The sequence below is a fragment of the Ammospiza caudacuta genome, chromosome 5, assembly GCF_027887145.1.
Source record: "Ammospiza caudacuta isolate bAmmCau1 chromosome 5, bAmmCau1.pri, whole genome shotgun sequence".
Classification (NCBI taxonomy): domain Eukaryota; kingdom Metazoa; phylum Chordata; class Aves; order Passeriformes; family Passerellidae; genus Ammospiza; species Ammospiza caudacuta.
The window spans coordinates 29225578-29365549 of NC_080597.1; the positions used below are offsets into that span (position 1 = coordinate 29225578).

General features: G+C 43.9%; 4 protein-coding genes across 5 annotated transcripts; 2 read left to right on the forward strand and 2 right to left on the reverse strand.

Moving 5' to 3' along the window:
- Positions 1-1365: 1365 nt before the first annotated feature.
- On the forward strand, positions 1366-62839 carry EP300 (E1A binding protein p300). Its single transcript, XM_058804572.1, has 31 exons — positions 1366-3194; positions 17086-17741; positions 26429-26605; positions 28747-29008; positions 29773-29886; positions 30795-31031; positions 33426-33519; positions 33847-33981; positions 34383-34500; positions 34999-35173; positions 35567-35644; positions 36478-36587; positions 37118-37273; positions 38338-38781; positions 39269-39457; positions 40350-40506; positions 41048-41166; positions 42387-42626; positions 43177-43265; positions 45749-45829; positions 47921-47977; positions 49412-49489; positions 50487-50554; positions 51210-51360; positions 51926-52072; positions 52493-52606; positions 54224-54389; positions 55031-55195; positions 57223-57384; positions 57843-58124; positions 59446-62839. Exons 1-31 carry the CDS (start codon positions 3101-3103, stop codon positions 61666-61668), a joined length of 7338 nt encoding a protein of 2445 aa, XP_058660555.1. The 5' UTR covers positions 1366-3100; the 3' UTR covers positions 61669-62839.
- A 7133-nt stretch (positions 62840-69972) lies between these two features.
- On the forward strand, positions 69973-87874 carry L3MBTL2 (L3MBTL histone methyl-lysine binding protein 2). Its single transcript, XM_058805492.1, has 17 exons — positions 69973-70004; positions 71373-71640; positions 71851-71984; positions 72685-72808; positions 73752-73831; positions 75098-75215; positions 75543-75677; positions 76350-76438; positions 77975-78206; positions 78916-78995; positions 79572-79676; positions 81436-81583; positions 82405-82487; positions 84150-84384; positions 85078-85143; positions 86068-86190; positions 87004-87874. The coding sequence occupies exons 1-17, from the start codon at positions 69984-69986 to the stop codon at positions 87111-87113; spliced, it is 2151 nt and encodes a 716-aa protein (XP_058661475.1). The 5' UTR covers positions 69973-69983; the 3' UTR covers positions 87114-87874.
- A 2940-nt stretch (positions 87875-90814) lies between these two features.
- Positions 90815-94279, reverse strand: CHADL (chondroadherin like). Its single transcript, XM_058805990.1, has 4 exons — positions 93983-94279; positions 92230-93891; positions 91378-91544; positions 90815-91040 (listed from the first exon to the last, which is right to left on the reverse strand). The coding sequence occupies exons 1-4, from the start codon at positions 94277-94279 to the stop codon at positions 90815-90817; spliced, it is 2352 nt and encodes a 783-aa protein (XP_058661973.1).
- A 19140-nt stretch (positions 94280-113419) lies between these two features.
- Positions 113420-138709, reverse strand: RANGAP1 (Ran GTPase activating protein 1). 2 transcript variants are annotated; one of them, XM_058805416.1, is made up of 17 exons: positions 138656-138709; positions 138005-138045; positions 135907-136036; positions 134565-134692; positions 133586-133645; positions 132754-132933; positions 131783-131917; positions 130418-130576; positions 130131-130244; positions 128547-128646; positions 127745-127829; positions 127212-127356; positions 126631-126744; positions 126206-126308; positions 124351-124439; positions 122422-122543; positions 113420-117168 (listed from the first exon to the last, which is right to left on the reverse strand). In XM_058805416.1, exons 3-17 carry the CDS (start codon positions 136016-136018, stop codon positions 117099-117101), a joined length of 1716 nt encoding a protein of 571 aa, XP_058661399.1. In that variant the 5' UTR covers positions 136019-136036; positions 138005-138045; positions 138656-138709; the 3' UTR covers positions 113420-117098. The 2 variants fall into 2 exon arrangements, with proteins under 2 accessions (XP_058661399.1, XP_058661400.1); XM_058805417.1 differs by lacking the exon at positions 138656-138709 and adding an exon at positions 138246-138321.
- Positions 138710-139972: the final 1263 nt, after the last annotated feature.

Sequence of the window (139972 nt, forward strand, 5' to 3'; positions counted from 1 at the left end):
TTCCCTTCCACTCCTATCTCGTAATGGTGTGTGGCCCGACGGAGTCCAAACGCACCGAAGGGAAATGCCGGGATGGGGCATTTCCTCACGGATGAGCCCTCAGAGATTTGAGGAAAATTCGTGGCGGGCCCGCCCGTAACCTCTGGGACGGCTCGGGGGCTGAGAGGGCTGGCGAAGGACCGCGCCAGTGTCACCTGCGCCTGCGACAGCCCCTCTGAGGGGCGGGAGCGCTGTCAGGACTCTGCGATTCCTCGCACCGTGCCCTGCGCCATCCCCGGCACACGCGGGGCTCTGGCAGAGAGCGCGGGGCTTATGGGCTTATTTACCCTTCGGCGTAAAATTGTGGTGTTTGGGGCTTTTTGTTTTGTAACGCCGACGGGAGCCTGAGGCAGCTCTGGGCACCCCCGGGATGGGCAGTAGAGAGCGCCCCCAGATGAGGAGGAATTTATTCACAGAAAGGGCAATTCGGCATTGGGAGCTGCCCGGGGAGGTGGTGGAGTCTCCCTCCCTGGGGGTGTTTAACGAAAGACTGGACGTGGCACTCAGTGCCACGGGCTGGCTGACATGGTGGCGTTCGGTCACAGGTTGGACTCGATGATCTCAGAGGTCTTTTCTAATCTAATTTATTCTGCAACGGTGTGATTCTCACATCCACTCGCCCACCTTGGGGACCTCGGGATGCGGGCCCCGTTCCCCGGCCCCTTTGCTCGCTGGCCTGGGGCTGCCGGCCCGGGCTGCCATGTCTGTGGCGCAGCACGGCCCGGGACCGGCGGCAGGAGCGCCCCGCCCGCCGGCGCCGCGGGGAACCGGCCGGGAGCCGGCGCCCGGGAGGGAAGGAAGGAGGGAGGGCGGCGGCGAGAGAACCGCGCTCTTCCCGCCAGCGCCTCAGCCCACCGGACCGGGCAGCAAACACGGGGTAGTGCAGCAGACCGGGGCGGCCACAGAGTCCGACCAGGCTCCCCTGGGCCTACGCCGCGCACTTTTGGGCCGACAGATAAGGGCGTGTGGGGCGGGGCAGGAAGAAGGAGCCTTTTTTTTTTTTTCTTTTTTTTTAAGGGAAAACCCTTCGCCTTTAAGGGGCGGGGCCACTGGAGTTTGCGGAAGAGGCCGGAGAAATGCGAGCGTTGATTGGATAAGCGCGGTCTCGTGACGGCGGCCGGGGCGGTGCCACTTCCCCCACCCCGCCGGCGCCCCGCGTTCCATTGTGTGCGCTAGCGCCGCCGGGCCCCGCCCCGCCGTGTCCCCGCCCGCAGGAGTGACCACGCCCCCGGCGGCGGCCCCGCCCCCCGTGTTCTCTTGGCTCATTTCCGGCCGCCGCCGCCACCGCCGCTTCCCTCCGAGGGCTCGGGAGAGCGAAGGAACAACAGCCGCCATTTTGTTTGTGTGTGAGCGACGGAGGGAGGAGAAGGGAGCGAGAGGCCGAGCCGGACGGGGCGAGCCAGGGGGAGGGCAGCGCACAGAGACCCAGGGGCTCGGACAGGGGACGGGGAGAGAAGCGAGGAACCCAGACGCCCCCCCCCCCCCCCAACCCCAGCCTGCCCGTCCCCTCGCTATTCCCTCTCTTTCTGTTTCCTTTTCTCTCTTTTCCTTTTCCCGGAATTCTCTCTCGCCGCGCTGTCCTCCGCCCCCGCTTTGCCCACTCCGCACACACGCCCCCGGAGCGCCAGGCAGGGGCAGTAGGGAGCCTGCGCTCGGCCCCCGCGCTGCCGCCGTCCCGCCCCGGCCCCCCCCCGCGCCGGGCAGCGCCGGGGACCCCCTCCCCCGCCCGGCCATTCCGGGGCGAATCCCCCGGCCTTCCCCGCCGTGATTTTTCTCCTGTTTTACTATTTTAATTTTACCTCTCGATCCTCTTCTCGGAGGGGTCGCTGCGCGGCCTCCCCTCCCACCCCGACTTCCAACCTCTTCGCTCCCTTCCCCACCCTCGCAGAGGCGAAGGGGGAGTCCCCCGCGCCCGAACAGCGGCCGAGGGTCTCCTCCCTCGCTCATCGCGCCCCGCATCGCCCGTGGGTCCGGGGGAGCTAAGACAGGCAGCCCCCTCCCTGCCACCATCCTCGGCCGCCCGGGAAGGGGGAAGGTAGGCAGAGAGGGCGGGAGGGGCCGGCTTCTTCCTCCTCCTCCTCCTGCCGCTGCTGTGGGATCGGCCTCTCTGCCTGCGCCGAAAGGGGGGGGCAGCCTGCTACTGCGAACGAGAGAAAGAGGAAGGGGAAAGAAGAGAAAAAGGGGGGGGCAGAAAGGGTGTTGAAACCCGCCCCCCACCTTCCCATCCCGCGATCGGTGCTGCCTCCATCAGGACAACAACCCCTCCTCCTTCCCTGCACAACAAGATGTGAAGCGGAGACTCCTGGGACTTATCCTCACCCTCCTCATCCTTACAGCTCCCCTTTCTGCAGCCATTAGCGACGGGCGAGGAAGAAGCGAGTGGAGCTGGGGACCCCGCGCACGCCGTGCCACTCCCCCCGCCGCCTCCCCCCCAGCCCTGTCGCTGGCGGTGGGTATTTTTTCGCAGGGTGGTGTTGGAGGGGGAAGGAGCCGCTGCTAGAGGACGGTGATCTTTTTTTCTTTTTTCCTCCTCCTCTCCCCTCCTTCGCCCGCCTCCTTGTGGCGATGAGGAGGAGGAGGACGGCGCCGAGGAGGAAGAGGCTGATGGCGGCGGTGAGGAGGCAGCAGGAGGAGGAGACCCCCCGAAGGATGAAGATGATTATGGTGGCGGCGGCAAGGAAGCACCAGCACAACAGCCGGGATTAATTTTACTAAAAAAAATTTAAATATTCACCAGCCTCCATTTTTTAATTTTTTTTTTTTTTTTTGGCGGGGGCTTTACCTGCTCTTCCCATCTTCGTTCAGCCCTTTCGCCTGGGGGAAGAGGCCTCACCCCCGCCCGCCCCAGCTCCCACCTCTCCCAATTTCTCCGCTGCCGCCCTCCCAGAGCCCGAGGAGCAGAAAAAGGGGAACTTGGCCCCCCTTCTCCGCCAGATCTTCCTCCTCGCTCTCGGCCTTATTGTTGTTCTTCACCTGACTCGGGGCCCCAGAAGAACGTGAAGGTTTTGGGGTTCACCCCCCACCTTCTCTCTGCTCTGAGTGATTGTCTAAAAAATTAAAAATGGCCGAGAATGTGGTGGAGCCGGGCCCGCCTTCAGCCAAGCGGCCTAAACTCTCCTCACCGGCGCTCTCCGTGTCCGCCAGCGACGGCACAGGTCAGTCTCCGGGCCCCAGAGGCTCCCCGCTTCTCGGTGCCGCAATTACTGCCCTTTTCTCCCCTCTTCTACCTAAATCTCCTCCTCCCATTTGCTGCTGTTAGCTCGAGCCTGCTCTTCTCCTTCCCGTCTATTTCGCCTGCTCTCGCTCCATTTGAAGCTATTTGCGTTAATGGCTCAGGGAGGGTGTTCTGACGGTTTTACCCTTCTGGTTTTTTGGAAGTGATTGAAGGCGAAGCTGTTCAGTTTATTGTGCTTTTGATCAGCTGCAGATAGGACTTAACAGTTCGTCATTCTCGTGTCTTTCACAATAGTAGCGATTACGAGCTCCTCGCTAAGCATAATGCCAGTTGCAGAAATACGAAGTAGTGCTAAAGACGATGCTTTTGTACACTTTATTGTTGAATTACGTGTACAAGTTTCTTGATTTTGTATTTTATTTTGCATATACGGGGTTCTTTTGCAGCTTGTTTAGAAATGAGGGATTTATTTCTCTGCTATTTTTCTTTTTTCCTTCTTATGTGCAGTCTGCTTATATGATTTACTTCTTACAATCCTCCGTTCTCCTTCCTGCAGAAGTGTATCAAAATACTGCTTTTCTGATTCAAATAAACCATCGGCTTCAGGAAAAACAGCTAAAACCAAAATCCAGATGCCATGCTTGTGGCATAAGGTTTATTGAGACTCTTATATTCTTAGAGATGAAATTTTATTTCACCTTATTTGCATTAAGAATCAATATGGAGTGTAGTTAATCTTGCATCTCCTGTTTCTTTGCTGCAAGACCAAAATGTCTGAAATTCCCCTGTAGATTTAAGAGCTGTGATGAGAAAAGGGGCTTCTCTGCAGTCCTGCAAAGGTCTTTGGTGATGCTGGGAAGGCAAGCTAGAGCACGGAAATTTTAGGTGTCCCAATCCATAGCAGATATGAACTGGTTGTACTGGGAGGGGGGAGGAAGTAACAAAGGGCTGTTCAGCCTTTTAACGCTTCTTGCAAAGCAGGTGAGTATTTGGTGTCATTTTGCTATGAGAATACTCTGTTACCTGTCCCACTGGAGTTTCTTTGAACTCACATTAGATCCCATTAAAATATGGGATATGGAGGAGGCCTCCTCCTGCCAGTCTGGTGAGTGGTGGCATTTCTGAAGGCACCAGTGCTCTTGTTCAATGCAGTTAACAACTGGCAAGAAAAGGGAAGAGTTGTTTTCTTGTTGTTGGTTTTTGGGGTCTTTGTTTTGGTTTGGTTTTCTTTTCTGAAAAGCTCTTTGACAATTAACACCAGGTTTTAATAACAGGTCTTTGAGCAGTGGATGTGATTCTGCTTGGGATCATCTCCAAAATTTTGATTTTGCGTTTTCTGTTCTGGGTGAATGACGTATTAGTTTTGAAAAGTTTGTGTGTGACTTTTAGTGCATATTAAATACAGCCAATATTGTGTTGTTAGTGGAGGACATGACTCTTCCTAATATCAACAGGCCTCTAGTGAGACTAGAAGAGGGTTGGAGAAGCTGCTCTTTGGCTAGAACTAGTTGTTGCCTGGTTTTGTGCTAGATTTGGAAAACAGTGGTCAATTCAATAGTAACCGTTTTAAATTTGCCTTGATAGTGGTTATTTTGCTCTGTTTAGAGAGGTGGAATGAGAATATTTTGTGAGAAAAGTTCTGATACTTTCATATTTTTAAAGTTAAAGGCACATTTTATTCAAATGAATGCACATCTAAGTTCAGGCATTTGTGATCAAATAAAGGTTGGATAATCTGTGAATGTATTTCAGTTTAACAGGTGCAGACTCTCACAGAATACTTAGTCTTTAGATGTTAACTTACTGGGCAGCTTTTTATAGTGAATAAATGAACATTTTAGAGTTTTGGTGAAACACTGGGGACTGGACAGTTTCAGTACTTTTCAGTCAGTTTCAATTTTTCCCAAAGTGATTGGGACTGTCATTACCTGATAGCTGTGCTGAAGTTTAGTGGTGCAAACACTTCATATGTGCTACATAAGACCTATTAAAGAGTTCTTAATCTTGTGACTTTTTTTTAATTGCCAAGTAATGATGGGACAGTTTTTCTTTCTGTGGTTTTTAACATGACATATAATATCTATTTATGTGAGTAAAATCATTGGTTTTAATAACCCTCAAAATACATTCATTGGTTTATTTTTTCACAAAAAAATGAACCAATAAATGTATTTCGAGGGTTATATATTTTCATTTGCTGCTTGAGACTGCAGTTTTTGTCATACTGCTGTTGTGGGAAACTGCTTTGAAGTTTACAAATGTTTAACCTACCTGCTGGTTAAATTTGCTTTGAAATAGTGCAAGCAGCTGTCATGAAGTAAATTCCACTTATAGAATCTTGTATTGTCCCCACTCCTCGGTTAATTATAGGAAATAAGTAACATGGTACTTATGTACTTACTCAAGCACTCTTTTAAAAACTGTTAGATTCTCAGAACTATCAGAGAAGGAGAAAGGCAGGACGCTTGCACTGTTGATGAAACTTTCTGCAGCAGCTGTGCATAGTGCTGTTTTTGCTGTTAACTTTTTGATTAGTGTTTTAATCTGAAACATTTTAGGTTGTTGGATATGTGAAAATGATGACTGACTCATGTTACATTATTCCCAAACTTGCAGATGTTAAATATATTTATATTGAAGACCAAGAAGAGTCTCTAACTCATGTTCTCACTGTAGATCTGGATGATACTCATAATCTGGGCCTGGAATGTACTAAACTCTAATGTTGGTGGCTTTCTTCTAAAAAGATTGTCCTAATATGCTTGATTTATTGACAGCAGCCAAATACAGCTGCATTTCCCACTTTTGTTGTGGTGTTGCATCTTCTTCTGTCTTAAAAGTTATAGATGGTTCATGTGTTCCCTGCTCAGAATTTGCTTTGCCGTGGAACATACTGTGGTAGTGTGCTTTTAAATTGCTTTATTACTGCCAGTTCAACCTTAAGGATGCAAACTGAAATGTTTGTAGCACATCTTGTAATAGTAGTTTAGAAAGTCTTGGTACTTTCAGCATCCTCTAATGTATTAGAATTTTTGAACGGTCTCAACATTAAAATTTTTTTTGATGTTGTGTAGCTCTAGAATAATTTCAGAGACAGTGTGGGATTCCCTTGAACTACACAGGTTTTTCTACAAATTTTTTCCCCCTTTCTCTATTTAAGTGTTAAATTTGTTGCAAGAAGAATGGTAATGATCTATGTATCTTGTCCGGGCCTTCGGTTTTCTGAGGGCCATTCCAACTCTACAGTGGGGTCCCCTTTTGGTGACAGCAGTGACTTTGTTACACTGCAGTACCAGCACGGCTACACTGACAGAAGATGACACTGACTACATTGCCAGTGTAGCACCTTTGCTCATCTTTCTTAATGGTAGCAACATTTTTGATACGTTGCACCTACTCTAGCAAGACTTTCTTAAACATTACCTTAGCAAACCGGTGCATATTAGTCCCCCTACTGTGACAGAATAGCCAGAGTTAATCCTGAGGAATTCCCTCTTGGACTAAAATGAGTGAAAGTTGCTAATAAAAAAAGATTTTTAACTGGATGCTTTAAACCACTCGTTTGGTATTGGGGTGTGTGTGTGTGTTTGAGAGGTGTCCTTTTATTTGTGGATCCCTCAACTTTACCTGCAGCAAAGCAGGTGTGCTGAAATTGAAATTGCTATGTACAGATTCCTATGTGGTATATTCAGGGCAGGAGAGTTTTATTGTATTTTACACCCCCCACATGCACTCCTCCTGCTGCTGAGAAAGAAGCTGTTTTCTGTGAACTGGGAAAGTGTTTTGGGCTCTGGGTTCAGAACAACCGTGTTTCTTCACAGAATAAAAATGGAGTACACCCCATGCTGCTGTGTGTTTGTATAGCATCATGTCTTTGGGCTGCTAGATCTGAAAATAAGAGTTGAAGTGCTTAGTGTTTCAGGCTTGCTGGGACACTGGAAGCCAGTTTTCTACAATTAGTTGGCATGTGTGTTCTATCAACGTACAGAGAATGTATTTGGTGGCGTGTGCCTTAACATCCTTCAGTTTCCTATATCCAAAAGTGAAGTTTTTCTGTGCAGTAGCACATCTTCCATCTCTCTTGGAGTATCCATCTTTTGTAAAGTCTGGATGTTCCTTTTTGTCAGAAAATGTTTCTGACCTTTCAAATTTTGCTCTGCCTCGCATCAGAGGTCTAAGACCTGTAATGAAACTTCTCTTCTGGACTGCTGCAGTTCTGACTGATACTCATCTTTCATTCCTTCCGAATGGATCAGGATGTTTCTTTTCTCAAAATGAGTTGTTTTACTCTTGCCCCACTACTCTTTTCAATTTTCTATTTTCCAAGAGCTGTGTGGTTTTTGCGCGCATTTGTACATACTACATTTAAAATTAACAACTTTTCATCAGTCTGTTTTCTAGCTAACATTAAAGACCAAATGATTAGCTGCATTTTAGCTTATAGCCATCAGTTAAACGTTTTCATCCCTTCTTGTTAAAAGCCATTTTTCTTGCTGGTTTTGCCTTAAAACATCATTTGATGGATGGATTATACTGTAAGTCAAGTATTGCAGTGGTAGATGCTTGTCTGGCAAAAATGAATGTCTTTGCTGTGTTGCTAAACAGGCTCTCAAAGTAACTGTATTAGGAACAAATATAAATTAAGAAAATTTACGTCTGTGAGACTTCTTTAAAAAGTCAACCAATCATTTGTATAGTGCTTAGTGATTTTTTTAAAAAAAAACCCCATGTGTACTTTTGAACCTTGTAGGTTTCCAAACCGCTGTATCTATTCTTTGTGTCTTTCACCACGTAGACTCTGTCTCTGAGATTCGGTAGCTTTCTAACACTGCTCTAACACAGAAAAAGTACCTAGTTTTTAAAAAATAAATGCTCACTCCAACACGAGGGCCATACGTACCACGGTGTAAAACTGAGTGTTGAGCACTTACAGGTAAAAAGCCTTTGAGACTTGAAAACCAGTTTACAATTGCAATTTAAAACTAGATTCACAAGTTTAATATTGCAGGGCAAAAACCTTTGTTTGGCAAAAGACTTACGAATTTAAATCCTATATTAAAAAAAAAAATACTAGTTTTTCCATCTTGTTCCTCACAGTCCTAGAGCAGGGTTTGCCTTGAGTTCAGATTATTGGTCACTTGTGCATTTGTAAAAAAAAACAAATTTTATCTGAGAAGGGTCTATCAGACTCTAGGTTTTAGTATGTTTTTGGGGGGAGTGAGTCTGATAAGATGCTAATGCTAAATGCTGAACTGTTGCTGTAGGAGTTCTGGCTTTTTTTTTTTATTTTTATAACTTGGAGCAAACCACTTTAACTTTCAATTTTGAGTGATTTAGTGTATCTTTCCTGCATCTTCTCTGTAGGCTATTTGATCATCTCCAGTGTGTCACCTTACTGTCTTGTTTAGCAGGAGCAGCCTTTCAGTGCTTGTTCCAACTGTGTAAAGATACTACTTCACCCTTTCTCATCACTTGATTTTGTGCTCCTTCTGAGAGGGTTTGCCCAAAAATCACTTTGATTTATTATTTGACAAATGGAGTCGTTTTGCTGTGTAGATTTCACTGACAACTAAACAATGCACACCTGTCTCCAAGGATTTTGTTTTTCTGTCTTTACTTAAACTGTAGCAGCAGGCTGAAGTAAAATACATCTGTCTCTGCATATGGTGGTGTGTGTGCCTGATAAAAAAACTTCTGTGGCTGCCTTCAATTTGTAGAACTTCAAGTAGAACTTCAACTAGGGCAGAGATCCTCCCCCTGAACAGTATCTGACTACCTATCAGGCTCTTCCTGAATAGCAACAAGTTTTCTTTAAATGGACTAGCATTTAAATGTATTTAAAATTCTCTTAAAAACTTGATGTGCAATATTTTCCTTCAAGCACTTATTTCTTCCAAATATTTTTCAAAAAAATTAGCAGAAGGAGTGTTGAATTCTGATGGACTCACAGTAACTTGTTGCTCAATTGATGCTGTTCCTGTAAACACACCTGACATCAAGCATGTCAAATTGGAGACCAGTCTAAGATTTTTAATAAAAAGTGCAAGTTAGATACAGAACCTTGAAAAACAGGTTATTTTCTATTAGTGGTCATTATGAGAGAGGGCAGATAAAGATTTAGCTGTTTCCCATTTGATGGTGTGAAGCACCTCAGTACTGCATCTTTTGCTGTATTCCCATAAGAGATCTAAGGATAGGAGTTTTGAACGGTCTCTGCTTGCAGAATCAGGATTTGCTATTTCCTTTTTTGTAGGACTTCCAAATACCACTGAATAGACTATTTCTCTTGTTTTAAGAGAGATTGTAACATACTCCTGCTGTTTTAATGGATAAAAAGACACAGATTTTCAGGTTTTTTTTCCTTCTTGGAATCCTAATAAAAAGTAAAAGTCCAGCAAAATGCTGACATATGGCTTGCTCAGTACAAATTTTGCTGAAGCTAAACTGCCTTTTATATATTACTGGGTGTAATTCTAGGAAATCTAGGGTATTACTGGTTTAAGATAATGAAGTCTCATCTGCTGACTTATGTTATTTTGTTTAGTTATATTTTTTTTTTTGGTACATAAATTCAGCATTGCTTTTTGCTTTTACTCTGGAGTAATGTTGAATGAATTCAGAAAAGTGACTTGACTTTTTGGTAATTGTATGTGCAGATTGCATCATTTCCAAGTTGTTGTTAACTTGACAATGATATGAACTTTACTCTTTGCTTGAAACTGATTTGTAATTGCTTCTGACATGAATCAGTGTGTTCCACGCACGTAAGGGTGTTCCCATCCTATCTGCATGTACCCAGTTTTTGTCCACCAGCTTCTGTAACTTTCTAGACCTGTGTGCATACACAGGGAATAGTAATACTATTTTAGAGACTTTTGACTCAAGTTAAAGGTAGTCCAATGAATTTTATCAAATAGCAACATGTTCACAAGGAAATTATTAATGGCATGACTTCAGCATTTTGGAGTTAAAGTGTCAAAACTTCACCTTAGGTGGGTTATCAGTGATGGCAACACTAGTGCCTTTGTATAACAGCATGAGTAAACAGGTATATAAATAAAAATGTCTCTAAAACTCCTCCTTAAGTAATATTAAATCTTTAAAAGTAGCCTATTCCTGAGTTTTGACCCCAGTCTTTTCCATATGATTACACCACTTGTTTCCTTAGAACAGTTACAATTCTATATTCCAGACTCATAACCATTGCATTTTCACTATGGTTTTCTGTGGTTAACTCCTACTATCATCTGTATCTCTAAATACCGGGTTTTTTTTAAGAACTTTGAAAATGAAACTGAAAAGTTTGTTATAAATATAATTTTCTTCTGAAGCTGCAAAAGCCATGCATCCACCAGAGCTTACTAAAATAGGCATTTCAGTTGATATTAGTTTGGGAAAAGTATGACTTAGACTTGTGGGTTATTGAGACTTCACAAAACTGAGACTGTTTTCCTTAAGCAAAAGTTGATGTGTTTGATACCAGTGTTTGAATAGGGATTAGGATAACTTAAAAAATGAAGAGAGTGAGATCCTAATTTTCTGGACTTCGGCAGATGTTGAATGATATGCTCTTTCTGCTTTAGAATGATTTTTTTTGTTGTTGTTCACACTTGTAAAATACTTACACTTATGCCTGGTTGTTAAAACTAATACTGGAATCATGTGCATTCTGCATGGTGAGTTGGACTTTATCAATAAATATTTAATTGTTTTAAAAAATACTTGTGCCAGAAATTGTGTGCTACCATAGTGTACAAACATGTTTTGAACTTTTGTGTTTGTTGTCTTCCAGTTGTTTTGAATAAGGTTTTTTAATATGCTTTCTGTTTGTATTGTTTACAGTCTTACCTCAAATTACAATGTTTCGTGACGTAGTGAAGAAATTCAGGTCTTTCCTGGATTGGCAGGGAAGGAAGGTGGCAGTGCTTTCCCACTTTCTTACAGGGCACAGAATTAATGTTGAATCTGATGCTGAAGGCTGTTACTCAAATGGCGAAATAGAGAACAGAAATGTGCAGTGGCTGCTGAGCAAGCGATCATCCTCCATGAGGGTTACACAGGGAGGGCTGTCTGAGGATTCTGCAAGAAGTAGCTGCAATGATAACTCTACACCTTGGTATCTTAGGCTGATTTGGGTGTTTTGCCCCTTCATTTTAAATTAATTTAGTAGATGAATTTAAATTAATTCTGCATTTTAAGTTAGAACATTTTGGCAGAGCTTGTGTTACCATTGGGCAGTTGTGGCTTTGTAGAGTATCTACATGAAAAGTCCCCTCTTTTAATTGATTTAATGGTCTGATCTCCAAAATGTGGTGTAGCAAAGTTCCTACTAGGTTGGTGTGTGCCCTTTCCTTAGGCATGGGTGGGTTTTTGATTGTTTTTTTTTGTTGGGTTTTTTTCTTCTTCCATGGTAAAACTGCTTGGACTCATCTAGCTTAATTTTCTGTCATTGTAGTGGCCTTAGGAATTGATGACTTTATCAGCACTTTGTTTCAAGTCTGTGCTTCACCTTTGCTTCTGCATTTTCATGGATATTTGAGGATTATCCTATGAGATTGTCTCCTTTTCTTGTCCTGCCTTTTCCTGCCTTTTTTAGTTTTATGTTTTGAGTTCTGGCTTTTTTTTTTTTTTTTTTTTTTTTTTTTTTTTGAGGGCATTTCAGAAAGTGTGTTTTAGGACCTGTAATGCTGGTGTTTGGCTGCAAGCCTGAACAGCTGATTTCTCTGGAATTCTGGTGGGATCTTCTGGGCACTTTCTCTGTTTCATGTAGGCCCTGTTCAGTTATGGGTAGCTTTTGTATCCCCATGCAGGGAAGATAATGACCTCAGCACCTTATTGTTATTCTTTGTCTGAAAGCACAGCAAAGGTGTTGTGTTTTCCATGTGGTCCAACATCATCTGTGGTTTCTGTCAACCCTGTCACGTACATGCTTGGTATTCAGTGTCCTGTATTAAGCTTTGTCTGCTTGTTTTGTTCTGAACCCAATGACTGTGATATAAGTGGATCCACTAAGAGGTTGCTGGGCTTCAGAAACATTTGTGTGAAAAGGTGTGTGTTCAGCAGCTTTCAGAGTTGGTGTCTCTCTGTTTGGAATATGATATTGAGGAAACAGGGACAGTTTCCCTGTTGAGTTTCTTACCTCTTTGCTGGTCTGACAGAAGAGGTAGGCTCAGGAGTCAGTAGCTGGTTCTTGAGGCATTGCTGATCACACATGATGCTTTTCCTTCAGCTTGTACCAATTCTTCTCAAGACTGAATGCTCGAATGTCTTGAGTCTGAGGGTTCATTCCTGTGAGAATGAAGTGTTGCCATTTCATAGCACATGGAGGGATGTTCCTAGAAAGCCAGTATGGTTCACTGCAGCCTATTTGCTAGGATCAGATAGTTTCCATATAGACAGGAATTCGTGTTTTATTCTGAAAGGTGAGTAAATGTCTGTCTTAATCCAGAAATGAGAAAAGAATGGGATCCTGACTGTAGGCTAGAAAGTGTCTAAAGAAACTTGTGTGTCCCACCTGAACACGTGCCGATTTCCTTGCTAAGTAGTGAGTATTGATATATTTTCCCTGCTTTATAAACACTGTCATAAATTGCTGCTTTGCCTCCTTTGAGAGCTGTTGCATTGCTGGTGCTACCAGGTGCTCTTGCAGTAAAACTAATTTGAAATAAATACTTCGTGGCTAATTTGAAAATTGATCACTTGATAAGACATTGAAGTCTTATTGACTTAAGGATTTTGATTGCACACTCTGCATATGTATTAGTTTAAAGTCCATTTTGGTGCCAGGTGGCTTTTCAGCCCAGGCTGGCAGTTTCCTTGCATGTTGCAGATTAGACATTGTCAAAGGCAGACTTTTGGCAGTAGAACCCAAAATCAAGAGTTCAGTCCATAGTATGCAGTGCAGGTTAGTACACTAATTTTTGAAGTTGCCTTCTCACAGTTTAGGGCACAGTTCATACTACTTAATGCAGTCTAACTGAACTGCCACTGATAGACATGGACCTGTTCCTACTGTCTTTTTTGGTTTTTTCACTACAGATCTAATGTAGCCAGGATAAGTTGCTGGGACATTTTGTTTGTTTTTGGTTGTTTTGTTTTTTTTTTTTTTCTGAGGACTTAGTGTTCAGTAGTGGTACAGTTCCTGAAAGGAAATTATTATATGCCTTTGCATATTGAGATAAACACAGATTAAGACTTTCAGATCTACTACTTAGATGTTATTTTGAGGTTTTCTTTTCTTTGCCTCTTGGGTGACAGCGGCAATCTATTCTATATGTTCTTGTTACCTGTAGAAAGAAATACACTAATAACACCATAAACAGCATAAATGGGGACTCACTCTGTGCTGCTCTACTGAGATCAGGATTCGGATCCTCCACTGCCACTTCTACCAGTGTATTACTGGATGGTTTTGGGCTTTAGACCAGGTACTGTCAGTTCTGTTACATCCCAATTTTTCTGTGTTAGGATCTCTAGAGATGATGAATCAGGTGGACAAACCTTTGCAGGACTAATCTTCCTCCTCTGCCTTCCCAAAAGCTTGATTTTGTTAGTGAGAAATCTTTGTGCGTATCCTTAATGAAACAGATTGCAAGAGTCGCAGTGAGCTCAGTGTACTGGAAAGTCAATCAGCTCTCTGCATACTTCTCACCATTGTCTTAAGCTATGCCTTTGCCTCTTGTGTGAGTATGTATGATCTTGGTATCACATGATTTGTGAGCTGCCTGGCCCAGCCTTGACAGCTTTTGGCTTGGTCATAGGTAGAACTTTCTACAGTGGCCTCTAGGGCACCAGTCCTATGGAGAAGACTGAAATGGATTGCAACTGTTATATATCCACAAGGTCCTATTTGTCTTTATGGTCATTTGAAGTTTTGTTTCAGTCCAGTATCACAAAATGTAATTTTCATAGCTGACCAGACAATTGAAAGGTTTTTTTCCTATATTTACTGACTAAAGAAGACTTTGAAGGTTTATTGTTGGGAAAGACTTCTAAAAAGAGCAAACTCACACCAGAATACTGTATTCTTGGTAGCTACTACTTGCAATTCTTGTTGTCAGTATTCTTTTACAATGAATTGTCTCTAGTATATACTCTAGGATTAAAAATCCTAGCAAGTTAGTTTTATGTGAAAGTTTCACGTTGAATGTCTTAGATGTTTTGATGTAAAGAACTAATCCAATTAGGACTAGTTCACAACCATTCAGGTTGGGGGTGGGTTTTGTTAATGTAGCTGGTGCTGTGTTGTGTTTTAAGGTATTAATTAAAAGAATTAATGCCACTTACAGTTTTTATGACATTTTTCTTCCTCTTCACTGATGTCTCAGAATGACCAGGCAAAGGAGCTCAGATGGCTTGTACCTGGATGCTCCAGTTAGCAATGGGTAGTAAACTTTAAAACTGGAGTTGTCTCCTCATTTATGAGGAGGGGGAATTTAAGGAAGTGAGGTCTTCAGAGAAGCAGATTAGTATTTTCTTGTGAGTCAAGATGACCAAATCTTTGTCTGTCAAAACAAGAATTGCACTGCCCCTTTGTGGTGTTATGTCTGAAATAATCTATATGCATCTTCCTGAGAAAATACTGTGTGATAGTTTGAAAAACAAATAAGTTTTTCATATTCACTTTACAGTTGGCTTTTTGAAGGGCTTTATATGCAATGGTCTGAACACAAGAAAGATGAAGCAAGGATTTTTTTGTGTGAGACTTGCCCTGTACTGGGAGTAGTGTTTGTTCAAGAGCAGAAATTCTTTGCCCAGCTAGAAGCAGTCAAAGACATGGTCTTTGGGCTGTGTGGCTGCTGGTGGGAGGTGTCTGGGCTGCCATGATGGTTTTGTTGTCGGTACAGCCTTTGTGCTGGGTCATGTTTTTTCCTGTCACTTAATTTTGTTTTCAGTTTTGTTTCCTCATCTTTGAGGACAGCAGACTAAGTTGTGAGTTCCTGATTGTATCTTTTACTCCTTCCTCACCCATGGGCTCTTTGTCAGGTTATTAGCATTCAGGATGTAATGTTTCAACAGTTGCTTGTTGTCTTAACAGGCTTCTTAAGGTGCCAATGGAAGCTGATTTAAGCTGCCATCGATTTCTTGTATTGCCTTTTCCATTTCCTTGATCTCTAATTTTAGGGTCTCTTCCACTAACTCTTCCCATGTTCATTGTAATGTAATTGTTAAGTTAAACACTGAGCATTGTAAGTTGGTTTTGGTTTCAGTTTTTTGTTTCGGGTTTTTTGTGGGGATAGGGGTGTGTGTGGTGTGTTTTTAGATGAATCTACTGACACACAACATTAAATTCATAATTTTAGATGAAAGACAACTTGGACAAAGACTTATTCTTCTGATTGTTCCTTCGCTTTTGAATCTTCAGAAATCCCAGTCATGCCAATGAATGATCAGTCCTTAGTGTGTCTTGCAAAGCATAAGTTCTAGCACAAGATATATGATAATGAAGAATGTGCTACCTCATTGTAATAGTTTAGAAGTTCTTTAATGGAAATTTTCTCTCTGGTGGTTTGTAGTAATGTATAGTGTGTAAAAGGAGTGTTAAAATCCCTGTTGTGGTGTACCTGCATTCTTGCCAATCTCATACCATATTTTGAGAATCCTGAAGTCACAATCTTATCTGTGATAACACTTGTGAAGTTGTAGAAACTCTGTTAGTCGAGGTGCTTGGCAGTTTGGTTATAGTATCATGTGAAACATTTTAAACAGATCCATGATGCTGATTAACTTTGCTGACTTATATGCTGTTCAACTGTAGTCTTTTCCCACTAATATTTGGACTATTTGTATCTTGAGCTCCACCTTTTTTGGTCACTGCAGCCAAGGCTGCATTTGAGCTTTGCATTCCTCACCAGACACTCGTTGTTGGTGAGAACAGCACACCAGCTCCTCTCACTTGGAGAGGGAAGTTGCCATTAATGCATGTCAGAAACTATAAACTTTCCAGGTTATTTTTGGTTTAACTACCGTAGATAATATAGACCAAGGTACATACACTGCTGCAGACGTAAGAACTTTTTCTCTTGAGCAAGTCAGTGTTGGGTACTATGTAATATTCTTGTATCTATATATTCCAAGTAGCAATCTTTGGCCACTTAGTTACCTTGGGGATTGCTTTGCATGGGCTTTTGAGAAGGGAATTTGTTTTTTCATCCTACTGTTCTTCACAGCTTTGTGGCAAGGACTCTCCAGGGTTACTTTGTTTTCTGACAGTATTTGTTGTGGGAAGGTACTGGCTGTCCAGTGGAGTTCAATGAAATTTGGCAATTCAATGCTGGTAATGACTGCATATGGAAGAATAAAAAACCCAAAGAACTACCCAAAAAAGAAACCAAAACAACCAGCCAAATGAATTGCCAGAAAACCTAACTCAACATAAAACCCTATAGCCAAACCTCTATTTATTATTTAATAAGTAGTAAACATTTTAAAAGTTATATTGTTGTATTAATTATTGCTATCCCAGAAGTGACAAGTTTAGAAAAAAATTTAAAGACATTGTTTTCCCAAGAATCTGTTACTTCTTTTTAGTAATTGCTCTTTAATTCCATTGGCTAACTCTGGGAGATTCCAGTATGTATTTTTCACTCCTCCCTTGTCAAAATTCTCAAGTTGAGTGATCATGGGCTGAGATATCCAGTGACCTTTCAGCACAAATTGTAGGAAGCTGAAGTGGAGTGGTTTTCTCTAGTTTAGACCTTGTAAAGTTGAGAATCGCTTTTATCCTGATGCATTAAATAGCTTTCAGTAACAACTGCTAAGGGAATTATGCTCAAATACAAAAAATCAAGTTTTGCTGGAAATTAAAAAGTAGAAATTTCAAGATGCTCTTAGTTGCTCTGACCTCATACACAATCTGTTTTGTTTTTCAGATTTTGGATCACTCTTTGATCTGGAACATGACTTGCCAGATGAACTGATCAGCTCCACAGAACTTGGACTCACCAATGGTGGTGACATTAACCAGCTGCAGACCAGCCTTGGCCTGGCACAAGATGCTGCCTCTAAACACAAGCAGCTGTCTGAACTTCTACGGGCTGGTAGCTCCCCAAATCTCAATATGGGGGTTGGTGGCCCTGGCCAAGGCATGGCCAGTCAAACCCAACAGAACAGTCCTGGAATGGGAATGTTGAATAGCATGGTGAAGAGCCCCATGGCACAGGCTGGGTTGACTTCTCCCAATATGGCGATGGGTGCAAGTGGGCCAAACCAGGGTCCTTCTGCTCAATCCACAGCAGCAATGATGCCAACAGTGAACAGCCCAGTTAACCAGCCTGGCATGGGAATGAACACAGGGATGAATGCTGGCATGAATCCTGGCATGTTGGCAGCAGGCAACGGACAGGGGATGATGCAGGGGCAAGTCATGAATGGTTCCATTGGAGCAGGCAGAGGAAGACCCAATATGCCCTACCCAAACCCAGGAATGGGCACTGGCAACTTGTTGGCTGAGACACTGCAGCAAGGCACTCCACAGATGGGAGGGCAGGCTGGACTAAGAGGGCCACAGCCTGGAGCCATGAACAAGGTAAGACAAGCTAAACTTCATTACTTTTCTTCATTGTTGACTTTGTTTTGGAAAATTAATCGTCTGCACTCTGGATTCTATAGGATTTTTACTTTAAGAATCCTGTATGATGGATTAAATAGTTTATATGCTGCTAAAGTGGAATTTGTGATGGTCATAGGAAGCAAAAATTGAATCTTGCACAACAAGCAAGACTATGATTAGATTAAAAAGCCTATTTTGGAAATCTTGTGACAGTACAGATTATCCATTTCACTGAAAAGTAGCTTGATTGTATTTTATTCTGTTTTATGCTTTCTTTGCAACTGTATTTTTCCATCTAATGTGATGCTGGTATTGCAAGTGTGATGGGAATCCATCAGGACCTTTTAGGTGCTGTGGTGCTTTTTTCTGCATGTCAGTTAATGCAAATATTTGTTGTCTGAGATCAGCTGAGTGTTTGTGCTGTGGCAGATGCTGAGAGCTGCTCACAGGTTTGAGCTGACTGCTCTCTCACTGTGTGTGCTGGGTATTCGAGTTAATGGTAGAGAATGAGCGCTTGTGTAGATGTCTGAAGACAATGTTGGGTTATTCAGACTGTTAATCTGACTCAGTTCTAGTTTCAGAATTTGCAGTGGCTTTGTCTACTGGAGACTAAACCAGAAAGTTAAAAAAAAAATATTTTTAATACTGAGTGGGAAATAAATGTGCTTTTGTAATCCAGGAGGCTGGAAGAAAGTTGTCGTAAGTCACCAAAAAGATGAGAGGAGGCCTACTGGTTTAACTAAGGATAAAAGGATGTCTTTAATTTTTGTCATGCATAATTAGCCAGCTTAGAGTAGGAGCCACTTGAGTATTCACCATTTTTTTAAATGTTTTGATCATAAGCCTAGAAAATACTTTGGTATTTTAGTTTGCTTTAAGTGAGTATTTTGTGTTTCTTGACTACTGAGAGGAGAAGTTTTTTTAAGGTGCTTTGCAATACCTAAATCTACCTCTGAATGCCTAAAGTCAGTCCACTTGGAGGACTTGGAATGATAAGTAACAGTTGATTAATATATTTGAAACCTACATAAAAATTATGCTGTGTATTAGTGGTTTCGTCATGCTTTAATATATTAAGTGAAACTACTTTTGTGTCTTGTGAACATTAATTATGAAATTATTTGGTCTTAGTTGCTTGCTTAAGCTCAGTGTGCTAACTTTTGAGGGGGGATGTGGGTGTATATATATGGCTTTTTTTAAAGTAATGAGTTGATTATATGGTCGGGTCATTTCAGATATTTTTGCCTGATAGGAAAATTGATACAAAGCTTGATTACTACAGTAGACAATTTATATGCAGCTTACAGTGGTAAGAAATATATAGCTGCTTGAAGTATTCTTGCATTGGAATTATATAATACCTAATTCATTATTCCTTGGCTGTAAAAAAAATAAAAATAAATGATCTTCAGAAAACTGTCTTCAGAGGTCAAAAATTGATGTATTGAGTGTTTGGGTGGAATGCAACTTCATCCTTGCTTATCAGAGCTAAAGTAGAGTTATGCACTATAATAAACTCCTTTATCTAAAAGTAAAGAAAGGACATAAAATGAAGCTTTTGAGTGATTTAGTCTAAAATTAAATTGTCTCCTTTCCTACTTAAATTCCAAAAGTTTACATGTAAATTAAGAACCCTTTGTGCTTTTGAGAATATTCAGACCAAACACACAATAACTTCTGGGTTTTATTTCATAGTCCCAGACTCATTAAAAATACTTAGGGTTTTCTAATTGCTGATAAAACAATCTTGAGGCTTTTTGTGTTAAGTTTAGTGGGTGTAGTCCTCATAAAGGAGTTGAAGCTGTCGGATGAGAGAGAACAGTCTGAAATGGAGGCTGAAATTCCAGAATGTCTTCAGTTGGTTTGGTTGTTGGCAGAGAGCCTGTGTTTCACTTCATGCAGTAGGCTTAGCTGAGTCTGACAGCAGTAATGTCTGACCGTTTTATCTCCCCACCCATCTGCTTTTGGGTTTTCCCACCTACAAATCTTCAATAAGTAGATGAAAACAGAAGACCTTAAGCAGTTGTTTTTAAAAGCCAGTTTTTCTAATTGGTAAATTTAGTAGCATGTTGCTGTTAAAGTGGGAGTTGGTGTAATAACTTCTGTAGGTTTCCTTCATTGCTGCAAAAAATGCACATTATCCAGAAGCTTTCCTTCAGTAGGAAGAAAAAAAAATAAGAAAAGATGCTTTGGTTATGATTGTTCAACTTCATCATGTTAGCTTGCCAAAGGCAGCCCCTTTAGGTGATGGGAGGGTTGCTTCAGAGAGTTCTTCCTCAGTGAAATGGAAGTCTTTTGTGCAATGGTTTGTAGGGAATAACTTAGGGTTCCTGTGACGTTGAGTAATTGGGAGGAAGAATGTTATACTCTTCTAACAGCAAAGGTGAACTCCATGGGGCTAGTCAATTTGGAGAGTGAAATTGGTTATGTTTCTGCTTTGTTCTGTTAGCCTGTGGAGTTACCGAAGTTTTCTTCCTCTCTTCCCAAAAACATTGACTAGCAATAGAGTGAGGCACTTGCTTTGCTCTTTATCTGTGTACTTCTGACCTTCTCTAGTCATGCCATGTTACTTTTAGGACTTGAAATCCCAAATGTCTGTGTAAATTATTTCTGTTCATAAACTTGTTCTGTCACAATCTGACGCTTCCATCCTGTAGTTTTCTGTCCTGATGGTAGCAGTCACCAACTTAAGAAGAAGCAGTTCTGCCTGGATGCTGTCTCTGTGCCAGTTACATGACAGGCTGTGTGGGGAAACTAATCCTGACTGAAATTGAAACTCAGGTGGTCATTTAAAAAAGAATTAATTGGAATTGTTGTTCAGGTCCAGGTTATACTCATCGTTTGGAAAGTTAGTATCCCTATAATAGGGAGGGAATTTTTTTAAAAGAGTTGATCTTGCCTTTCAGAGGAGGGTGTGAATCCTACTTTGGTGACAGTACAGACGTAAAAATGCCTGTGGAACTCTGCCCTGAAAGGAAGTGTTAGAAGTTTGGAGGGAAAGGAATTGTAACAGGTTTTGTGTTCTTGAATAGTTTTTTGTTTTCTATGTGCTTGGTTTTGTGCAAGTTAAGAGGATAACAGACATGCCTTTTATTCTTGAAATAGTGTTTTGGAAATTGTTTGTAATGCTTGGGGTCCTGTCATGATTGAAGTATTTTTCATGTGTTGTATTTCACTAGATAGTTTTACAGCTTTGATTTAAATGTAAACAGGTAACTTAGTGCAAAACTTGAATTGCTAAAAGCTGATTCATGTTTCTGGTTTTGAATTATTCTTCATTTGGAATTTTATCTGGTTAAAACCATTGTTTTGTTCTTCCATGGGGTTCTGTTGGGAGTGCCTAGTCAGGGTCTTACCTGTCCAGCCTCGTATGAAGGAAAGAGGTGTCCAGCCTTGTATGAGGGAAGGAGGGTATTTTGTGTGTAAGTTGCTCTATGCATTTCTGCCATAGCAGTGCTCTACCACAGAGTGAGAGACCTGACCTTCAGGTCACTTATATTTCCTGTCTGATTCAAGAAATGTTCACTTACTCCACTGATGCAGTGGATGTGTAGGCAGTTCAGATTAGTAAGGGCATTACTACTACCTCTGCTATGTGAGCATTTCACTTGAAACATTTAGTTCCAGTAGTAATTCTTTGTCACTTGGCTTACTCTTTCAGTAAGTGCAAAGCTCTCTGCTATTATTTGCTTTATCAGTTTAACTTCTGTGAAGAAGATTCAATGGCAATATTTTACAAAGACAAACATAATTTGTCAGAATCTCCTGAACTACTTCTAAGTAGAACAATAAGAAGTTTCATAACAATAAATTTCTGTTCAAAGTTGAAGAGATTGAAGAAGTCGTTGTCAAATTGTGAAATTGGATTAAGAAAATAAAAGCATCATATATTTCTTAGTGCTAGCATATTCAGTCTCTAATTTTAGGTAGGTGGTCAGTGTTCTTGGTTGCCTTTCTGGTTTTCAGTAGCTATTTGAGTCACCAGGTAATTGTATCCATACTGTTCAGTCTGTGACTGAGCATACCATATGATCAAGTACATTAATCCATTCAAAAGGTAGTGTGAGTTCCAGTCCTTGCCTTTCTCTTCTTTGGTAGGCTAAGGTGGAAAAAAAAAATATTTGCTCTCTTTATACCAGAGTAAGAGAGGAACGTTTGTTTATGAGGGAAAAATGAAGCAGTGAGTCTAAGTGTCTAGAGTGACATTGGGAGTTTCTTGCAGAAATACAGCAACATAATGCTGGTGTCTTGAAATAGGCATCTGAAAATACTACTCAGTTAATTGCAAAGAAAAATAATCAATAACAGTCCTTGGAAAGAATGCAGCTGACACCACTGGCAAAATGTAGTTTGGGTATGCTTGATTTCAGTAGTGTTCTACCAGTCAGTAGAATGGCACTAGGAAGTGTTGTACAGTAAATTCTTGTTTTTAAAGACCCAGCTGGAATTTACTTAAACTATATCTCCTGTTTGGGGAAAGTTAATTAACTTTCACTTTTGAAGTTGTGGATATGGAAAGATACTAGATATCATCAGTGTAGCCTTAAAGTAGACCATGCACTGCAGTTTCCCTGGTAGAGATATACATAGTTGATACGGTGAATTCTAGATTCTTTGAAAGAATGTCATTAAAACTTAGTTCTGTTTGTTTACTTCCCCATGCTTATAGTTATCTTTGCAAATCTAAAAGCTGGTCACAGTTCAATACTAATGCAGACATCTATCTGTCTTTCAAATATTAGAATGTTAATGATGCAGTTGTTCTTGCAGAGAAACAGTAGAATATTTGCAATGTCTGTGTCCATACTTATATAGCTACTTATTTAGCAGGTATTCCTTTTCAATTTGCGTTCTGTGCTATTAACAGTAAAACTAGAAGCAGAGTTAGTCACTTGACCTTCTTCTGAGCTGAAGATGCGTGTTTCATGGCATTAGAATAAAACCTCGGGGAATTTCCTCTGCTTTTGTAGTTACTCCTCTTAGATGAGGGGAGTACCTGAACAGCCCTGTCTGATGCTACTCGTAAACTAGAATGTTTCCTGAACTCACATCATCCATGGTGAGAAATACACACCTTTCACCATTCTGGTATTGACAGCCCCTGCTTCCCCTGGATGTGGAAAAGTCAAGTTGTTTTCTATTGTGGATGTAAAAGGTAGAATCATTTGAGATTACTTTTGCTTTCTATTGTCATCATTTTATGATCTTCCTTGTTTTCTTCTTCTTTACTGTGAATTGGAACTTCTCTCTGTTCTTCCTTGTGTGCAAGTTCTTGCATATGTGATGAAAGTGGAATCTGTGAGGTGAGGAAAGACAGAAAAATCTTGGATGAATATGAAGAGAAGTAGGAAAGGTGAAAGCAAGTGGTGGCCAGAAAGCATAAGTAGAGGTTGTACTTGCTGACTTGTAGCTATGACTAAGCCATGTATGTTTTTACATTGTATTGCAGATGAAGCCTTGTACTTCTATGCAGTGGTACTAACACTACCTTTCTTCCTTTCTTTGGCTGGTTCTTCTGCATTTGTTTATCTGTCCCCTCCCAAAGAACATTAATGTGCTGATGAACTGCGTGTCAGTTTTTCTGGTTGTTGGTTACTGATACAATTATAATTATACAGGATTTTGATCTTCGTTCTGTAGCTATGAGGCCATACTTTTCTTTCTTTTATGTTTTCTTTTATTCGTGTTTCTCAACGTGTCACAGCAAATAACATGAGCATGCTCCTTCTTCTTGTGCAGGATCACAAGGCCACCTTGTGCCAGGTGGAGAATCTCCCACATGATGTTTCTCTTGACTCAGTCTAGGGTTGCATGCAGGTGGTTGGTGTCAGGTTAATCTGTGGTGGCAGAACTGGGGGGCTTTGCTGTGAGGTTCACCTGAGGATCTGGCAGGTGTCAGTCTCACCTGGATCAAGTCATGGCTGCTGATTTGTGCAGGAAGACCTTGAGGAATTTGGTTTTTAGTATCTTAGGTGTCACTTGAGTGTCTGGCTTTGAGTGAGTTTGGTGTGCTTGCCAGTCAACCTGGCCTGAGCTCCTCAGGTCTTTGCCTCCCCTGTAACCTGAAATGGGAAAGTATTACCCCGTTAGGAGCAGCTAGGTTGAGATGGGCATGTGGTGTTCTGCTGCCAGGTCCCTTGGCAGAGCAGGGTGGAGGGGAGCCCTGTGTTTCTGCCATGGAGAGAGCCTTGTTGGAGGGGACTGGTCTTGCACCCCAAACAGTGCCAGTGGCTGATGCTTGAGAAAGCATCAGAGGTCCTTGTGCTGGGCCAACTTGATGAGTAAATTGAAAAAGTCAGAAGCTTCACATAAAGTTTGTATTCAGCTTTGTTGCAAATATAAATGTTGATTGGGTTGGTGAAACCTCACCTGTGAGTTTCATTAGAAAGTTGTTTTGGGTGACATAGCAAAAGTGTTCTTTTTAGATCTAGGTTTGAGTCTCTTACCCTGTAGTCAGGACAGAGCTGGCTCACCAGGCCACAGTTATTCTGAACCCTTTGAAATTAGTGTGTGAAGTCTCCAATTGTCTGAGTTGGGTGTCTTGATTTCTCCCTGTGACACCAAGTTGTGAAAACATGCCTTCAGCCTTTAATTCTGAATGTTTGGTTTGTTTTTTAAGGCTGATAGCAGCGTAAGTTACAGAAGTCAAATGGAGCTGGTGATAGTAATAGCCAGCTTGTCTGTGCTTTGGTGTATTCTCAGATGTCAGCTGACTTTGGGAGCTGTGATTGTTAATGAACTTGAAAGCTTTGCTCTGAAATTTATGGTTTTGTGGATGTCCTTGCTTTCAAAACTCTCTCTGCAGTTCTGAGATTCCCTCAGAGGGATAAGGCTGTCTTACAGGCAAACATAGCTTGTTTTCTTAAGGGACTGATTCTCACTGTCAGGCCTTCACTGAGCCTTGAAAACCTGCTCGTCAATTTGAGGCAGCAATGACGAGGGGGATATTCTGAAAGTGTGCTTGCTGACTCCTTATGCTTTTCTTCTCCCTGTGCCTTCAGCTTAACTTGCACATAAGATCCTGCTAGCCTGAAGGAGAGGAAGGAAGGCTTTGGGTCTTACCTGTCCTGGTTTTGGCAACAACTGATCTTTGGTCACCATAGGTGCATTCATTGTGGTCGAGACATGGCAGTGGGAAGGAAGGCTTTTAGTTCTGCTTGATCATTACATAGTTTGTTTTTCTGCCATGTGTAGAGATTCTTTTCATTGCTCTCTAATGAATTACTGCTGTGTGATTATGGTTATTGCTTATGTGTGGAGGAGGAGGGCTGTCCTCAAGTGAATTCACTTGTGCATATCAGATGTCTGAAGTGGCAGGTTCTTTAGTGAATTTTGTATTCCTTTTCCTGCAGCTTGAGTTTGATCCTGCTTTATTTTGTAAATGCAAACTGAAGGCTATTATATTGGATTGAAGGTTGTTACAGGCTGAAAAAGAGAAGTGTGGCTAAGTGCAGGTAGTCTCAGAGCATGTTGGTTACTTCTAGTGCAGGGTGAAGAAGCTTGGTGAGAGAAACAAGGTGTTTCTGCTAGGGGAAGATGCTTTGAGAATAAATGTAGAAGTGATTAGAAACAGGCCTACCATGGAGTTATGTTCTTCTTAGAATGCAGGAAAATGCTTTGAATCAATGAGCATCAAGGAGACTGGGTGTTGTCTAGTCAAATGCTAATGTGAGTTGAAGCAACACAGCCCTCTAAAATATTTTTGTGCCATTGTTTTTGAGTTATGGCTCCTTGAAGATCCTGCCTGAGTAATAGTGAGAACTTGGTAATCTTTAGAAAAATCTCCAGTTTTTCTGGTCCTCTGTGTCTAATTCTTTTGGTCCTAGAAGGCCAAATTTCACATGGAAAATAAATGGGAATGCAAGGAATGGAAAAAAATATTAGAGGATAAAGAACTTTATTGGCAAGATTGCTTCTTGTTCTTTAGGTTCTAGGTGTTCCAAGACAACAAATTATATATTCTGGTGTGCTAGAACTGTTGAATATGCATATGGCTTGTATGAAACATGAATCTATTTCCCTTGTGGGTGAAGGGTTCAATAGATTAGTTTTGTTTTCAGAATTTCTATCTGTCCTCTCTTTTGACCTCTAGTACTGCAAATGAGTTGGTGTGACTGTGAGATGTTACCTATGACTGTGGTGTATTCTTAAATTGAAAATGTTTGTGTACTGATAATGCAGACATGCACTGTTATGCCTGTCTGGAGATGAGCTGTGGGAGAGCTAGCAGTTGGATAGGATGTTTTGGGGATAAACTGTGCTGATATGAATGAAGATGGTATCTGTCTCCAATTTGGAGTCTGCACAAGTGCAGGGAGGAGAACTCAAGTCTGGAAGTCCATGGTACAAATTTGCAGAATTTATAGAATTCACAAAAGTGAAATGAGAAATCTGTTGAAAGTAATTTTGTAAAGAAATAATCAGGCCACTTCCATCCAGTCAGATCTCAAAGGTTGTGCAGTTGGCCTTGTTGTGTTTACAGGAACTGTCGAGTTGAGAAGGTGAAGTTGTGTGATGGGTAAATCTGTGAACATGAAGGAGCAGTGTTGCATTGCAGCCAGCTCATGGCTGTGATTGCTCTTGCTTCTCTGAAGTATAAATTTGCCTTATACATTGAGAACTTAAACTGTCTTACTTGAACACCTTACCATTTTAATTTCTAGATGGGAATGATGAGCAATCCCAGCCCTTATGGTCAGCCCTATAGTCAAAATACTGGGCAGCAGATTGGCGCCAGTGGACTTGGCCCTCAGATGCAGAATAAAGCTGGACTGCAGAATAGCTTACCACAGTTTCCAATGGACAAGAAACCAGTTCCTGGGGCAGGAATGCCTAACATGGTAAGTAGAATGAAAGGTATATCAGAAAATGTTGTGATTGAGAGGAGCAATATGCTCTGGTCTTGACACATTGTAAGATTTTGCAGCTGTATTACCCAGGGTCAATATGTACTTGGAATCCACACAGAACACACTTGTTTCAACCCCTAGGACTGATATGAGGGAGAGGGCTGAGTTGTGCTTTCTATGTTGATAAACTCATCTCCACTTTTTTTGGTCTTCAAACTCTGTTAACAGGGAAAATGGAATGGAGCTCCTTAATTGAAATGAGCTTTGCAGCCTGTTCGGACACCTCTGCTCTCCTGTCCCATCCTTTCTTTGCTGTTGCTGTATTGGGCCCCTTCTCCTCAGAGTATCTCTGTCTGGAGAGCTGTTTTCCTGCTTGTGCTCATTGATGCTTTTGGTAAAGAGGGGTGTCCCTTTCTGAACAGGTGTTACCTGTGATAGGGCTGAGAAACCCCAGCTGTGAGTTCTTTCTTGCGAGTTACAGGAACGTGCACAACACCTGATGCTGGAGGTGTTTCCCTGGCAACTGTAGTAGCCTTGGTAGCTTTCCCTTTTGCCTCCACTCTTACTGCAGCAGGACTTAAGGAAAGGGGAACTAAGAATGATGGGAAAAGTGGATGACCCAAGCTTGTAAAGCCAGTGCCTCACCACGTTCCTCAACGTTAGATTCCCTGGCTTGAGTTTAAAGCTGATGCCTCATTTTCAAAGTGTAAATTGGTTAGGGGTATGACATGCAACATGTCTTACTGTTTTGGGTTTTTTCCTCTTTTTTTTTTTTTAATTTAGGAAACAAATTCATTTTTCTGTACATAACTTGTGTTTCTCCCTGCTTCAAGTTTCACTCCCACATGCCCCCTGGGAGGGTCCAACTATTGATCTTCCTAACTGTTGCTGAAAAGCCATTTCCAGTTAACTTTAGTACCTTTAAATTAAGAGCTCCATCCCATGAGTTTTATTTAATGTTTTTTTTTAAGTTGAGCATGAAACATTGGAAGACAAGCAAACCAGTTGGTTGTATGAATCAATAAAAAAGCAGCCAAAACTTGTTCAGAACCCCAGCTGTCAAGTTTGTATTCAGTGCAGAGCATAAAACTTCTGAAGCTGGTACCCAGCTGAACTAGGAACTTAAAGTTGTTGCTGTCTCAGCTGTTGTTCAGAATGCCAGGCTGCAAACAAGGGAGTTATGGTGATATTGGGACATGCACAGACCTAGGGAGCCTGACTAATTGGTGAAGTGACCTTGTCAAATGAAAGGTTAATGCTAGTAGTCAAGAGCTATAGGGGAACTGGGGTTTAGAAATACAGGTAGCTGGGGTCTGAAGATCTGGAGATCTCCAGAAACATCCTGTAGTACCTGAAGAGTCAATTAGAAACTAAGGTCTATTAAACTGTAATGATACAAGCAATACAGAGTACCTGAACCTCTCTTGTTTGAGTATTTCTCAAATGTCACCTGAAAGGAATACAAAGAGTTCTGAACAAATAAACAGAAGCAGAGAAGACAAACTAGATGTTGCCATACCTGACATTAGTTCTGTAGTGTTTATTATCCTGAAGCTGTGCTTCATCTCTAGCAGAGACTAGGAGATGCTTGTTTTGAATGCTTCTGTGCAAATTTGCTGATGGAAAAAGGTTAAAAGCTTCCCAGAACTTGCCTTTCATTCTCCTTTTCTAGGAGCAGTCAACTTGAGATATCTTCTACTGTGAGGGAAAACCTTATTCATTCTAAAATGTGCTTTCTTCCATTAATGCAGGAGTTGTGGATGCAAGTTTTAGCATCCAAAATGAGATTTGAGATCTAAATGCTATTAATATTTTCTGGTTGGTCTAGCACTGCAAATTAACCTGTGAGCATGTGCAAAGGTCTGCTGGCTATTGATAAGGCAAGAGCTAGGTCTAATAGAGTGATATGAGGAAGAAATTGTGGCTGGCAAGAGAATTGCTAGGGCTGTTGCTAAGGGGCATTTTTAATGAGTCCTCCAGAACTACACATAAGTGGGCTGTTTCCTTAATCAGAGAATCTAGTAGTAGTTGTTCCTCTTATTGGACTTTCTCTTATATTGCTGTTTACTCACTAACTGAATTCTTTTCAAAAATAGATTTATTTCCAGGAATTTCTTTTTCACCTTCTTCAGGGCCAGCAGCAGGCTCCCCAGGTGCAGCAGGCTGGGATGGGGCCAGCAGCTTCTCAAGGAATGGGGTCTGGAGCACCGACAGCAGACCCAGAAAAGCGCAAACTCATCCAGCAGCAGCTGGTGCTCCTCTTGCACGCTCACAAGTGTCAGCGGCGAGAGCAGGCCAACGGCGAGGTGCGGCAGTGCAACCTCCCGCACTGCCGCACCATGAAGAATGTCTTGAACCACATGACACACTGTCAGGCTGGCAAATCTTGCCAAGGTAAGTGGGAGAGTGGTTATGCAAATGTAGTACACGTTTTGGGGAGGAGAAGGGCTCCTAGAAAGGGGTGGACTAGTGGTGACTTGGGAAAAATAAGTTAAAGAAATTCTGTCTTATTTGCTTAAGACACGGAATTATAAGCAACTTCTGAGCCTCTAAAGTTTAGGCAAGTTAGAGGGGACAAAAACCATCAAAGAGATGAGTAGAAAATCTTTTGCCTAACTTTGTAACTCATGGTAAAATCTTTTGAATTCTGCCTTATTTTAAAGGTAGACATAAACTCAGAATCTGCAAATAGGAGTCTACCTGTCTTCCTTAAACTGAAGAGATGAATCTCGAGCAATACCAAGCCATGAATTTGACTGCTACTGGCACTTGCAACCTCTCTCTGTCCTACTAAAATATAATCTCCCTTTTTGATAGCCTTCGCTCATTTGGATTGTGCCAGTTGTTGACGTCTCAGTTGCTTGGCACAGTCTGCCTGATACCTGGGCTAGATGGAGTTATCCTTCAAGCCATGGACGTAGGCTTGGGTGTATCACGTGGGGTTTTTGAGTAGGCTTTGGTTGAGCCAATAGTACTAGAAGAAATCTGGCTACCTTTTCAGGGCTAGTTAGTGCTGAGCTATTTCAAATAATACTTGGACTTGTGTTGATATAGGTGTGTGCCCTGAGAGAAAATGCTGCTCTCTATCCAGTTTGTGATGACCATGTGGAGATACTGGGAGCAGTTTGTAAATGCTTTTCATTTCTTCTCTTTGTCAGTGGCACATTGTGCATCTTCCCGACAAATCATCTCACACTGGAAGAATTGCACCAGACATGATTGTCCTGTATGTTTGCCTCTCAAAAATGCTGGGGACAAAAGAAATCAGCAATGTAAGTCTACTGGGGAATTCTGTGTGTTGAATAAACTATAAAATGCATGTTGGGAGTAAAACTTTCTTGCACCCAGATGGTAGTGGTGATGCTCTCAAAGCTGAAAACATGGTAATGGGGTTTTTCTCTTATTTTTATCTCAGAGTTTTTCTGGCTCTGATTGCCAGTGTTTATGAAAACTTTCTAACTTTATTGTATTTTTCTATCAAGAAGAAGGGTAAGGGTGAACAGATCATAACTCTCTCAACCAAATGGTTGGCTTTTCATTGCTGCTTCTTCCAGCTGGGCCATTTCTGGAGACAGATGTGCACATGCACGTTGTGTCATTTTAGCCCTGACACTTGGTTCTGTCTTCATTCTTTGTTTGCATCAGATGTCATTTCCCCTTTCTCTCTGTGTTCCCTTAGTCTCCCTGACAAAATGTTTGGCAAGATTTTTGTCATTGTGTTATCTGTATGGGGGTTTTTTCCTCTCTGCTTTAATGTTACTGTAGCCTCTTCTCATGACTAATGTGAGCTATTTCTTGGTTTAAGAAAACTAAAAAAAATAAACCAAAAAGGGCAGAAAAGTTGTTGCAATGGCTGGTGGAAAACTGTGTGTACAGTTCTGCCTTTAACCTCTGTGACATGCTGTGCCTCTGTTTTCACTTTGAAGCAAGCAGATGTGTCCTAAATACTTAAGAGTGGGATTTCCTCTGAGCAGCCCAAAGGGAAAAGAGCATGTTGGATTGGCTGGTTGGGTCAGAACTTGTCTCTCTGTTTCGTGACCGGTTTTTCAGATCTGTCCCTGCATGCTTCCAGAAGGAGATGTTTTAGTTGTGAGCAGCTAGTGCACTCTGTCTGTCCCTGTGTCGCTGGGCCCTCTGGCTGCCCTGGGCTCTCCTCTCTAACTCGGTGTCTCTCTCGCAGCGCTGCTGGGCGGAGCTGCGGTGGGACTCGCCAATACCGGCTCTGTGGGCGTGGGGCAGCAGACAACGCCCAGCATTAACACTACCAGTCAGATCGACCCCAGCTCCATCGAGAGAGCCTACGCGGCCCTCGGACTGACCTATCAGGGGAACCAGATGCAGACGCAGCCCCAGGCTCAAGTGAAGAATCAGCAACAAGGACAGTCACCCCAGAGCCTGCGCCCTATGAATCCTATGAGTAAGTTTATCTGGTAGTGTTAAAATGCAAACTACAGGCAACTTCCCCGTGCTGCATCTAATGCAAATTTTCTCAACTTACTAGCTTAGTACTGCTGAAAATTTGCAAAAGGTAGGGCTTTGTGATATTTTACACTTGAAAAAGCAACTTAGTAGAACAGGAACATTAGAGGGCCCAGGTGCCCTTCTCTGGAAAAACTAGTTTCTTTATAAAAATGATAACTTTTCAAGGCTTTTTTTTTTCTTTACAATTGTACTGTAATGCAAGTTTCAGGCTATTGGGGAGTTTATAATTGGATATGAATGCTGGCATTCAGGGGTACTTCCTGTCACTCAGAGTGCAGCATTTTACATTTGTATCTCAGATATGTAAAATTTGTTTAAAAAATGAAAAAAAGTGAATAACTGACATCCTCCCTGAATCCTGTCATGTGATCTCATGTAGCTCTAAATTGTCTAAGTGGCTTATAGGAACTTTGTAGGACTGGATAACAATTTAAATTCAAAGTGCAGTTAATCAGAACCTGGCTATCAGTGGTGTCAAATGAAGTCATCTTTAACCACCAAATCTAAGTTTGATAGTTTGAGATTACATCACAGGAGTTTTTCTCACTCTTAGCTGTTTGCTTGAGTTGCATAAGCAGATGTGGCTTTTTTAGTGGAAAAGAGGAAAGAAGAGCTGGCAGTGATTTATCACAAGCTTGTATGGGATTGTAGTGATTGTGCCTGTGTGTCCCATGAGAAGCTTGTGTGCAGAATGAGAGATTGGTGCAGAAACACACAAACTACAGCCTGCAACCAACTGCTGCTCTGCTCTGCAAAGGGAATGCTGCTCCTGAGTCACTCGAAAAAGGCTGCTGGGTAGAGTAGGCTTGTTAATAAGACTGGCCCTCACATATTGCATGTGACTTGCTAAAACTTTACCTTCTAGTGTGTGAAGATAGAGAAAAGGGCAAGGGTCCTGAGAGCTTAGTCTTAAAACAATTAGATTAAAATAATTTTATTTTCTGTTGTGCCTTACAGTCTTTTCTGAAGCAAAATTATTCTTATTTTTTTAATGTATGTAATTATTTACAGACAGTATTTTGCCTATGCATTCCTTGCAGAATAGTGGGCATTCTTTGTGCAGTTGCTAAGAAAATCCAATGAAATGGGATTGAAAAAGCTCTTGGAGTGTGAAGAACTGCAGCTTAAGGTAGAAAGGAGAAGCATGGAGAGTGTAGACGTTTGACTGTTGCTTCCTTATTAGGAGTGAATAGCTAAGGGAATTTGAATAGGTGAGATAGGAATTATCAGGTCATGGCCTACAGGACAACAGGGCTAGTTTAGGAGAAATAGCAGGATTTGATGAGAACTGGTATGTGAAAAGATGCAGTCTTAAGTGGCTCAAAGAAATGGTGGGTTTTGACAGTTGAAAAAGGGAGAGTTTAGGTAAAGGTTGACTGTTGTCTTGCGCAGCAGTGTGCTTTCAGATGGCAAAGTGAATTTGGGAAGAAGAAAATGACTAAAAAGGAGATTTGGAACAGATTTATGAGAAATTGGTTAAGTACTTGGTTGTGATATTAGGGGTATGTATTAGGCTTGATATACCTAATTTCAGTGGGCTTCTCCTGTATGCAATGCTATTTTGCTTGAAATACAGATTCTGTAGGATTCAAATGTCCTAAATACACGTGAAGCTTGGTAATGGTTTTCATGCTACTTGTGGTGTCACAAAATGGTCTGTTTGGAAGCTCCAGACAGAAATAGACTGCATTTTTCTCTACTAATTTAGAGGTAACTATAGTGTGTGAAGAAAACAGGCAATTTTTATGGTGATTAAGGTATGATTCAGAAAACCAGATTTTGTTACGCAACAAATTAGAGGTGTTTCCTGCAAAGGATTGTCATATTTTCCTTCTTTCAAGCATTTGAGTTAGTTGTAGGATCATTAAGTTATGGAGTGGGTGAGAAGGGACCTTGTCTGATGTAGGTGGTAGCTGATGTTTTAAGTTTTTGAAGCCTTTGTGAATATCCTAAGATTCTGAATGAAAAAATACCTGACTGCTTCTAAACAAAAAAGCAGAAGTGGTTGGACTCTTTCATTAGAGAGTCACAGGAAAGGACTCTGGAACATAATATTTGTGGCAAATTGAAATCACTTGTTAGTTGATAAGTTCAGGAAGATCTGCAGAGGAGTAATGGGGTTGATGCTTCACTTGGAGGTCACCAGTGTTGTGCCTTGGGCTTTTTCTAAGTTTATAAAAGAAAGAGGGGTGAAGAGAGCAATGGGTAATTAAATTCCCTGTACAAAAGTCCAAGTACTTGAAAGTCTAAACCCTTGTTATTGCTGAACAGTTACTTATTTTGTGTGGTAAATGGGCTCTTCATTTTTTCTGTATTCTTCTGTTTTTAGGTGCAAATCCAATGGGAGTGAATGGAGGAGTAGGGGTTCAACCTCCTAATCTGCTGCCTGACTCAATGTTACATTCAACCATGAATTCTCAAAAGTAAGTTTGAGTCCTTTGCACCCCAATGATTTTGTTTTGATCTCATGGCACTTCTTGCATAAACAGTGGAGTAAATGCCATTGATGGCTATCTCCCTTTGGATTTTGTAGCTTTTGTTGCAGTTTTCCAAGTCCTTGGGTAGAACAGCGTGTACTCTTTCACTGTGTTGTTTGGTGTGTGTGTGCAACTATTTCTGCAGTTTGTCCATTGATTAGGGAATGGCTGAACTAGCACTTTGTCCTGACATTATTCTAAAAGAGGCTATGACTGTAAGATGATTAAGCTGGGGCTAGACTTTTGCACTCAATTCTTGCTCTGTTTTTGAAGCCCCATGATGAGTGAAAGCGCCAATGTTGCCAGTTTGGGAGCCATGCCAACAGCTCAACCATCCAATACCGGGATTCGAAAGCAGTGGCATGAAGACATTACTCAGGATCTCCGAAACCACCTTGTTCATAAATTGTGAGTAGCTAATACCAAAACCATCTCCTGTTAGGTGAGCTGCTGCCCCAGAGGTGTATTGGAGGCTGAGGGGTTGGAGAAGGAAGCCTGACTTGCTGAACTAGAGAGCCAAGGAGTGAATTTTGTCAGGATGCATGGAGAAGGGAAAGCAGAAGCCAAAAGATGGAACTGCATCTGCTGCTTTGGGGCTGTTGTCTTGGAAGTTTCCCACTCCATGCTCAAGCCATCTACAAACATCTGCTGCCCCTGGAAGAAGTAGCAGTAGCTGCGGTCTGTCAGCAGATTTGCTTGCTGCTTTGTGTTCAAACCACTGGGGTTAATGCTGGTCTGGGAACAGATAATATTTATATTATTTGTCTCCTTAATATTTTTTTCTTTAATATTTTTTTCTTCCTGCTCAGAGTCCAAGCCATATTTCCTACTCCTGACCCTGCAGCACTGAAGGATCGACGTATGGAGAATCTGGTGGCATATGCTCGGAAAGTGGAAGGAGATATGTATGAATCAGCAAACAGCAGGGTGAGATGCCATCCCCTGTTGTCTAGTTCTGTGTATTTCTACCTTGATCCTGTGCTGACTGGGGAGGGAGAGGAATGAAAGCACAGATGTGACTTCCATGCTGAGGAAACAAGTGCTTAGGGACTGCTGGATGGGATCTAGGAACCAACCAGTTGAAGGCTGCTGCCTGGGTGTGCCAGGAGTTGAGATGTGCTGTGCCTGAGACTTGTCACAGTCCCCTAAAGGCCGTGTTGAAGCTCTTCACTCTGATGGTCCCAGAGAAATTTTGGACAAAAGAACATAAATACCTGGTGTTGGTCTAATAATTGAGAGCAGTGCCCTTAGCATTGCCCCTTTTCCCCCTCCTATCTGACAGTCCCTGCAAAGGGGAAAACCACCTCCCACCCCAAACCAAAATGTGTGTCTGTAAAGCTGATTTGCAAGTTTAAATCACTGGCACCAGTTGCCTTTTCTTAATGTGTCTCATCTCCTTTCTTGGCTTTTATTCCTCCCCAACAGGCAGAGTACTATCACTTGCTAGCAGAGAAGATCTACAAGATTCAGAAGGAGTTGGAGGAGAAACGAAGAACCAGGCTGCAGAAACAAAATATGATCCCAAATGCTCCAGGCATGCCACAAGCTCCCATGAATCAAGGGCCCAATATGGGACAGCCACAGCCAGGAATGTCTGCAAGTAAGAACCTTTGGGTTACTGATCACCTGGTGCAGGAAATCCTGTACTTGTCATTTCAGCAATCTGGTGACCATTTAGCTGTTCGTGGGTACCTGACTTGTTTGTGAGCTACTGTTCATTGTTGTACCTTGATAATATGCTTCAGATTTTGTCCCCAGTTTCTGAAAGCTGACTCTAAGTCAGAGGATATTTCTGTCACTAGAATGTACTTGTATTTTCAAGGAAGTTCTTGAGTTTGCCTCACACTTTGAGGACTCTTTAATAATGTTTAGTTACTGGATACACTTTCTTTATACATGAGTTTCAATGTGTAATTCTCACTAAAATGTTTGGTGGATAAATTCTGGTGGTCTTCTGAATAACACTATCTTATTTCAATGTCTTTTTTTGCAGATGGTCCTCTTCCTGACCCAACCCTGATACGTGCCAATGTGCCAAACCAGATGATGAATCGCATGCAGGCACAGCCAGGTAAATATTTTGAAGAAAATTTGCTACTCTTAAAAAAGTTTTTAAATGAATTTTTAAAGGAATCTTGGATTTGGACAGCTCTGAAGCATCAGAGACCTTGTATCATGTGCAGTTTTTACATTTGGTTAAGAAAATAGCTATCTATATTGCATAATTCTTGCATAACTATATAATAAATATAAAACATTATCTCTAGTAGCATTTTGTCTTGTGATTTTGAGCTGCACATTAGCTGCTTGCTTTGTTAAATAAGGAGTTTGATGCTTTTGTAATTTCTGATCATGTGTGCATCCGATGGTGGGATCAGACAAATATGGTGAGCCCAGCTAGCTCAGGTGAGGACATGTTGGTGGCAGAGGGAATGTGATGAGAATTATTGCTCAGAAAAAAAGGGAAGAAGCTTTGTTACAAATTCAAGATGTGTTATAGCCAACATGCCAAGTACTTGAAGATACAGTTTGAGATTCAATAAGTGAATTTCTAATATGTAATTAAATAATGCAACTTTCTGTGGAAAGTTGATCTTCAGCAGCAGGTGTGACAATCAGGATTTGTCATATGTTACAGTAGTCCTCAAACTAAATGAGTTTTAATAACAGTGAAAACAGATGTATTGAGGGGGGAAAAGCTGGTCTATATTCTGAAAGAGTAGGTAGTTCGATCACTATATTTAAAATTATTCCACGTAACTAGTTAATAGAAGGCAATATTTGATTGAAAGCTGGTTGCTAAAAAGCAAAATTAAAGAAACAGCATTTCTTCTCCAAGTGTTGAATGGTGCCTAAAGACTTCAGGTCTTTGTTTACATGTGGTTTTTTGGCATAAATTCACAGGAATGAATCAGTTTGGGCAGATGAACATGCAGCTGTCACCGATGGGACCCCGACAAACCCCTCCCCTTCAGCACCCTGGACAGCTAAGTCAGGCCGGGGCCATGAACCAGGTCAGTGCTCCTTCCCTCCAGGCTTGGGTTCACACGTTTGTTTCTCTTGTCTGTGGTTTCCATAAAATCAATCAATAAAAGAATTTTGAAAATAAATCAAGCATCACTTCTTCATTCTCTTGGCCCTTTGATTTCTGTCTTTTTGCTTCTCCTCTAAAACCTGCCTTAGAGGAGAGTATATAGTAAATCTTTAGATGTTTGTGGTAAGAATTGCCTAAAACTTTAAGCTGAAGTGTCTTTTTGTTGCATTTATTAAAGAAGGAGCCAAAATAAATCTTAAGTCACAGTCCCAATTTGAAATCAATATCCTTTTACTTAGCTTTTAAGAGAAATCGTCATAAATTCTGTCTTTTGAGAGGAGCTATAAACAGGCTTTTCACATTGTATCCTACAGATAAGTGGCAAGAATCAACTTCTGCAACAAGAGAAATGTTTTTAGTTTTTTGTTTTGTTGTTTTCTTTTTTTTTTTGGAAAATATTATGAGGGTGTATGCACATTGTGTGAAATGAATTGCTTTCTTTTCCACCAGATGGGATTTCCTTCACGTATGCAGCAGCCAGGAGTTGGCCAGCCTTCTGGTCAGAATCAATTTCTACAGCAGACTCAGTTCCCTGCTTCTTCCCCAGGAATGAACACAGCGAGCATGCCTATGACTCAGCCTGGCAATCAGACACCAGTATCTCAAGTAAGTTTCTGATTTCTTGACGTGCTGTCAGTGACCTTTGTCATAAACTGGTTATGATTGTTCAGTTTTTAGTAATGGAGAACAACTTGTTTCCTTGAGAGACTTTAGGAATTATAATCAACCAAATTCATTTATCGAGACCTTTCATTTTCCTGGTGTAGCACTGGGAATGGCAAGGGTAAAATACTGTTGGCTTGTTCTCAGGCTTAAATTTAGGTGTTAGAGAGGAATTGTTTTAGGTTTGTTTTTATGGAGCAAAGAAGAAATTGTGACTCAGCATGAAGTAGCTAAGATTCTCTTGCTGAACAGTGAAACAGCAGAGCCTGATAAATTGAGAGGTGGCAGAATAAGTTATGAAAAGGCATGTCTATCCAGGCCTGTGTGTTGCTGGCTTTGGGGGATTAAGAGGGTTATCACTACTGAAGATCTGAACTTACAGTCTAGCAGTTTCCTTTCTGTCCTCTCCCTCTCCCTTTTCAGCAAGAACCTTTCAGGCCAGGAAGAAGTAGGGAACGTCAGTTTGCTTCTCATTGATGCTTCTTCCTAGTTTGCAGGCAAGATTATTGTGGAGTTACAGTTTTTTATCTTGACCAATACAATTTTTTTTTGTAATTTTATAATGGTAGAGTTACAGCTGTACTTATTTGTGATGATAAATCCAGTTTCTAATCTTGGGGGTGGAGGCATGGGCACACTAAGTGTATTTGAATGCAGTTTTTCACTGTGGTGCATTGTCCCATATTCAGGGTGTACAAATCTGCAGTTTTAGAAAGAAATGTTTTGCAAACTGGAGTGTAGGTGTGCCATTCTTTAAGTGTATCAACAAGTATAAGTTATTCTATTGAAACTTCTCTAAGAGAGATGAAAAGCTTCTAAAACAGCCTTATGTTTGTGTAGAATAAAATAAATCAAGTACACCATTTCTGCTCTTGAAAGAGTTGTTAAAAGTGAAGCAGATGGTTTGTCACTTTTTAAAGTAGGCTGTGGGAAAGCAAACATTTGACAGTAATTTCTCTTGCTATTCTATTCCAAGTCACTGCAAATGTGTACCTGTTTTCCCACAGGCACAAATGACCAGCGCTTCCTGTCCTGTGAACTCTCCTGCAATGGCTCCAGGTTCTCAAGGGAGCCATATTCACTGCCCACCTCTTCCACAGCCTCCCATGCACCAAAATTCTCCTTCTCCGGTACCCAGCCGAACCCCAACACCTCACCACACGCCCCCAGGCTTGGGGTCACAGCAGCAGCAGGCAGCATCAGCCACTGCCACCGCTGCCCCCACTCCTGCTCCTCAGGCAATGCCGCCCGGACCGCAGTCCCAAACTATGCACCCCCCTCAGAGGCAGACTCCAACGCCTCCACAGGCACAGCTGCCTCCACAAGTGCAGCCTCCAGTTCCAGTTACCCCTTCTGCAGAGCAGCAGCAGCAGCCCTTGTCACAGCAGAGCACCACTGCATCTGTTCCCACACCAACAGCACCGCTGCAACCTCAGCACCCCACAACACCTGTAAGGAAAAACTTTAATTGTGCTTTCCCTGCCAATGTTTGAGTGCAAGGTTTCATTTTCAGTTGTGTGCTCCTGGCATGTTTAATATTGAAACAGGGGTTTTTTTGTATTTGGGGAGTAAACTTTTTCCATTGAGACAAGTAGATGATTTGCTGTTTCCAGAGGAAATATTTTACAGAATTCTTGTATATGTTTTGAAATTGACTTTGAAACGTGGGTGAGGTTTTTGGTTACTTAAACATATGCATAGGACTTATACAATAAGGGACACAATGCCATTTTCTGTAGGCAAGTCCTTCTAGTGCATGCCTCTGATACATGTTTTCCAATAGCTGAGGTTGTGGGACCACTGTATTCTTCAGGGAAAACAAATAGAAGGACTAGAGTGCTTTTAAACTCGGTGGAAATGTAGCATCTGTAAGACATAGATTAGAAAAGAAAAACAGTTGTGTTAGAAGCCTATTGGTAATGTGTTTTGTTCCGTCAGCTTTCACAGCCAGCTGTGAGCATTGATGGGCAGGTATCCAACCCCCCATCCACCAGCAGCACAGAGGTGAACTCTCAGCAGACTGTTCCAGAACAGCAGCAGCCACCCTTGCAGGAAGTGAAAATGGAGATTAAAACAGATGAAGGGGAACCAGAACAAACAGAGATGCAAATGGAGGAGAAACCTGAGGTGAGATTGTTGACCAGATGTTGGGTCAACATCTAGTACTGCTGCATGCTTTCTATCTTCTGTCATTCCTTTCAGAATTTGGTGAGAGCTGTAGGTGCTACCTGCTGCTGCTGCTGCAGTTTTGATTGTTGTCTTTTGTCTTATTCCTAAAGAAAGGTCTGTTTTCTGGTGAAATTGTAGTAGTAGAAGTCAGTGGCCACAGAAAGGACCAGTATAATATGGTTGCTATGAAGCTTTACTTTGGTAAATGCCAGTGTGAGGATGCACTTGGGGCCAGTCCACAGCTGTTAAAGTAGCAGATACCAGGATGAGGGGAAATAGCCTTAGGTTATGCCTGGGGAGGTTTAGATTGGATATTAGAAAAAGTTTTTTCACTGAAAGGGTTATCAAGCATTGAAGCAGGCTGCCCAGGGAAGTGAGTCACCATTCATGGAGGTATTTAGATGATGTGTAGAGGTGGCACTTTAGGATGTGGCATAGCAGTGGACTGGGGAGTGCCACATTAATATTAGACTTAAAGGTCTTTTCCAACCTAAATGATTCTATGTGTACATGATGGGCTGCTTTACTGGGCTTTGACAGCTTGTCACTGAGGACAGCCAGGAGTGTGGCTGCCAGTCACATCATCCTGGCAGCTCTGCTGTGTGAGAGGCTGTTAGAGCTGCCTGAAGAGGTACCTGTGTGTCCACTTGCAGCTCAGAACTCATTAGCAGCTCGTCAGTGCTGCTATGCAGTATTTAAAGATGCATTCCAACACATTTGCTCAAGTTTTAAGCAAGTTTTGACTACAAAGGAGCTAGAAGAGTGGATGGACATCGTGACAGGTTTAAAGGACAGAAATGTGGATGAATGGCCAGGAGATTTAAGTGACAGGCTCCAAACTGCTTTCCAGGCTAAAGCAGAACCAGTCGTGGAGGAATGTAAACCAGACCCAATGGAGCAAGAAGAGAAGAAACCTGAAATTAAGTCTGAAGTACCAGAGGGGGAAGAAAGACCTACTACTCCAGCAACTCAGTCTTCTCCAGCAGCTGGGCAGTCTAAGAAAAAAAGTAAGCAGAAAGACTGTTTTTACTTAAATTCACTGCATCTCCCTAGAGAAATCTCTGCAGAGGAAAAAAACCTGGGCTTTCCTTTTTGGTACGTAGTGGATTATGTGGTACTTATATGGACTGTTCCTTGTGGCTTTTGGACAAAAATATCTAATAATACATGTGCTTATAATTGGCTTTGGGCAACTTCTTTAAGCCTTTAGAATTAGACACTAAGCCCTAGTAAAATTGTCAATACAATGGAGATTTGAAATACTCAGTTACAGATTCTGTAGACAATTTTTTTTCTTGGGGCCTTCAAGAGGGAATGTATCTGGAATGTGAACCATCTCTACTCATCAATGTCATCTTATGATCGCCTTTTCTTCAGGTGATCATTTCAATATCCTCCTCGGGACTCAGTGTTGCAGAGGATAAATAAGCCCTGCTTAAGTATAGACAGACAATGAATGGGTTTTTTTCCACAGACATCACATTTTCTAGCAGGTTTCTTCCTTCCAACAGTTTCTGCTATATTTCTAATGTTGATTGTTTTCCTCAGTTTTCAAGCCAGAAGAGTTGCGGCAGGCACTTATGCCAACACTGGAGGCACTTTACCGTCAGGATCCGGAGTCTCTTCCGTTTCGGCAGCCTGTGGATCCCCAGCTACTAGGAATTCCTGTGAGTGTCTTAGCAAGATCATTTCCTGGGTTACATTCAAAACTACTGTATTCTGACATACCTGTTCAAGAACAGCTTACATCTGTCTTCTCAACATCTTCATATGTGTTTGGGGAGGTTTAGCTTAGGCGGTGGAATAGACAAGGTCTGACTTAGGGAAGTTTGTTTGGTTCTGTGTTCCTTTCACTAAATAAGCAGATACAGCATGCACTGGAATGATTTACCAACAGAACCCCAGTGCTGTATGGCCTTTTTATGGTTGTTGCTTCATCTTGTGATGCTCTTATTGCTGAATTTCGTAGCTGTTTCTCATCATGTATAAATCTTTTCTAAAGATGTGGGAAATTAGGCAGGTAAAACCCACTTAAAAATGTCCTTTAATGATTATTATTTGTTATAGGAAAGGAAGAAACAATTTAAATTAGAGGTTTGTTTCCATTAAATTTTCTGCTTGTTCTAAAATTGTCTTGAGAAGGCAACTATCATTCAAGGATCTGTGTTTTTAAACTCTCTGAATTGACCACACAAGCTTACTAAATATAAACAAAAACATAGATGTAGAAGTCCTTTTTAGGTGCTTCAGGCAATATTTTTTGCCTGAAAGAGTTTTTATTTGCTATTGGTGTGGTTTTTTTTTAAGGCAGATGCTGTAAAATTTCAAGGCCTGCTGACCTTTTTATTACAAGCATTTATACACTTGCTAATATTTTTAACAAACTTTCAATTGACTGTCATTCTGTAGACTTTGTAGATGTTGCACCATAGTCAATGGTGGATTGGAAAAGGGCATTCTTTAGAGGACACATAAGTTTTATCATAGAATAAAGTTATTTATTTTTGTTAGGTTTTCTGGTCTAATGAAAACAGTTGCTCTATATTAATGTTCTTGTGTAAGTCTTTGGATCACTATGGCTGCAAAAACATTGGCATTTTCTATGATTTGTAATACTTGTTTTGCTGATTAAAATGAGAGTGACTTGATTTCATTAGTTGTGAATGAGCAACAGCACCTGAGAAATAAAGGAATAATTAAAAGAAAGCACTGGGGAATTATATGCTATTACTTAGGGATTGCATTCTGTGTGTCACAAGCAGTTTGACAATCAAGTCAGGGAGGAACCTGTTTTTCTTGATGAGAATTTACAGGCTGAGAATGCACATGCTGTCATGTTAAAACATAGTTCTCTAGGAGAGTTTTGATGTGCTGTGTTTTCTTGCAGGATTATTTTGACATAGTGAAGAACCCCATGGATCTTTCTACTATCAAGAGAAAGCTGGACACAGGACAGTATCAGGAGCCATGGCAGTATGTAGATGACATCTGGCTCATGTTCAATAATGCCTGGTTGTATAACCGCAAAACATCCCGGGTGTACAAGTACTGCTCCAAACTGGCAGAGGTGTTTGAGCAAGAAATTGACCCAGTTATGCAGAGCCTTGGTTATTGCTGTGGAAGAAAGGTAAGAAAGTAAATATCTTTAGTCTGTTTCTTGCTTCCTTGAATTGAAGGGATAAAATATAGCAGTTGCAGTTGTTATCAGTTATGGTGTGTCAAAAATTTCTGAAGTTTACAAGGATTTAGCAATCCTGAATAATCTGAATTTGAGCATTTTGTGGATCTTCTAATTCTATCTAGTCCTTAACTAACCTATTTGTATGTAAGCCTTTGGGGGGGGAAAAAGTCAACAACAGAAGGTTTATTTTGTTTAAGACAAACTTTTGCTATTGCAAATGAAACAGATGTGTTTTTATTACTTCAGAAGTTCTGTATTTCACTGTATATTGAAATTCTGTTTCCCTTGTTTTGATGTGCTTTCTGTCTTTGGAGAAGAGTTAATTTGAGAATAACAGCCCACTCAATGTCTTTTGTGACCAGCCCTTTGTACGCTTTGCTGTACAGAGATTTGTGCACAGAGTGATGTGGAAGTGTTCACTGTCTGGGTCACACTTGTTCCCATGGAGAGCAAGTGAAACTGTGTGAGTACTAAGGTGACCCATTCCTCTTTGCAGTTGGAGTTCTCGCCACAGACTTTGTGTTGCTATGGCAAACAGCTATGCACGATCCCTCGAGATGCCACTTACTACAGTTACCAGAACAGGTAAGGAAAACTCAGCTGGTGCAGTTTTGTGCATGCTGCAATCAATCTGTTATAGGCATGCATGTATTTACATAGACACCCTCTTTATATGTGTACACGTTTATGTTTTAAGATAAAATTTTTTTGCTGGAAGTGCTCTTGAATAGTTTGCCTTGTGTGCTAATAATGATTTCTTTGAGCAAAAGTTCACTGCAGCCTTTGCTCTTCCCTCCTTTGTTTGCAGAAATGTGATCTTACTACATTTTGATCCTGCATTTAGTTAAATCTTCAATTACCTACAAATCATATATACAAGTCTGTTCCTTTTACTTCCTACTGTGCAGCAGTATTTTTAATGCAGAACACTGAGTAGACTATGCAGAAAGTGTATTAATGCTCATAATACATAGTGGGTTTTGGCAAGTCTTTGGTTTTTCTTGTGATTTTAATGCCAAAGAGCAAACTTACTTCTGTATTGCACATCTTAACTGGAAGATCTGTGTATTCTGCTCTTCAGCAGATTGATGCTTGCTTTTTCTTACAAAGTTTCTTAAAGGGAATTGTCTTGGCAGTAGCTGCCAGTAGCTCTGTAAAATGCTGTCCCTTCTGCAGCTCTTTTGAGTATCCTTTTTTACTTGGGGTTTATTTAAGGATTTGAACTTCCTTGACTTCTGAAAGGAGGTTTCTTGCTAGTCATCTCTGAAGGTCATCTCTGGAGAAGTGAGGCAGGAAGAAGAAGGCAAACACATGCTTTAACATTCCCATATTCCCTTGCCTGTCATCAGAATGAACCTATTAGAGCTGAGAATTGCTTAACTCTAGGATCCATCAATTTATTTAGTTCCTGCTCTCCTTTCATTGCAAAACCTCAAACAAACAAACAACAACAACAACAAAAAACGGCCCCAAAACAAACCAGAATGACAAAAACACAAAGGATTTCACCTGAAAGCCAAAATTTCCCAAGAATTGTAGTTTCCTTGAGCACCTGGTTAGATGAAAGCAATCAAAGATTGTACAAGTTACATCTTAACCTCTTAAAACTTCATAAAGGTTTATAGCAGCAAATGGTGGTTTTTAAGCTTCTCCTATTTCTTTAGTCCTATAATACCCCACAATAGCTGTTGTAGTTTTAGATGTGCATGTAGTGTAGAGCTTGTCATGTCATGTCAGTATCTTCTGCTTATGTTTGTCCATAGGCAAGTACTAGATGAACCAAAATACTATTGCTCAGAAATCTGACATTTGACATGTTTGCAAATGTTAGAAGGGAATGTTTACATTGTAACAACAGGTGCCTACATGTGACTTGTAGATTGCATCGTATATACAGATGCATATATCTATAGATTGCAATGTTTAATTCCAGAAGTACTGTTCTCTGCATTACCTGCATTAAATAAATTTATCATTATTTGATGAAAACTGGGAAGGAGGTTGAGACTTGTCTTTTTTAGCCTAACAGTTGCTAATAACATAGATTAGTGTGGCTTTATAATGAACTTGTTTGAATTTTTTTATTTATATTTGTAGCTGTCTTGTGCCCTCAGTTAGCATGCCTTATAATGGAGAAGCCACAGCTTTAGAACATATTTGAAGGCTAGGGTAGAATCTTGAATTAATCTCTAGTTTATTGAAGTACAAATGAAATCTTTCTAATCTTGCTGTAGTGATTGTTCTATGTGCAGACTGGGCTATGGCAGAGTCATATCCATGTAGAGTATTTTGTGTCTAGTTAATGTTAGTTAACATGGAGTTTGACAGTTCTATTAGTCTGTAAGAATTTTAAGGACAGATTTTATTGTTCCTAAAGTTTCTGGTATTTAGCTTTTCCCTTCAACTGGGAGAGAATTCTGTGACCTTTTAGCATTTATACATTTAAGGTGGAAGACTACCTCTCTTCCATTGATCTCCTGCAGATCCTCCTCCCAACAGAACTGCTGTGCTGATGTACAAGTCAGAGTAGCAGTTCCTCCTTCCTTCTGCTCTTTCCCCTGTCTCATTTTAATTCTTTGCTGTACGTGGCATGGATTATTAAAATGAAGAGGGTATGGGTATGCTAAAATGGAATACTCTTGTTTAATTTGTTTTTATTGTTTGCTGCTTGTGACCCCATTTGAGAGATTTAATGCTAATCTGTGCTTTGCCTTGGCTTTCTGCTTTGTGTTGTCTTGTCTTGCTTCTATGTTTTTGTTTTTGTCCTGCAAACCCCCATTTCTTTGTTCGTGTGTGTGTTGTTTTTTTAATTTCTCCTTCATGCTTGTCATTGTCTGCACTTGGCTTTGATTGCGCAAAAAAAAAAAATGCAAACCAAAAAACCAAACCAACCAAACCCAATGTGGGGCCCATAAATCCGCATCATTGAATATCCTTGTCGCCGTTGATGACCTGCTCTCTGCTCCTGTCCCTTCCTTGGCCTGCTGTGATTGGTGGCTCCGTTGCTTGACTTGGGCTGTGTTGTGTGGACGGAGCAGTTCACCCAAATATGGCCTTCTTGCTGACAGGTATCATTTCTGTGAGAAGTGCTTCAACGAAATCCAAGGGGAGAGCGTTTCTCTGGGAGATGACCCATCACAACCTCAAACGTGAGTTCTTGGTGTTTGCTTGGACCGTGCTTTCCTGAGCTCTGTCAGGGCCTGCAGTGCCTTCTCTAGGGAAGGGGCGTTCAGCTCTAGGTTTTTAGCCTAGTAGAAGGTGGATGATGCATCCTTGATGTGCTTGTCTTTCAAACCTGCACTGACCTAACTAGTGAAAAAGAACCACTTAGTGCTTAAAATTGCAACTGTACCAATAGAAGGGAAAGAAGAAAATGGCTTTTTCCCTGAAAAAAAAGTGGAAGTATTCTACTGCAGAAAAATAACCATGCCTGCAGGCAAGTGTGTGACAGACATAGCTTGAAATATCAGACATACCATTTTCTTTATACCCTAGCTATGCCATTTAACTTGTATTCAACATCAGGTTGTTTTTCATCCAAACCAGAAGCAGACAACCTCCTTTTGCCATACCAATATTTCACTACAGAAATGCCATCTGCCTGTGAGAAAGGCTGTGCAGTAGTTAAGGACATAATAAAAGGCTGTGCATGGATTTTATCATGTTGGTAGCAAACTATTGTCGCAGTCTCTCACTTTGCTGTACCCTTCTCATACCTCAAGATCTTGAAACAAATTTTTTTGAGGCTAAGTAAATGCTTGAGGGACAAATGAGTGCCAAACAGTTACTCTTTGAGCTATTCAAGAAATCCCTTTGGAGGAAGGCAGTGCAACAACCCTGCAGGTAGAACAACATGAGGAATTCAGGAAAGGTCTGAAGCCAGATGGAGAGTTGTTGAAGTTGGTAATTGGACAAAAGGAGTTAACTTTCATTTGGAACCAATCCTGGAATCAATGGATGCATAGAGAACAGTACTGGAAATATCTGTTGGGGCTTGGGATGATGTACTGAAGTGTATTGAAAGGGGCTAGATGGAGCTTAGATATAAGGAGGAAGCTCTTCACTGTGAGGGTGGTGAGGCACTGGAACGGATGGCGTAAAGAAGTTCAGGATGCCCCATCACTGGAAGTGTTAAAGGACAGATTGGGTGGAGCTCTGAGCTCCTTGGTCTAGTGGAAGGGGGCAGGAAGTGATGATCTTTTAAGGTCCCTGCCAGCCCAAACCATCTTAGAATTCTGTGACCTACCTGTCTGGGAGGAAAAAGGAAGAAAAATTGTGTGCTGGTCATTTCATGTCCCTATGGATAGATGGATTGCTGTTCTAGTAGAAGCAAAGATCCAAAATTTATTCAATATAGGGTCATAGAGTACATCATCGGAAAATGCATGGTGGGTCCTGTTTAAGTTCCATCACCATATTATAAGAATAATTTGAGGTAATTGAGATATTTAACTTCATAATTTATTTTAGAAGGAGCTTCAAGTATTTATTCTGCAGGTGGCACAATTTAGAATAAATACTGAAATAAGAGGAGATAGGAAGGTTAATTAATCTCATGCAAGTTGGAGTGAGTCTGTGTCAGTGCTTCTCAGGGAGGGACATACTGATCATCTCATGTTATGCAGAACACTCTTTGGGGTAAATTCTCACAGATTTGAGTATTGTATGTTCTGAACCAGGTAATTTAAAACTTCTGTCAAAAAGTTGAAATTTTAGGCCTTGAAACTGATGCAGAGGGGTAGAAATAATGTATTGCAGTGGCTGGGCTGGGGTTGCAGGATTTGGAAGCTAAAATTTATCCTTTGAAGCTGATGTAAGAGTAGGGCTAGGGGAATCTGAAAAAAGATAACCTACCTTTCTTAGTAATCAAAGATAATTGGAATTCTGCCTACAGAATATGAGAGGCATATCAAGTAGTTTTTTCACCATTAAACACTGATCAGACCTATCCAGAAGTTGAATTGTCAGCAAGCTTTAATATTTATCCTGTAGTAAAACTGAATAAGGGAACAACGTTGCTCTCTACAAGAGAACAATAATGTTTTCCACAGGCAGAGTGGAGTGGCATACACTTCAGTTGTCTGTCAATGTGTAAAATGTAATTACTTTCCTTGTAGTGCCAGTGAGTGTATAAAAACTCTGCTTGTAAGTTTTGTCTTGGTTTGTGGATAGGTGTGGGTATTGCATGAATGTTTGTTGTCTTGTGTTAAAACTGAGTTTTATTGCCTGTTTCTCCATAGCACAATAAACAAAGAACAGTTTTCAAAAAGAAAAAATGATACACTGGATCCTGAGCTGTAAGTATTGCTGTCACTCTTTGAATGATCTTCATTTTATTATAATTACTTTGTAAGATAGATCTTATTCATCCACCATCACCTTTGTCTTTGAATGTTTTCAATTTCATGTAGCACTATTAGTTGGTAGGGGCTGCTCAGTAATCAGCAGATCTGGCATTCAGTGCTGAGAACACAAATCACTGTGGCTGTGCTTGAGAAACACTAACACTGGATATATGGGCTGAAATGACTCCATTTTGTTGTCTTGCACGTAGATTCAACAGAAGGATGAATGCAGATAGCTCTGCTTTGAAACTAGGTTGTGGTGGATGGTCAAGTCTCAGAACTGATTTGAGTCATTTGGCAGCAGCTCTTAGTGCTGTTGGTGTTTGTAGTTGCTGCATTTTATAGGCAGCTGTAGTAGAAGGAAAAGTTGCTATATTTTGAATCAGCCAGTTATTCTGTACTGCTCTGAAAGCAGAACTGTAGTCATTCAGTAACATGAAGATGATGGTGACTCAGCTGCTTTTCTTGATATTCCTGAGCAGTTTTTTGAAGTTGCTTTACATGGTTCTGCATCATACACCTATGCTGCTGTTTTGCAAACATTATCTCAGTTCTCAAATAAATGAGGAAAAAGGATATTTATTGTTCCCACACCATCCTTCTAAAGGCACAAGGGTCAGCCAGTTCTTCTGTTTTATGAGGGCTGTGGGAAGGAGAGAATAGTAGCTTGATTCATAACTTTTCTTTCCCTTTGTTAAAGTGAAGATAGAATATAAGCCTAATTTACAGTGTGATACCACATGCTCTACATAGATTACAGCCATTCATTCATTCCAAGTCTCAAACTTTTAGATAGGCATGTTCAAAGGAGTCAGATTGTCCCAATACCTGAAGGAACCTTAGATATTTTGGATAATTATGTTCACCAACATCTGGGAACTAAACAATGTGACCTATCTCAGTTGTCCTTAAATCTCTGCTAATTTTCTGAAAGTGACTTTGGTCTTTGTCTCTGGTTCTTCCTTCTCACCTTTCTGCAGTGTATTTGCAATATACCCCAGGGTTTAAGCATAGTGGGGCAACTAACAGCCAAGTATTTCACCTGGCTCTTCCTTTCTGACATGGCTGAATCCGTTTTCCTCTACTCTCTATAGCAACAAGCAGTTTACAGATCTTATCCTTAAAAGGGCTTCACTTGAAAAAAAAATGAGTGGATGGTGGTAAGACAAGGAAATGATAATAAAGTGTCCCTGCATAGTCTGCCTGACTTGAGCTGGCAGGTTCTTAATTTGTTCAGAAGGCTGTTCTCAGCACAGATGTTCCCTCTGTGTTAAATAGACTCAAAAGCCTAAATGCTAGAAGTGCTCTAATAAAGTACTACAAATACCCAAGCAAGCAATGATACTACTAACCTTTGCTTCCCTTTGCCTTTTTTGCCTTGTACAGATTTGTTGAATGTATAGAGTGTGGACGAAAAATGCACCAGATCTGTGTTCTTCATAATGAGATAATCTGGCCTTCTGGGTGAGGAATTTCTCCTTATTAAGTCCATAGCATATTTACTATTTGGTAGAGCTCATGAGTAAACTTCCTTATATTGGTTATATTTAAAAGACTGTTTAATGGAAGAAATTACATTCCCTGAAAATTTTATACAATCTATAGGGTAATATCAAATTTAAACAGTATATATCTTACAGTGTTGTGTGTCAAGTTTTCTATTCTTTGTGTGGAAAGAGCATTTCAGCCTTTTATGTTTACAAATGCTAGCCCTTCATGAAAAGATGGTTTTTAGTTCTGGTAACAGTTTCAGATTGATCTGTTTTCTTTACAAATCATAGTGCTTCATCATCTTCAAAAAATTTTGTAACAAGGATTTAACAGGTGAATCAACTTTTTTGACCTCATTGATCAGATTAAATCTAAATTTAAAAAATATAGTTTTCTTTAAATGCTCCACAGTTCTTGATCAACATGTGTTTTTTTTTCTGATTGATTTAAAAACAATGATGAATTGTATTTTATAACAGCTTAAAAGTGCCATTTCTTGTCCAAAGAGTGTCAGTTTAGCATTCTGTTATCCCATCCACATTGCTGCAGAAGAGGGTGATGTCCTGTAAGTGAAGAAGAGTCATTTCAGTCTATACTGTATTTGGGCATTTAGAAAAAAATTCAGCCTTATGCTTTGTGCTGCAGTGTGTTATCATCAGAGACAGCAGTTTGAGCCTATTTGCACCAAGAATACTTAGAGCTGGTATTTTCAGACCTGCCAGTGGAGACTTCCCTGGGCTTTCCAGTGGTGATGTGAGCAACTGATAGAGCGTGCAGCACCTGGAGCTTAGATCCTCCTCTGCAGCTCTGAAACTGTAGGGCTGTTCTTTGTGCTTTTATTTCAAATTTCAGTTAAGGTATTTTCCAGATCAGATAAGATCTGGTCAAAGGTTTTGCTTCTAATGGTAGAATGCTAGAGAACTTGGTCTGACTTGGGGTGACTTCACTTTCTCTTTTTTTTTTGCTTCAGCTTCGTCTGTGATGGCTGCCTAAAGAAAACAGGACGAACCAGGAAAGAGAACAAATTCTCTGCTAAAAGTAAGATTCTGACAGTTGCACCAAAAAATTTAAATAATACGTTAAGAATGGGGAAGAAGTGGCTTTTATGCTTGTGTTTTATTTAAGTTTTTTAAGATCTCAAGGAGGATACTTTTGGTCAGTTTTGACCATCAGTTCTGTAGTGTTCAGAGTGTTCACAGGTGGTAGTGTTAGTTAACATTCTATTTTAGAGAGCTGACAAACTCTTTTAGAGCACTTCCATTATTGAAATATGTTCTTTTGGTAAGCGGAGATACTGACTTGGCTAGTGTGGCTTTATACACAGAATATACTTCCAAATGCGAGTTCTGCTTGTGAAGATGTCTCTGAAAGCAGTGTTTTGTAATCCAATTGAAGTAATTAATAACATCTGTTCAGGAGAAATCTTAATTGTGATTGACTTTTAAGACAAGATAGAAAAATTGGGTTGAAATAGAGATTCTTTATTCATTTAAATAATGTATAAGCTATAAATATGCCTGCATGGAAAAAGCAGCTCACCCCATCTAGAAGTGGTATGGTTTAAATATAAAGCTTTAATTTACGTTAGCATACTGCATGTGTTAAAAGTAATTTTTCATCTAACTTCTGAGTAGAGAAATCATATGATCAGTTCAGTTTTGTATATGTTTAGAGCTGTATTTTCCTCCTGCAGGATTACCAGCTACAAGACTCGGTACCTTCCTGGAGAACAGAGTCAATGATTTCCTGAAACGACAGAATCACCCTGAGGCAGGAGAGGTCACAGTTAGGGTGGTACATGCATCTGACAAAACTGTCGAAGTAAAACCAGGAATGAAAGCAAGGTATGTTCATTTCTAATTTTGCTTGCTTTTTGTGAAGGTGGGAGCTGTTTGTCCTTGCATGATACACTTGATTAAATAAAATCATTTAGGTTGCAAAATAGTTCTAAGCTTGAGTCCAGCTGTTACCCTAGCACTGCCAAGGCCACTGCTAAACCATGTCTCCAAGTGCTACATTTACACATCTTCTAAATATTTCCAGGGATGGTGACTCAAACACTGCCCTGGGCAGCCTGTTTCAATACTTGATATTGAAGAATTTCATGAAGAAATTTTTTAATGAAGATTTTTTTTCTAATATCCAGTCAAAAAAGACTGTTGTATTCAAAACCTCATCACCAGCCAAGTAGTGACAAACAGGTGTTCCAGCAGCATAATCATTTTTGTGACGTCTTTTTCACAGTAAAAAGTGGGTGCCTCATATTTGAGTAGTCTGTAAACATTAAACTTTCAAATTGCACTAAAATTACACTTAGAGTAGCCCTGATCTTTGTTGCCTTCACCTAGTAACATGCAGTCTCTGATGTGTGAATATAGTTGGTGTTCCACTGTACCCTCTGCTCTGCAGGTTCGTAGACAGTGGCGAGATGGCAGAGTCCTTCCCGTACCGAACAAAAGCGCTTTTTGCCTTTGAGGAGATTGATGGTGTAGACTTGTGCTTCTTTGGGATGCACGTGCAGGAGTATGGCTCAGACTGCCCTCCACCCAATCAAAGGTGAGGAACCCCACAAAAGTCTGTTTTGCCTTGGTGCTCTCTCCTTTGGATGAGCCTCCTGTAGTTCTGCATAGAGCTTCTCTGTTGCTTGTGTGAGACCCTTATGTGACTGCTGTTAGGTTCTAGAAACAAAGTTTGTAATGTTAGAGTTATTTCTTACTGGGGATGCTGGCTGGAAGACAGAGTTGCCTTAAGGATCACTGATCTGTGTTTTCAAGGAAGGGATTGAATAGTTTTAGGGAGATGAGGCTAAGATATCAAAAGAAGGCCAAGTTTCTGGAGGTAAATTAGGATCAGAGGCTTTACAGATTGCTGTTGTAATGGATGCTTCAGATGTATAAAATAGCATTAATAAACTTGTAGAATTACTTCAAAATCTCTCCTCTTTCTCATGCTTTTTTTTTGGTGGTTTTTTTTTAGGCGAGTGTATATATCCTACCTTGACAGTGTTCATTTCTTCCGCCCTAAATGCTTGAGGACTGCTGTCTATCATGAAATACTGATTGGCTATCTAGAATATGTTAAGAAACTAGGGTAAGTATCTTACAAAATTTTCTTCTGTACAGCATTTGTGCTGAATAGTTCTTGCTGCAAATTAAATTACTACATCCTATAGTAAAGAATATGGTGCCCTAATATCAACCTGTAATAGAATAACTTGACAACAACTGTGTACAGTTGAAAAGGAGAAGAGAAGAAGGGATTGCAGGCTTTTCAGGGGAGGCCTCTGCTTCAGCTATTTGGATGTTTCCAAATTTATGTAAGACTTTTTTAAGTCTGAGTAGAAACAGTGAGCCCCTTTTCCAGTCCATAAGATGTTGTTGTCATTGTGCAATGCCTTTAATTACGTCATTCCTTTGGGCTAGCAAGTAAGTCCTTGCCCTTGTGTATAAGGAGACAGTTGTGGGTTTAGTCTGTACTGGATAACTCTGTAACAGTTGTAGATGGCCACTAAAAAATCTTGAGTAGCTGGAAATGTGAGAAACGGAAGAGTTAGGAAAGAGGAAAATATACTTGGACAGCACAAAAGAACACAGAACAACTGCAGTAATAAGAAAAGTGGAAATTAAATTACCATGATAACTGAAGTAGAAAGGCCAGTGAAGTAATCATCACTATCGTCATGGTACCTAGTGTAGGCTGGTGAAGTTATTTGTGGAGAAATTGTTAAGGGACTACATTTAAAGCAGTTAATGAGAAGTTGGGAGAGTTGAAGTGGAGGTAAGCAGTACTATCTTCAGTACCTCAGTGAGGTGGTGTGTTTTTTCTTACTTCAAAAGCATACATTAGGCTTCTTTTTGGTTTTTTAATTGTCCATTTTCTAATCTATGAGTCTGTACATTTGCTACATAGAGCTCAAGCCTCAGCTTTACTTAATGCTATTTTCTGTGCTAATGGGTAACATCAGGCTCTCATTTTGGTAGAACAGTCTTGGTCTAGCAGTATCATCTCTCCCTTCTCAGGCAGAAGGAATGACAACTGGCTGCAGCTCCCAGGGCTTGGGGAGGGTTCTGCAGAGCTGTTTCTCAACAGGGCAATGATGGTTATTTTTCTCTAACTGATTATTCCTCCTACTAGAGTTCTCTTCAAAAACTTATGGAGAACTGAAGATGAAGAAGTGATCTTAGGTGTTATATTTGCTGCACCTGCTACTGATTTGCTGTCATCTATCTTAATAGTACTCTAGATTGTGCACCCAATACCACAGGTTGGCAGTGCCTGTTTATTCCCAGATATAATTCTAAAACTTTTTAAAACTCATTCTCAAAAACCAGAGTATTTACAGTAGAAAAGTGAATTCTGTCTTTAAGTAAATCTGCTTTTAAATTGTTGCTAGATAAAATATTGCTGCTCTGTCTCGAGATTTCACTAGTGAAATACCTAGACTCAATCTTTCTCCCATTAGTTAATTGGGAGATAGTAGTTGTGGGTTTGTGTCAGGCTTTGTTTTTTATGTAGGCTGTATAATGTGCACCCCTTACATGTAAGTGCTCCATATATAGCGCTGGATTTAGGAAATGAGTGAAAACATGGAAATGTTAGGTCCAGAACCGCTGCCAGCCTCGTTGGCGGCGCCACCTGGTGTCGGAGAGGAGAGCGCGCGGGATCGTTGTCAGCGCCCTCATGTCCCGGTTTGTGTCGCCACGGCAGGTATACTACTGGACACATCTGGGCGTGCCCGCCCAGCGAAGGAGATGATTACATCTTCCACTGCCATCCTCCTGACCAAAAGATACCCAAACCCAAGCGACTGCAAGAGTGGTACAAAAAGATGCTGGACAAGTCTGTGTCGGAGCGCATCGTCCATGATTACAAGGTGTGTGAAGTGTGTGCTTGGGGGAGATTCCTCAATCTTGTCTTCATCTCTTCCTTGCTTTGTGCATTGTGCCTGATTCTTGGTGTTTACTGCATTCGTTTTAAGTGAATTGAGCACCAGAAGTTTAGAGTTAAAACATACTCTCTTCAAAACATGTAGCTTCTGAAATCATTCTAGCAAAAGATTTGAAATGGTTCCTTAGAACAAGCTTAATTCTTGAGTAATACTGTAAAAGAGCAAAAAAATATATATGGAGTCTTAAATCTTCTTGTCTTAGATCAAATTGCAGGGTTAGGTTGCTGATGCAGTTAGAAGTATATAAAATCTTTGGAATTATAAGGATTTAAGTGAATGTTGAGATTATGGTGATAACATTGTCCCAGTTGGTAAGAATGCATATTGAAGTCTAGCACACAGCAATTTCTTTCTTCTGAGTGGGAATATTTGAAATGTATTTGACAAACTGTAACAGATACAATGTTAAATTTGCACTTAGAATGTGTTCTCATAAAATGAGTTCTAATATTAAGCTTTCATTTGTTTAGTCTGCTGATTCCTTTTCTTGTCACTCATTGAGAACGTTGCCTTTCCTTACATGACTTGTAATAGTGATAACCAAAAGTGGGCTTGCTCTCTTTTAGGATATATTTAAGCAGGCAACAGAGGACCGTCTAACTAGTGCAAAGGAGCTCCCTTACTTTGAAGGGGACTTTTGGCCCAATGTTCTGGAGGAGAGCATTAAGGAACTAGAGCAAGAGGAAGAAGAACGGAAGAGAGAAGAAAACACTAGTAATGAAAGCACAGATGTAAGGATGCTTCTGCTTTTCATGATCTAATATAACAAGTTTTGATTAGATAAGGCTAATTATAAGAAAAAGAGGGGCACAAGGCACTTCACTTATCTGGGGTTTTCACTTTTCACTCTAAAATAAATTTCAGTTTTATAGTTTATAAACTAGAACTGGTAAAATTACCACTAAGGTACATCTGGATGAACAGTGGGTGTTCATAGGGCTATAAACTGTCTAATTACCAAAGGCAATTCTGTTGAAACAGCTGCTAGTTGAAAATTTTGTTGCTGAAATCCAGTTGTTACCAATGATCACGTTGCCACCTCGGTCTGATTTGGAAGTTTTTTCCTTAAGCATTAGCTTTTAAATAGTGGCTCACTATTTTCTTTCTAACTTAGATGATATAAGACCAATCTTAGCAGAATGTTCTGACAAAGTAATGGAATGCTGTGAGTTAGTACTTGACTCTCAATAGTTTTGTTTAGTAGCTTTAAGGCATTGAGGATCTGAAGCACAAATTACTGCTGAACTGTTGTTGGGCTACTTTGAACTAGAGGAATTTCTTGCTGGGGTCTTGTGCAGTTTTTTTGATAATGTACAACTGTGTTATCAAGTTTAACAAAAAAAATCTCAAAAATAAGAGATGCCTCTTAATTCAACAGTAAGTTTGAAAGTGAACAGATGTAGAATTTATGCATCTGCCTATCATTGGATGCTCTGAACTTCTTGTTAGTTAACTCTTGAAACACTGCTGCTTCATCACCTTATCTGAGACTAGATTTGGGGGGATTAGAATTTTTTTTTCTAGAAGATCTTTGGATCAAAAAAATACAGGTTTAATGTTACAGTTAAAAATTGTGATTCTGCTGTGCTATGCTCTTTGCAATACCTTCTTTCAAGGACTTTGATTAATCAAAGTGCAGGAAGTTAGGCAACATATCAAATTTGCATTAAGTAACATCTTTCTTAGGAAGGTATTGTTTGCTTTGCACAAGGTATAGCTTCGAGTTCTCATCTCTCTAATATACCCAGAAACCACTTGTGAAGGATCATTTAGCTCTCTGTGTGAGGTTGGTCAATATTTAGTTGAGACTTCGCAGCAGTTTGGCCCCAAAATCCTGACATAGGGCCAACTTGCAGTACATTACTATTTAACATTATTATTATTATTATTATTATTATTATTATTATTATTATTATTATTATTATTATTATTACAAATATTTGTAACTCTCTATTGATCCTGTGTTTCATACTTGAAGAAGGGGCAATAATAAACTGTACTGTCAAGTGATGTGATAGTAATCCATGTTCACTGGGAATTTCCATTCTGACAAAGTTATTTTAAGCCTAGGAAAAATGCTTGTTTGGCTAACAATTATTTTGATGCTTGATCATCTTATGCTGTGGGGTTTTGAGGGGCTCTCTAAGCACCCCAGTGAGCAATAATCTGTTAATTGCTAACAGAATATAGTTGAAATGAAGCTGACCTGTTTTGTTTGAGTGTTGCAGGGTATGACAGATGCATGCCAGAAGTTGCACTATTAATGCATTTTGGACTCAGAACAACAGCTTCATACAAAATCAGTTTAATGCAGTCTGTTAAAAGTAAATCTGTCAGAGCTGTAGCAAACGAAATCTAAGTGTTTTAAGTCTTCCTTAGCTTTGTTTAGTGCGATATCAGCTGTACTTTGCAGTTACTTTTACTTATGAATTGCATTGAGAATTCATCTGCTGAACCCCTTGGTGATTGTCCAAGAGTGTGTAGCTGTAATGGACAAACAAGCTTCATTATATATTGTTTTGCTTGTACATCCTGAGCATCTATGCTTTTAATATTTTTCGAGTATGTATTGCTGATCCTGATATCTTTTGGAGTAATTCTAATGGAGTTAATTTAATGTTTCTGGGAACACTAGTATGTCTCTTCAGAGTAAATGATTGTGAAGTGTGGTTTGTCCTGCAGTTATAGAATAAAAATAATAAAATTGTGACATGGTGTTGCTTAGATACCTGACATAAAATGTCTTTAAAATTGCTAGGTGAGCAAGGGAGACAGCAAAAATGCCAAAAAGAAGAACAATAAGAAGACAAGTAAAAACAAGAGCAGCTTGAGTCGTGGCAATAAGAAGAAGCCTGGCATGCCCAATGTGTCCAATGACCTCTCCCAAAAGCTGTATGCCACTATGGAGAAGCACAAGGAGGTAAGAGTCGATTGAATGAGGAATACTTTTTACTTCAGTAAAGAGGTGTACAAAGCTTTGATACTTCAAACAGAGTCATGCCCTGTAAATTATACAGGTTTGGCTGGAGAATTGAGTGGCTCACCCAGACAGACCAGTACCAGTAAGTCTCGGTGCTCTTTGCTGCAAGGGCAGTGGGAATAAATGCAGCTGTGCTCGTGCGGAACTTCCTAACAGTCTAGATTGCCACAGCAGTTCTACTCTTACTGTTCAGTGCAGTGCTCCTTTCCTGTTTCTTCAGAGAAAAGTGAATCTGCAGGGCACCCAGAGGTCTGAGATTTCCTAGGCCTCACAAGCACTCCTCCTGGCAGCAGGTCATTCAAATGTTGGCTGATCCTGGAACTGTACACTCTGTAATGAGGTTTGGTGACCAAAACATCTTTAAAAGGGTTAGCATATTAAACCTTCTTATTTTTCAGGTCTTTTTTGTCATCCGCCTCATTGCTGGCCCTGCAGCCAACTCCCTGCCCCCCATCATTGAGCCCGACCCGCTCATTCCGTGTGACCTGATGGATGGGCGCGATGCGTTCCTGACCCTTGCTAGAGACAAGCACCTGGAGTTCTCCTCACTACGGAGGGCTCAGTGGTCAACCATGTGCATGCTGGTGGAACTGCACACCCAAAGCCAAGACCGCTTTGTTTACACCTGCAACGAGTGCAAGCATCATGTGGAGACCAGATGGCATTGCACTGTCTGTGAGGTATGTTTGCTGAAGTTTCCCCCCCACCACCCTTTGTGCCCAGAGTGCTCTTTACCTGAACTGATTTCTCATTATTAACTGATGGAAAAATATGTGTGCAGCTCATCTGCTGGCAGTTCAGAAAGGAGGGAAAGCATTTTCCTTAACAAGTGGTTCTGCTAATGTGCTGCTTGGTGTGATTTCTGCCTTGTGAGAGCTGAAATAGAGTTGTGTTTTCTGTAGCTTATTTAAGGTGCTGCTGCCTAAGAAATTGGGAGCTGTAGCCGTGGCTTGAGCTGGAATGGTAGGATCAGCTGGTTTTTCTGAAGAGCAATGCATACATTTTCCTTCCAGAGTAGAAGTGTGGGGCAGCAGTATTTCTGTAGAAGGCTCTCCGTTGATTTGCTGGCACAGAGGTTTTGCTGTGCTGCAAGTCGGATCCCAATACCCCTGTGATTCCTTCACTACTCTGTTATGTCTCTGTAGAATGCTGCAAACAGCATTTGTGTCTTCAGAAGTGTTTGCAAAACCAGTGTGTTTGAAGATTGAGTCCAGGGGTTTGGTTCAATGACCACAGGAAGCTAGATTATCATTGCATCTGGCTTCTAACTTAGTTTTCTAGCTGCTGGAAATGAATGACTGACTGAGATATGATCCTAATTATAATTTGATACTTCAATTTTCTCTGGTTTTATATATATGTATATATATATACATATACACAGAGGCACACACATGTGCTTTTACCTTCTTGGTATATACCAGAAAGTAAATTCTAAATTTCCTATGGTCTAGTTAATCCTAAGAATTTAGGTCTTTTTCTTAAAGAACAATTATTGAACCCAAACTCATGTGCTGTTGCTGTCACAATGTGTTTTGTTCTTTCAGTGCTCTGTTGTTTAACTCGCATCTGCAAACTGAAAATGCAGCTTTTGTTCTTTTTTGAAAAGTGGTACCTCTTCTGCCACTCTTGCTCTCTCCTTTTGAAGTAGGAGCAGATGAGTAGCTATTTGTCCCTGCCTATTTCTTCTCCTTTCCTGTTGGGATTTTTCTGAATAATGTGTGACTTACTAGCTCAGAGCCAACTTGTTTTTCAAGGTTTATATATTTGTGTAGCTTTCAGACACCCTTACCCTTACACCCACACACTTTCCCTGGCTATAATTTGGATTTATTCCTTCTCTAGTACCTCAACATGACATGAAAGATTGAATTTTTCCCCAGAGCAACAATTTGCCTGGAACAGACTGGGAGTAATTGTTGAGGTGGCAGGACATCATTTACTCGTTTATCGTATGGAGTTTCAGGAACACTAATAACTTGTCCTTTGTTGTCTTTTCAGGATTATGACCTGTGCATCACCTGCTATAACACTAAAAACCATGACCACAAGATGGAAAAATTAGGCCTCGGTCTGGACGATGAGAGCAACAACCAGCAGACAGCCACGACGCAGAGCCCCGGCGACTCGCGCCGCCTGAGCATCCAGCGCTGCATCCAGTCTCTGGTGCACGCCTGCCAGTGCCGCAATGCCAACTGCTCGCTGCCGTCCTGTCAGAAGATGAAACGGGTCGTCCAACACACCAAAGGCTGTAAGCGCAAGACCAACGGAGGGTGCCCCATCTGCAAGCAACTCATTGCTCTCTGCTGCTACCACGCGAAGCACTGCCAGGAGAACAAGTGCCCCGTGCCCTTCTGCCTCAACATCAAACACAAACTCCGTCAGCAGCAGCTCCAGCACCGCCTGCAGCAGGCGCAGATGCTCCGCAGGAGGATGGCCAGCATGCAGCGCACGGGCGTGGCGGGCCAGCAGCAAGGACTGCCCTCGCCCACGCCGGCCACGCCGACGACTCCGACGGGCCAGCAGCCCCCGACGCCGCAAACCCCGCAGCCCCAGCCTCCGCCCCAGCCCGTGTCACAGCCTCAGCCCGCGCCTCCCAACAGCATGCCGCCCTACACCATGCCAAGAACTCAGCCCCCCGGCGCCGTGTCCCAGGGCAAGGCAGGCGGCCAGGTGACGCCTCCGACTCCACCTCAGCCGCCTCAGCCGCCAGTTCAGGGTCCTCCTCCGGCAGCGGTGGAAATGGCCATGCAGATCCAGCGGGCAGCGGAGACCCAGCGCCAGATGGCACAGGTTCAGATCTTCCAAAGGCCGATTCAGCACCAGATGCCCCAGATGCCACCGATGGGAATGAACCCTCCACAGATAGGCAGAGGTCCCGGCGGCCATATAGATCAAGGAATGGGGCCGGCAGGAATTCAGCAGCAGCCGCCGTGGGTGCAGGGGGCCTTACCCCAAGCTCAGCTGCAGCCAGGAATGCAGAGGCCATCCATGATGTCAGTAGCTCAGCCGGGTCAGCCGATGAATATGGCCCCTCAGCCAGGGATGGGTCAGGTACCTGGCGCCGCTCAGCCCAAACAGCCTCTGCCCCAGGCGGCCTTACAAAACCTACTGCGGACTCTCAGGTCTCCCAGCTCACCCATGCAGCAGCAGCAGGTGCTTAACATCCTCCACTCCAACCCTCAGCTGCTGGCCGCTTTCATCAAGCAGCGGGCGGCCAAGTACGCGGGCTCGCAGAACCCGCAGGCCATGGCGGGGCAGCCTGGCCTCCCGCAGGGGCAGCCGGGGCTGCAGCCGCAGCAGGCCATGCAAGGGCAGCAGGGAGGGGTGCACCCCAACCCGGCCATGCAGAACATGAACCCCATGCAAGCAGGAGTGCAGAGACCCAGCATGCCCCAGCAGCAGCCACAGCAGCAGCCGCAGCAGGCCATGGCTGGGATGAATCCTCAGGCACAGCAGATGAATATGAATCACTCGGGGATGGCTCCCCAGTTCCGAGATCTCCTGATGAGACGGCACCAGATGATGGAGCAGCAGCGCCACCAGCAGCAGCAGCAGCAGGGAGCAGGACCGGCGCTGGGGCCGGGGATGGCCAACCACAACCAGTTTCAGCAGCCCCAGGGCGTCGGGTATCCCCAGCAGCAGCAGCAGCGAATGCAGCATCACATGCAGCAGATGCAGCAAGGAAACATGGGACAAATAAGCCAGCTTCCACAGGCCATGAGTGCAGAGACAGGAGCCAGTTTGCAACAGGCTTTCCAGCAGAGGCTGCTTCAGCAGCAGATGGGATCCCCAGCTCAGCCCAATCCAATGAGCCCCCAACAGCACATGCTCCCCAATCAGGCCCAGTCCCCGCACCTCCAGGGCCAGCAGCTCCCTTCATCACTCACCAATCAAGTGCGTTCTCCACAGCCTGTACCCTCACCGCGGCCCCAGTCCCAGCCCCCTCATTCCAGCCCATCCCCTCGGATGCAGCCTCAGCCTTCTCCACACCACGTGTCCCCGCAGACCAGCTCCCCACATCCAGGACTGGTAGCTGCCCAGGCTAACCCCATGGATCAAGGGCATTTTGCCAGCCCGGACCAGAGTGCAATGCTTTCCCAGCTTGCTAGCAATGCCGGCATGGCAGGCCTCCATGGTACAAGCGCCACGGAACTGGGGCTCAGCTCCGAGAACTCAGACTTGAATTCAAACCTTTCACAGAGTACACTAGACATACACTAGACACGTTGTAGCATTTTGGGAGCAAAAAAAAAATAATTAAAAAACAAAGAAAATAAAAAAAACTTATTTTCGCAAGACTTTTTGTACTGAAGACAAATTTTTTTGAATCTTTCTTAGCTAAAACGACATTTTTCCCTGGAACACATCTGAACTCTGCAGCAGTAGTTTGTGGTTTTAAAAACAAACCGACAACGAACCTGAGGGACAGTAGAGTACAAAGAATATATTTTTGTTATGGCTGGAATCATAACCAGTCCTTTTTCTTGGCTTTTTTTTTCCTCGTGTGCGTCGGGGAGGTTTGGGGAGTAAGGCGGTCTTTTGGTTGCTCACCAAAGGATGGCCTGCTCATGCCTCTCAATAGGTTTTATTTTTTTTTTTAAATTAATGAAAATATGTAATATTGATAGTTATTATTTACTGAGGCAGATGGTAAACATTTTCCCTATTCTGGTTTTTCTTGATGTCACTGCGAAAAAAAACACCACAAAAACAGAACAACAGAAAAACACAGGAGAACCTTTCCTAAAACCGGAGGACAAAAGGGGTTAATGTTGCTTTAAAACTACATTACATATATAAATATATATATATAAAAATAAATACCAATCTTTTCCTTTTTGGTTGGAAATACGTCAATTCTTTGAAAAATGTAAAAATATTAAATAACTCAGTCCCCTCCTGAAGTCTACTTTTGTCCTCCAAGAATTTTCTATACAAGAGTCTGAGCTTAAAAAAACTTCAAGTATTAAAGTAATTTGTACATGTAGAGAGAAGACAACATTTTTGGAAATACACAGGGGCAGCTGCCAAATGGATGTAGTATATATATTGTGGTTTCTGTTTTCTTGAAAGAATTTTTTTGTTATTTTTACATCTAACAAAGGAAAAAAAAAACATAAAAAAGAGGGTAAGAAACAATTCCAACGGGATTATTTCAACCTGAGAAAAAGTCCCTGGGGTTTCTTCTTTATGCTTGCTTTCTCTCTCCCATGCCCCTTTCCCACCCTCTTCCATTTTCTGTAAAACTTGAAAATAGAAAGCAAAAAACCCTCAAATGTTGTATATCATGCAATTAAAGTTGGTTACTTATAAATAAGAACTTTCGATCACTGTATAGACTGTTAAAATTGATTTCTTATTACCTATTGTTAAATAAACTGTGTGAGACAGACAGCCTGTTTTTAATGTTTCCCTTCTCTCCCACATGTGTTGCTTGTTCTTAAAATGGTGGGGGTAGCAGAGTATGTGCTACTTCAAATGTTTGCTATCTAGACGTCGGAGAGCTATTTAATGTATATGACTGTTTTAAAATGCAAATCTCTAATAAGGGGTGTGGAGTAATAATTAGTCTTGTCAATGGACTCTTTTGGTACAACTCTACATTTGCGTTGTTCCCGGCATGTATCTTACCAAAGAAACGAGGTCTGACCTCAACAGTTGTGCCAGTCAGCTGTGCCCCGCCCTGCTCACACGGCCTGGGAGCAGCTGATCTTCAAAGGACCTATTTTGCATTTTGAAATGAGAACTATTTGTTTGGATATGTGATATTAAAAGATCCTATTTCACTTGGAGTATATTGTGCGCCTTTTGGCACTGAAGTGTGAGCATGAGGTAAGCTTGTGTGGATGTCCTGCAGGCAGGTGCTGGACCGGGATGGCGCATGGGTGCCCAGTCACCCTGTGTCACATCTGGTGACCTGCTGGACGCAGAGGCATTCCAGAACAGAGGTGCTGCCACCATGGAGCGTGCTGGCAGTGACCCCAGGTGTGTGCTGCCCACAGCTGTGCTCACATGGGGTTAACCCAGTCGTGGCGCGTGCTGTGCTCAAGCTGGTTGTGCTGGATGTGGCTGGTGCAGTGAGGGCTTCCCAAAATCCAGCCTTATGGTGTGCATGTGCACACGGTGCTGGCTGCCTAGGGAATAACTCACCCAGATGGGACCAAGGATGTGACCAGCTGTGTAATGCCAGCTGTGTTGGGAACATCAATGTATCTGCAGATCCCAGATAGATAAAACAAGCAAGCTGACCTCAGGAAACTGCTGGTGGAAAATGATGGAGGGAGTAAGTGCCAATTAAAAGTAATGGTATTAGAGTGTGAATGGGTGTTAGAGATCTTCAAAAGTGGGAGTAAAATGCTTGGGTTTTGGATATAAACACAATTAGGACAATGAATCTTGTATTTAAAAAGGGGTTGGTGGCAAGCCTTCAGCAAGATGGTGGAAAATTTGTGGCAGGCTTAAGGAAAGCAGCCCTGGGCTTTGGTGTTCGGCCTTGGCCAAACCTCATACTGCTTACCCTGGCATGGTGCAGACCAGCTCTGCACCAAGCCCACAATTAACCTGGTGCACTGGGAGGGACTGCTCCTGACCTAAAGATGAGCAGAAAGCAAAAAAATCCCATTAATTGAATGACAGGAGAGCAGCCTGGGATTGTTTTGATTTGTGCTCTGCACAGTAAGCTCTCCTCTTCCTTCCCTGCCACCATGCAAAGCCTAGTTTTGCTTTCAGCCTTGGTGGACTTATCAGGATGGAGCATAAATAAAATTCTTTCTGACCACATACAGGCTAGTGACATGAAAAGTGTGCCCAGCCTTCTGACTTGGAGGCTTTTAGTGCAAACAGCTTTCATCTGTGCCACTGAGTGAGCACACAAACCATGGTTAGAATTTGTCCTGACCTGCATCAAAGCATCTGAAGTGGGGAAGTCCTGGGACCTTGCAGAGCACACTACAGACCTTCCAACTTCAAATGCCAACATAGAGACTTGCTTGAAAGATGCCATAGTGCATTCTATGAGACAGCACAGCTGCTCTGTCCCTCTTTGTAGGTGCTGACTCTGAGCCAAGTTCAGTTTTTGAGGTGATGTGGATGATCAATAGTCTAAAATTTGCATAGGGTTTCTTTTCCTGACATCCCTCTACTTCTGCTTTCCCTGGTTCTACTGGAGAACCAGAAGCCACCATCTAGGGCACTGCTCTGGCCCAAGTTTCAAGTAGGGGGAGGATTTCATGGTGACAACAAAATTAGGGTGTCATCTGTATCTCTCTTGCCATTCGGTTTTGTCTGAGTTAAGATGTTTCATATTAGACTCTTGGACCAGCAAAAAGAATTCACACCCGAAGTTCCGGCAATCTAGTCAGATATTGATTGTGCAGTTACAACAATACTAATGGTTGTACTCAAATCATGTGTAGTTCATTAATGTAAACTTTCTAATGTCTGACCTTCACTATCCCAGCTCCCTCAGCCTCTCCCCATCTGACAGAGGCTCTAGTCTTCTCATCACCGTGCTGCCCATTTGCTGGATTCACTGTGCCCAAACACCAGATAATTGCACAAACCCAAGACAATGTTGGTGCAGTCACCTGGTCATTAGCCAGCTGTTGTAACAGCAAAACGAGCTACAGCAGCTCCTGGCAGGCCAAGACAAGCCCAGGCAAAGCCTGACAGAGCCTCACATAAAGCAGAACTGGTGACCTCTTACTGGCTGTGGCAGCACCATGACAAGGCTGAGGTAGAAGATGTGACAGTGACAGCCATTCCAGCTTTTGTGTCATTTTTCCAGTATATGATACACATTTTCTCTGCAAGAAACTCCACCTCCTGTTTCCAAGATGGTCTTCTTGCTGCTTCCAGTTTCAGCCAAACTCAAGGACTCCAGCCCATCCTCTCTGGGCACTCTGGAACAGATCCTGTAGTGAAAGACAGCAGCAGTCAGAAGAGTCTGCTCCTATGACCAGTTCTGCCTAGGTGTGTGATGCTTTCTACCCTAAAAATGAGCTTTTATTTGAAGACCAGCCACAGGGTGCTTGTCTGGGGAATGTTTATTTTTACAAACCCTCTCAGCAGCTGCCTTTCTACAATACAAAGCTGGGGTATCTGCCAGCTTGCCCAAGGAGCCATTTCTTCCCTCAGCTTGTCAAAGCAGAATGTGTGCCATAGATCCCAGCCTGAGACACAGCCTAGCCTGGCCCCTGAAAGTGTAAAAGCACAAAACATTCCATCCACAGGGATTGCAGCAGCATCTGTGCTTGCTTTGTGGCTGGAGAGCTGCTGAGCTGCTCTGTCAGCCCTGCAGGTGTGGCATGTGCATCAGCATTCACCTGCCTGACTGTGCTCTGGCATTTTGGTTTGCTCAAGTTGCTTCAGTTGCACTCCCTTAGAACAGGGTCTTGGTTTCAACTCTCCAGGAAGGGATATTGGGTGTTTGGAAGGGAAATCTGTCCTGTGACTGCTGCTGTGAGTAGCTGATGGGCAATCAGCCATGGTTCCAGTGCTCCAGTTTACTCTCCCTGTTGTCTCCCTGTTGTAGGGAATGTGGTAGATTTGGGGAGGGTGGAGAAATTACTGTTGGCACCATCTCCCTCAGCCATCTTTAAAGCCCTTCCTAGCTCCTGGTGAAGCTGGCACAGCTCAGGCTGTGGTTTTCCCCAGGTGTGCTGGCTGGTGGCAGGCTCTGGTGTATCTTGGGAGCACAGAGCTATGTGGGATGTAATCCCAAGCACCGGCAGTGGGTCTTTTGCTTCTCCTCGTGTCCCTGCAGTCCCCAGGGCAATAGCAGGAATTGAAAGGTCATTATCAGAAGAAAGCTCTTTGCCAACCCTGATCCTTTGGCTGAAAGTGCAGAGCTTCTGCTGCCCTGAAAAGCAAAGAGTCTTCCATTCTGTTTCCTCTTCACTTTTGCTTTTCACTGTCTGTGCTGTCCCACAGCAGTGTGGCACTGAAATGAGCTCCCAGTACAACGCTGTGGTGACCACAGCTTTGGGAGCCATGCAGTGGATATCTCACCAGGCCTGCTGATGGAAAGCCAGGGCAGCCTGAGGTGTGACCTGGGTCTACTGCCACCCACACTGCCAGGGCTTGTAACCACACAGCCTGAGTTACAGCCACCAGAAGTCAGAACTCCAAACTCATGAGTTTAAAAAACAATTTAAAAAAAGAAAAAAAGAGGGGGAAAAAGACCTCAAGTGCTCTTCTCTTTGCCTGCTGTTATCTCAGTTTGAGCTTGTATTGAAGGATTTCAAGCCCTTTGTTCTGTCAGGTGGGCCCAGTTCTCCTGTGTCACCACAAAGAGTGAGAGAGAGCCCTTAACTGTGACTTGGGAAAGGAAATATAAAGGGATTTCACCTTCGCAAACTGCTTATTATGTGTCAGGCCTTGTGGATGGAGTGACGTCTTCTGCCATTAGCTGGACTTGCTCCAGGCTGCCCTTTCTGCTGGGGAAGATGACCTGGCAGGACATGGTGGTGCCCCATGTCTTCCTTGAAAAGCTTGCAGAGGGATTGAGAGGCAGCACAGCTCAGCTCTCAAAAGCCAGATTTCCTGGGGGTCTGGGATGGGATAAGCACTTCAAACTGAGATTTATTTCCTAGGCAGTTAACTCTTCCCTCTCCTTGGAACTGGCTGTAGCTGCTTTTTGGGGTTTAGTTTTGCTTTGGGGTTTTTTGTTTGCTTGTGTTGAGTTTTTTTTTTTTTAATTTAGACAAAAATTATTTACTGTTTCATTAGTATTTGTATGTAGAGTTGTGTTGACATATATCGACAGATTTAATGTGGTAGTAAAATAGCAAGGAAGGACAGGCTAACTTAGTATTTGTGCCCTTAACTGGGTCACCTTAACTGGGGTCTGGGGATGCATTATTTGTTCACTACACAAACTGTTCCATTACTGTGACAGTGACAAGTGGCTGTACATGTGGAAGAACTTTGGTGTAGCATTAAGGATGATCTGACAAGGGGTTTCTGTAAGCTCCCCAGCCCACGAGAGAGATCTAGAAAACAGCAACTGCTCAAATCCCCCACCTGCAAGTAGGCTGTTGCCTGTTCTTACATAGTGTAGGACACAGCTCTCTTCTTTTCATGGTTACCTTGGTAAAATTACTCTGCCAAAGGTTAAGCAGAATATGTTTTATTATTCCATCTGTTTCCTTGTTGGTTTTCCAAGCTCGTCTCCCCTATTTTCCTTTTCCAAACACATGAATGTATAGCCAAGGCTTACATGTCTATAAATACTTTTTCTTCAGAATTGTTCCCTTCCCAGTGCTCATGACAAAAATTAAACCTTTCAAAGTCTTTTTGTTTTTCACACTGTCAGCTAGGAGGTGCCTTACAAAAGCCATGTGCCACTTCCCACTGCACACAAAAACTGGGAAGGCCTGTAACCAAATGGCTGCCACTTAGTGCTGGAAGTGAAAAAAGGCCCCTGGAGCACCAGGATTCTCATGAGCTCTTTGAAATTACAGAGTAGAAAACTGGAAAAGGAGGCTCTGGAGAAGCAGCAGATGAATTTATGAAGCCTGAGGACGTGGAACATGAGCTCTGCATCCCAGAGCATGGGGGAGAGGACAGTCCCAGTAAACAAGCACAAAGAGCCAGTGAGACAAGGCTCCTCCAAGAAGTTGTGGTACTGAGGAACAGAGCAGATGCTGAAGTACAAGAGCTGCTCACCTTGGAGCTGAGTGCCTGAGGAGACAGCCTGGCCCCTGTCCTGCAGCAATAATCTTCCCACTGCAGCCAGGGCTCCTTCTGCCATTGCACCTGAGAGCAGCCCTTTGATACCGATCTTGCTACAATTTTGATTGCAGATTATGTTAAAACACAGACCAAGCCCAGAACAGCAGTAGGGAAGGAGATGGGAAAAGTGAAGTCTGATCTAAGTGTTGGGTTTTAGTTACCTGAGATTGTCAGTGCTGTTCTCTCCCTGTAGAAAGGAGTTGGCTTTACAGAACTATTATGATTATTGTTACATAACAGAATTTTTATTATTGAAAAGAATGTAAGTATTCCTCAATCAAGTTGAACTTGATTCACATTAAAATTAATTTATTTAAATACTATTATTTATTAAAAAGGCTTATTTAGAACTGCAATGACAAATGAACAGCTGTGGTGTGGAGACTGCCATTTAAGCTTGTTCTGTGTCAGCACAGGACTCATTTCTACTGAAGCCTTCAAGAAGCCTTGAACCAGCCTGTGTGTGACCTAAGGGAGCAGTTCTGCTTGTTCCACACTGGGAAGGGAGCAGGGAGGGGATGCACACCAGTTAGAGCTCCCAGTGTGTTCCATGAAAGATGATTGCAGCAGAAAGACTTAATGAGCCTTTAATTTAGGATTGTGTCTTTTCTGGAAACAGCTTTGCTGTCTGCCGTGCAATGTCCAGTAGTATTTACTAGGGAATAACAATCATTATGATTTATTTCATTATTAACTATATTGTGTTTTAAAGCAATTTTCTATTTTTAACATTGCTGCAGGACTGTTTGGAAAACCTGAATATGGAGGATCCCTGATGCTATGGAAACATGCTGATCAAGCTGCAGACTGGCTTTGCCAGGTCCCTGACATTGTCCCCCTGTAATTAGGCTACACTACCCTGGATTCTCAGTGTGTTTCATATGGATAGTGACACTCCTTTGTGTTTATAACAGCTGTAGCCTCATGTTAGAGCCTTTGGATTGCTGGAAGAGCAATCCATATATAAGGTGAGCCTTTGGAATGAACCTTTTTCATGCTGCTTTACTCCCACCTGCAGCTATGACTGTACAGTTGTGCTCCACACATTATTTGTTCAGCCAAAGCCCATACAGACTAAGAATGCTCTGTACAGTCCTTTTTTACTTTTTTTCCTACAACGTCAACACAGTGACAGTGACAATAAAATAAAAGGGTGGAAAACAGAACTGCTTCCATGGGTTTACCTTTACATAAGCTTCTTGACAGGCTGATAGAGCTGGGGTTGTTCAGCCTGGAGAAGACTCTGGAGAGACCTCACTGCAGCCTTCCAGTACCCAGAGGGGGATTATGAAAAGAAGGAAAATTGACTTTTTATGTGAGCAGGTAGTGACAGAATAAGGGGTAGTGGTTTTAGACTGAAGGAGGGCAGATTGAGATTAGATACAGGAAGAATTCTTTACTGTGAGGGCACTGAGGCACTGGTGCAGGCCACATAGAGGAACTGTGGATGTCCCATCTCCGGGAGTGTTCAAGGCCAGGCTGGATGGGGCTCTGGGCAACCGAACTGGATGACCTTTAGGGTACCGTCCATTCTGGGCCCGAGTGGGCTAATCCCGAACCACAAACCGGAACGGAGCCGGGGAGACGGCAGCAGGGCCCAGCCTTTTCCTGGGCGGGACCGCCACGAGCACCCATGGCTGCGGGAAAAGAACTACAGCTCCCGTCGTGCCCCGCGGGCAGGGCGGTGGGAACAAACTCCTCGCTGATTGGCTGTGCTTTCCGCTGCTCTCACTAATCAGACGCACAGCTCACGGGGGACGCTCTGCCCTCGCATGAGGCGGGCTGGCGGCGTTCTGGGAGCGATGGAGCGGGACCGGGCGGAGGTGAGCGGGACGGGACGGCGGCTCCTCTGGGGCCTGGGCTGGGGTGCTTCTGGGTGCGGCGGTGGGTCCGTCTGATCCCGGCTGGATGGGGCCCTGCGTCCCCCCCAGCTTCCCGAGGAGGCTCCGGGTGATGCTGCCCTTGCTTGGCAGCCCTGGGGATTGTGAGGTGTCCGCAAGTTTCACTCACCTGTTGTGGAAGAGTAACCACAGATTGGTGCTCACGTCCTACGAGCTGCTGTAAAATGCACCCATACAGGGACCAGAAGGCGATGAAAACCTTTCTTTTTTAGAGGAGTTCAGGCCTTTCAGACAGGAATGCTGCCTGAGGGCCTGGATCCGCAGGAGAGCAACTCTTTGTTCAGGGAGTAACCTGGGAACCTTGGGTCTGTTAGTGCAAAGCCAGGGAGGATGCGGGGAGACAGCCCTGAGTGAAGTCTGATCTTCTGTCCACAGGTCTGTAATGATAGCTAGGAGCCAGGGATCAGGGGGAATTTAGCAAAGGAAGGTGATGGGCTTGCTGCTGATCTTTTGTTGTTGCCCACTTGGAGGAGCAATGTTATCGTCCTGCCTCATGTACCTGTTTGTGTCTGCCTCTGTTCCATCACTTCCTGTGCTGATGCTGACTTCTTACTGCTCTTTCATGAGTTGCTAACACATTTTCCCAGCTTCTTTTATGCTTATTTGGAGCCTGGTTCAAGATTGTTCTAGTCTTGAGACACACTTTTTCTGTGCTCTTTCTTCAGCCTTGCAGCTCTCCTGCTGTAACAGCGAGTACAAAGAGCCAGTGAAGATGTTTAGCTGTAGGGGCATCTGGGTTTAGGCAAAAACCAATAGCAAATGTTCTGCCTCCTGCAGGTGTAGTTTCTGAACCAAGGTCAGCTGTGGGCTGTGCAGTTTCCAGAGGACATGAGCTGTCTCCAGGACTGCCCTGCTGACTTCCAGGCTGTGCTGGTCTTGTGAGCTGTGGTCTGTGCTCTGTGCTGGCTTTACTGTGACAGTGTCTGTGCTGCTGTGCTGTGGAGCTGTGTTGGGAGGAACATTGCCTGGAAGGACACAGTCTCATCTGTCCTTCATCAGCAAGGCAGTGCTTTGCTCTGTATTTTTCTATGTTCCTCAAGCTGCTTTCTGTCTAGCAACAGCCCTGTGGCACTTTGCTCTTGGGAAGCAGAATGCAGCAAGTGGAATGCCAGTAAAGGGACCTTTACTGGGGGAAGGTGTTCAGAGTCCTGCCTTTGGGGTTAAGTGGACTCCTTGCCCTCTCTGAGGCCACCCCCTGGCCCAAGAGGGCCTCCCCCAGCAGCAAAGGCAGGTTTATTGTGCAGTGGTGTGTAAAATGTCTGCTTTAAAGCAAACTGGCTCTTTTTGTAGCTGGTGTCTGCCTTCTGCCACAAATCTTCATCTTTGGAGCGGGTGGAGGAGGATGGTGATGACGATGAGGAGGATGATGAACTGGACATCTTTGGGGGTTACGACAGCCTCACGTGCTACAACAGCAGCATGGGCAGTGACAGCAGCTCCTGTCTGGAGGAGTCCAGCGATGATGAGGTGGCAGAGCGGGAAGCTGGTGAGCTCTCAGCCTCTCCCATGCACCAGCCATCCACAGGCCGGCTCACAGAAGACAGTGGCTCCGAGCCAGGTACTGCCTGTGCTGCCTGAAACGTTCAGGGGCAGTGAAGGGGGTGTGGCTGCACCTTGGGGGTGCTTTGGGAGCAGCTTTGGATTCACACTGCATTTTCTGAGCGGTGTGGGGGATCTGCTCTGTATAATGATGGTTAGCTGGTCTCAGCTCTGTCATTGTAGTGAATTGACTGCCAAATCCTCATCTTTTTGGCCTTCCTTCTCACAGCTGTGTGCGAAATGTGTGGGATTGTGGGCACCAGGGAGGCTTTCTTCTCCAAGACCAAACGTTTCTGCAGCGTCTCCTGCTCCAGAAGCTACTCCTCAAATTCCAAAAAGGCCAGCATCCTGGCCAGACTGCAGGTGCGTTTGAACCTCTCCAGCTGGCTCTCAGGCTCCATCACAGGCTCTTGTCATCCTGGGGGACTTCAACCACCCCTATACCTGCAAAAAGTAGCATGGCAAGCTGTAGGTAATCCAGTAGACTCCTGGAATGCATGGGGGATAATTTCTTAAGCCAGGGAATAGAGAGCTGTAGCAGAGGGAATGCAACAGTAGATTTGATGGTCACCAAGGTAAGTGAACTAATTGGGGATGCCAAGACTGGAGGCAGTAGCCCTATTTGCAGTGGTCATGCATTGGTGGAATTTGCAATCTTGAGGAGTATAGGTCAGCTAAGGAGTAAAGTCATGCTCCTGAACTTTAGGAAAGCAGACTTCCAGCTCTTCGGAGAGAGTCTATAATTCTGTCAGACTTCCTGGGGATGAAGCTGGATGTGCCTGTATGTAGGGGTAGGTGGTTGCTCTCTAAACATTGGACTGATTTTCCCAGTTTGTTCTTCCTGCCCGAAGTCCCCAGAGAAAGCATGACAGCTTAAAGGTGGTGCTCCCTAATAGCTGAGAAAGGACACACTGGTATTTTACCTGCTGTTTCTTGTTGCTGTGAATGTTAATAGATATTGTAGTAGTCTGAAAATTGTCCCAAGGAAGAGATGAATACCAAGTTGCAGTGGGTAACTTAGTCTCCTGTGCCATTAATGTTTCTAATGCTCCTTCTTTTGTAGGGGAAACCACCAACAAAGAAAGCTAAAGTTCTGCACAAGGCATCCTGGTCAGCCAAGATCGGGGCCTTCCTCCATTCGCAGGGCACGGGACAGCTGGCAGATGGGACACTGACAGGTCAGGATGGTGAGTGTAGGTGAGGGGTGAGGAGGTGCAGCTGGAGTCACAGAAATGGGGACAGCTTGAGGGCTATAAGCTCTGCAGTCCTCCTCCTCCTCTCTGGTACCCTGCCTTGTACGATGTGTGTGGATCGCTCTGACACAAGCTGGCAGAGCACAGGACATGTCTTTTTTCATCTTCCTGCCCATCCACTATTGTAGCCCCATCCTCACTCCTTGTATGACTTGACCTGGAGTGTAAGCTCTGTGGTCCCAGTCCCATGAGGTGCTGACTTCTGCTGGCAAAGGTGACTTAAAGGTGTCCTGCTTCCCCCAGCCATTTGCTGCCCCACTGCTCATGGGGAGTTACATTTGCCCCGAGTCACTCGCTGATCACTTGGAGCAATAACCACTCACTGCAGCTGAAGAAGCAGCGACTGACTGTGTTAGGGAGAATGGGAAGGCTGGGGCATGGCAGCAGCAGGGAGTGATCCCTGAGCAGACTGCTGCTGGAGGCTGCAGCCAGGAGGGATTGTGGGATTAATATCTCAAATTAGTATCTCTGATTTTCCCAGCACCCTCTGGGAAAGCAAGCATACTGCTGATATCACCCTGCAGTGTTGCTGCTGAGAGCCAAAATGTGAAGTGGTTTAACCCTGAAAGAATGCACTCTCCCTGGAGTGCTTTAGCCCTGGGCTGGACTTGACCCCTTTACTGCCCTTTCTGCTCCCCCAAAAACGAGTGACAGTGAATATTGATTAATAATATATTTTGCCTCTTGTGGGAGTTAGTGACCATGCACTCACATAGGGTCTAGTTTCCCACCAGAGAAAAAGAGAAAATGCAGTGGAATGCATAATCCCTGTGTGTTGTGTCTTAGTGCCTGGAGGCTGCAGGCTGAAGTCCAGAGGTAACTGATCTCTGCCTGTTCTGTGTCTCATCTGATTTTCTGCTCTCATGTCTGCTTGCAGCACTCGTCCTGGGCTTTGACTGGGGAAAGTACCTGCAGGAGCACGGCTACAAGGCAGCTCCTGTCAGCTGCTTCAAACATGTGAGTTCTACTTTGCTGTGCATGGCAGGGCACACAGGGCATGTTCTATGCATGGGCCCCCTGTGCTCCTGTGACAGGGGGTGAGCAGAGGCCCAGCAGGGGGTTATTGAGACCTGGTGGTGCAAGGAAAAAGAGTTGGGGTTTCTGGCAGCTGAGAATGGGAGTCTCACAAAGGGTCCAGGGACTTGGCAGAAACACTGCTGGTAGTGATGCCTATGATTTTTAGCTTTTTATGTTTTTCATATATTTGTAGCTTTGTAGATTGCTAAAAGCATGGCTGTAGCTTCTAGTGTTTTCCTTCCCTACATGTAGGAACAATAAACTAATCTTATAAACACATTCAGAAATATTGTAGTCTTATTCCAAGAACAGAACCAGCTACAAGGACATTCTGTTTTCCAACCAGAATCTGAACCAGACACAACAAAAGTGGGGCAAACAAAACCTCTGGACTGCTTCCCGTGGGTCAGAACCCCAGGAATTATTGCTTAACCAACTAACATTTTACCTGGACAGTATATGATAAGTATACTAATCGACTACTCTTATCAAAATTGTAGAATTACTGTACCACATGTGATTTTTACCATATTGTGTACCTGAAAGCTTTCAAGTAAAGGTTTGCTTTTATATTGACTCTAACATTGTTGGGAAGATCTGTTCTGTTTTCCAGGCATCAGTAGCAGTGGCTCAGTGCTGAGTGGGAACAGAATTAGTTCTGACTGGGGATGATAGTGGGAAGCTAATTTTGCAGTTTGTATGGCTGAGTACACCCCAGGGTGATGTGCAGAGAGGAATTCAATTTATGTGAGCCTGGCAGTACCTGCACCTCCAACATGTCCAGTTTTTATAAGACTTGTTATATTCCTTTTGAGTTGTTGTCTGATAGTACTGACAACATTTCCTTTTCCTTGAGGATAGGTTAGGCAGACATGTTAGCTATCCTCATTGTTAGGTATCTTTATGCCATAAAGGAATGGCAGCAGCTACTTTGGAATAATAGGACATCTGGCAGTGAAACAGTCAAGTATTGCTATATTGTATTCTGCCTTTTGGGATCCTCAGTGAACATCCCACTGAGATGTTTGGGACAGTTCAACTGTATTTCAAGATATTGGCAAGTCCAGGAGGGGTAAGGCATGCAAGCCTGTGTCTAAGGTGAAGGTGTAGCTGCCTAAGACATGTCTCTGAAAGCCAGAAGGGCCTAAACCCTGCTCTGATTTCCACATCCCTCTCCCTGCCTCAATGGCCGCCTCCATCTTTCAGGTGCCGCTCTTTGATCAGTGGGATGATGTGGTGAAAGGTATGAAAGTGGAAGTGCTGAACAGTGATGCTGTGCTCCCCAGTCGTGTGTACTGGATTGCATCTGTCATCCAGATTGTAGGTAAGTCTCCAAAGTAATCTTTCACAGCTGGGCATGGCTAAGCTCTGAGGGAAGCTTTAGAGAGCTAAGGGTAGCTGGTCAAGCAAAACAGCAGCTCTTTGGAGCTCTAGAAGTGCTGAGAGATTTTGGAACAGGAAATACCATGGTGAGGGAGTGAGAGGAAACCAGCTCGTGGTTCCTCTTCTGGTTGCTGGTCAATTTGCAGGAATAATTGCTGGAGAAGCTCTGGTGACCTGCAGAGTGCTGAAGGCCATGCTGTGGGTACTAAACCTGTGGTGCCAAATTCTTGGCTTCTGATGCCTTTGTTTGTCTGCTCTGTCCTGGCAGGATACAGGGCCCTTCTGCGATATGAAGGCTTTGAGAATGATGCTGGTCATGACTTCTGGTGCAATTTGGGCACAGTGGATATTCACCCCATTGGCTGGTGTGCCATCAACAGCAAAATCCTGGTACCACCACAAAGTGAGTGTGGGGCAAGAGGGGTCAGCATATACCTGGGCATGGAGAAGCTTTGGTTTATGCCTAGCACAGAGGGACGGGTGTTCCCACTGCATGTAGGACTGCAGCTCCATTTGTGCTTTGAGTTACAAGCAGCAGTTCGAGTTTGGGAACCTGGAGACCGCTTGGATTACTCCCTCTGCATCTCCCTATTATTCACCTGGGGATGCTGCATGCAGAGCTGATGTCAGACCTGTGGAGGCAAGTGCAGGTGGCTTTTCCTCCTTCTAATCCACATGGTGGCTAGACTTGAACTTTGGTGAACATTTTGGTCCTATATCCTGGGCAGCATCTCTGGTAAGTGCAGTGACTCCAGTCCCTGCACAGCTAGCAGTTCAGAGAGGGATGCCAGTTTAGTGGAATTCTGGCAAGCTGAGATTTGCTTGGTATGGCTAATGTGTTTTGCTCTATTACCACCTCCTCATCTAGATCAGTGGAGTTGAGTGTCTGCTTGGCCCAGTTCACTCTGTAATGGTGATCCCTTCAGCCAGATGTTGGGGCAAGCTGGCAAAACAGAGTACAGAATCTGAGTGTGAAGAAGGCCTTTTAGTGCTAATGGGCTGGCAGAGAGATGAAAGGTGTGGTGCTGTAATTATTTTGGTCATAAAGATGGACTTTTTCCCTGCTCATATGTAGCTATCCATGCCAAGTACACTGACTGGAGAAGTTACCTCATGAAAAAACTGGTGGGAGCTAGGACCATCCCAGTGGATTTCCACATAAAGGTAACCATGGGAGGCTGTTGTTTTGCGTGGGGGAAATGAAGCTGAAGTCAAGACATGTGCTCAACATGTCTCTTCTGGTTCTGATCTTTGTAACTTTTGTGTGCCTTGAAACCTGGGCAGGGCAGGGGCAGTGAGTGCTTCCACATGTTGCTTAGATACTTGTCATGATGCTGTGGGTAATGGATGGCACAGCCTCCATGCCCTCTCAGCACAACAGTTTCTGCTTTGGGTCATAGGCAGGCTTTAAAAGCTGTTGTCACATGATCTGCTGGGGAATACTGGGATGAGGTTTGGCTGAAGGGAGAGGCCAGTGCAGCTCCAACCTGGCCTTTCACTGCCCTGTTTCAGTGCCAGGGAATAGCTCTGAGAGTCAAAAATCTTTGCCTTCAGTGTTGGTAGCAAAGCAGTCTGCAGGGAGTGAGAAGGGCACAGGCTTCCTTCAAGTGTCATGGCCTTGGCATCTCTGTATCTCTCATGATTGTTTTTGTGTGGCCTGTGCTGAGATTAGACCGTGTTAGAGGGAAGAGGGTCTCCTGTGGCTAGGAGCTTTGGAAATGGCAGATAAGGAAGACCGTCCCAGAGACAGCAAGCAGGAAGGCAGGTGATAAGGTTTTTTGTGTGCAGGGTAAGTGGTGACATTGAGCTGGAGATCTGGATGTAGTCAGTGCTTCCCATGTTACTTCTCAGAAAGTTAGGAGGGTGTTTGTAGCTGCTTGTTCCTGGGCCCCAGCTTGTAGCTGAAAGGGAAGTGGTGGAGGGAAACAGACATTGCTTTTGTCTTTCTCCCCTTAGCATCCACTCCCACCTTAATAAACAGGAAGTGGAAGACTTTAACTTAAAAGTTCTTCTGGATTCAGGTGTAGGCTGGTTTGAGTATCTATTTTGTGTTTCCTAGTTGCTGCATGGCATCTTGGGATCACAGTTCCAAAATGTCAGGGATTCCATAAACACCACTGGGCATTTGTGGATGAGTAGGACAAGGCTGCATGAGCAAACCAAAGGTCTCAAAAAAAGTCAGAAAGCAGCCAGTGACTCTACTGTCCCTTTGGGTCAGTGTGCTGAGTAACTGGCTTTGGATATGGAGTTGGGAGATGATCATCATGTAGTTCAACCTCTGATCAGAATAAAAAGGTAAAAATAAGAACCTGACCTCTTTTGAAGTCAACTGAATCCTGTTGCACTTTGGGAAACTACACGTCTAACTGATTGCAGCCTCAAAACTTTCATGACTGAAAAAGGCACACAGCATTCCTTACTTAGTCCCTTGTGAACAAGTTCTCACTGGGGACATTGACCCAAGGTGGTGGCTGAGCATTGCTGCTGGGCTGGAGTGGGACAGCTCTTATGAGGCCACATGACAAAAGGGAGACCCAGCATGTGTGTGCCCAACCACGCTGTCATGTCTGGGGCTGCCAGCTACCTGCCCTTCCTAGTCAGCTTTGGGCAGTGCCAGGGTGCACGTCGGTGGGGAAGGCTGTTCTCTCAAGTGTTTGGAGAACTGTGCTTGATCTCACCTCCTCTGTTGGTTGTTGCCAGATGGCAGAGAGCATGAAGTACCCGTTCCGGCAGGGCATGCGGGTCGAGGTGGTGGATAAGAACCACGTGTCCCAGACACGTATGGCAGTGGTGGACACAGTCATTGGGGGCAGACTGAGACTCCTCTATGAGGATGGTGACAGTGATGATGACTTCTGGTGCCACATGTGGAGTCCCCTCATCCATCCTGTGGGCTGGTCACGGAGAGTCGGCCATGACATAAAGAAGACAGGTAAGGATCAGCCATCAGCCACTGCAGCCATCTTCTGATTTGCTGGGAACTACCTGCACCCTGCTGTTGACACCAGTCTTGACATGCTGGGAGTGAGGCAGTTGCCTCAAGACCTAACAGGTGAAGTCTGCTTAGTTTTGTGTCTGCTGATTTTTTATCTGGATAGATAAAAATCCTGAGATCACAGGTCACAACAGGCGACTGTAGGGTTTCTTACCTGAAGCAGACAGTCTGTCCCCTTAGTGTGAGAATGCCGACTTTGCAACATGACAGATGTTTGTAGTCTTTTTTGAGGAAATTCGTGCTGGCTTCTGTAAAACTGGATGCCATCAGGTTGCGTTTTTCTGGACTTTACCAAGAGGAATTGTTGATTGGCTTATTCTAGCAAAGTAAAAGACAGAAAAGCAAGACTTGAGCTCTGCTGATCCTTTTGGTTGTGTCTCTATTTCTGCCTCTGCCTGGTGATTATAGCTGCATGTGTTATCAGTAGTTCTCAGGAAGCTGAGCCATCTGCTTTTGAACAAGCCCTTCATCACAGCCCGTTTTATAAGAAGTGTAGAGGGACTGACCTGTTCTTTTTATTAAATAGTCACATATTGAGGAGGTTTATAGCAGCTAGGCTCTCACAGGAAAATTAATAACCAGTCTGTTTCCCTATTGCAGTTGCTGCAGGTTTTTTACCTCTCTGTGTTTCTTCCATTCCTCACAGACGAAAAACGTAATGACATGGCAAACCATCCCACCTTCAGGAAGATTTACTGTGATGCTGTGCCCTATCTGTTTAAGAAGGTAGGACAAGTGTGCCTTTCTGTGGGGGTCACAAAGAAGGAAGCAGTGATAGCACTTCCTTGCCTGGGCATACATGCTGCCATGTGGGCTGTTGAGGGTGGTCTTTCTTGTACCTAAGGGCAGTAAGGTCTTTGAGGTGTCAAGGCTGTTGTTAAGAAGGAGCAGTCAAACTAGAAAACTGAAAGAATTAAAGGACAGTGACAGATTGAGGGACTCAATCGAAGGGCAAGCAAGGGAGCTTTGAGTTGGAGAGGAAAGAGGATTGCATGGGAGAGACCAGTTCTGACAAGGAACTGGATCATGCTGGTAAGGACTGAGATGAGAAGGAAGCTTGCTTTGTTGTGGAGCAGCAGTTGGGCTTGGCTCTGTGACTGACCAGAGCCATGGCAAAAGGTTGCCGACACAAACATAGTGCTGGTTTGGCTGCCCCTTTGTATTTCTTGTAATATTTTTGGTTTCCCCTCCCAAGCTGAACCAAGTGAAGTTTCAAATCCTATTTGTACTTGCTGTGCTCGGTGTCAGGATGGGGCTGTCCCACACCCCTGGCAGCACATGGTACACCAGAGTCTCCCTTAGGTACGAGCTGTCTACTCTGAAGGTGGATGGTTTGAGCGAGGCATGAAACTGGAAGCCATTGACCCCTTGAATCTGGGCAACATCTGTGTGGCCACTGTTTGCAAGGTAAGTTCAGTGAGCCTAAGGGGTCTGCTGTGTTTGCTTGGCATAATGCAGCTTCTCCTCAGCTCTTTTCAAATTAATGAGACCAGGTAAGATTTTGTATGGGGGAGCAGAGAAGGCTGTCAAGAGAGGTGGACAGCTGATGTGTGGAGGGAACTGGGGGGTTATCTCAGAGTTCTGACAAGCTGTTAACCATGTGTACTTAGACAGCGTGAAGATAAGCATGCTTGGTCTGCAGGCTAGTGCCCAGTGTGTGTGACTGGCAACCACGCTCTTTCCACCACTGGGCATGCAGTAGGGAAGATTTGTTCTCCAGTTCTGAGAGTGCATAGAGAGGCCCCTGTGGAAAGAAGGGAAGAGTTGTGAGGTGACCTCCATGTGGGGAATGGCATGAGGATGGACATGTCACCTTCAGTCTCTCTTGATGAGGTGGTTGTAAGCTCTACTCTTCTGCTAGTGTCAAGAAGTTCCTTGCCCAGGTTTCCTCAGTGAACTGTGTTGAATGTTGAAAGCATAGCATTCATCTGGGCTTTTCCTGCTTCTTCAGCTGTTTGCCCTCACAGAACCCAAACTGAGGACTTTGATAGTTGGGAGTTTGGCTGTGGGATGCTATGAGAGCTGTTTGTGTCTTGTAAAATGTTTCCTTCAGCCACGGTTTTGAAATGGAAGAGTTTGGGATAGGCATGCCTATCGCCTTTAGTAGGCACTAATACCAGCGAGTGACAGGAAGGGACAAGTCTTGTTGCTGTATGAAGTAGCAAATCCAAGGGTGGTGCTCTTTCCCTTCTGCCCAGTAACAAAATCATGATCTGGCTGGTGGAGAGGGCTTTTGGGCTGCTGGTGAAGTGTTTCTGGAGGAGAACAGAGCTCTGCCGTGTTACTTACGGAGCATGGGCCAGCTCTTGGAACTCCGGTGCCACGCCAGGAGTGGGGAACTGCCTTGGTGCAGGGATTTACCAGAGGCAGAACCTTTAGAGCCACTTGTTCTAAGGTGCCAGACACAAGCCATGACAGGGACCAGGCAGAGGACAAAGGAGGAGGCTCTTCATCTTGAAGGAAGCACTTATTCCAAAGAAAGGGATCAGAAACAGTCTCGGGCACTCCCGTGCAAGTGGTTTTGCACACATACAAGTCAGGAGGTGGATACAAAGGGCTAACCAAAAGCGTTAGCTCAGCGGAGGAGCGAGGGGATTACATCAAGTGTCTGGGGCCAATTGGGGTAGGAGGGTGGAGAAGATGGGTCACGTGGGCCAATGGGGCTTTGAGGAGTCGGGAAATGCCAAACCGGTGTTGCAGTCAAGGATTGGCCTGAGGTTAAAGTGTAACAAAAGGGGCTGGGCTGCCTTGACAGGCAGGGAAGGAGCTGGAACAAGGTGGGGAATGGCATGAGGGACTGCTTTGAGGGAGGGTAAAACCGAGGGGTAAACTAACTTGGGGAGAACATGGGGGTATAACAGAACAAACCACTTAACAAGGAATCAATAAAATAAATTTGAACCGTAACAGCTGACCATTTAAGGCTTTTCACATAGTCCTTTCACAAGGTTCTTAGTGTTGGTCCCAGTCCTGCAGAACTTGCTGCTTTGGGGATTAGCTTGTGTTGACTAACATACTAGGAGAAGCTTGGGGCACATAACATTGGATTTTACTGTATAGTGGTAATTGTGATTGATATGTGGGGGGACTCTTGAGAGAATCTTTTGAGAGGAGGAGAGGCTTTAGAGCAAGTAGAGCTCTACTCATGCTTTCACTCCCATGTCAGGTTCTCTTGGATGGGTATCTCATGATCAGCATTGATGGAGCAACGTCTGATGATGGCTCTGACTGGTTCTGCTATCACGCCTCCTCACACGCCATCTTCCCTGCCAACTTCTGTAAGAGGAACAACATTGAACTGACCCCTCCAAAAGGTGAGATTTGGACTCTGCCCTGTGGTACAAACCTGCACGCAGAATTTGATGGGTGCATTTCTGAGAGGGGTCAGGTTCCGATAAATCAAAACAAGGTCCCAATCCACTTGTTTTTCAGGGAGACTGCTAGTTCAGAGAGCCAGGATGTTTAAGCTTTGCCCATATACCAAGTCTTGGTTAGCTCCTGGCAGATCAGTGGCAGAGGTGTATGATCCCCAAACTGAGCAGAATAAAAGCTTTTAAAGGACAAGGAGGATGGGAAGGGATAAGTAGAGCCATTGCTGCAGGAATCAGTACTTAAGTGTCCACAGTCATCTCTATTCTTTTCTCTATGAATAGATCTGACATGAATATTTCTTCAAACTTCTAAGAGACAATCACCCTAGGAGTGTTTTTGCTGCCTCATCTAGCCATACCTGAAAAATCTTGCTCTGAATTTCTGTGTTGCAGCATTTTTGTGCAGTGCTGTTCATTTCAATTTGATGTTCCTGCTGATGGGAGAAAGAAAGATTGGTCTCAGTGGTGTGTTTTGAACATACTACTTCCTTCTTGCTGCTGGTCCTCCCCTTTCTCTGGGTGTGTGGCTGACACAGATGTTCAGAGCTGCAGCTTGCTTTTCTCTATTAGCCTGCAGAGAGGGGTGCTGGACTCCCATGGAATCCATGCACTAGGTTCATGTCCAAGATCAGGCTGTACATGCAGGTTCACTGACCTGCTGTGCAGCTGGTTGCTATGCCTCCTTCCTGCCTACTCTGCCTTTTGTCCCAGCTGGTCTACCCAGTGACTGCCTTTTTACCTCTTAGTGTTTCTTCCTTCTGCAGGGTATGAAGCAAAGACATTCAGCTGGGAACATTACCTGGAGGAGACCAAATCAAGACCTGCTCCATCACGGCTCTTCAACACAGTGAGTGCTGCCAGGAAGAAACAATGTGTAGGGATGCTTGGAGTAAGCAAGGAGGAGTGCAATAGCTCTGGCTGTCACAAGATCACAGAGATGGAAGTGACTTCTTGTCCAACACCCCTGCTACAGCAGGGTCATCTGTAGCATGTTTCTCAGGACTGTGTCCAGATGGATGGAGACTCCACAACCATGTGGGCAACCTGTGTCAGCGCTCATCGGCACTCATGGTAGAACTTGTCTCCTGATGTTCACAGGGAAACTCCTGTGTTTGTTTGTGCCTGTTAACTCTGGTCCAGGCACTGGGAGCCACCGAGAGGAATCTGGCTCCATCTTTGCACCCTCATTTTAGGCATTTATACACATAAATAAGGTACACCCTGAGCCTTTTCTCCTCCAGGATGAACAGTCACAACTCTGTCAGCCTTTTCGCATACAAAAGATGCTCCAGTTCCCTCATCATCTTCCTGGCCCTTTGCTGGACTCTCTCCGCTGTCTCCCTTGTACCAGGGAGCAATTGAGGTGTGGCCTTGTCAGTACTGAGCAGAGGGGAAGGATCATTTCCACTGACCTGCTGAGAACAGCTTACCATTAGCCTTCTTTGTGCCAAGGGCACATCCCTGGCCCACGTTCAACTTCATGTCCACTGGGATTCCCAGGCCCTTTTTGGCCACGCTGCTTTCCAGTCAGTCTGCCCCTAGCTTGTGCTGGTGACTGGGGTTCTTCCTCTGCAGATAAGGGATTCCAGCTTGTCAAGGTGCCTCTGGAGGGCAGCACAACCATCTAGTATATTCTGTCTCTCCTCCCAGTTTTCTACTACAGGCAAGCTTGCTTGGTTTGACATGATACTCTGACATGTCATCTGGATAATTAACTAAGATGTTCAAAAGGAGTGGATCCAGTATTGACCCGTACTGACCCCTGGGGTACACTGCTATTTACTAGCCTACAACTAGATTTCATGCCACTAATAACCATCCTCCTGGCCTGGTCACTCAGCCAGTTTTCAGTCTATCTTGCTGCATCTGCACCCAGCCTGTATAGTTCAATCATCTTCTCTATGAGGTTCTTATGGCAGTATCAAAAGTCTTCCTGAAGTCAGGACAGACAATATGCAGTACACACAATATATGCAGTCTCTAGTGGGCTGCAGTTTGCTGACAGCACTTTAGGGAGACCTCAAAAGCCCAGGAGTATGTACTCTCTGAGTTGGGACATCAGTGTCCTGCCTTTTGTGGGTCCCTCTGAGTGTCACCTGTGATTTTTCTAGTGTTTCTGTGAGCTCCAGGCTCCTGGTGGGCTCTGCATTGCTCATTGCCTGTGGATGTGTGGCTGGCATGTTGGGTGGAGGTTGGGGCTGCTTTACATCAACAAAACTGCTGCAGCACCTGGGCCTATGCTGATCTTTCTGATTTCCCGGGGGTAATTGTTTGATTGTGTTCCTGAACTGCTGCTCCCCCCACAGCAGGATCTTGCTTCTAAAGGCTGGGCTGAAATTGACTGAGGAGACGGCTGGCCTTGGATCTGTTTTTGGATCTATGGGCTTGTTGTCTGCTTGCTTTAGACTAAAGGCCAGCCTGTGAGAGTGGAGTTGGCCAGATATGGGTTTGGACTGAGTGCAATGGCCTTGGCTTTTCTTTTAAATTATTTTCATTTCTATGCACCCAGGACTGTCCCAACCATGGCTTCAAGGCAGGCATGAAGGTGGAGGCAGTGGACCTGATGGAACCCCGGCTCATCTGTGTGGCCACGGTGAAGCGTGTAGTCCAACGTCTCCTTAGCATCCATTTTGATGGCTGGGACAACGAGTATGACCAGTGGGTGGACTGCGAGTCTCCAGACATTTATCCTGTGGGGTGGTGTGAGCTGACAGGCTACCAGCTTCAACCACCAGTGGTTCCAGGTGAGTGAAGATTTTACTGTGGTTTCTAACGTTAGAGATAAAGATTTCCTTCCTCCTTGATTTGCACTGGCTACCAGAAATCTTCCTCTGTTGCCATGTTCTAGCAGCTGGCAGAGGGAGGAGCCTTGATAGAGAGAAAACAGCCTGAGTTTTGAGATTGGCTCTGTTCCCCCACACCAACAGAGAATTGCTCCTGAGGAGTTGGGTAGAGTTCCAGGTGGTCCTATCTCTGCACAGCTCCCTTTTATTAAGAATAGCTATAACCTTAGCCAGGTAGCAGCAGGAACTTGCCCCATGCTACCTTTCCTCATCAGCTCTTTGACTCTGTCTATAAAAGGTAAGAGCATCCTCTCAAGAGTTCGTTTGTCCCCTTGTCACAGGGAGGCCACTGCCTCCCCTTTGCAGATGTTCTCCTTCCTATTTCAAATTACAAATCTTGTTTCTTTACTGCCCCTACCAAGTCTATACTGGGCCTCTCTCCCCTGTGCTGCCCCAGCCTGCCGCTCTGGGCCCTCACGTGGAAGCACAGACAGCAACTGCACTAGAGCCTTGCTTTCCCCTCAGCTGGTTGTCTTGGGAAGAGGGCTTTGGCTTGGGGGGACGGGTATATCTGTTTCTCGCTTATGTCACTTCATCCCAGTTACCTACTGGTTATGGGACTTGGCTTTCGTTTCCCTCTCGTCTCCATGACAGAGCCCACAGCTCCAGCGAAGGCCAAGGAGGTGCCCAAGAAGAGGAAGAAACCCTATGGAAAGAAGAGTGAGTGATGTTTGATTAGTGCCCTCCCGCCCGCTCGCAGGCTGGGCCCAGTTAGAGGAACCCTGTCCATGTCCCATCAGAGCAGGAGAGAGAGGCCTTGTCTTGCTGTGGATGCCCTCATTTGGCTGTGGGTTTACCAACACAGTTTCACCCTTCTTACCTGCCCTGTTACCTAAAGAGCAGAGAGCTGTGTGCGGGAAGGATCTGTTTTGCAGTCTGTTTTCTGTTGGCTGAGGTATATATGGCACTTGCTTCCAGGTGTGAGGTTGTGCTGCTTTCACTGCTGTGTCCATGGTTGGAGAGAGATGTTTGCTGCAGCTGGAGGGTAGCTGGAGAGCAACCCTGCTTTGTGCTGAGGGAAAGAAAGCCTTAAGATGGCTGAAGAGGCCAGTAGAAATACTTTTATTGTTTCATCTTGTCATTGTTGTTGTCATTGTTGCAGTAGCTGTGGCAAATCATGTAGACAGACAATAAATTCCTTCTTGGGGGGTGGAGGGGAAAGTACATCCAAAGAATATAAAGATTTTCAACCTAAATAAAAAGGTCAGCTAAAAACCAGAACATTACGGTTACAATGTCTGCACCTTGCAGCAAATATGCTCATTGCCTAGGACTAGACTCAGACAGGTAAGCAAAGCTGACTCCACACTGATTCTGAGAGGACCTGCTCCTTGGAAGTTAAACACATGCTAAAGTGCCTTGCCTTTAATGAAGGAGAACATGAAGGAGCATATTTTGAGATGATGACTGTAGAATTTTTCTCCAGTAGGCCATTTCTGTTGCATAACCAGTTGGCAGCTAATGACCATGTAGCTTTCTGTTCAGTTGTGCTGGTCCCTGGCCTGTGGTTTCTCAGAGGAGCAGGGTTGCTGATTTTCCAGGGGAAAAGAAATACTTTTGCTCATAGTCTGTTATCTCTTTAAGGAAAAAAGTTACCTGCCAAAGCCCGCAGTGTCAAGCAGCCTGTCAAGAAGCCTTCTGCCATGAACTCAAAACGAGAAGCAAAAGCTGCCAGCCAGGCTTTGCCAGAGCCAGCACCTGATGAGAGTAAGGGAATGAGTTATTGTACCCTGCAGCCACATCCACCTCTCCCCATACACTCTCTTGGCCAGTATTCATGGGCACCCCCAGGCAGAAGAAGGCAGCAGCATGTCAAATGTCCTTCCATACTCCTCCAGAGACACTCCAGAGAGTAGAAGAAAGCATTTGCTTGTTTTCCTGGAAAGGTTTGCCTCCTGAGAAGGTTTGGTGAGACCAGTACTGCTCAAAATCTCAATGCTGCCAATGCCTGCTGAGGGCCTGGTTGTGTGAGGTCAGGGAGGAGAGACAAAGTGGATATGTCAGGGGTGGCTGTCTCATCCCAATCCCCAGCAGGGCTGTTGCAGCATGTGAACATAACCTCTCATGCTGTGGTGACCAGCAGAGCAGCTGGGTCACCTGCCAACCCTAGCGGGTAGGGGGAAGGAGGGTGGGTGAGGTGCCTTGTGCACATGTGAATTGGAGAGTCAATGAAGGGTCCCTCCTGTTCATTTAAGTTCCCCTTAAATGTGAGCCCAGGCAGATTGAAAATGGATGACATCAGCTTTGGATGTCATCATCCCTTAGGAGTTGTTCTTGGGGGCCAGCAGCTGAATGCTGCCAGGGTTTAGTCCCATCCTGATTGCTGCTATGACCGTGGATAGCCTTGCAGTGGCATGACAGGGCTGCCTGTGGTGAGGTACCCTCAGGGAGTGGGCTGGCCCCAGGGCCTGGGGCATTTTAAGTACCTGCATGGACAGATCTGGTTTGAAGGTGCTGCAGGTAATGCTAGTCAACATGGGTTGATTTTATTTACTTATTTTTCCCTCTCTCTCTTGCTAGTCATTGCTGTGCGGGTGAAAGAAGAAACCATTGACCCTTCAGATGCAGAATTTGGACAGACAGAGCTTCCTGTTCCCATCAGCAGCATAAAGGAGGAGGACACAGACTGATCTGGAACATTCCACAGCTGCCCACAGCAGCTTCACCTTGTGGCTCTTTAGGGAAAGTCCTGGCAAAGGGATACAGAGGACCAAAAGGGCCTTCCTTTTTTAAAGCAGACCACCCTGTGGCATTATAACTCTGCTTTCCTGGTGTGCAAGAAAATTTCCTCCAGACTTGTAATGTTAAGCCCTAGGAAACAGTAGGAAGACTGCAGGTGTGCTGCAGAGCATGACCAGGGTGGCTGCTGTAGTTGTGCATGCCTGCTTTTAAAGGCACCTTTTGGATCAGGAGCTCAAAACAAGGAAAGAGGCTACCAGAGCACAAAAGGCCAGTTTGAGTTCTTAGCTGTGGCTGGAGGTGACAAGTGACGAGTGCAGGACATATCAGGAAAGGAACTGCCCCTGTAGGACTTTGGTGCTGTGTTCTCTGGTCTAAGTGCTGCGAACCCCAAGAAAATCAGGACAGAAAGAGTGGAAAGAGGTGAAGAAACAAAAGGAGATGATGATGCCTGCTGAAGAAGTGAGACCTTTTTTCACGGAATGGTTTGGGTTGGAAGAGGACCTTAAAGATCTCAAGATCCTCATCTAGTTTCAGTACCTCTGCTGTGGGCAGGGACACCTACCACTAGACCAGGCTACCCAGAGCCTCATCCAACCTGGCCTGAACACTTCCAGGGATGAAGAATCCACAACCTTTCTGGGCAACCTGTTCCAGTGCCTCACCAACCTCACAGTAAAGAATTTTTTCCTAATACATCATCTAAAACTACTGTCTTTCAGTTTGAACCCATTCCTCCTCGTGCTGTCACTACATGCTCTTGTAAGTGGTCGTCTCATCTTGCCTGTATGTTCCCTTCAGGTATCAGGAGACTGCAGTTAGGTTACCTTGTAGCCTTCTCTTTTCCAGAGTGAACAATCCCAATTCTATCAGCATTTCCTCATAGGAGAGGTGTTCTATCCCTTTAATCATTTTGGTGGCCTCCTGTGGACTTGCTACAACAGGTCTATGTCCTTTTTTTGTGCAGAGGACCTCAGGGCTGGATGCAGCACTGCAGGTGGGGTTTCACCAGAGCTGAGGGGGAGAATCCCCTCCCTCACTCTGGCCATGCTGCTTTTGATGCTTTCACTCATCTCTTGATGCTTGATTGGGTTTCTGTGCTGTGAGTGCCATTGCTGGGTCATGTCCAGCCTCTCATCCACCTGTATCCCCAAGTCCTCAGTAGGGCTGCCCTTGATCCCTTCATGCCCCAACTTGTGTTGATTCTGGAGGTTGCCCCACCCCAGGTGCAGCACCTTGCACTGGGTCTTGTTAAACCTCATGAGATTTCCATGTGCTCACTTTTGAGTCTGTCCAGATCCCTATGGCTGGCATTCCATCCTTCAGGTGAGTGAAGAGTACCACTCAGCTTGGTGCTATCTGCAAACTTGCTGAGTGTGCACCTGATCATTTTGTCTGTGTCATTAATGAAGACATTAAAAAACACTGGTCCCAATACAGACCCCTGAGGGACACCACTGTCACTGATGCCCACTGGGCCTCTCAGCTGTTGACCACTATCCTCTGCAGGCAACCATCAAAACAATTCCTAATCCACCAAACAGTCCACCCATGGAACCCATCACTCCAGTTTGGCGGGAATAGTTGTGATGGTCTGTGTCAAAAGCTTTACACAAGTCCACCTGGCTCAAGGAGCTATCTTCCATGCATTGCAGGAGTCTCCTGGATTGCCTGCAGTTACCTTGGTGCTTCCCCAGTAGCTGTCAGGGTGGCTGAAGTCCCCCAGCAGGATTGGAGTGTGTGAGCACCACACCTCCTGTGACTGGGGCAGGAAGGCTTTGTCAGTGGGCTCCCCTTGGTCAGGCAGCTGTGGCAGACCCCGGCCTCAGGGCTCCTTTGTTACCTCAGTGTCTGATTTTTACCCACAGTATTTCAGCCTGCTCATGGCTGTTCTTCAGAGACAGCTCTTCACACTCAGCACACCTCTTGACATGGAGGGCAACCCCTCCACCTCTCCCTCCTTTCTGTCTCCTGAACAGCTCATAGCCATTGATAGTCACACTTCAGTCACGCAGTTTGTCCCACCAAGTTTCAGTAATGGCAACAAGGCCATGACTTTCCAGCAGCATGGTGGCACCCAGCCCCTTTGGTTTGTTGCCCAATTCTGTGTGCTTTGGTGTAAAGGCACCTTGGCCAGGCTGTTGGCTGCATCACCTTCCCAGAGGAACACCCCTTAATTCCTTTGAGATATTTCCCTGCTGGTATCCCTGTTGGCTTCTGTTACCTCAGGAGTCCCTGGCTCACCTCTCTAAGACTCCAAGTGTGCTCCCCTGTGTCTACTACCTCTTCAAGTCACCTGCAGAGGGACTCAGTACCACCCTGTCCCTCTAACCTTTTCATGCCATCCTACAGCTTGCCAGAGAAGAACCTGAAATTGTCCCTCTCACATCTGGTTTAAGCAAGCAATTGGATTGCCCAAGAAGGAGTTTAGGAGGATTCACCCACAACCATAGACACCTCTGGTGGTAGCTCTTTGATACTTACTGTGAGGGACAGTCAAGGAACATCTTTCACTGCACTGATTGGTGTGATCTACTCCCCAGAGGAAGCCATGGGACTTCAGACCTCACCTACACTGAGTTCCTTAGTTTAAGGCCCATCTCACCACATTAGGCAGGCTGCTGCCAAAGATTCTCTTACCCTTTATAGATAGGTGGATCCCATCATAGACAGGTAGATCCCATCCACCTAACATGTTACAATCATTAAAGCACACGCTATTGTCACAAAAGCAAAAACCTTCTCCATGGCACTGGCCTCAAAACCAGATATTCATCTGCACTATGTGTCCACTTCTGTAATTTCATGCTTTTGAACCCAGAATTGCAGAGGACTTGGAGCATGGTTTGAGTTTTTAATTTTTTAACAGTTGTACTGTAAATTTGGTCTATGATCAGTACCCTAAAACCGTGTGACCAACTTCAGGAAGAGGTCCAAGGCTTGCATATTGCTTTTCAGGCCACCAAAATCCTGAGTTAGTCAAAACATATCTTTATCTGTACATTTATCTTTCAGAGCCTTTTCAATTTAGGCAGACTGCTGGAGTCTGGGGTCTGGGGTCCCAACCTATGCAGTCATGGGGAATAGGCTGAGCACATTGTTTATCATGGAATCACTTACGGACCACTGATCGAATCCTGCAGGAAATAAAAAGGCTTCCAGGTACATATGTTTTAATTCTGAGGAACTTCTGGGAATTAAGGCAACATTTTCACTAATAATTTTTAAGCTTTCAAAATAAGATTTGTGCCAGTGCAGGACCTTAATGGATGGCGCTGGTTGCAGTCCCACTCTGGGTTCTTCTATGATTTTGGCAGCTGTGAAAGTGCTTTCAAAAACAAAACCAAACTTCTGGACAGCAGCTTTTTCACATAGCTGGACGAAGCCTTGGAAAGAAGCAGCAAGTATTTGGCTTCATTGTTTGCATCACCAAAGCATGCTGCAGACTCTATGGAATGTACCTTTGTGTCTTGCAAAAGCAAACCCTGCATCTTTGGCAAATCAGCATTGTTTTGGTGGCACCAGCCTCTCCTGTGCACCTTGGGCAATATTCATGTCTCCATGGTGGGGACAAGTCTAGAAAAACTGCTCTAGTCAGAATGTAGGTATGGCCCTGTGTGTCCAGCACATGTCCTACATACCTTAAAAAACCCTAAGCTCTGCTCTTACTGAAGCCTCTGGCTGGAGATTTTCCCAACCTCTTTTTCTTGCTGGGCTTGCTTGCAGCTTTAGTCTTGTTAGGATTGGTTTCCCCAGCCTCACCTTGTCCCCAGCCAGGACAAGTTTGGAAAGTGGTGGAAAGCTTCACCTTCAGCCCCTGGGCTTCTGCAGGGGAACCACAGGTGGCCCCTACATAGAGGTTGAGTTTGTTGATCCACCTGGAAATGTGGTAGAAGATCAGGGAAAGAAATGAGGAAGGGTGAAAGAGAGGGCAAAAGTCTATGCCCGTAAGTGAATGATCACTTCAAAGTAAGGCCAGGTAACCTGGGTGACCTCTGAATATCTCAATATTTGCCCGCCCCAGCTTGTGGTTGTTTTCCCTACACCCAGAAAGCCCAGGCAACTTCCATCCTTGCACACAGAAGTGTGCTACATCTCGCCACCATGGGAAAAGACCAAAATGGCCAGTGGGCTGTGAGTTTGTGCCTTTACCATAGGAGGTTCAGCTGCCCCCTGGGCAGATCCCCGAGGCTGCTCCCTCCTTGTGGCACTCACCTGTGCAGTGGAAGGAGCTGGCAGTCACAGTGGAAAGGCACATCCTGCAGGTTGAGGATCTCCAGCCCCGTGAAGTTGTTCATGTCGGGTATGTTATTCATTTTGTTGCTCTCCAGGTAGAGGCTTCTGATCTTGGGACCGAGGCCAGTGAAGGCATGGGGGGAAATCTGCAATGGAAGAAGGGTAAGTCAGGGGCATGCTGATCAAAGCAGGGGAGCAGATCTCTGCCCCTGCACTTCTGATCATCTTGGGGGACCTGACAACCTGTTCTGAAGCTGGTGGCCCCACAAAAGAGCTGTTTTAAATAGGAGGGACTGTTAATTAATTCAAGCCATTTCAATCACATTTTGGAACTCATTAGACTCTTGTTCAGTCTTAGAGAGAAGGTCACATGCAAGAGGTCTCAGAGTGATCCCTGGGTGCTGTTAAGATACACAGTTTTTATGAGGGTGCTGCTAATACCACTTCCTTGAGAGAATGGAAATATTCAGGATAATAGCAGTGGAGAGGCCTGCAGGACACCCTGTAATAAGAGAAAGAACAATCTGGCCGGAGCTGGGGGAAGGAGGTGGTTTAGGAAATGGTGTGGACCCCAATGAAATTAGGTGTTTAAGGACTGGAAGGAGTAAGCTACTCCCAAGCGAGCCAGGAGGAAGCTTGAAGCAAGGGAATGCTACAGATGAGCCTGAAAAAATCTGGCTTCCCAGCCAGGCTATGGAACACCTCCTGAAGGCTTGGGAATTTGAGGATGTCTGTTTGGATGACCCTATAGGGGCCACCAGCTCTGGGCAGTGTAACCTGTAATATGCCCTGTGGTGCCACTGCACCTTGGGAGTCCCATAACACACTCACCCGCTCCAGGCCCATGTTGTCCAGGTAGAGTTGCTGCAGGCTGGAGGCCACTGGCAGGAAGACACCATCCCCCATGTGCTTGATGGGGTTTCGGGACAGCTTCAACTCACTCAGGGCAGGCAGGCCCCGCAGGGCTGCTGTGGGCACCTCTGACAAGTGGTTTCCCTCCAGCTGCAGCTTTTCCAGCATCTTGGTGGGAGCCAGGGCAGCTGGGGCAATGTGCCTGATGGCATTCCCAGCTAGGTAGAGCCAGCGGAGCCCCCTGGCTCCGGCCAGGTCACCCTCCACCAGCTCCCCGATGGCATTGTGCTGCAGATGGAGGGAGATGAGGTTGGGCAAGAGCTGGAAAGTGCCCGCAGGCACACGGGTGAAGGCGTTGTGGTCCAGGTCGAGGTAGGCCAGCTGCGGGGCCCCCTCAAAGGCAGCAGCCTCCAGGGTGGAGAGGTGGTTGTCGGTGAGGTACAGGTAGACCAGGCTCTCCAGCCCCCGGAGTGCCCCAGGCTGCAGCTCCCTGATGCTGCACCTCTGCAGGTGGAGTGACACCAGCTCCTTCAGGCCAGGGAAGGCATCCCGTGGCACTGTCCTGAAGCGGTTTCGGCGCAGGTCAAGAAGGCGTGTGTCCTCAGGGAAGTGCCGAGGGATGTCCCGCAGGTCCCTGTTCTCACAGGACGCATGATGGAAATCAGGGAAGCAGACACATCCCCGGGGACACTGCCTGCTGCCGGCTGAACTCGGCTGCTCTGGTGGTGCCGTGGGGCTAGGGGGTGGCCGGAGGCGACTGCATCTCATCTCAGGCGACTTCAGGGAGTCGAGGGACCGGCCACGGAGAGCAGGGGGTGCAGCACAGGCACCCTCGGCCTGCACTCGTGCCCTTGCCAGCCACTTGTGGAAGGGGTGCAGGAGGCAGGAGCAGAGAAGAGGGTTCCCATCCAGGCTGACCTTTACCAGCCCCCCTGCCCCAGCCAGGGGTGGCAGCCCCTGCAGCTGGTTTTCCCGGAGGTCCAGAATACGGAGCTGGGGACTGCGGGCAAAGGCATCGGGTGCCACATCCTGGAGGGAGGCGTGATCCAGGAAGAGGTGCCTCAGCGAGGCCATGGCCAGGGCTTCCTCAGCCACGTAGGTGATGGGGTTGTGGCCCAGGTCTAGCCGGGTAGCCCCATCCAACCTGGCAAGAGCCTCGCCAGGCAGTGCCTGCAGCTCGTTGTGGTCCAGGCTCAGCCTGCGCAGGGCAGGCAGAGCAGCAAAGGCCTCAGTGCCCAGCACATGGAGGGCATTGTGAGACAGCCGGAGCCATCTAAGAACCTGCAGACCCTGGAAGATCATGTCTGGGAGGTACACCAAAGCATTTGCCCTCAGGTCGAGGACAGTGAGGGATGCCAGATGGCCAAAAGCACCCGGCTGTATCTCTTCAATGCGATTCCCCTCCAGAATGAGCTGCTGGAGGGAGAAGAGCCCATCCAGGGACTCCTGATAGAGGAGGGCTATGCCATTGGAGGCCAGGTTGAGGTAGACAAGCCTCCCCAGACCCCGGAAAGCCCCTTCCTCCAGCCTCTCCACCTTGCAATGCCGTAGGTCTAAGTGTGTCAGGTAGGGGGTAGCAAGGAAGGCTCCCGCTGGGATGACCATGAAACTGTTGCCCCGAAGGTCTAGTTTTCTGGTGAGCTGTCAGTCACACAAATAAAACACTGCATCACCCCAGGGCTGCCATACCTATTTTCTCTCCCCATCCCTTGACCTTTCTTCCCCTTCCCACCTCTGGGATGGTGTCAGGGATGGCAGTCAGGCTCCCATTGAGACACAGGACATGGGCACGGAGGTTATCGCAGACACAGGGTGCAGGGCAGCGGGCGGCAGCCGTCGCCCCCAAGGCTGCTGCAAGCAGGAGGAGTCCCCAGGATGGCCCCATATTGGAGGGCACCTGTGGCTGGGGAGAGACAGATGTAAGGCCAGGGGAGAGGCAAAGCTCACATGCATCCCCAAAGAGCATTGCCTGCTTGGAACCCCATGTACCAAGATGGCTGTTGCTGTCACTTAATGGGTCAGGTCTCATTTTCTCTTGCTTTCACACTATGATTTCACAAGTTATAAAAGAGGAAGAGTGGAAAAAAGAGAGGAGGAATTCTTGGAATGAAAACTGAATGTCGCAGCTAGCAGGTCACTCACAAGGAGCTGTCTTGAAACAGACACCTACTCTACTCCTGCATTTTCTTCAAATATCACTAACTTAAGATTGCCTTGGACTGTGCAAGCTATCAGTATCTCTCCTACAATTCTTTTTGTAAGGCCAGCAGGTGTAGCCATCCAGTGAATGTGATCACACAGGCTTCTGAGCTGCTACCCTTCTTTAAATGGCAAATGCCCCCTGTCTCCACCATCCTGGTCATCTGCTTCTCTCCCTGCAAGCTCCCTGCTTCCCTCCTAAGCTATTCATAGCAGTGTTTGGAATAGAACTCCACTGTTTAGCTGCAGGAAGGAAAGGTTGGTTTTGGCTGGGCAGGAGTGAGCCCCTGGGGTGAAGGTATCAGAGAGAGGCCAAGGCTGGGAGAAACACAGAGGAGGCAGCAGGCTGCAGATATGACCAATGCATCCTGCTAAACTCTGAGACAGCATCAGTGAGGTCTGCAAGGCTTAAATTTGTGGAACTACTGTAGTGCACAGCCTCATGCCCACTGTAGCTCATTGTCCCCTGTGGTCCCTACACTGCTCTCCTGCTGTCACCCCATCTAGTCCTGCTGCAGCCCACACACACACACACACACATACACACACACACACACTGGGGCAGCCCTCTCCTGCACGCCCACTGCCCAGTGCCACCAAGTAATGTCCCTAAACTCAGTGCCTGGAGCACTGCCACATGCCAGACATCATGCCATCACTCCCTCCCTCACACCTGGATAGTTCACACACCCAGAGTTCGGAGTACCTGGACTTCAAGATGTGTCGAAGAGAGGAAAGTGTCCCCTGCCCTGTCTAGCAGCTGCTGAGCTCCTGCACTGCTGTTTGCTCTCCTTGCAGAAGTGAGAACTGAATGGGCCCCGTTGTGTTGCTTTCCCAGCAGCTCTCACCAGGCAGAGCCACAAATGTGGGAGGAGGAAAAGGACGGGGGGAGGAAGGGTAAGCCACCCCTGGAGAGAGGGCAGCAACCCAGACATTACCTCCCCCTCGATTCACCGGGGGCTGAGAGCACCAACCCAGCAAAGCCCATGTGGGGTTTGCATTCACTGTTTCCAGGGCTCTGCCTTCATTTTCCAGGCTATGTTAGTCACAGGAGCTAGAGAGCTGCAGGGCAGAAAGATGACATTCAGCCAAATTCAAAGATGAATTGCAATGGCAGTCGTAAGCCTGAGCAAAAGGAGAGGCAGCTGACCAGTCCTGCCACGTTTACAGCCCTCCACTCTCCTGATTTTGCTTTTTTGCTCGTTTAGGAGAGGCTGGATTGGCATTGCCTGCATCATCATCATTAGCTTACAGAAGGACATGGAGGCATTCATTTTCCTTCCAGACTGCTGTTTTACTCTCCCAGGGAATGGGAAGAGATCTGCAGCCTTACAAAAATATTGGAAGATTTGATACTAGTATCTCGTTCCACTTCAAGCCCTTCTTCCTATGCAGCAGCCTCGGTAGAAGCTGAAGCAGCTGAGAGCATTGCTGGGTAAATGAGCAAAATAAGAGGCTGGGGTGAGGCTGGGGAAGGAGGAGACATTCAGTGCCTGGTACAGGACCTTACCCTCTCCATGGTTCTCCAGCAGAGAACCTGCCACCACCAGGGACATTTTGCTCTACAGGCTGTTGACAAGCCAGGGAAGGGGGCTCCTGCACGCAGTAGATGATGGAAGGGCCAGGCAGAGGGCAGCAGGGTAGGCTGGACAGCAGCCAGAGTGGAAGTTCAGGTGTGCTACCTTCATGTCCCATGCCCCATCAGGGAGAGCAAAGAGTGACCGTCTCCTGGCAGCAATCTCACTTGCCAGAACCAACGTGTCCCAGTAGAGACACTGGCATCTTCCAAGACCTGCCACACATCCCTGCTGCTCGTACCTCACCGTTCAACGCTGGACTTTGAAGCTGCACCTGCTCCTGCTCACTTACCTCCTTGTCCCACAGCTTCTGCCAATGGACGATGACACACTCGGGCCTGAGAAGTTCCAGCTCCCAATGTGAACCGTGACCCAAACCCCACAGCAGACCCTCAAGCAGCCACCCACAGACCCTCCAGCTGCCCAAAATCCTCCAGCTTCAGTTCCAAGCTGCTGCTCTTACCTTCCCATTCTACTATGGAGCTTGTCTGGTGAAGGCTCATGTGATGCTGGGAGCAAGGCTCTCTGGGCAAATGAAGCTGGGCATGCAAAGCAGCGGCCAAGAGGCTGCACCCCTGCTTACAGGGGGTTCAGGCTGCTGCCTGGAATGCAAAGTGCCCAGGACTCCAGAGCACTGGCCCCCACTTACAGGGTGCCCCTGGTCCCCAAGGCCTATGGAAGCTCCTTCTCTCCAATTCCGGGGCACTCCCCAGTAATGGGGTAGCCACCCCATGCTGGCTGCCAGCTGAAGGAGCACAAAGGCTCGCAGACCCACAGCCTGCTTACAGGCTGGTCCACACCCAGGGAGCCACAGAGCTCAGTCTTTCCCCAGGACAACAGGAACGAGACTACAGTCAGGCTCACGGCCTGAAGCTGAAGGGCCAGGGCCCAGCCCCGAGGACAGGGAGGGCACACGCCCGGCCCCATGACTCCTGACCCCACGCCTCTGAAAGACCGGGGCCAGGGATACCAGCCTGATTACAGGGGATCCCTCCAGCTGCCTGCCGAGGGCAGGGGACGCACACAACCCCACTTACAGGGCTGTCCCCCACAGCCCAACACCCCGCAACAAGCACCATAGAGCACAGGCTCCAGCCTGCACCCCATTAAAGAGGCCGGCCAGAGCCTGGCTGTAGGGCAGCATGGCAATAGCCATCTACAGGAGCCCCGGGAGCCTCCTCACCAGCCTCGGCATCAGCACCCAAGACACCAGCCCAAAGCAGCATCAAAGGTGGGACTGCGCCCTGCGGCATAGCACTTCTTCAGTCTGTGCTCTCACAAGGGCCCGGGAATGCTCATTCTTGTCACCTGGATAAAGCAGACTCCCCAGCCCTGTTCACAGGGACCTGGGGCTGCTCCTGGGGACAAATGGCTCCGCAAGGTCGTGACACAGTCCCCGAGTACAGGGCCGGCACGCTGGCAGCTCACCAGCAGGACCGGCAGCTTAGGCACAGCCCCAGGCCCTGGCCCTGGCTACAGGCGGGTCACGGTGCCCCCGCTACCGCTAAGGGGCTCTTCGCTGTCCTCAGACGGCAGGGGCAAGGCGGACACATTCCCCACCCGTGCATTTTTAGGGCCTCCCTATGACCACACAGAGCTCCTCTTTCCCTCCTGGGAAGTGTAAGCTACCCTGCTCTATTTCTAAAGGGGGGCTAAACGCGGGACAAACGCACTTGCTCACTCACACCAACTGAAGGGAAGACAAGGAAGGGAGGGGAAGACAGTCCCAGAAGAGGGAGCAAGTTCTGTGCAGTCAACCTGCATCAGGGAGCCATCCCTACCGCTGAGTGGGAGAGGAAAGCATCGGACCTGCCCTTGCAGCACTGCGGGGAAGGCACGGGGGCCTTGAGGCGCTTCAGGGGTGGCACAGGGACAAAGGCTGTGACGTGCCCCGAGTACAGGGGGTCACGCTGGCCAGGGCCCAGCGGCTGGCAGAAAGTGCAACAGGGCCCGCCCTGCTTACAGGGCGAGTGGCTGGGCTGGGGACCGGGAGAGCTCCATTTCCCCCCTCAGAGGAGGAAACAGGGGCTCTCGCCCTCCTTACAGGGCTGCCCCTCTGTCTGGGCAGCCAAAGGAGCACAGCGGCAAAAGGCCAAGGACAGCACAGACTCAGCCCTGCACACAGGGAGCTCGCCCAGCGCAAAGGCAGCCGCGGCACCAGGAAGGTGCCCTGGCCCTGCCAGTGTCCATGAGCGACTTTATAATGCTCATATCCCCATTTATCTCTTTTTGCCCAGAGATATAGTTTTTGCCCAGAAATAAGTTTTACACCTTTAAGACTAATTCTAAGAGCAAAGAGAACAGAAAAAGAAGTGTGCAGATTGTTTTCAGAAACTGCACTCACTCTTCCACCTTCCTCCTCCTAGACTGTGTTGTCTCAGACAGACAAAGAGCAAAACAAGACTCTGCTTTGCTTTTAGTTAGTTTTTAGCTATTTAAAGCAGACAATTTCCATAGACTGTAGTTTTTCTTTTCCTTAGATCTATTCTAGACTGAGCACCCAGAAGAGCACCAGCAGCTCACACCTGTAGCCCACCCGGCCAGGCCTGGTCCGCAGCATTTCCAGCACCAGAGAAACTAATAAGAGACTGAGTAAACTAAACTACAAACCACAAAAGAGACTTTCTAAATTTGTCACCTCTTTTAGAGCAACAAAAAGTTTTATTGTTTATTATGATTCATTTTTTATACTGGTAAATGCTTTACCAATGAAATAAACAAATTTTTCCACTTTTCTTCAAAGAAATATTTTCCCAAACCAATTTTAAAATAGCGCCACTTAAGTCTACTTTCTAGAAAAACCCCTTCAGAAGTGCTCTCCCAAATTTGCCCTAAACCAGCAGCCCCACAGGCTGAGCCTCCAGCCACCCAGTCCCAAATGATATTTGCCACTATTTGATCTTACCACTGTTTTTTGCATGGCTGAGTTAAACTAGCATTAATAGAATTTTTTTTTTTTGCTAGTTTTAATATAATCACTTCAGTCTTTTTTCCGAACAGTGCATTACACTACATTGTTCTATAGTGCCTTTATTGTGCAGTAAACAATTTTGATTAAGATACTTTTGTCTAGTTATTATAATAATAAATAACGTATTAATACATTTATATGAATATATTTGGTTTGCAATCCTTTATCCTGAAGGACAAAATTGTATAAAAGTTCACTTCTATAAAATCTTTTAGGCATAAACCATTGATAGATCTGGGGCTGAGACTGGATTACACCACACCCAGGTTTCTCTGTGAGGAGTTTAGAAAGCAAGGGGATCGTTTCTGCACCTCATGACTGAGCAGGAGGGCTTTTCTAACAGATTTGTCTTGCAGCTCCCATTCTGCCTGTGACAGTACCCTTCTAAAGTATCACAGGGTTTCAGCTAAAAATGTCACCTCTTTCCCTTCTAAGGGTATCTCAGATTTTCTGTCAAAGATGCTGCATTGGAATGATGTGTTACAACAGACTCTCCCCCTCAGAAATGCCCCTTTTTCCTCCCTAAATTACCCCAAATTCACCTGTCAAAAAAGCACTAATTTGTTTAAAATAAATTATCTCAGGTTTTTTGACAAGAAAGTGACTTTGGACACCCCAGAAGATTACCTCTGATTTTCCCTCCAAAACATCCCCTAGCTGTATCCTCTAAATCACCTAAGATTTTATCTCAAAAATATTTTTTCTGTCCCATATAGATTACCTCGTTTTCCCACTAAAATGTCCCCTCCAGATTTCTTCAGATTTCCCCTCCAAAATATCTCCTACAGATTACCTCAGATTTTGCTCCTAAAACGTTCTATACCATAGAGATTATTTCACATTTTACTTTCAGTAATATTGTAACAAGATGTGCCATAAAACAAGCGAGCTAGCAAAGGCAGTGAGAGACCAAGCACCCTCAAGAGGAAGATAGCAAGTTCTAACTGAACTTCCAAAAGGCAAAATTATCTAAAAACAAATTAGAATGACCAAAAAGAAGCACCAGGCATGAGCTGTAGAGGTAAAAGGTTCAAACGTGAGGAAGACTACAGAAGTTTTCATCAAAAGTCCACCAGAAGACTGATGTCCACCACAGAAGGAACTGACGCATGCACAAAAGCAACAAACTGATGACACAGCTTTATGCAAATATGAGTTTATTAATGATATTGCGAAATTGTGATATTGCATGGAAGGACTTTTAAAATGTAACTGAAGGTTAAAGAAGATTGAGTGAGGTTTTGGTGGAGAGATCCACCTCACTCCCAGCACTGAATACACAAATACCTGCTCTGTAGGTATTTGTTTATTCAGAGTTTTATTTTCTTGCCCAGTTTTGGGCTTCACATTTACCGCCCCTCAGGGAATTGGCCATTCCTTCTGTGACCTGTTACGCCCTCAGTGGCACACGGGGCACCTGCCACTCACTCAGGGACACCTGTCCCCTCAGTGACACTCATATTCCCTCAGTGGCACTCACATCCCTCAGCATCACTTGGAGCACCCACCTCTCCCTCAGTGTTTATTGTGGTCCCTACAGATTACCTCAGATTTTCCTTCCAAAATGTTCTATTCCATTGAGATTATCTCAGATTCTCCCTTCATAGTGTCCTCGTCTGCACCTATACATTGCCTCTCATTTAAGCCCCAAAATGCCACCTACTGATTACCTCCAACTTTACCTCCAAAATGTCCTTTTTGACATTTTTGAAAATCTGATTTCCCTCAGATTTTCCCTGACAAATTTTCCCTATTTTTCCTGTACAGATTACCTCGGATTTTGCCTCAAAAATATTCATTCAGTCCCGTGCAGATTTCCTGAAATTTTACCTCAGAAATTTCTTTCAGGCCCTTTAAAATTACCTCAGATTTTATCACAAAATTTTGTCTGCCTGTCCTCCCCAAGTTACCTCAGACTTTTCCCGTCATTTCCCACAAAAAATTTTCTCCTCTAGAGATCACCTCAAATTTTCCTGCCAAAAATGTCCTCCACAGATTATTGCATCTTTTGTTGCCACAGTCTAGTGGGAATAAAACTCCTCAACTTTACCCCCAAAATGTTCATTCCGCACTGTCCAGGTGATGCCAGGGAATTCCAGCATTCCTCCCCTCTGAAGTTCTTGCTGCCACCTCTGAGTTTCCTCAGTGTTTCCCCTCACAGACTGAAACACTGCGCAGTCCTGTGATAGTGCAGGCCCATCCATTTTTTACCATAAAATCCCCACTCTTGGTTTTTCACTTGTTCACAACCATTTCTCCCCAGTGTGACATTTCTTATAGTTCTTTCTTTCCCACTGTACAGGTTTCCAATTCCTGTTTTACGTATCCATCAGAATTTTACTTCTCTTCCTACCATCTGTGTTCCCCATTATCCTTTCCTATTTTCTCCCCTTAGCATTCAAGTAATCTTCTTCCAGCTTGCTCTGTTGTTTCTTATGGACATCCCCAATCACACTCAAAGCTTTACTTTCCTCTTCTTGAAAATAAAGCACTTAACCCTTCTGGATGCTCTCTGGACAAACTCAGTTTGGGAACAGGCTAGTAGCACTTTGACTCTCACTCTGGGTAACTGCCTGTAGCACTCACAGGTGACCCCACAACCATAACCTTAGTGTTCTGCCATTCCCAGGACTGGAGATCTCAGTCAGTATATTCAGGACATGTAATGACTAAATTACAAATCCATTACAAATGTGCAATTATTATCTTTTGTTTAGGGCTGTAAATGTCCATTACAAATGTGCAATTATTATCTTTTGTTTAGGGCTGTAAATGTAAACAGTTCTGTACAGTTTTGGTACACAAAGAGAAAGAGTGTTCATCTGAAACAAAGCCTACCACCTCCTTCCCCCTGATAATTTTTAGCCCTCACTCCAGACTTTAGGAAATTTAGAGACAGGTTTACCATTGGGCTTTGAAGGCTTTTTTGTACCTTGAGAGCTCCGTTTAACAGCCTCACCTCTAGGATGGCTCTGTGCCCAGAGAAGCTGCCAGAGAGCCGAGCCCAGTGGAGACAACAGCAAACCCTCACACAGCTTCAGAGCTGCTGGGAGAGGAGAATCTGATCCATTGACTCGCTCCCCAAATAGCACCCACTGGGAGGGGCCTGACTGGCCAACACCTGTGGTGTTTCCATCTCCAATTGAGATGGAGTCTGGTGCCAGGAGTCCTGGATGTTTTCCTTGAAAACCAGAAGAAATGCACAACCAAGATGCACATGACTTTTCAGGTGCTGTTTTAACTCCTGTGAAACAATGAGCTGCCTCACCAGAACTCAGATAAATAAAACCAAGGTGTGCAGCCAAATGGTGAACAGCATTTATGTTCAAGGGGAAATTTGAGCTGAGCCTGAACTCTGCCATGAAGCAAACCCTGAAGAGAGCAAGCAGACTGGAACTATTTCTCCCATTCAATAGGGCAGAGATCTTGCAAGATCTTTGTTATTTAATAGCCTTTAGATTAGAAATTTCAAGAGATGGAAGGTATTTCCACTGAATATATAGATAAATCTAACATTTAATTAATTTGAATGACCCTATTAAATCCAAAGGCTTCAAATTTCAAAATTCACTGCAGACAATGCACTGTTCATCAGAAGCACTAGGGGCATTTATTGAAATCAGTACATATTTTGAAATTATTTTAACAGAACAGTGTAAATTTTAAGCCAAACCATACAACATCAATAGGAGCAACAGTATATTATTACTAATTGTTTGCATGTAGGCGTGGTCACAAATTTTCTATGGACAGTAAATTCACTGAAAAATTAATATTTTCATCAATTCAAGTTACACTGTGAAGAATTTTTAGCCCAATTATGGCCAGTATTTTTTTTCAAGGAAGAATTCCATTATAAAATACTAAAATACATAAGAATTTCAAAAGGAAATGTTATTTTGGGTTTCATAGTTTTGGCATTTTGTTTGACACAAATAAGCTACTCTTTAAGGGAAAAAAAAGAGAGAGAGACACCCCTAAGAAGCATTACATACAATACAGCGACAAGTATTGATTAAACCGAAAATACATTGGGGAATTTTTTGGCATTTAGATGGAGGACCAAAATATTATTACTCCCGTTGAACAGCTTTATTTTTCAGTTTAGTAAATAGTCAGAAACATCCATTTCCCTGCTTTGTGCTTGGGAGGAATAAGCACATGTGAGGAAGGCAAGGAGAAATTGAAGGGGATGCTGTGGATCAAATAAGCAAAGTAGAGGGAGTAAAGGAAGGACTTATCAAAGGTGACAAGCCAGATGACAAATGCAAATGTTTTTGAACTCTATCTGCTGACATCAGGATACCTCATAATCATTTCCTTTCAGGCCTTTCTGATAACCCTGCTCTTTCATTAATTCCTTCTCATTGAGCTAATAGGGAATTACTTTTTTTATAAAGATCCAAGAAGGCTAAATATCCTAATAAGGCAGTTTTATTTCACAAATAATACTGCATTCAACAATATAATTAAATTGTAATGTTTTCTGCAGTAGGCAGAAATGGAGTATGCAACATCCTAATCCACAGGAAATTTTGGCAAAATGAACTTGTCCTTTCCCAGAGCTAAACATCAGTCAGTGGAAAATCATCAAATAGATGGTTTATTCTGAGAGAATATTTAATATCCCAAGAAAAACCAGAAGAACCCTGACCACTGACTTCCTCTGGAGTAAAATTCCCCATGCTTGGGGTTTTGCAATAGCTTATATCCTTGTTTGATTGTAGGTGCAGCCTCAGGAAAGGAAATTATTCTCAAATTGTCTTCCCCCTGATCAAAAACTTCCCTTCTTCATGAAAAGAATATCATAGATGCAGACTCTGAATCAAGGTGTCAAGGATGACTTCTGCTTAAAAGACAAAACTCACAGATGCAGCATCAGAAAAATCTTGCAAATAATTTGATTTGCTGTTCTTTTACTTACATTTAATAGTACTAATTAAACATATAATGTAGAAGGTGCCTATAATTTTCTGGCATTCCTGAGATATTTTAGGATAAATCAAACTGCCTGTTCAGTCCAGTTTACAGCAGGTTACTGCAGCAGGCACTAGCTCAAACCCTGACAAAGTGCACTGCCACATAGCATCCTGAAACAAGCACAGAGAGGTCCCACAAAAACCCTTCCATTTCAATTTCTGGGGATCCCAGTAGTTTAGAGAGAAATTAATATATGCTTTTCTCTCAGAGTTAGGGCCCTCTATTCATTTGCAGAATGAAAGGTTCTCTAAGTTTTTTATGTAGGTCAGAATACACTCTTCATGGTGTATTCAACCAAGATGCAGCTATTAAGCTTCCCTTTAAAATATTCTCATTTCCCAAGCCAAGACCCCTGGCTCAGTGCTGTAATTATAAACTGCAAGTTCCAAAATTAGCGAGTGGTAAAGGTGAGAAAGGGTCGAAGCACACACCCATGATTCATTATTTGTTGAGTGAGGTTCAACATTGGATGGGAAAACTAACAAGCACTTTGTGCTTTGAGCTGACTCAACAAAATGCATGGGAAGGGCAATTTTCACAGCAAGCAGAGATCCCACTCCAAAGGTAAAGGTGCTCCTCTTGCATTAGTGTTGAGGGGAATAGCAGATTTGTCTTTACAGACAAGCTGTGGGTCTGCTGGTAGATAAAAGTAGCACTGGGACATAAAAGAAACAATGGGAATGATTCCACTGATTGATGAATGGAAAAAGATATTTGCTTTTACAAATAAACTCTTGGTTTGCTGATAAATGAAACTGAACATTGAAAGATGAAAGAAACAATGGGGAAGAAAAACTCTAAATTCTGTAAGAATTAAAAATTAAAAGGTAGTGTTATAAATTAGAGGGAAATCTTTGGTATCAGGGATATTGGGAAGTCTGTACCTCTCAAGTACCTCAGTCAATGGGGAAAGAAAGAAGAGAAATGCAGCCAGGAAATTAGGATAAAAAGGGAGGCTGCATCCTCCAAAAATGTGATAGATTCCAGGGGAATGCCCCATGGCCTCTCCCTTTATTTGAATAAAGTAAAAGGATTCCTCTGTCTCATTTTTGGACATAAACCTCTGATGTTTGTGGATTAATTTTCCGAACAGTGTGGAACTCTGGTGGCTTCAGCTGACGAGGGACCTCTGCCAGATCTCTGCAGGGAGAGACACTGCAAGTGCAGGCATCAGGTGTACAGACAACTCAAGTGTCTGGCAGAGACCAAAGCAACAATTTCACAGAAACTATAAAACTTCTGTGCGTTGGAAACTGAAACACTGTAGTATTTTTCATTTAAAACAGCATTTCTTTCATAGCAGAAGAGGAGAATTCAGACAAAATCTAACAATATATCCTGGGAAAAGCTGCTGGTTGTGATGTAGGCTGTTTCCTAATCCAGAAGTGAGATTTCCTAATCTGAAGACCTTCCTTCTTCCACAGTAAACAGCCTTTGTTAAAACAACAAGGGAAATGCATTAATTTCATGTTTTCCTGTCTTGCTGCTTGACTGCACTCCTTTGCTTTTATCATGAGCAGTAATTCCCCCTCACACACCCCTGCTTCAGCCTGCGAGTTTCCACATTCCTATAGTAAGGGCTTGAGTGCTGTTTAGCATGGAAATAGCATCAGATTTCCCATCTTAATATTTTGCCAGGGTTCAATAACTGTAGTGAAAGGATGCTTTATCTGTGTATCAGGTAGTAAAGTAATAATTTTTCCTCTTCATACTTGAGGGTAATTTTAAAATCCTGGGTTTAGAACAAGCTGATCTTTTGTGTTGCTCAGGAGATCTGAAGTGTGTTTAAAAAACAAACAACCCAACATTTAAAATCTTCAAGTGTCCAAGTCATACCTGTCCTGTCAGAGCTGGGGCTCAGCACAGAGAGCAGGAGGCAGCCCATAAAGGAGCCGCTGTGTGGGCAGCAGCAGGACACAGTCCTGCATTCCTGGAGGACTGACGGTTCCCTTCGTTTTTTAATCAAGTTTTGTCTCAGAGCAACACGGTCAAATATCCCAGTGCACCTTTGCCTTTCAAGTGCATCCTTCACTTGATTGTCAACATAATTCATCCTTCTGTAAAGACACTCCAGGCTTTGTTTTGTTCATGAGATCACCTTTTCTCCACTCACCACCCGCACCACCCTGAACTGAGCTGCTTTCTCAAGCTGCCAGACTGATTTTAGTGCCATTTTTATTGTTAATTTTGTCTTTCTCAGCATAAGAACAACGACTAAATAAAGCTGTGTTTTTAAAAAGTTTAACTTTTGTGTCTTGCCAAATTACTGGTTCCTGAAGGCATCTCGAAACTTAAAAAGAAGTAAAAGAAAAAAAGGGAGGTGTAATTGTGTTTTCCTTCTCTACAAGCATTATTTTCATAAACAAATTTGGGAGAAAAAAATGTGGTGAGAAATATCTGCTTTCCACAGATGCTGAATGCCAAGGTGCTCATTACCACAACTTTTAAAATTCAATTATTTGAAACTGCTTTTCAATCCCTTTGCAAATATTCTGTGATTCATGGGCAAATTTTCTATATATTGCTTAATTCCACTGCCTACCTACTCCTTGTATGCTTTTGAAACCACCAATTTCCACAAAGAACAAATAGTCTCTGCTCAGGTAATTCAGTTCTGCTTCTTCTGTCTTTAACTACGGACAGAAAAAACAACATTTCAGTCATCTCTTTTTTAGATGGTTGTATCATGGTTTGGGAATGGTATTCTCCAATTTAGTGCTCCCAGTAAAACCACTCCCTCCTCCCTAGGGTGGGATGGAGAGGAGAACTGGAGGCACAAAAGATAAAACTCTCAGGTTTTTGTCTTCAGTTTTGAACTTAAATTATGTTAAACTTTATGCTTTTAGTTTCAGCATCAAGAAACCTTAATTAAAAGAACACTTTATATTATGAAGATATACAATGATGGCTACGTGTAATTTCTTAACACTCAGGTTTCAGCATCTCTGGGGCAGACAGGATCTATGGGGCACAGGGGATCTATAGGGCAGGATCTATGGGGCAGAAGGAATCTATCAGGCAGGATTTCAGGATCTGTGGGGCAGACAGGATCCTTGGGGCACAGGGGATCTATAGGGCAGGATGGTTTTAATTTATATTCTTCAGAAGTTTGCAATGGGAGCATGAAAGAATTCCAAAGGGTTCCTTTCCAGTGTGTTTATCATGGGCCAGCCTCCCTCTCTCATAAGCAGACTATGACTGGAAACTGGAATTACTCATTTAACACAGCTTTGTTTAAAAGCCTTCCCTTGACACCCCCATCCCCCCTGAACCTTCCAGCAGGGAGAACGAGGATATTTTGCCTGTTTCACTTAAGAATATGCCTAATTTCATCATAGTCAGCAAAATGCTTAGACATGTGCTGTGCTTTATCTTTTGTTTTCTTTTTAAAGTGGCCTCTTTAACTTTGTAAGCCCTTAACTCCTTTTTTCAGAAAGTAGAGGGATTTACAAGTGGTTTTATATCCCTTTGAGTTCTGTTAAATCAGAAATGAGATTTTTGCTTGTCCTGAAAGTGGAAAAAACCCAAGCAAAACAAACAACATAAATACACGATTTTTTCTGAGGGGAGAGATTTTCAGGAGATCACAACTTTTCCTAGAGCAGCTAGGGAGAAAAAAAACATGGTCCAGATTTCCAGCCTGCAAACCCTTGTTCAGTTCCAATACAGAAGCTCTGTAGAGCACAAGGGGTTTTTCAGTTGAGTTTTACTGCACCAAGCATTGAGACAGATCCTGTAACACCTTGGGAGCCCCAGGGTGTTCCATGGACCTGGAGATTTTGTGTGTGCAGGAGATTCACTCCTTCTCTCCCACATTATTGGAGCAAGTCCTGCAGTTCAATCACAGATGAGAATTCATAAAGTCCCACTCTTTTGCTTGGTCTCTTTCCCACTGGCATCTCTTGGCCTGTGTGGATTTAAATGAGGTGGTACAAGATTGGATTTTTTCCTATGTTTTGGGTGGTTTTTTCCCTTTCCTCCCCTCCCTTTTACTAGAAAGACAGCTGTTATGCCTTCCCATGAACATTTTATAATAATTTTACAAATTTGTACTTTGGGCCAAACTCATAACTAATTCCTCCTTGCTCACCTTGAAAAAATGAGTCATAAGTGGGACATACAAGCACCCAGAGAAAACACAAATTTTCCCCAGAGAAAACACAAATTTTAGGTAGCTGCTGCTAATTTCACATCCTAAAATGCAAACCTTATCAGATTCAGCTGAAGTAAATCAAGGTGCAGACAGACAGTAGGAAACAGCCTTGTTTTGACAGGACCAGGAATTACCTGGAGGGTGTTTGTTCCTGCATAAGCAAAGGCGACTATTGACTGAGTCCAGCTCACTGGGATGATTCGAATTAAGCACCAGATTCAGGTCTTGATGTTCAGATCTCAGTCACAGAAACTTTTCTGAGAGCCTGCATGCAAAGCTGTTTGTATCAGTTGCAAATAAGCATTTATGGCAGCTTTTCTGTGTGTCAGTAGAGACAAATAGTTCAGAAATAGCTCAAAGACACAAGTAAAAGCTGTCAAATTTGTGTCTGAAAGACACAAATAGAAGCTGTCAATTGTTTCTTTGTTTGTTTGTTTACAGGAGGGCAAACAGGGGCAATACAAGCCTGGGATAAGGGTCAGAGAGAAGAGGCTGGGAGAAAAAAATAATGCAAGGTGTGAATGCAAAACAATTGCTGAGTGGGCTGTTTTGTATCCTAATAAAATATAGTGAGTGACAGGGGAGTTTTATGGTATAAAAGGAAAAAAAAATAAAGGATACATGCAGTACTTAGAATGGAAGGAGCTGTAGGGAGGCAGAGAAAGGAAGTGATCCTTTAGGAATCTGGCACATGGACTGTAATGCTGTTAGTATTTAATATTTCTGGGTAGAAAGAAAATTACATTTTTCCAGTAATTTTGCTGGCATCTTATCTTTCCAATTAAATTTGAATAACAAATGGAGTTCCTTCAATGTGCTTCAGTCAATTCCATGGGCACATGTTATTCCTGTCTTAAATTCCATGTCCTCTACTAAGATTTTTAATACATCTACTTATGGGAAATGGAGAGGAGCAAGGGTTCAGATAAAAAATTTGAATAATTTTCTCTTCATCAACTTCAATGCAGTGACAACAATTGACATCACTAGTAGCTGTGTCCATATTATTCATTATTCTGCTCTGTGTGGTTGGGAAAAGGGGGTGTTTCTCAATTGACTAATGGCTTTAGTAACCTCTCTTGCATATATATTTTCCATGGTTTCCAGAAGTCTTCAGGTTCAGCTGCCAAAAATTGAAACCAAGCTGAAATTCTATTCAGGCCCTCTTCCAAATCTAGCTTCATTTCAGTATCTCCTTAGGAAAGGATAAATAAAACAGCTGCAAACAGAGCTGGAGGGAGGAAGGTGGAGGACCAGACTCAAGAGTGCCAGCTGTGGGTACCCACTCCAAAAATACTTAGACAAAACCTAGAGAATACCTCTCACTTCTTCTCACCTGGTTAAAAATCTTCCTTTTGCCACTGACATATCAGACAGTCCTACAAATTATTGCCACTTTGATTTCCACTGTATCATTTCTATGGCTGACTATTCAGCTTATCAAATAATTAATCAATCTTAATATTGGTGTGATAAAGCACATCTCTCTTTTCAAACATGTTCTTAGGATCATGGCATTTTCAGACTGATAATATATTAAAATTACATCAATACATAAATATATCAGCAAAACTTCTTCCTTTTTAACACAGATTTCCTTCTGAGAATTCAGCATCAATTTCTGGCTACATTTCTGTAATCATAAGGCTACTGATTTTAAATATCCTGAATTTTGATCATATGGACATTTTATCTTGAGGTAGTTGAAGAGATTTGTAATTGTCTGTAATTGTTTATGGATTGAAAGGAGATTAAGTTGTATAAAGAACAGAGAATAAAATGTTCTGTCCTCTGCAACACAGTTTAAAAGTATTAAAATTCCTTATCAGGGCTTTTAAGAGTATATTTTATACAGCATTTTGCAGCACTGAAATAGCTGAGACAAATGTAAAATTTAGTGAGTTTTCATGCGTCTGTGATTATTTGTAAAAAAGTGAAGGGAATTTAAAAAAAAGATGAAAAAAAATTTAAACCCAGAGACAAAAACCAAATAAGATTTGATGTCTCCTACAATAAAAGACACAGGGTGATTGGATTTTGTAATGAAAATAACTTGCTCTGAACCTGAGAATTAATTCTTTGGTTACAAGGATATTTCCAACAGCATTGAAGGACAATGCCAGCTTAAAGATTAGCCAATAAATATATTCTAAATATCGATTGTCAGTGCAATAAGTATGTGGTGTCACTGTCATAACAATATAAAAACAGATTAAACTTATATTGTTCTACAGCAGAAGATGCAAACACAATGGAAATGTGAACTACAGTCACCAAATGACAATAACCTAAAAATTCAGACAAAATTATTAGCAAGATACTGGCAGAAATATTGAACTGTGGATAAATAGTCTCATATCTTCTTAGCGAATCCCAAATTTAGAGATTTGATTGCACAACAACATTTGTTGAAATTTCAATTATTAGTATTATGGACAGGAGATGTTCTGAATTATTGAAATTTGACCAAGCCAGGCACCTGCTTATGTAGCCAATAAATACATTTCATCACTATGGTTGCAAAAACAAATGCTGACTAGCAAAATGTGGCTAAATGAAATAAAATGATTGAGAAATAGAACGACACACGGTCTGAATTGCATCAGCCTCCAAAATGCTTGAGCAAAAATGGATTTAACTGGAGGAACTGGTGGAGTTTGCTGTCTTAACTGCTACAGCCAGATACATTTTATTCTAATTTAAACTGCAGGACCTAAGAGCAATTCCTACTTCCTTGATCAGGGACTTCAGTCCTTCCTGCCACATCAGAGTGAGATCTGTTCTGAATCATCCCCTCCCGTAACTTCATTTCCATTGAAAGAAAAGCTAAACAAGTGTGCATGAGTTGAACCACAGCTTCATGAAATTCATCTGTCCTTCATTCTGCCCTTCCATTGCTCTTCATTTTCCTTCAGTAAGTCCCTTAACACTCACAGAAAATACCTTACAGTCAACTCTAAGTTACTCTGTAACTAAAATGGACAAATTGAAAGCCAACTTGTTTAAATATTGAATGTTGGACACAGTGCAGTGTTGTCAAATCTTTTTTTGATTTATAGATTCCCTAACTTTTTCCATTGATGAGAAGGATGCTGTGCAATAAATCTGATCTACTGACAGTAGATTCTTGGTCCAAATCCACTGGTGGGCCACAGGTGGAACAAAATCTCATTTTTGCATAGCAGGTTCCAGAGTAATTTACAATGAACCTCAGGAGCACACTGGACCTCCAGTGCTTGACAGGAACTTCACCATCACCTGCAGCTTTATGGAGAGTCAGATGTTTTCTTTTGGGGGCAAATCATTCAGTAGGAGTTAAGGAAAGTTAAGTTGGAATAATATGTGTGTTTTGAGTCTGACCCAAAGCACACTGATTGTCAGAGAGAGCATTTGCCTAAACATTCCTCTGCTAGCAAAGATAACTTTTATAAAAAGAAACCATTTTAATGATTCAGAGTACAAATGGATTACATGAGGTCATAAAGGTATTTCCATGAAGTCCATAAAGATATGTCCCTTGCCTCCCCTGCAAATCTATGGCTCTTGCATGGCACAGCAGTACATATTTAGAGCCAGACAGGCTGCTCACAGAGGAGCACTGCCATCCTCTATAACCTACAGTGGCAGGACTCAGTTTTATGTGAGAAAAGGTCTCACATAAAATCAGTAGACATGTACTGAACCCAGCACTGATCCTGAGGCCAAGGAAGATCTCAGCAGTCGCACAACTCCACAGGACAGGGGATGGGTTCTCTGTCTTGTAGTGACATCACACCCAGGCTGGATTTCACTGTGCACCCAGAGTGAGGTAAAATGCACTTTCATTAAAGGCAATGCAGGGTGGTGGTATATATAAAAAACCCCATCTAATTTAAATATTTGATTTAAAATTTAGAAACATCTTGCTGAAAGTAGCCCCTGAGTTTCTGCTTACTGTAAAATTATGTATTCCAACCCTGGTGGAATTAATTATTTTAATTAAATTCAAGAACAAGTGGAGAGTACTGGGAAAAAAACCTCCTTTTTGACTCAGTTTGTGTCTGTGCTATTAGAGGATGAGAGAAGAAAAAGTTACATAATTCCTTAGGACAAGGACAGGTAGCTGAGCCTTGCCCAGCTCAGAGGCACCTGCATGCTGTGGATCTCAGTTTCCTCAGAGTGTGTCAGCATCCCAACCAAATCCCATTGCCATGCAGTGCTTTCAGCCTGTGGTATGAGATCACAGTTTTCTCCTAACTTAAAAATTGCTATAAATGCCCCATGAGCACCATGGCTGCTTGCTTTTTCAGTGGATGAGTTCATCCCTAAGGAATGTCTAAGAGCTATAAATAACCCTTAACCACCTCATGATTGAACTGGTGGAATGAGAGCTGGCAGTCAGGAGCCAATGCTTTCACTATACACCGTAAGTATTCTTTTCAGTTAAATAAACTCCAAATATTTCAGGACTTAAGGCACAGAGGCTCAAAAAACCCAACGCCAGGACAGCCCACTTTGGTAAATAATTACATTTTGGAAAAATGCAGGATAAATTTCATGATGGGCAAAAGTGTATTAACTTTCACAGACATTTTAGATAAGCAGAGGAGCTACACCATTGGTGTCAGAGGGATCTAGACTTGAATACGCCTCAGGGGATGGAGCCACTGCCATTTTTGGCCTTTGCCATCCCACCCGAAGTCCTGAGCAATCCCTGCATTCCCAGAGCCCACTGGAGTAGCAGCTTGTGGCAGCAGTTATTGAGCAGGTTTAGCTGAGCTTGGAAAAACCACAAATCTCCTCTGTTTGAGATCAGAGGAGCTGATTTTGACAATTCCACACCTCCCACTTTAGAAGTTTATCCAGCCTTTTCAAAGGCCAAAAAAATCCAAGGAACAAATTTCAATCCCAACTCAAGGACCAAAGAGAAGTCATACTCACAAACCCAGCCTTTCAGAATGTTGTGTCTGGGAGTTTGTATTAGCAATTTAAAGAATCCAAGGTCCCAGATCAGAACTTTACTTCCCTTTATCCCCAGATTGCAGGAGTGCAAGAGGCAAAGTCTAAGTGTGATTGTGCTCATTGGGAGCTCTACTGACCCTCAAGCAAACGGGCTCTTGAATTGAAGTTAACACCCTGAATGAAAACCAGCAGCAGAACAGAGGCAGCCAGCAAGGCCAGGGAAGGAGATACAAGTTATTTACATAAATCAGCTCTGGAAGGAGTTAGTAAAACCTAAAATGAGAAACATTTTATGTTCCTTGAAAGCAACAGGCAGAGCCAGGTCTAAACCAAAGTGGAATCCACCTTTATTTAGCACTTTGAGATCTAAATGGGAGATCTATAAATATGGGGGTTCTTCTTCAGAAACAATGAGAATCAGTATCCACAATCAATATAAAAAAATCTGTCACTGCCACCCATCAGAAAAACCCAAATACTACCAACACCACATCCCCCCAAAAAGATCTTTTCTTGAAGACAGACAAAACCAGGTTGTTATTACCTTTAAAAGCTGAGTTACATCATGAGGGCAGTTCTGGATTGCAGCACAATAGGAATCCCTCCCAGCAGAGCTCTGAGATGGGATTTGATGGCTGCTAATGGTAAATAACTTTTCTGGGGGTAGATGAGTATAGGATGATGTTCAAGCTTATTATTTCATAGCTCGTGGATATAAATTTTAGGTACAATAACTGATTTATCACTGCATATTTGTGTTATCTAATTTTCTGTTTCTTTTAGGGGGGATCACATAAATATGAATCTTTCCCCGAAAATTAAAAACAGTCCTTTGTAAAAAGAAGTGTGATATTGTCACAGATTCTCTTTTCACTTAGAAAGTATAAATTGATACATTTTTAAGAAGAATTTTTAATTTCCTAGGCGAGTTTTTGCTTTTCCTTGTTGCTTTAAAAAGGGAAATAGTGAAAAACTTTGATCTGCTGGGTAATTTTTCTTGAAGACAAAAATTCTTCCCTGTGAGGGTGGTGAGGTCCTGGCACAGGCTGCTTAGAGAAGCTGTGGCTGCCCCTGGATCCCTGGAAACATCCAAGGCCAGGCTGGATGGGGCTTGGAGCAGCCTGGGATAGTGGAAGGTGTCCCTGCCCATGAGGGGAATGAGATGAGCTTTAATGTCCTTTCCACCCAGACCATTCTGGGAATCTGTGATTTAATGAAAGGACTGAATAGTTAACTGGTAGCATGATTTTGGAAAGTTTGATGAAATTGGCTTTCCCATTTATGCCTTTTCTTCAGCATTTGTTGTATTTTAGGACCCAGAACCTCTGTTAGTTTCACAGGCTTGCAAGAAGTCAGAGATGATGTTTTACAGCAAACTTTCCTCCAAAGGTATTAATGAGCTTTAAAAATTCCACCCATCTTTTTTTTTTTTTTCTTCTTTTGCTCCTGGTCATCCTACAGTCAGGGAGATTAAATATTTTTTCTTGTGTTTCTTAGATTAATTTGAAATTCAGGTTTTCCAGCTCTATCACAGAGAAGCCCTTCTTAATTCAGCCTTGCTCTCTTGCTTGTCTTGTCCTTCTAAAAGACTGATGAAATTACTGAGTGATGTTGTTTGGCTGCTGCTCAGCTGAACTCAGGGACACAGGGAGAAAGTGCAAGTGTTCCCAAATGAAAGGAAGAGAAGGTACTTTTAAATTATACAAATAATCATCATTAGTTGTGTTTCCTGTCAGCTGCTGGATCCAAAGGCTTCTTTCCTCAGGAAGGCGAATGAAGAGTGGAAGAGTGAGGGACTCTGACAGTTCTAACAAGCCAGAATTAATTTAAAATTATTTTCTTCTCATCTTCAAGAAAATGAGGCCCAAAGAGAGGTGTTGCTGTCCTATAGAATACATCACAACATCCGAACTCCTCCCTGTTTGTCTGGAGAGAAATTCTCATCTGCAGTCTGAGAACTGTGGCTGAGAATCTGAGCTGGAGCTTCCATTTTCCTCACCTGCTTGTGAGCTTTGCACCCACAACCACAGTACATTATAACAGTTGTAGATGTGCAGAATCAGAGGACTCCATACAGAGCCACTGTGCTGTAAGAGCAAAGCACAGACACATTTTTGCAAGCTGTGTGTCCTGGTTTGCTAAGTAGGCCATGTTTAAAAATATTATTTTGCATATTTACAAAGGGCTAGTAGATATAAGCTAATAAGCTCCAAATTCTGAAGAAAAGCAAGACTGACCACACCAATTTGGAGTCTGGCCAAAGCCCTAAATGTCACGTTGCTCTCCTGAGTCTGTAACCATCTAACCTCTATGAATGCAGGGGCAGTACAACCTCACCAAGTCCATGGAGCTCTGCCCAACAGATCTGGGCCTTTGATTACATTCATTTTTTCACAACCACTGCAAAATTCAAGAACTACTCCATGCATTTGATAAGAGGCAGAGAAAAAAATCAGCATTCAAATGGTCAGAGCATCAAGTCACAGCTTTCCAGAGGGAAATCCAGCAAGACATGGGCTGGCCAAATCTTGGCTCTACATGAGGTCACACCAGAAAGATTTGTGATGGAGTTTTCAATTCCAGCCTGGTTTTTCAGCCAATGAGATGAAGGGCTTAAATTTACCTCATCCTGGGAATGTGGGACAGTAACAAGTTCAATGTTTGCCTCATACTACTTACAGCAGAGTACCAGGCTACTGCTAATAAGTGTTGGCACTGCTTTTCCTGTTTAGACTGTGCTAAATAGGAATTTGAAGATGCCTGGAGGGAAATGTGCTCCTCTGCCACGTTCCTGTTTTGGACAGGAGCAGGAGACCACCAAGAGAAGAGATGGGGGGCTGCACAAACAAGGTCTGTGACTCGATAGCTTGGCTGCTCACCTGACTGGTGCCTGTCTCCTCACACAAACCAGGCTCCATTCCAGTCCCATTTTGTGTTCCACTGCAAATTCTGCAATCACATAAAGCTGCAAAATAGGCTTCCAAATCCCAGTGTAGGCTTTAGAAATGATGATAAGGCTGTGGAGTTAATTTTTATTTACATAACATTTCAGGAAATTGACATAAACATTTGTAAGTTGTATGGAGGAATGTCATGGTGGCTCAGAGGGCTGTATGGACACATGGACAATCCTCCACACAGATTTAAGGGCATCTGCTGCTACTTGCTCAGTCCAAGAGAAAAGCACAGCCTTCTCTCTCCATATTTTTACATGTGCTTGGCTTTCAAACATGTGACCAGTGCACACAGACCCAGTGTTTTGTCAAAGGGAAGAGAAAGGGACACATTCCACAGGGATTTCATGGACTGTATTCATTTCCAAACCAAGCCTATTTAATTAGGGTGAGAAGGAAAAGGGGCAGGAAGAATAAACAACACAGGCAATGGCAAAAAAAATTTACAATAAAGTATGTTCATTCCTTTAAGCAATGGCCACCAGGATCAACCACACTACACAAATACTCCAAGCCACAGCAGAAGGTGAAGAGGATATTAAAATAAGAATCAGCCACACACTACCTTTGACAACAGACTTGAAAGAAGAACCAAAGGGGATCACATCTCACCCCTCTGGCTCAGAGAAGCAGGGCAGCAGCACAGCCTCCCTCTGGCACAGTGCTAAATGCTATAAGGCAGGAGTCAAAGTCCAATAAAACAGAATGCCCAACTGGGCTGATCCAGATGAGAGCTCTTCTGGGCCCTGTGTTAGTCTTGGCATCCTTGGCAATGCAACCAAAATGGAGAACTCTTCAATTCATGCTCAGCTCACAGCAGTACAGACTTATTTTAGCGTAAGCACCTGCCCTACAGACCAGGGAATCACTTCAAGAGGAGTAGGAAGACAATTCAGCAGGATTTGTTCAAGTTTATGAAAGCAGAAGAAAGGACAGATTTCCTACAGGGGGAAAAAAAAGGACAGCATGTCTGTATGGGCTCTGGGATCCTCTCCCACTATGCAGCTCCGAGTTCTCTGCTGATGGCAGTCCCATGGGGAAGGAGGGAAGGAAGGAAGGGCAGCTCTGGTCTCCTACAGCTGGTGGAGGGTCTGTAAGAGCATGTGGCGAGCAAATGAACAGGAGTCAAGGGCACGGTTGGGTCTGTGGAAAGAAGGGAGAGAGAGATTTAAAGTACTGAATTTAAGAATGGCTTTGTGTCTGCCTTTGACTAAGCAAATAAACACTGTTTCCAATGCACTGGATGCGTATGCCCCAAAACCTACAGATTTTGCCCTGTTACCTTTTCCAGTACCAGTCCATCACTGCTGCCCAGATCACTGCTTCCCATTCAGAGCCTGCTGTGGAAAACTCTCTCCTGAGAGTCCAAGTCAGGAAGCCAATGGCCAAGAATCAGAACATTTATTTCCATAACTATAAACAATCTGCTACTGACTTTTATCTCTGCAGCCCAGTGTCTCATTCTGGGTACAATGATGGAGGTGGAAACCCCCTTCCCTCTCTTCCGGCAAAGGGTTTTTCCCATAAAGTTTCACTGTTTAGAGCCCCAAAACACAGGAGATTATCCTGTGAGCACTCCAATCTTTCCTCACCAAGTCACCTGCTAGCTATCCAATGATGACTTTGGTCTCAGGACTTTTAAAGTCTTTAAAAGAGGCAGCATAACCTCCTGTTACTCTTCCCTGATGTCAAGTAACACCTGACTGGCTTTGCTGGGTTGACACCATTTAGGTTTTGCCTTTTTTTCTTTTCTATGATCTCTGTAATCTTCACACATGTGTTTGCAGCTCTGTGGTCTATTGTATTAGTGACCAGTTTTCCCAGTACTTTTTCATAGCCTTTCCTTAAGCAGAAAGACAAAACAAATTCCAGAGCTCCAAGCCTCAGGAGGTACAAGGCTCCATACTATCTTGGTTCTTCCTGGGAACCAAGATACATTTTCATGGACAAAGCACAGCCAGTGCTGAAGGGGGAGGCTCCAGAGAAGGGGCTTAACCTGGGGGGAATTGCATCACCACTTGTCCTCCTAATTGGTGCTTCTTATCAAATATACTAGTTTTCTAAAACCTATAAAATGTACTCACCCCTGGCGGGGGGTGGACTTCTGTGGACATCTTCCCATAACTGCCTCTGGAGATCTTCAAATAAAGATCCCCTTTTATTTAAGATCCCCTTTTATATTACCTCCTTACTGAAATTATCTCAAGTTTCATTTCCAGGTTGGGAAAAATACAACAGGGTCACCTTTCAGGGTGCCTTACAAACAGCCCACAGAACATGCAGAGCATCACCTGAAAGGGCCCAGGACAGAGGTTGCAATAGCTAAGTCAGATTTACACAGAATAACCTGCTCCCTGAAATTAAACCATGGAAATACACTCACAGCAGGGTTAACATGAGGATAAATTTCTGTAATGTTTCCATTGCCCCCCAGTAATGTACATTTCTGTTTCTGCAGGCTAATTGCTGGCTCAGCATCACTGAAACTTTTACCAGTCTCAATCCATACATTAGGGAACTTACTCCAAAGAATTTTAATCCAATATTTTCCATTGTTCTGAGAATAGAAATCAATCATTTTACCTCTCTCCCACCTCACCTCAGCAAAATAACCTTTAACAATGCACAGGTGTAAAGGCTACTCAATTTGGGGAAAGGGGTGAGCTGAAATAAAGAGAGGAATTTCTAGGAAGGAGCAAGGAGTTCACCTCCAGATGTAGAGCACAACCAAGAGCTTCAGAGGTTGTTTGGTACTTCACTCCATGGCTGCTGCTCTTTAACAGAAGCACATCCTGGAGAAGACAACCCTTTTTATTCCCCCCAAGGCCATTCACACTGAACACACAGTGTCACAGAATCACAGCTTGGAGCTGACCTTCAAAGTGCTGGAGATATATTTCAGCCCTCATCTCTGGAAGACCCAGCCCTGTTTGCAATGAGGGAGCTGGCTCCATCCAGGCAGCTGCCCATTTTTGGAACTAGAGAACCTGAATCACTGATGTTGATCACAGACAAGATCCCTCAGCCCCCTCTCCTGACACTAAGCCTCCTCTAGCCATAAAATTCTCCTTATTTGCTGTGGAGTTACCTGCCAGCGCCTCTGTGCTAAAGACTGTTGAAAGAGACCAGTGATGTGGTGCAATTCAACATCAAAGAGCAACATTAAAAAAAATACCCCAAAAAACCAACCAAACACAAACCTATCACCTCCAGCACATCACAGGTGGGCAGGCAGACATCCACATACTTTCAGTATTTCCACTTAAAAAATTATGGAAAAGCACATGTGGATTCACAGCACCCTCTTGCGTCCAAAAAACCCAAATAAGGCTTGACAGAAAGCAGAGTAAGATGGATGCTGTTTACAGTCTGTACCCAAAATTCTGTAATTATTATGGAATAGAGAACACTGCCTACAACAACAAATTGTCACAAAAGGAAGGAGGTAAGTGCCTGTTCCAGAAGCCCCTTGCAATGAAAGACAGCAGAGCTCTGGCCTAGGCAGCTACAAGAACTTTACAGCTCTAAAAGCTCAGAAGAGCTAACTGCAAACCAAAAGGAGAAAAAAAAATAGAAAATACCACAAAAATGCATAGTAGTTTTCTGCAAGTGAAGAAATTACAGGTTTGACAGAGTGGAATTGGATTTGTTGCAGAAACAGAGGCCAGATAAGTTCTGAACATTACTAGGTTAACCAGGCAGAGGTTTAATTTTAAGATTGCAATTTTATTCTGACTGAATTCCAAGAAGAGACAAAAGATAGAAGTTAACTGAGAAGCTGTGTGTTGGTGTTGGCTGGGATAATTTTCTTCACAGGAGGGAGGGGCTGTGTTTTGGATTTGTGCTGGAAGCAGTGCTGCTAACACAGGGATGTTTCAGTTGCCGCTGAGCGGGGCTCACACAGCATCAAGGCACTTTGTTTCTCACCCCACCCCAGCAGCAAGTAAGCCAGGGGTGCACAAGAAGCCAGAGGGGACACAGCCAGGACAGCTGACCCCAGCTGTCCAAAGGGATAGTCCATAGCACATGGCATCATGCTCATCAGATAAAGCAGAAGGAAGAAGCTATGTTGGAGCTTTCCTGGAGATGGTGGAAGTGATGAATTAATTCCTTGTTGTGCTTTGCTTGCAGATGCAGCTTTTGCTTTACCTATTAACCCACCTTCACATCAAGGCCCAAGTTTTCTCACTTTCAGTCTTTCCCTGCTCTTCCCCAGCCCACTGGGCCAAGAGTAAATGGCTGTATGGGGCTCTGGTGGCAGCTGGGGTGAAACCACACCAGGCTGTTTTAACTGGACTGGGGGGGTTCTTGAACTGTTTACATTTACCCAGGCACAGATTTAAGAGCTGTTGTCCTTGTTCCCTGAAGGGAAAGGCCTATGTTCATATAACAGAGATAGATTGCTTGTATCTAGTATGAACTTCATTATGCAGCACAGGACAAAAGCTTCCCTTTAAAATCACAGCTTGCAGCAAGTTTGTAAAGCAGCAAACCTCAGCTCCAAGCATTTCATAGCACCAGGGCCAGTGGAGGCTTGGATTAGCACAGGCCCATACCACAGGAAGGCAGGAAGAACTGCCTTTCACTAAGGAAGGCTCTCAGCTCTCACTCAGCTTCTACAGAGCCTATGAACAGTCTGAACCTTCCCTCAAGAGACTCTCCCCACTTGTTCTTGTAGTGAAATGCTGGCTCTGGCTTCAATAGGGTTGTTGTTGATGGATTCATAAAGACCAAAATTTTACTTTTTTTTAATCAGCTACAGCTTAAAAACATTTTCTGAGAAAAGCCTACATACACATGTCTCCCCTCTTCCTGTCCATGTGCCTTTTCTGAACAAGATGTGTTAGGACACTTAGAATTAAGAGGCTACTCTGGGCCTTGCTACCTGACATAAACAATTAGAACAGTCAAATGCCCCAAACCAAAGTCTTTCTCCTGTACTCTCAGCTCCCAGCAATTTAAATTCCATTTTGAGGGCTGGGGCTTGATGAATAAGCAAGAGCAAGGCATCAGTGTAGGAAAGAGTAGAAATTCAGTGATATGGCAAGTCCTGGTACTTCTTGCTTAAACCTATAATGACTGAGTTGGAGGAATACTTGTTCAGTTGGCAAAGCACATGGTCACTGGCAAGGCTAAGTGTCTTAACCTGATCAACACAAAGAGAGGAGGCAGCAGGCAAAGTGTTCCACAGGAAGAGCCTCCAGTTAGCATGCGCACATGTGTAAACAAGATGCTTTATTTTCCAAAACTGACATTAGTATGGTTTGTGTCCATATCAGTTTTGACAGCTTCAGCCACACCAATGCTTGGAAAAATTCTTTCCCCCCATCACAACTGGGCCAGCTTCCAAGCCCAGCAGGACCAAGACAGACCAGCAGTATCTGACTGCATTCCTACTGTCCATGTTTCATACCACAACTATCTGATGCCTCCACCTTTCACCAGCAAGGGATCCTCAGCAGCTGCTGCCAACCATTTTACCATGAAATTCACAAAGGTTTAAGCCTCATTCTGGAACCTGCTCTCACCCTGCACAGCACATGGTCCATGCTGAGCCAGCCACCAAGCTCCAAACAGATTTCAGGCCTCTGCTGTTTTGCCTGGGTAACATTTTTGGACTGCTTATCCTCTGACAGTTGAACAGTAGTATGCTATCCTATTGTAAATCTGTTTGGTGGGGTTTTCCCCCTAAATATCAATGCTGAAGGTGACACTGATTTAATTCAGTAGAGATATGGTTTCCATAGCCATTTAAGACGTCAAAAAAGCTAAAGCTGGTGGGGGCAGGGGTTGGTTCTATACCTCTTTTGGAAGTAACAACGTTCAGTACAGGCAGTCAGTACAAGCAGCTTCTTCAGTACTTATGCTTCCCCATTCAGTTCTCAGAAAAATCACTAACTTTGTTGCTGTCACAGTAGGAAGTTCCATTTAAAAACAAATTCAGTCTTTGTGTTTTGCAGTTTTCATCTGCCGGTGTTCAGTGTCACACAGCATGACAACTCTGGCAGAGCTCTGCTGACCCTCTCAACGCTGAAGGAGGACTTGGAGGGCATAGTTAGATCCAGTGCATGCACAGTTCACTCATGCAGTGGCCAGAAACCCAGCAGGTTTCCTTAAGCTCAAAACAGCTCTTCTGTGAGAGGCATGAGCAATCCCTCCTTCAGAGCCACTTCCTTGCAAAGCCAACTTCCCACTTTTCCCTCTTTGAGTTTTTTTTAACTCTGAACCTCACATACTGCAGTAAACAAGATAAAATAGAGGCCTATTAAACTGTTAATTCTCACGTGCAGAACAGACATTCAGTGGGCATTCACAACAGCTTACATGTAGCTATTAACCCTCAAAGAGTTGCACAAGCTCCCACAGAGAAGACTGCATGGCAAATACAATACTCACTTTGTAACAAAAGCTGAGAGAACTGGGGCCAGGGATTTAGGGAAATAATCCTGCTGGACCATATGGTTCAAAGTCATAAGAATACCATAGAGACTTGGTACAGTTTTGATCTTCTCTTCACTCTGAGAAATGGACAAGAAATCAGACATCAGACAAAGGGGATTTGATTTAGCCACTGTAATTCACAGACAAGGAATTCTCTGCTGAATGAAGTGCTCCCACACCTCTCACTGCAGGAGAGAAAGCTGGTCACTAGATTAAGCACAAGACAAAGGTAGCCAATCCCATAGTCTCCCAGCACCTGAAATAATGCATCAAGAACATTCTAGTACTTATCAACTGACAGTAGTACTAATAGGGAAAGGGAAGTAGTGAAACTGCAAGTGAAACAGCCAAATCTTCTCAGAGGCTGTGTCAAAGTGTTTTCCTGAGGAATTTCACGAGACTTCAGTCCATAAAGAATTCAGTTGCCTTAACAATTTTTATTGTATTACTCTGTAGCTCATTTTTATACCACCTCCAGCTCTTTGACAGGCTGTCAGAATGTGATGCAGTGTTCCCAGAACTGCTCTCACAGTTATGTACAAGATAAGGCAAGGTCAACAGTCACCCCCTTGCTTACATGAAGCATAAGTTATTCTTACTCCTAATGTGATGTTACCCTGCATGTACCAACTCTTGCATTGTTTTCATTTATTTCTCTGGCATTTCAACAAAACTCCTTACTCTGCAAACAGGGCCCAGACCTGCGTTCCTGCTCTATGACCTTGGAGCTCACACTATTAAGAATATCTCTTGCTCACATGTTTCCAGCTACACAGGACTGAAAATGTAGTCTCCACAAGCAGGGGACTGGGGATGAATTAGGCACATCCAAGATGTGAATGAGCAGGCTGATCCTCCTGGGCTTTATCCTCAGTGCCACTTCCCAGCTTGAAAGAATTCTTCAGGAGCACAGGTTTGTGCTTTGTGCCTCATGCTTATTGCTATTTTCCATATGGGCAAGAGGTAGGTGGCAGTGCCCAAAACAGGCATTCTGCAGAACCAAATGCCATCTTGGGTTCCACTGACCTTTCTGGGAAGTGGGAAGCTCAGTGCTGGTCCAGTATAGGGAGAAGCAAAACTGATCTTTAGGAAATGAAATCATATCCATGCATGTCAATGAGGGTCTGAATGCCAAGCTGGATAGTACCAGAAGGACATTCATAAACCTGCTTAATAGCAGGCTGCTGTAACAGATTATGGCTTTTCTGTAGTTTAGAATTGTCTTAGTCCAAGTTTATATTCCCAGCTTCCAGGCCTTAAGGCAGTGAGAAACACTTACCCTTGTAGCTCAAGCAGGCAAAAGGTGTTCTCTCTCTGTGGAGAGAACCACTCCACAGTCACCTCACTGAAAATAAAGCCACTAATTCTATGAAAATCACAGGCTTCCTACTGACCCTCCATGTTCTCACAATCAGTTTATTCCTTGCAACTAATTACTTAACACTAGCATTTGGCAAAGAGTCTCCAAAGCATGAAGTTGAATGCCACTGATCCGGCATGAGAGATAATACACATTTGTGAGACATGCTCTCAAGAAATGCCCTAAAGGACCCCAGTAACTACTAACACTGACATGGCTTTTATAGACACCACAGTCCAGCAGCTGCCTTACTGCCCTACCTGAGCCTCCCTACCTTCAGGGAAGGACTGAAAATGCAGAGCACATTAAGCAGGAGTTGTACAAAAAACGAGACACATCCTTCATCCTAATGCAACCTTGCAGGTCCAGCAGAAACTGCAAATTGCAGACTTCCATTGTCCCTGGGCATCAGGCATGCACATGCACCCAGCTGCTTCCATGGCAACATAATTACCCAAAATCCTCCCAGTCTGGCCTTCAACAGCCTAAACAGACCATGAATTAACTCTTTCCTGCTTCCTCACCTTCAGCAGTCCCATGTGGACCAGGAGTTTTGAGATGAATGCATCTGAATTAAATGTGGCAGAACTGAAGGCTTTTTTCATCAAGGCATCTAAAGAGATAAGCACATTGGTATAATCAACACAAAAAAAGGACAATAATGGATTTTAGGATTAAAATAGATCATACAGAAACTCAGCTGTTAAATCAGTTTTGTGATACAGTATCTGTTAAGATTACATTTGTCTCTATAGCTATAAGCTCTGAAACATTAAGACAGATAAAATACCTTAAGTATAAAGAAGAAAAATCAAAATGTAAAACATCCAGCAAAACACACAAAGCTCACATGAGAATTCCCACACTGCCAAGCTTCACATGCAATACCCCCAGTCCTATACACCACCAGCTGCTCTGCTCAGTGCATTTGAGCATGCTGTGGGGTACACATACATACATACAAACATATATGTAGGTATATGTTTACATGTATGTATGTGCACACCACATACATATACATATATGTATGTACACATACATACATATAAACATGCATACAAACACGAGCAGATGAGCTAGAGCTCATCAAAAGGTAGAGTCTTGCCTTCTTAAAGGCCAGCAACAATTCACCTTTCATTTGAAACCACAAACAATGAGAGAACACAACAAGAAAGTTTGTTCAGCTGTTCTCTGGGCTCCCTCAGGACCAATACTATGCCACAAACAATGGGCAACCAGTGCTTTAATCTCTCATGTGTACAAGGTGGCGAGGCGACCCATTTTTGACCTCTGACAATTCTGTTTTCTTAGAATGGGCAGAATTCACTGGAGTGGCTATAGAACAGTGCCAGACATTAACCAGGGCCCTCACTGTCAGCAGATGACTGCTTTTATGGAAAGAAAGTAATTGCCAGGTTCTACCTTTCCTGAAAAAGCAGGAATAAATATGTAAACAAACCAACTTGAGACAACACTAATATCTTTTGTTCCATTTTTTATTGGAGACCACTCATAACAGGCATGAGCCAAGGTGCAGTAACTCAGTGAGGTGCCACCTAACTATTTTTCACTGATTGAATTCATAATCAACTGCAGAGAGCTACTGTGTTACTGTTTGTAAAACAGTTTCACCACATCTGTGAATTCCAAACTAGGGAAATGCACAGTACACCACTTTAAATGGTCTTCAAAATAATTGATTAAATTCTTTTGCACAATGATGATAGGTAGCTCATGTGTGGGAGAATTGAACTGGGAGATTGGAAAAAAATGAAAGGCAGTGGCCAGATACCCAAGATTGTTTGGAAATTCCTATTTCCAAACAAAACCATGAAGGAATATACTAGTAGTCCACAGACTAATCAGACCTAACTCAAACTACTACTCCAATATAGTGTGAGAAATGGTCCTTTCTTTGAAGATTGGTTTCTGTGTCTTGCCCCATGTTAGAAATCTCTGCTTCCTGAAGAAATTAAAGATACGAGACATCAACTAAGAGGTCTCTCTTTACAATCTCATAATACTATACTTAGGGAGGCACTTCCTGCAAAACACTTTTTAAATAAACAGCCTTGTAAAGGTAACTGGCCTTAAAACACAGAACTACTGGCTATGGACAGCCCAGCATCAAGAAGATGCAGTAAGGGCAGCACTGGGCCACTACAACAGAGACAGGCTTTGGCACCACAAAATCTGCCAGGTTCAGAATGAATCTTCCACTCTACACAACAGCAGGGCACTTGGAACAGCTTGGAACTTTGTTATCTGCCAGGGACAAAAAGGCCCAATGGCCTGGCTCACAGGGGCCTTGCCCACCTTGCAGTGGTGCCTATGGCACTGAACCAGCTCACAGCACAAAGTGAAGAAAGGCCCAATCACCTGTTGTTTCATGCACTGCTGTTTTCACTGGGGCCTCATCTTTGAAGACTGAGGATATCCTTAGGAGGGTTGTAACTACTTTCTCTACATCAGATGTATCTGTCTGAAAGATGAAAAAAATAGGCATCAGTTAACTGCTAGACAGCTACACAACATGAGACTCTGCTAGGGCTGTGGAAAAAATTGCTCTTCAGCTGACTGACATCAGCTTTGCCTTGGCCACATTACAAGGCACAAGCAACACAAACACAATTATTTTATGTAGAAGCTCTGATGCCAGTTTAAGCATTATCTGCATCATCTGCTTCCATTAGGTTCTTTGGGATCACTGGAGAAAAGATGCAAATCTAGGTCAAGTTATCCTCTCTGGCAATTAAACAATTTTGAGAGAAAAATCAAGCCCAGAGAAGCACCAGCTCACCCACCTGCTGAGCTATCAGCACAGAGCACTTTGGTCCTAGTCGCAGCAGCTTCTCTGGTGATGGGAAAGCAAGGAACGTGGCAACATCCACAGGAGGAGATGGCACTGGAGTTGAAGCCTGAAACAGGTGGAATCCATCTCAAGTTTATTCTTGGAAGTAAATAAATGGGTTCGGCAAAAGCAGATGGGACAGCTCAGGGCACAGCTATACCAGGCCAGAACCTGTTCTGTTTGGAAACAGCCTGAGGCTGACCTAAGCCCAGAGCTGCAGTGGCCAGGATGTGCCAGCACAAGGGCACAGCACTGCATGTATGAGGTCCCCACCACTTCCTGAACATGGAAGACTTGTTACACTACTACTCAGCCCTTCCCTCCATGCAGGGGTACAACAGGCCCACTTTAACAAAACACACTTTTCAACTGATCCACTTTATTTCCTTAATGCTGTCTCCCTGGTGCAATAGTGCCAGCCCATGCAGGAATGTGACTGCCTGTCAGCACTTCAAGTTCAGACTCCACAGTCTCATTTCCTCCTTTACTCTTCTCCAGCTGATGAAACCAAAATCCACCTGGCAGTAAGCTTACCTGTGAATCAATTATCTTCTTAGGAGTCAGTGACTCCTGCTCTTCTGCTCCTCTCTCCTTCAGCTGTTGCTGTTCCTCCTCCTCTTCCTCCTCCTCATCTTCATCTTCCTCCTCCTCCTCATCATCCTCCTCCCCTTCATCATCACTAAGGTTAGAATGTTATACATTCCATTAATTACACACCTGGAATTCCTGTACACTGGAACTCAAAACTGTTCAAGAAAAAAAGAGCAGCCTCTCCTCAAAGTCCCACTGCAAGAAGCACATGCCACCTACAAGACACCAAGAGGACACTCAGACATCAGTCACCCAGCTGAGAACAGCAAGAAAAGATCAAATACAATCAATTACTTATGCTGAGATAAGTCTATCAATGAAAACAAAATAAGTTTAAGACACATCCTTGGCTGTGCTCCACACTCAGATCAACATCCACCACCAATGAGTTCTTATTTTAAAATGAGATAAGTCAATGAAAGTTTTGATGAAAATTGTGAGAAAAATTGTGATTTAAACTCTGGTACCATGCCTACCTCAAAGATCCCAGCACTGATGCCATATTGAAGCCTTCGAGGATCTCATGGAGCTGCTCACACACCTCTTCTCCCAGACAGTTACCTAGATTGACAGAGGAAAGGGAGTGGACTTGACAGATGCACACGAGTTTGTTCTTGAGGACTTAGCTGTATATTCTTGTCTAGCTCTTGTTTCTGAAATCAGTTACATGCCATTTCTGCACAACACCTTAGAGGCAGCAACACAAACTGCACTTATCAGACAGAATCAAATGATGGTTAAACAAATTTCAGCAGCATTACACAATGGTTGGAGCTGAAAATCCCCTAATGCTTCAGAGTTTGAGAGACTTGCTGTTATTTCTCTAAACAACTCTTGTTCTTAGTGATTCTAAAACAAGGGCGCACAGCACCAGTGAAATGCAGTGACTCAAGGTATGAAAACCAAAAGCCAACAAAGGCAAAGTTCTCACACTCTTCTGCATAGCTGCACAAAAGGTTTTTGTTTACAAGTATGAATTATCTCAGATAGAACTGAATAATTCAGAATTTTACTGAAAACAGGTATAGGTATCAGCCTAATCTCTCCACCTTATCAGGTGTACCAAAAATGCTTACCAATTAACTGAATTCATGGATTAAGAAAACTTTCAAGATCTAACCATTTCCTGTCCCAAGGTGATGCAAGTTCAGCTACTGAGTACTGTTTTTTATATGCTGACAATTGCAAGAATAGAATACGTGGTTCTGTCAACATTCTTCCTAGTGGTTTCTGATTGGAATCAAACTACACATACTTGGATCTAGCAAACCTACATACCATTGAGATCCAACTTCTCCAACTCTGTCTTATCTTCAATAGCTTCAGCAACAGTCAGAGCAGCATCTCGCTTGATCTCACAGAAAGACAAATTCAGTTCCTAAAAATGCAAAAGAACATTTTGTCTGCAGAATTCCTATTAAAATTTATCATATCCATAAATTTAATGTCCTCACAAGTGTCCTGGAAAGACCCACTTGAAGAGGCTCCCAGCAAAAAAGAAGTGTTATTAATTGAAAATAAAGCCTGACATACTCCTACCTCATATACTTAAAAGGGGAATTTTGAAACATACTGGTGGCTAAGAGCAGCACTATTAAAGGTGGCAAGTCTAAAATACCTACAAATCACTGCACACCTAAAAGGTGCAGACATTTCAGTCCTTAGCAGTCAGCTGACTGAAGATCTTCACTTATCAAGGGTCTCAAGAGCACTCCAAAACTCCCACTCTGGTAAGTCTAACAGAAGAAGGGCAGCTACTGTACTGAGCATATTGCACATTTCTTTTGACACCTCAGTTGCATGTTAAGGCCTTCAAATAAAAAGCCATGAGTGGTACTACTTCTGACAGAGCCAGCCAGCAGGGAAACCATGTGGACTAGTAAGAGTAAAGGAATTCAACAGCCAGACACCATCCCCCACCATTCCACATCGTGCTCAATCAATCCCTTCCTGAGAAGGGATTGAATATTAACAGGAGAAGGGAAGCAGTCCTTGAACAGAATGAATCAGCTGCAATTGCTTCATGCTACTTTCCCTTAACCATTTCTGCTCTGGAAAAAATGACTTAACTTCTGTCTGTTCATCTCAATACCCCATTACTTAAGTTTGCTTGGGAGATTCAGACAAGTTCCAGTAGAAACAGTAGAACACCAAGCAAGGGATCACAAACCACAAAGAACCTGCTTCTTTCTATACCAGGTTCATACACACAAATAGGTATTACATTAATTTTTGTCTTTGCAAGATTCAGAAATCACATGTTCAGCATCTGTCTCAGGGTAATTATGACTCATGGCAGGTGTTTCTAAAGATCCTAGTTTGCTTATGTTATCAATTCTGACTTCAGCCTATCCAGAATGTTGTCAGATTCAAGTCCTGTACAAATACTGATGTAGGAGGCTGTTGTATCACCAAAAAAATAAAAATACTTGAACCCTTGATTGACGCTCCAACAAAGAAAAGGCACTAACTGTATGAGCTATGAAATGCTGAAAAGACAAGCTGCTCATGAAGTCCCCTTCATGTCAGTCCCCACTCTTGGAGCTCTGGGAAGTTCTAATAGCAGGTACTGCCATGATCAGATTTCTTGAGTAGCACTTGCTGAGCTGAGCGAGGAGCAGCAAAAAGATTAAACATAGACTAAAGAGATCACTGGTTCACCTCCACATAGCACAGCCCTCACTGGATGGTGGGATGCCACTGACCCACAGCACAGCCTCTTGGTTTCAGCTGTGAGCACAGAGCCTGCATGGGACTGAATCCTATCCTAAAGTAATCAGTAGCAGTAGGAAAACAAACAGAGAAACATGAAATGGAAAACTTGGCATTTCTGCAAAGAGCTGAAGAGCAAGCAGACAATACCTTTAATTTATGAAGCCCTTCTTTAACAGCATCAGCAATGGCAACAGCGCCCTTGGAACGCACCAGGCAGTCCCCGAAGTTGATCACCTCAATCTGACGGAGCGCCTTCAGAGTCTGCAGAGCAAGACAGCACAGATGTGGAAGTGGACATGCAAGTAAGTGAACATCCTATTCCTTCTGGAATGTCAGCTTTCCTACTGCAACAGGACATGGTTGCACTAACCCAAAGGTGCTTATGCCAACCAGACTTGAGACAAAACCCAAAACAACTTCTTAAAACAACTCACATCTGCCATGGCCACAGCTCCTTTCTCCGTGAAGGTGTTGTCATTCAAGTTTATAACCTTCAGCAGCGGGTTGATAGCAAAGGCCTGTGCCAGTGCTGTTATGCCAGGATGGTTAATTCCATTCTGTGGCATATGAACCTCTTCTAGAGTCCCAATGATCTGGGAAAGGATGTAGACAACAAAAAAAAAAGCTTTTAGAGAGCATTCAGCTTCAATTCAACCTCAGCTCAAGAGCATGCTGCTCTACTCTTAGATTTACTTAAAACTGTTTTGAGTTTCAAAACTCCATTGGTTTTTCTACAGTGAATTATCTACCAGCAATTCTATCATGAATGTAAGTGAAATCACAGACACATGGCAAGTGCCAGATAAATACAAAGCCCTGATTCAAAGAGACACAAGCATCATTGTCCTATGTGCCTACTCTAAATAACTTATAACAAGAGTTCTTCACCAGTGGTTCAAGAACACTGAAATAGACCATACAACATCACTTTAATTTTCTAATTAAAATCTACATTTTGCCTTGACCTGAGAAGCAAACATGTAAGAAACCCAGTACAAATATTGTTTATGGACTAAACAGCACATCACATAACATAGTAATTAATCCCACTTCGGTAGTGCCATTCAATCTTGATTCTCCATGAATCATGTTGTTATACAACTGTAGTATTTAAAAAGTCTTATTTTTACCATGATTACTGAATAATCAAAATGACATCTAGGCAGTTCTTTACAAAAAAAGTCAACCTGTAACCTGTGATACCATTGTCAATATAGCTGACAATATGCATTGTAATGCAGAAGTCACTTCTAGCAAAAACTGAAGTATGAAGAGGGAATTAGGTGGCCCCAATCACAGTGAATCATTTTCCTCCCACAAAAGTGCAAGTGGGCCAGTGACAGCAGGAGAAAGCCAGGCAACACTTCAAGCTCTGACCAGATGATCCTAGCAAAAACACCAGGCTGCTTTTGCCAGAGGACTGAGCAAAGCAGCACTCATGAGAACAAGCTGGGATACCCACCCCAGTGCCAGTCACCAACCATTAGCACAGAGAGAGGAAAAGGAACAGGACTATTAAATTACTCAGGAGATGACTATTTCTCCCTCAGGTAACTACTTTACACAGCAACTAGCTATGTGTTTGGAAATTCAGGTCACAAAAACACTCAGTCAGCAACTCTAATTCCACTTGTTGAAGACTCCAGTTCCAGCAGCAAGAAACATGGTGACTTTAGTGACCAGACCAGCAGCTCCTGCCTCCTAGCTGAGGCACACTCTCTGTGCATCACCTTTAATACCAGCACTGAATCATACCTTGCTCAAATTTGCTGCCAAAGCAGCTCTGGCTTGATACTCACCCCGAAGGCTTCAGCCAGGGCAGTGGCACCATCATTCTCCAGACGATTTCTGCCAGCCACAAATATTTTTAAAGCAAGAGGCTTGCCCTGGGCACTTGATTTCCTGTGACACTCTTTCAGAGCAGCTGCCAATATCTAAAGATAAAACAAGCAGCTTATACTCCCCCAGCATATCACTCTACAGGAATCCTACTCTGTTTCATAGATCCACCTCTTGAGAAACACTTTGGGCATCACTGACAGTTACTTGTTTCTACAACAGGTATACAATAAAACTCTCTACCTGCAAAACTTGCACATTGGTCTCAGGAAAGAATTGATAATTTTGCAACACTAAAACACACTGAGCCATCAAGAACATTTTGCTTCTAATCAGGCAAGCTTATATAGGTAGGAAGTTGACCATGAGCTACCAATACACACTTGAAGCAAAGGAATTCTACTGGGCTGCCCTGGGAAAAAGCACTCACAGAAGTAGAGATTCTTCTCTGCTTAGCCCTGCAAAATGCATCAAGCACAGTGTCCAGGCTCCTACATGGATTTACTGGGGCAAGTCCAGCAAAGGGTGCCAACGACAACTGAAGAACTGGAGAATTTTACTCACTAGGATAATACTGACCCCTGTGATTAAGGCTGGAAAGAAAAGGCTGTGGGGGACATATTATCCATGTGTAAAAATAGCCAGAACAACAAGATAAGGAGAGAAGGTGGTACAAAGAAGGCAGAGTCAGACAGAACTGCACACAAAGTGCAGAGAAAACACCACTTTAACACACAAACTTCCTTTTTTAACTGTGAGGGTTGTTCAACACTGGGCTAGGCTACTCACAGAGCTTGTGAAGTCTCCATATTCAAAACCTGACTAGAGCAAGCTTGAAGAACCCAGTGTACTTGTAGCTGCCTTAAGCAGGGGTGTTGGCCATCACCAAAGATTGCTTCCAACTTCATTCCCAAGAGGAGATAAGCCTTACCTTGCCACCACCAATGCCCATGCCACAGTTATTGAGCTTGAGTTCCTGCAGGGTGTAGCATGCAGGGCTCTTCAGCAGGGCCTCAAAGCCCCGCACACCATCAGGCCCAAAGGCATTGTCACTCAGGTCCAGCTCCACCAGCTGGGCTCCAGCAGCTATGAGTGCATCCCCCAAAGAGATCTGTGAGGAAACAGATGGCCGTGGGAGGGAGGGAATGGATTAACTTTTAGTGACAGCATCACTGCAGTGGCTAGGTATGACAGTGATGCTGCAAAAAAAATTTCCACTTTGAAGACATTCTGCAAAGCTGCATGGGGAAATAAAAGTCTACTACTAAATCCAGAGAGGAAGTTGCACAAATTATGCCAAAGATAACCCTCAAGACTCTATCCCATCCCTTTAAGTCAAATACTCTTCAAAGTGAATTTCCTGTTCTACACTGCTGAAAGAAATACTGTTTTCATCAATGTTGAGCTATGTTCTGGCTTCACAGGACTTGAGGAGATGAGGAGCTCTGTAATGGTCTTAGAAGACACAGCCACATGATTTACTTAGAAAGCTTAGCTCTCACTTTATCTGTTGGGTCATGAAGATGGTATTTCCCACTGAAAAGCTCCTTCACCAGCATGGACTCACATTTAACCTTTAATGAACTCCTCTCCATCTCACACAGGACGAGCAGAAGAGAACCACTCACCTATTCTGAGACATTTAGCACTAACATCACAGAGAAGGATCAGCTCTGTACCAAAATACAGACTCCCACAAAAAGCATGACAGGTGAGAAAAGAGGTTATATTAGTTAGAAGTCTCAGATCTAGTTTTTACTTACCAAAGCAGGAGGGATCTCAGACCTTAGCCTGCCTGTGAACATGTCACTCCAATGACACCTCTAAAATAAGAAGCAGACAGACAAAACCCACTAAAGTATTTAGGTCAACTCAGCTGTAATAAACATTTACACACACAAGATGCTTTACATCACTGGAGACAGCTTAATGCTGTCTCCCTTCCCTTAGGTTGTCATTTGATTGTACTAAAGAGCTGCAAGAACCAGTGTTACAATCACTTCACTTGCAAGGACAAAGTAACTGAAATTCACACTATAAACATTATACAAGAACTCTTTTTGTGTTCAAGCTGGAATTATTTTCTGCTGAGAAAATTGTCACTGAAAAAACCAACAGGAAACAAAAGAATACATTAGCAATGCAGATTTTACTAAGGTATGAAGCACAACAATCTGAACTTACTTGAAAAGCCACATTTGGGTGATTAATACATATCAATGTCTCATAGCACTCTCCTTCAGGGGACAGTGTAGTGCCTCTAGCAGCACAGCATCCCCTTAACATTAGGCTAGAGCAACAGTAGGAAAACATAGCTTGTGCAAAGATGACCCTCCTGTTGCATTTCCTCCATTATTTCCTCTCTATTCAGACATTCTCTGAAGACTCACTCTCCAGAAGATTTGACTCAGTTTTTCAGAGAGCTTCATTTGAACTTAGTCTTTTGCTACCATGGCTTTGTTTACAGATGATGCCTTCAATAAAGACCCTTCATCACACAGCTTCCCAGCTTTAAGATTGGAAGCATTCTAACAGGAAGCTAGGAATGCAGAAGGTATTCCTATTATCCCAAAGTCTCAAAGTAATGCTGTATTTTCTTAAGATTGCTCTTCCTCCTGGAAGAGCCACCAAGCAAGCTTCAGAGGTAACTCAAGGAAGGTTTCTGCAGGAAGAGCCCAGACAGGCCTTCAGTATTTCCACATTATTTCTTCCCCTGGACTACCCTCTTCTTAAGAATCTCACCTTGAGCTCACTTTTCTTCTCCAAGGCCTTGGCAATAACCTTTGCTGCCTCCACTCCCACTGTGTTTCCTTCCAGGCGCAAGGCTTCCAGGCCATCAAACTCCTCAATTTGCTTGATCACATCTTCAGCTGCAAGAAGCAGATAATCTGGTTGGTCTTTTAACCATTGTCTTGGTTACCACAGTAACCCTCTGAGATCCAGTAAAACTTGCTCAATCTCTAGCAAAAACAGCTAGAACAAAATCTGAAACAGCAATGGGAGGAGAGCTGAAGTGTCAGCTCACCAGAAAGGACACTCTCCATTCCCTATCCTGCCTTCTCATAATTCTACTGTCCTATTATATTCTATGTTTTATTCTGATAGCCATCCTCCTATTTGCAAAAGTAAGTTTCTTTACTTCCCAAATAAAATTCTTCTGCCATTCGGCACATGCATTAAAAGCTAGAGTGAATGTCCCTGTAGAAGTGCAGAGACTAAGTTAAAAGCTGATGAGCATTGGTGTCACACCAACAGGAAAAAGTTCCCACTGACTGGCAGAAGTAACGTCTGTTTAGCAAATGTATCAGGGTGGAACAATTTAGCTCTACAGTAATCCCATGCAAGGCAAAGAAGCAAGTTGCAATCTCTCCTGCCAATGGGCACTTGGCTATTGTTCCCAAGCTCCAAGGCCTTTCCCCATAGTTCAGTGCCTTTGAGCTGCTAAACCAATCTAGAAAAAAGCTCCACCTTTGGCATTAGCAAAAGAAAAAAAAAGGCTATATAGTATATATATACTACATATATATAATTTGCTATATACTATAGCAAATAACCTCTCTGAAAAACATGCTGTTTTTCTTGCATGGCAGAAATGTTGATCTAATACATTTAAGTATCTGGAGAAAATGTATTGGCAGCCACTGTAAGACTTGTTGTGAAACACACAGACAGCAACAGGACAAAAAGAAAGTGAACTATTGCAGCAAGCTAACACATCAGCTCATTGCTCTGAGCACCTCTTGCTCCAAGAGCTGTGATACACTCATTTACTGTTCTCAAAAGGAGCACTCACTTCTAATGCCCAGTAACTGTCCAAAGCACTTAGAGAGAACACCAAGAATACAACACCTGCAAACCAGGCACCCAAACCCCAGCTACAGCAGCTGCAGCACTGCCAGGGCACCAGGTGAAAGCAGGGTACCAGAAGGGGAGGAAACATCCCTAGCAGGAGCAGCTGTAGCTGACAGACCCTCCCATCAGAGATATGTTATGACAACTTGTCCATGCAGGATTAGCAGAAAGTTTAGCACAAGATTTGACAACCTCAGGGAGATGCTTTCAAAACAAGGGTATCTTCTCTTACCATCTTCAGCTGTGTTGAGTTTAAGGCTCTGGCCTTTGAAGCTCAACTGTCCACCACCCACACTGGTTTTGGCAAGTGACTCAGCAAGTTTAGTGATGTCTTCTGATGCCATTTTCCCAAAAGTTAAGAACTGTCAATTAAAAGAAACGGTCATCATAAAACCTCTCAAACTACAATACATAATCTTTACAAATAACCGTATTTATTTGAACACTCATGTGGTTTTTGTTACTCAGATATCTAATTGAGTTTTCAATGTCATTACTACTTTTCCCCAGAGCTCAATTAAGACAGCTAAGCTAGATTAATATTCCAAAGCCAGCCAGTCAGATGGTGCTGACTCTTCCAACACTGACAATAGACTTCATAAATAAACAGTAGGTAAAACTATGGATTAAGGCCACATTAAGACATTATTCTTTGTGCAAGATTAACAATTACAATGCAATATTCCTCTCATTTCAACCTCCATCCTATAATTATATGTGCTGCACGCTTCCCCTGCTCTCTCATTCTAGCAAGCTGGAATGAACACAGTTGCTTTTCCTTTTCAGTGATATTCCCAGAAGTGCCCTTGTCAGCACAGTTCCAGAACCACCGCATTGCTGAAAACACTGTGTGTGCTGCATGCAAAACTCTCTCAGCTTCCTGGGTGCTCTTTCCTTTCAGATGTCCCACACAAATTGAGCACACATTAAACAGGATGATCTTACAATAAATTAGTGAACATCTAGCCTTGAGACAAGTTTGAAGCCAGCCATGCCTGGTAGCATCTGCATAGCATTATTTAATGAATATTAATCACAGTCTGAAGGAACTGGCCTGCATCCATTGAGCAGGATAAACAGAGTGCATTTCTTATCCCACTGCCTCTGTTGGGATAAAGGCTACACACAACTAATGCTTAGAAACCACACACTTAGACTTTAGATGTCAGAAGGGATGAAGTTCTATTCCTCCAACACAAAATTGGTTCCCTTCCACTCCTGTCTAATTAGAAGTCACTCCACACTCTTGCAGCTGTTTGAGGCCAACAGTGCTGGTTTTAAAATATCCCCTATACAAAAACTCTGTATTTTCCTCCACATACTTTCCTCCTGATACCCATTTGTAAAGCCTCCAGCTTCCCCAGAGTATGACTTCTCTTCAGAGGTCTTTAATTTTAATACCCCTTTTGGAAACAAAGGGTGAAAATCTCCAAGGCTGAAGAACATAATTTTTCTAGGATGACTATCCTCTCAAGTAGGTGCTGCCACTAGAAAGAAATCTGATGCCTAGTGAGGCTACCTGGACCAGAGGCTAGACAGTGTTAAAGGAATAAAGCAGGTATTTATTAAAAGGCCTTCAAAGGATACACCTTGGGCAGTCCAAGAGCCCGGCCGTGGCTCCACCCAAGAGGGACACCCGGTCACAAGTTTTCCCACTTATACTGTAAGTTTTGGTCCATTTACACATTGGGGTTAATTGTCCAATTACAGCTTATGAAGTCCCATCCTCCCAGATTGCTCTCCTCAATTTGCTGCTGTTTACACTTTTTGGGCCTGAAGCTGCAAGTGTCCTTGGTTCTCAGGCTGGAAAAGGATTGCTTTGTCTAACTGCTCTGTGAAGAGAACTTGCTGACACTTTATATGAAGCTCAAAGTTACACACTTAAGGCAGTACAGAATCTAGAAAATATGAAAGCTAAAATTTAAGGCATCAAACCCATGTAACTGACTCCATTCCTACCAGACCACCCAGATACCAAACCTATGGACATTCCCAGACTCTGCCAACCTAACACTGAGAAGGAAGAAAAAGAGGACAGCCTCCAAACCATAAAGGTTTTTTACCAGACAGGAACAGAAGTTAATATCTGCAGAAGTTAGTCTGTCCACCTAGTTCAAATAAAAACTTTACTCTTAAAAATCAGTTCCATTCTACTATGATCATCTTCCTAACAGATGTTCACACCCTCCCAGCTTCTCTTTCCCTTGAATCTCCTTTATCGTTCTTCACCTTACACACAGACAACCTCCTAATCTCAACATACAAATCCAGCATCACATCCCGGAGCATGTTTTATAGCACATGTCAGCCACACCCCACTGTCCACCTACCAGAGGTCTCTTCACTGTTAAGTCTTCCACAGAGAAAGCTTCTGGGGGGAAGAAAAAAGGAAGAGTTAATCTGTTTGGCAAACACAACCAAGATCTGAAAACGCCTAAAGACAGGCTTCCTTTTCACTTAGGGTTTGTATGAAACTTTACGCTTCCTGATGATCAAAAAAGTTAGTTCAATACTTTAATTATAACACTTCGTCGACCCCAACAGCCAACACACCGGCTACCTGCAGCTCACCCAGCCACGGGGCGCTGGCGGAGCGGGGTGACAGCCGAGGTCCCCGCTCCGCCAGCCCCCGCCAGCCTCGCAGCGCCGCCGGCTCCAGGGGTGCCGAAGGCTCCTCTCCTCCTCTCTTCCCCCGCGGGAGGGGAGCAGCAGAGCGCCGGCCGCACGCTCCCGCCCCAGGCACCGGGGCAAAGCACGGCCGGAACGCCGGATCGCCCTTCCCGCCCGCGCGGGGAGCGCGGAGCGGGAGCCGCGGTCGGACACGCGCGACGCGAACCCACGGGCGGGGATCCCCGCCTGCGCCTGGGAGCGCCCCCCGCAGGCGGGGCCGAGGAGCGCGTCAGCCCGCGGGATCACCTCCGCTCACGCACGACCCCTCCCCGGCCGCTAACGGCAGCGGCGGCCGCCGCCGCTCCCCTCACCTGCTCGGGGGTTCCGCCGCCGGGGAAGGCGCGAGAGCCTCACGCCGCCGCGCCGGGGCCGCTGGGTGAGGGGCGGGCGGGGGAGGCGGAGGATTTGAACGCCGGCAGTTCTGCTCCCCGCTCCGGGATTGGCTGCTGCCTCGTGACGTCACGGGACGCGCTCCAGCGCCGCGCCGCAGCCGATGTGGCCGCGCCGGGCGTGGGTGGGGCTGCGGGGGCGCGCGCGGCGGCGGCCGCGGGGCAAGCCGGGAGCTGTAGTCCTGCCCCCGGGCGCGGCTGGGGCCTGGGCGGGCTGTGCGGGGCCGGGCCACGCTCACAACCCCCGTTCGCGGAAGGGTCGCTGGGAGGGCTCCCGCAAGCCCCCAGGAGGGACATGAGCACCTTCTGATGTGAAACCTCGCCTAGATAATGTCTCTGGGGCCTCCTGTTCATACTCACATGTTACTGAGACCGTTCTGCTGAAGAATACATTTCACAGAATCACAGAATCTGTTAGCTTGGAAAAGATCTCTGAGATCATCAAGTCCAACCTATGACCAAAAAATGCCTTATCAAATAGATAATGACACTAAGTGCCACATCCAGTCTTAAACACCTCCAGGGACGGTGACAACACCACCTCCCTGGACAGCCTGTCCTGATACCAAATCACCCTTTCTGTGACTGAATTCTTCCTAATGGCCAACCTAAACCTCCTCTGGCACAGCATACGACTATGTCCTCTCATCTGTTGCTTTCACCCTCGAGTGCAAAGTCATTCCTGCTTCAGGATGGGAAAAAGCCTTGGTTTGTGTGCATGTTGTGCAGGACATTTTCTTCCTGAGTATAGAAACAAAAGTACATGGGACGAGGCAGGGTGAGCTGTGCACAGACCTGCCTGCTACTGCAGTGGGTTTGCACAGCACCTCTGTCCCTTCTCTGCAACCTGCAACCTACAGGCACCAATGTAAGTAGCATTTCAGGCGGCAGATACGTGGAGAGATTGCTGTTGAGGAGGGCCAGAGGTAGGATTTATTCTGCTGTTTAGTGCCAAAACATTGTAAGAGGCATTTTTCAGTCTCTCACAAATTTCCCAACGGTGGTTTTAATAAGCAACAGCAAATGCTTATATGGACCCAAGAAAAGAATGTCAGTAGTTGATGGTGCTGGGTGACCAGCCTCATAAATAGTAAGACAAGTTTCTTTTGCAACTGAAGAAAATTAAGAACCACTTAGACACTAGACTGGCTGTATGTTAGAAGCATAAAGTTGCCAGAATACATACAGCTGATGAGGAACGAAATGAGTGTGATCTCGAGAAGGAACTTGAACCTGGAG

Coding starts and splice junctions, on each gene's coding strand:
- EP300 (XM_058804572.1), top strand. CDS start 3,101: ATGGCCGAGAATGTGGTGGAGCCGGGCCCGCCTTCAGCCAAGCGGCCT. Junction 17,742..26,428: donor AGCCTGGAGCCATGAACAAG/GTAAGACAAGCT, acceptor TTTAATTTCTAG/ATGGGAATGATGAGCAATCC. Junction 39,458..40,349: donor AAATGGAGGAGAAACCTGAG/GTGAGATTGTTG, acceptor ACTGCTTTCCAG/GCTAAAGCAGAACCAGTCGT.
- L3MBTL2 (XM_058805492.1), top strand. CDS start 69,984: ATGGAGCGGGACCGGGCGGAG. Junction 78,996..79,571: donor TGCCCTATCTGTTTAAGAAG/GTAGGACAAGTG, acceptor AGTCTCCCTTAG/GTACGAGCTGTCTACTCTGA. Junction 82,488..84,149: donor CATCACGGCTCTTCAACACA/GTGAGTGCTGCC, acceptor CTATGCACCCAG/GACTGTCCCAACCATGGCTT.
- CHADL (XM_058805990.1), bottom strand. CDS start 94,279: ATGAGACCTGACCCATTAAGTGACAGCAACAGCCATCTTGGTACATGG. Junction 93,892..93,982: donor TCCCTGACACCATCCCAGAG/GTGGGAAGGGGA, acceptor TGTGACTGACAG/CTCACCAGAAAACTAGACCT. Junction 91,545..92,229: donor ACAACATGGGCCTGGAGCGG/GTGAGTGTGTTA, acceptor CTTCCATTGCAG/ATTTCCCCCCATGCCTTCAC.
- RANGAP1 (XM_058805416.1), bottom strand. CDS start 136,018: ATGGCATCAGAAGACATCACTAAACTTGCTGAGTCACTTGCCAAAACC. Junction 128,647..130,130: donor AAGGGCTTCATAAATTAAAG/GTATTGTCTGCT, acceptor TTGCATTTTTAG/GAACTGAATTTGTCTTTCTG. Junction 127,357..127,744: donor TCAGTGCTGGGATCTTTGAG/GTAGGCATGGTA, acceptor TTCTAACCTTAG/TGATGATGAAGGGGAGGAGG.